This window comes from Zea mays, chromosome 1, assembly GCF_902167145.1.
Source record: "Zea mays cultivar B73 chromosome 1, Zm-B73-REFERENCE-NAM-5.0, whole genome shotgun sequence".
Lineage (NCBI taxonomy): Eukaryota > Viridiplantae > Streptophyta > Magnoliopsida > Poales > Poaceae > Zea > Zea mays.
In genome coordinates this window covers 140,485,246-140,629,424 of record NC_050096.1, presented here as the reverse complement: position 1 = coordinate 140,629,424, position 144,179 = coordinate 140,485,246, and positions in this window count along the sequence as shown.

Here is a 144,179-nt window from a genome sequence, read left to right as displayed (position 1 = left end):
GGCGGCAGGGGCGGCCGAGGGCGGCGGTTGGGCAGGGGGCGGCGGCGGCTTAGGGCAGGGGTAGGGGCGGCGGCTTAGGGAGAGGGAGAGAAAATGAGAGAAAATGAGAGGGAGAGGGAGAGGGTTTGGGGAAAAAGGGGAGGTGGGGGGGGGCGGCTGGGCCTATTGGGCCCAGGGGGGGGCGCGCAGGGGCGGCTGGGCCGGCCGGGGTCGGCCCACGGCGCGGGAGAGAGAAAAGAGAAAGAAAAGAGAAAGAAAACATTTTCGAAATCCGATTCTTCTACATGAATGCATTTGCACTTTCAAAGCAATCAAAGGAAATGCAAGGTTCGGCATGGTGCATCGAGCAACATAAAGCATTTAGGGTTTTTCTTACACGGGAAATCCAAACCGAATCCCGCTAGAACTTTGGAAAAGGTCAAGGTTTAGCGAGGGAATAAGAAAAGGAAAGGTAACGCCCGAATTTTGGCGAGTAAAGAAAAGAAAAAATTCAACTGCAAAATTCGGGGCGTTACAAACCTATCCCCCTTAAAAGAATCTCGCCCTCGAGATTCAGGGCTGGCTAGCAAAGAGCTCCGGGTACTTGGCCATCAGATCATCTTCACGCTCCCAGGTTGCTTCTTCCTCAGAGTGGTGACTCCATCTGACTTTGCACATCCTGACGGTCTTCCTTCGGGTGACTCTATCTGCAACTTCAAGGATCTGAGCTGGCTTCTCAACGTAGGTCAAGTCCTCCTGGACTTCAAGACCTTCCACTGGCAACTGCTCTTCTGGCATACGCAAGCACTTCTTCAACTGAGACACATGAAAGACATCATGCACAGCAGACAAATTCTCTGGCAAACTGAGCTGATAAGCCACTTCTCCTCGTCTTGCAAGAATCTGATACGGACCAATGTAGCGGGGTGCTAGCTTGCCTTTCACTCCGAATCTTCTGACTCCTCTGATCGGTGACACTTTCAGATAGACAAAGTCTCCGACTTCGAAACTCAGCTCTCTTCTTCTTGTGTCTGCATAGCTTCGCTGCCTTGATTGCGCTATCTTCAGATTCTCTCGGACCATCTTGATGTTCTCTTCGGCTTCAAGCAAAATGTCTGGCCCAAACACTTGCTTCTCTCCAGGCTGATCCCATTGCAACGGAGTTCTACAACTCCTTCCATAGAGCGCCTGAAATGGTGACATCTTCAAACTGGCCTGATAACTGTTGTTATAGGAAAACTCTGCATAAGGCAATCGCTTGTCCCATCCGGACTGATCTTGCAACGCACAGGCTCTCAACATATCTTCAAGAATTTGATTGGTTCTTTCAGTCTGACCATCTGTCTGCGGGTGATAAGCTGAACTGAAATTCAGATGCGTGCCCAAGGCTTCATGCAACTGCTGCCAGAAATGAGAGGTGAACTGCGTTCCTCTGTCTGACACTATCTTCTTTGGCACACCATGAAGACAAACGATCCGAGACATATACAATTCTGCCAATACTGCACTGTTGTAGTTGGTCTTGACAGGTATGAAGTGGGCTGACTTGGTCAAGCGGTCCACTACTACCCAAATGGAATCGTAGCCGGCTCGAGTGCGAGGCAATCCGACTATGAAATCCATGCCAATTTCATCCCTTTTCCACTGAGGGATCTGCAACGGTTGCAACAATCCAGCTGGTCTCTGGTGTTCTGCCTTAATTCTTCGACAACTATCGCACATAGCCACATGCTCTGCGATTTCCCTTTTCATTCCGTACCACCAGAATTTCTTCTTCAGATCCTGATACATCTTCTCACTGCCAGGGTGAATCGAATAGGCTGTCTCATGAGCTTCCTTAAGAATCAACTCCCGAATAGACTGGACATTGGGAACACACAAGCGGTCTTTGAACCATACCGCACCTTCTGCATCTTCTCGAAAGTCTTTGCCTTTGCCATCTAGAATCAATCGCCGAATCTCACTGATCTTCTCATCATTTTTCTGCGCTTCTTTGATTTCGCGCTCCAAGGTAGGTTCCAATTCAACTGTGACTCCTCGCGAATTGTTCAGAAATCCGAGACTCAACCTGTCAAACTCCTTGGCCAACTCATAAGGCATCGGGCGAGCAACCATCAGATTGACTTGACTCTTTCTGCTCAAAGCATCTGCCACTACGTTTGCTTTTCCTGGATGGTAATGAATCTCCAACTCATAGTCTTTGATCAATTCTAACCATCTTCGTTGCCTCATGTTCAATTCGGACTGAGTGAATATGTACTTCAGACTCTTGTGGTCTGTGTAAACATCGCATTTCTGTCCATACAAATAGTGCCTCCATGTCTTCAGTGCGTGAACCACTGCTGCCAACTCTAGATCATGGATTGGGTAGTTCTTCTCATGAACCTTCAGCTGTCGGGACGAGTAAGCCACAACTCTTCCCTCTTGCATCAACACACATCCCAAACCTGTGTAACAAGCATCACAATACACCGAGAAGGGCTTGTGCACATCAGGCAAGACTAGGACAGGCGCTGTTGTCAACTTCTCTTTCAGCGCTTCAAAGGCCTCTTGGCATTTCTGGGTCCACTTGAACTCAACCTTGTTGCCTAGCAACGCTGTCATTGGCTTCGCAATCTTCGAAAACCCTTCAATGAATCGCCGATAATATCCGGCCATTCCAATGAAGCTCTTGATTCCTCTAGCATCTGTTGGTGCTTTCCAGTTCAGAATGTCTGCCACTTTCTTCGGATCCACAGCCAATCCTTCTTTGTTGATTATGTGACCCAAGAACAGGACTTCACTGATCCAGAACTCACACTTGCTCAACTTTGCATACAACTGGTGCTCTCGCAATCTCTGCAACACCATCCTCAAATGATCTGCATGCTCTTCTTCACTTTGAGAATAAACCAGAATGTCATCAATGAATACCACCACGAACTTATCAAGATAATCCATGAATACACTGTTCATCAAGTTCATAAAGAATGCTGGCGCATTGGTCAAACCAAAAGACATCACTGTGAACTCATATAAACCATACTTGGTAATGAATGCCGTCTTCGGAATGTCCGAAGGTCGGATCCTGAGCTGATGATAACCTGACCTCAGATCGATCTTGGAGAACACACTGGCTCCTCTCAACTGGTCGAACAGATCTTCTATTCTGGGCAAAGGATACTTGTTCTTGATCGTGACTTCATTCAAAGCTCGATAATCGATACACATCCTCTTAGTACCATCTTTCTTCTCCACAAACAAGACAGGGGCGGCCCAAGGCGAGGTGCTTGGCCGGATGTAACCTTTCTCTGACAGCTCATCAATTTGCTTCTTAAGTTCATCCAACTCCGGTCCAGATATTCTGTAAGCTCTCTTAGAGATGGGGGCGGTTCCAGGAAGAAGCTCTATAGCAAATTCAACTTTCCGCTCTGGTGGCATACCCGGTAAATCCTTTGGAAACACATCTGGGAATTCAGACACAACCTTGATACTCTCAATTGGGTCTGCTTCACTGCTATCAACAGCCATCTGATAACAACTTCCTTTCTTTGGCTCAGGCGGGACTAACTCGGTCACCACTTCCTCTCCTAGTGGGGACACCAACTTGATGGTCCTTTTATCACAACTGATAACTGCCTGATACTTATCTAACCAATTCATCCCTAGGATGACATCTATTCCCTGAGTACCCATTACTATAAGGTTGGCGGGAAACGCTATCCCCCTTATTTCCACACTTACATTTAAACAAATGCTATCAGCTCGAATTCTACCACCGGCTGAGTCAATTTGAATGGGGGTTAACATGGTAGTAGTTGGAAGATTATGTGCTTCTACCCATGATGCAGTAATGAAAGAATGTGTTGCTCCAGTATCAAATAACACTTCTGCAATACGGGAATCGACTGGGAACATACCTACTGTCATGCCGGGGGTCTCCTGAACTGCTTCAGCCTCCAAGTGATTCAATCTTCCATGATTATAGCGCTGCTGAGAGCGATTGCCTGCTCCAGGCTGAGGCACATTCTGCTTTGCTGGGGCATTGGGGCCTGACTGCTGCTGGGCTGCCTTCTTCGGACATTGCATCACCCAGTGGCCTTGCTCTCCACAGTGGAAACATGCCCTGTTTCCAACTTGAGCTGGTGCTGCCTGACTGTTCTGCTGATTTGCTGGGGCAGGAAGACGAGGTGCTTGCTGATTCTGCTTCTGAAACTGACCTCCTGACTGATTGCTCTGACGGTTCTGGTACTGATTCTGAGGGTACTGCCTTTGAAACTGCTGATACTGCTGACGCTGCTGATGCTGCTGAGGTGGACGCTGGTTCTGCCTGAACTGCTGAGGTTGATTGCCTGAGAAACGGGGACGGCTGCTGCTTCCAGGCTGGGGTCCACTGATCTTGCGCTTACGATCTTCCATCTCCTTGCGCTTCCTTTCTGTCATGATTGCTCTGTCAATCAGGTGCTGGAATGTCGGGAAGGTGTGATTCATCAGCTGGTATTGCAGAGGGTCAACCAAGCCTCTCAGGAAACGGTACTGTCGCTTGGCGTCGGTATTGACATCTTCGGGAGCGTAGCGAGACAATTGCAGAAACCTGTCCCGATACTCACTGACAGACGATGACCCTTGCTTAAGGGTCAGGAACTCCTCCTTCTTCACTGTCATCAGACCTGCAGGAACATGGTACTGACGAAAGCTACTTCTGAATTCTTCCCAGGTGATGGTGTCGGGGTTGGCATGGGTGGCGAGGTAAGACTCCCACCATGACTGGGCTGCTCCTCTCAACAGACGGGGACCATACAGAACTTTCTCCCTGTCATCGCACTGAGCGGTATGCAACTCCCGCTCCACAGTGCGCAGCCAATCTTCAGCATCCATGGGGTCAGAAGAGTGAGCGAACGTTGGTGGATGACCTCTCATGAATTCAGCACGCTTATCTCTAGGCATCTGAGGCATCTGAGGCTGGGGTGGTGCTTGCTGCTGCTGCTGCTGCTGCTGCTGAATGGCGGCCAAAGTCTGACCGATGGCTTGAACTGCCTGAGTCTGCATCAGAAACATCTGCTCAATCGACATCGGGGGCGGGGGCGGCAGGTGCTGCTGCTGGGGCACCTCATCCTGCGGAGCGGCTCGCTCCTGCTGAGCACGCCTTCCTCCTCTACGCCTGTTCTCTGACATCTGCAGAACGCAACCACACATCAGAACTGATCTGGCAAAGCTTGCAGCATAAGAAAAGAGTATAGAATTCTCCAACAGCACTGAACAGATGAGCATCTTCACTGATCTCCAACACAGACCACACAGCTTCTCAGATAAAGAGGAAAGGAGAATAATGGGTTTCCCAACTATATAACTAACTTTATTGACATAGTATGTAAACCAAAATGCAGGGGATACCCACACTCTGGTGACAATCATTACAAAGATCCAAACCAAACATAGTTCATCATGACAAACATAGATGCACAGGATATAGCAAACTACCCTGTCTAACTAAAACTAACTAAGATCGAGGCTAACGCTAAGACTGAAGCTTCCATGTATATATTTCGTATTAATTACAAGATCCAACTCTAACGATCTATGGTTCTAGGTTGATCTTGGTCTTGCAGGCGGGATTGCCATAAGACTGGTGTCCACGCTGAGGTGAGCGGTACGGGTGCTGAGTCCCAACGGGAGCGGGGGAACCACCGTCCAGAAAACGACGTTCCGCGCGCTCAGCCCGCAGCAGGGCGATCTCAGCACGAGCCCTACTCAGCTCGTCTAATGCATGGTCCAGCTCCGTGTTTAGCACGGCGGCTAGGTTGACTGTGCTGCTCAACCTAGGATTGCCCTCACCGACAGGTGAGACAATCACGCCTCCTGTGCTGCCAGATGAACGGCGGGGGTAATACTTCAGGTCAAGACCGTCAGCTGCCCCACCGAAAACCGAGCAGTAGTGCGAAAGCGCACGCCGTGCAGCATCTTGCATGGCTGCCTCAGCTGAGTCCCGCTCAGAGATAGAATAGTGCTCTGAACAGGCCTCTGCACCCTGGAGACTGTCCTCCGGGCAGCGCACCAAGCAAGTCGCCTCCCAGCGGTCCGGGTAGACCCCGCGACTATGCTGGTAGACCACACAGCGATACTCGACGGACCAAGTATGCCGGTCAAATGCCCGACGTAGCAGGGTGTCGAGCGCATCATGGAAGTGACACCCGCGAGCAGCGTCGCGAGTGATGGGTCGAGCAACCCATCCTTCCGGCTCAGGATTAGCAGAGAAGTCGGTGTCGTGGCTCGAGCTGTCGTCGCCTCCTCCGTCGTCTGGGTCTCCCCCAGCAGCTACTCCAGAAGCTGGGGCGCCCAGTGGTGGTGCAGGGGGCGGCTCCAGAGGAAGCACAGGGGAGCAGCTCCTCACAGACTCTATCTCCTGGTGGAGCGAGAGGGAAGAGCTCCGCTGCTCCTGTCGTCGACGTTCCTGCTCCTCACGCAGGCGGTGGTGTAGTCTCTCCAAGTGGCTGGACTGTCCGGCCACGGGACGGCGAAGCGGGCGCTCAGCAAGACGGGAGGGTAAGAAGGGGATGACTGACTTTCGTGCAGTGTGTCTAAGTCGAGCCATCTACAAAAGACATCGCAAGCAAAAGGGTGAGAACAGAATTAATATGACCAGCAAGTAATGAATCATAAGTAAATGAAGGATTGGAATAAAACATGATTTTTAGCAAGGTATATAATATATAGTAGAACATAGGTTTGGTCAGTAGGACCAACTTTTGAAGGGATATCAAAGTCAAGGAAGAGACAGAGGTCTATAATCCTTAGAACGACCATTCTACTCTAGGTTAGCGGTCCTACAGTCAGCACGGCTTTGATACCACTTATGTCACACCCGGTTTTAGAAGGCAAACCGAATGCGAACCATGTACGTGCCAGGATCAGTTATTCACGTACACAGCAGCTACATAATATGGACATCATCACACAGTGCTCAAAATAGTATTAATAAGGGAAATAGTCGATTACATCATACGTCTGAGACGTCCATATAGTTCTTACAATAAATCAAAGTGCGGAAAAGAAACGTAGATAACGCGGCCTTCACAGGCAGCCGACTGGGGGTTGCCGCTAACCCACACCTAGAACTCGTCGTAATCTTGGAACTCCTGGAAGTCTCCTTCCACAGCTTCATCTTCGCCTGAGCAGGGGTTGCAATGCTGACAACCTGGGGGGGGGGGGTTTGGTGTGTAGAGCAAGGGTGAGTACACATCAACATACTCAGCAAGTATCCTGTTTGGCTGTAGTGGACTAGCTTTATGTGGGGATAAGTCAAGCAGTTGCTTTTAGTTGGTCAGGTTATTACTTACTAGTAGAAAGCCAGGTTTTAACATTAACCCAAGTTATTAGCCCAATGTATCCTTTCCAAACGGAAAGAATACCACTTACCAGCACCATAATCATAACCAGATTCAACAGTCTCATAACCACCTGTACCACAATATCTCTGATCAAGTACCACTAATCATTGGAGCTCCCTTGGCCGCTCATAACCGCGAGCACGGCTGATATATCAGTTTCATAACACTCTGCAGAGGTTGTGCACTTTACCCACAAGCCGTGATTCCCATTCTGCCCGGAGATCATGACTCTCCATTGATCACTACCAAGGTGATCCAGCAGGGCATCACTACGAAGCCTTTACAAAGATTCCCCGGGGCTGTAGCCACCCGTTAGGTTTCCTAAATGCACCGCACTCCTCCCCAAGGGGCGAACCCAAACTTGGCAGAGCGAGCCGCATACACCGAGCCCCATTGACGGCACGACGGCTAAGTGAACTACACCCCGGATCCTCTAATTATTCAGCTAAGGGCACCCCATTCCACCCTCATGGTTGCACTGTTTTCTCGGGCGGTCATCCATAGAACAGGTCCTTACGGAGAGGCACTCGAGAAACCGCTCGAGTCCCCTTGAAAACCACAAGTATAATCATAAAGAAGAGCGGGAAAACAGCGTATCATAGATAATCACATCATGTTCATTGATTAGAGTTGAGCAATAGCATCAGACTAAGTAGTAATAATCCGACCCAAATAGGTAAACAAGGACATGGATAACAAAAGCTAGTCAATCCTTAGGTATAAATGTGTAAAGCGGGAGGTGAATTAAAGAATGAATAGGACATAGATAGGTCAAAGGACACTTGCCTCCACCAAACGACTGCTGCTCAGGGGCTTCTCCTGCGAATTCCTCGGGCTCTTCGACCGGATCGTTCTCTATGCGAGCGCAAACATACATACATACATCCACATATTTAATACAAAAGAACAGTACACCATACAAGATAACAAATAAAGCGAATATGCATCAAGTATGACATTCGATAACGCATTTGTTATGGTTAGAAAGAAACGGGAAAGGTCTCGCAGGGGGTTAAATCTTATGCACTTAATGACACAATTGGTTTTTAACAAAAGAATTCTGTTACATATACACTAATGGAAACCTAATCACTTTTAGTTGATCAACATTGCACAGGGTAAACAATTAACTACGTGCATCAATAGCATAACGGAATTTTAAATTAAACTTCCTATTTTCCCATAGCATGAACAGTGATTAGCCTACTTAAAATACAGTAATTATGATTACAGAAAGTAAATAAAATAAAATAAAAAAAATAAAAAAAACAGAAGGGGGGGGCGGTTGAACCGGCCCTAGGGCGGTTGAACCGGCCCTAGGCGGGGCGCGGGCGCGGGCGGCTGAACCGGCGGGGCAGGGGGCGGCGCAGGGGGCGGCCGAGCCGGGGGGCGGGGCGGCCGAACCGGCGGGCAGGGAGGCGGCGCAGGGGGCGGCCGAGCCGGGGGGCGGGGCGGCCGAACCGGCGGGCAGGGAGGCGGCGCAGGGGGCGGCCGAGCCGGGGGGCGGGGCGGCCGAACCGGCGGGCAGGGAGGCGGCCGAACCGGCCATGGGGAAAGGGGAGAGGGGATGGGGGAGGGAGGAGAGGGGGAGGGGGAGCTCACCGGGGAGGGGCGCGACGGCGAGGGGCGGCCAGCGGCAGGGGCGGCCGAGGGCGGCGGTTGGGCAGGGGGCGGCGGCGGCTTAGGGCAGGGGTAGGGGCGGCGGCTTAGGGAGAGGGAGAGAAAATGAGAGAAAATGAGAGGGAGAGGGAGAGGGTTTGGGGAAAAAGGGGAGGTGGGGGGGGGCGGCTGGGCCTATTGGGCCCAGGGGGGGGCGCGCAGGGGCGGCTGGGCTGGCCGGGGTCGGCCCACGGCGCGGGAGAGAGAAAAGAGAAAGAAAAGAGAAAGAAAACATTTTCGAAATCCGATTCTTCTACATGAATGCATTTGCACTTTCAAAGCAATCAAAGGAAATGCAAGGTTCGGCATGGTGCATCGAGCAACATAAAGCATTTAGGGTTTTTCTTACACGGGAAATCCAAACCGAATCCCGCTAGAACTTTGGAAAAGGTCAAGGTTTAGCGAGGGAAAAAGAAAAGGAAAGGTAACGCCCGAATTTTGGCGAGTAAAGAAAAGAAAAAATTCAACTGCAAAATTCGGGGCGTTACAAAGGCCAAGTCACGCCATCAACCAGATCCTATAGCGTACCTGAAAAATTATGCCACAAGCAAGGTTGAGTATACTAATACTTAGCTAGACTTACCCGGTGTGAGGAGTCTACTAATCTACCTCTAGACCATGCAGCTGTTTGGCTGAGGGGTTTGGTTTGCCAAAAGCACTAGCTGACTCTAAAAACAATTTTAGCTTTTCTCATTCTAGCATATTTATTTAAGCTAGGTTTGCTCCTTTCTAAGCATATATGGTAACAATCATTTAGTACAATCAACATGTTATCTCAAGTAACACCTCATTTCACTTTTTACTAGATGCAGTACAGGGGGTCAAGCAGTCTCATTAGCTGCGAGAAGCAGACGATTCGAATCGAGTTTTAACCTTGAAAGGTAAACCTAAACATACGACATGTAGGGGCTCTCCGTCCCCACACACGTCAACTGTCCCCATCGATTCCCCGTTCGCAGCCAGGGCTCACCGCCTTGGCATACCATGCTCCACTGACCCCGGCTATCGCCGTGCAGTGACTGCACTTGCACCCACCATAGCTAGCATGGGAGACCCCGTCTCAGGACAAGTGAGGAGGAAAGTTCGTGCCCGGCTTCACTTAGGTACTAGGCTTACCGGTTACCATATTTCCCAGCATGTGTTTAGTACTTTCAAACGCTTGACTCAAGTATCCGCACATTAATCCTTAATTCCATTTCCGTCTCATAGACAAGGCATCCACCCTAGATCAAAGTCCATAGACTAGCATAGATCCCGTTATCAAGATGAATATAATCAATTTCCTGACATCGCGTGAGTGCTAGAAAAATCACTCGACTTCTACCGAGATTTCTACTTAGCAAAGCAACTATTCGTCCTAGCATACTAGTATCAATCTCAAAAAGGAATCCTGAGTTTATGCAACTAGGGTTTCAAGCAACTCCTACACTTAAGTGCACAATACAACCTACAAACATTAAATGTAGTAAAATAGCATATATAAATGGTTATGCATAAAATCGGGGCTTGCTTCATAAGCTGAGGCTGCGGGAAGATCCTCGATGGCAGGCTCTTGAGCTGGCTCCTAGAATTTTTCTTGGACAACTCCTTGCTTGGGAATCAGCACGTACTCTCCGTCAGCGAGGTTGCACTCTAATAAATGCAATGAATAAGATATATGTATGCCATGACATGCAATTTAGTAATGATGATGCATGGTGAAATGATTAAGTTAGTGATATAAAGCTAATCCCTTCTATTGGAGGTTTTATTGGTATACTTAGTCAGTTAGAGTTAGGTATGGTCAAGTTTAGGTGGTTAGATTATTTTGGTACTCCACTGACTTTTAGTGTCTTAGTGGAAATTTTATCAAGGTCCTTGCTGAAATTATTATGGGTAAGATTCATCACTTTGACTAATTCTTTTTTTTCTTTTCTATTTATGCGTTTTGGAGTGGATTTGAACTACAACACTGATGGAAAAATTTACAAAAATTCTGTAAACATTACATTGGCTTCTCATTGGTGTATATATTATAGTCTCAAAAATTGAGGCCCAGAATGGGACTGGTTTTCTCTGCACAAAAATATTAAAATTCAGGGCAGAGGAGGTGCTTTGAACTACAACTCTCCTGTAGGAGTGGTCTTTATCCTAAGGTTTATTTTTGCTGGTATCTAGGTGCAACAATATGACTTTATACCAAAAAATTAGCCAAGGATACCTACTGGTTAATTTACTGTGATTTTCTTAAGTTTAGGGGCTTAGTGGTGCTTTTCACTACTACTATATTTGAAAAATGCCAAACAACAGATTTCCTGATTTTCCTATCTTCTTCTTTGTGCAAGAGCAATCATTCTTGAAGTTGGTTAATTTTGCTCATAGGGTAGGGGTTGTAAATGTTTTTGGAATATATGGTCTTTTTCATGGGGTAGGGGGTGAGGTGTATTTCATTTCCTTTTTACCTTGGTCCTATATTTTTGTCTATCAGTATGCATCATAAGTACTTAACTAAAAATTGGGTTGCTCACTATTTCTCATTTTTAGTCTTTCTTTTGATTTATTTGAAATATTGGCCAAATCCAAGTTCTATTTGTTTAACTCACTTACTGTGATGATTTGGAGTGTTTACCATTTCTGCAGCGGTATATTAGTGGTCAGGGGTCTACTGAATTTTTCTTGTCATTATTGCATGTGCCCTTATATTTTTAATCATGGCTTTTGTTAACTTCTTAATACCTAAATAAAACTATAACCTTAGATCAGTACTAGACCAGGGTTCCATATATTTTTCTTATGATCTATATCACTTAGGCATACTAGGAAAAATATGGTCACTCTCTGGTTTCTATTTTCTATTCTCTTTTTCATTTTTCTAAAGTTTGGCCAGAAATAGTCTTTAATGAATATTTCTGGCTTACTCTTGTATACTGTGGTGTTTATTATTTTTAAATAGTGTATATACTAGGTGAGAGTCTCCACAATTTTTCTCAAGTCCAGTATAGAAGTATTCCTATTTTTCTCTGTATTATTAAGATTTGGGCAGTTTTCCTATTTATTTCAAAACTCTAAAAACTAGTACAAAAAACATGGTTCAATATTTTTGTTTGACAGTTCATATTTTACAGAGTATAGAACAATTTGTTTGACCAAATTTGGATGAATATTTTTCAAGTTATTCATTTATCTAGTTTGCTGCAGATTTAAAGAATTTGGATTTTAAAGGAAAAAGGAAATCTACTTTGCGCTAGAGTCCCTGGCATATATTTCCTGCGTCCCTTACAAACAGGTCCTCGGGCTACTATTCAACGGAGTCTCTGACAATGTAGAAAACCCCCTAGGGTTAACCTAAATCTAACTCACGCTCCTTGCCTTATTGGAACAGTAACCGCGATGCAGAAAAGGCGGCGAGGCTTACCGGCAGCGATATAGCTCCAGTGAGGTGTCGAGGGAGGTCGGGGAGGTTACGGCGGTCACGTCGATGTGTGGGTCGGCGTCGGGGATGGTCGGAGTCCGGTCGGTCCTCGTGCGCAGGCGGGGGAGCTCGTCGGTGGCGATTGTCCCGGCCTAACCACGGTGAAATAGTTCAATTAGTTGGCTCAAAGAGCTTTACCAAGTGACGTAGAGGCGATATGCACGAGGAATTTGGAAATGGTATAGTGGCTTACCCGATCCACGCTCTTTGGTGAGCGGAAGAAGTCCGGCGAGGGTGATCCAGTGTTTCCATTGAGGTTGCGCTCGGTCTGAGGGTTTGGGAAGCTTCACGGGTTACCGGTGAAGCTAACCGAACTGCTGGCATGGGCGAGGGATGGCTGGGGTGAGCTGGCTGCGATGGCCAAAGCTCGGGCGGCTTGGCGGGCGGTGGAGCTCTCGGTTCACGGCCAATGTTCTGGTGATTCAGCGCGGTGATTGTGCGAGGCTGAGGCAAGGATGTCCAAGGGCTACTAGCCTTTATAGGCGCGGGCACGAGGATGGCGCGCGACGGACTTGACCATGCGCGAGGGTTGGATGAACGTCGGCGTGCCGACCAGGGTCGAACACGTGTGTGCATTGCTTCTGCCCGAGTTCTAACGCGTGTAGTCACTCGTCCATGCCTGCTCTTGCCTTGGTCAGTGCACAAAACCTCTTCCCCTTCCCTTAAGCTACCAATCTTGTGTGGTGGTTAATGGATTTGGCGTACTGGTTCTAGAGATATGGAGCACTCAAGTAGGATTTATCTCACAACTCGAGCCCGAGGCAAATCCTTCGTTTTGTCGTGTCTAGGGCCCAAATCCCATTGCCATCTTCAGATATGTGGTAGAGGGGTTAGTTTAGCACATATTTGTCAATGGGAGCTCACAGTTTTGAATTAGGGATCATGGTGAACGCGCTCGAGTTTGGGTGAGGGGGCTGAATTTCCGAAATCTGAAATTCTCATTTTTATAGAAGGCTTCCACTTGAATGGCTTGTTTGGGGATTTTGAAAAATCCTTTTGGGCAAACTCTCTGACTATTTCTTGTAGCTTATTTTGTGCATTACAACTTTTATAATTGGCCCAAGTCGTGACAATGTGATTTTCTTGGTATTCTACTGAGTTTCTTTTCAGTGCTCCATTGCTCTAAAGAGGGTTGTTAGGGTTTTGGCATTTTCTTTCTTCCTTAAGCTTCATATGGTCAGGGTATGATCCTTAAGGTGAAAGGACTTGATTAAGTTTTAGCATTTCAAGTTTGATGTCTTTTGCTCACATTAATCCACATGTGATAATGGTCACAATGTGGGCATTGAGGGATAAACCTTGGGTAACACCTCGGGTGTTACAGCCCTCCCCCCTTAAAAGAATTTCGCCCCGAGATTCGGGTCGGGGTCCTCCAGGGTGAGGAAAAGGTTACGACTTGCTTCCATGGCCTTGGTTTGTTTATTAAGGTTCTTTAGAAAACTTTCTCTTTGAATGTCATCCTCTTTGCAAGTTCAAAAGGAAGCCCTTCTTGTTTTAGGTTTATAGCTTAACTTGGTTTATGTTAAGATCATCTTTCTTATATTTGGATTCAGAGGGCAGGGGGCTGGGGTATGGTTACGTACCGACTTCCTTAGGTAGACAGTCAGGGTTGTTCGAACGCAGAAAATCCTCAGTCTCCCATGTATCCTCTTCCTCCGAATGGTTGCTCCATTGGATCTTATACATTTTAATCGTTCTTGCACGAGTTGATCTTTCCTTGCAATCCAATACCTTGGAGGGGTGTTCTTGGTATGATAGATCAGGCTCTATCTCTACATCTGGCTTGGTTATGACTTCTGTTGGTAACTGAACACACTTATTTAAATGGGATACATGGAACACATCGTTGATGGCAGACATCTTTGGAGGTAACATCAACTTGTATGCCACGGGTCCACATGCTTCTATGATCTTATAAGGTCTAATGTAGCGAGGGGCTAACTTGCCCTTGATCCCAAATCTTTGCAATCCCTTCGTGGGTGATACTTTCAGATATACGAAATCTCCCACTTCAAACTGTAGGGGTTTCCTTCTCTTATCGTGGTAACTCTTTTGCCTGGCCTGAGCAGCTTCTAGGTTCTTCCTGATCATTTTGACTTTTCTTTTGGCTTCTGACACCAGGTCGGGTCTAAAGATTTCTCTTTTCCAGGCTGTGACCAGTTGAGGGGTGTTCGACATCTTCTTCCATACAAGGCTTCAAAAGGTGCCATCTTTAGACTGGATTGATAACTGTTGTTATAAGCAAACTCTATGAAGGAGAGGCACTTATCCCAGTTCTTGTCGTAATCGATCGCACAAGCCCTTAGCATAGCTTCAAGAATCTGATTTACCCTTTCGGTCTGACCATCAGTTTGGGGGTGGTAAGCTGAACTTCTTACCTGCTTGGTTCCCAAGGACTCTTGCAATTGCTCCCAAAATCTGGCCACGAATGAGGCTCCTCGGTCAGTGACAATTGTCCGGGGTAATCCGTGCAAACACACAATTCGGTCAATGTACAACTCTCCATACTTATGAGCCTTATCGGTGGTGTGCACTGGAAGAAACTGTGCCACTTTCATCAATTGGTCCACAATGACCCATATTGAATCATGATGTCGAGGGGTGTTGGGCAGACCCACAATGAAATCCATGCTGATGTCATCCCATTTCCATGAAGGTATCAATAGGGGTTGCAAGGCACCAGCTAATTTTAAGTGGCTTGCATTTATCCTCTAACAGGTGTCACATTCCGATACAAATTGGGCTATCTCCCTTTTCATCCTGGTCCACCAATACAGGGGCTTTAGATCATGGTACATCTTGGTGCTTCCCGGGTGCATGGAGAATTTGGTGAGGTGAGCCTCATCCAAGAGTCTCTTCTTAAGGTCTCTATTTTAAGGAACCACGAGTCTGTCTTCAAACCACAATATCCCCTAGCTGTCTTGGCGAAAACACTTATACTTCTCTACTTTCTACTTAAGATTCTCCTTGATGATTTGTACTCCCTTGTCACCGAGTTGGGCCATAATAATCTAGTCTAACAAGGTTGGCTCGATGGAGATGTGAGACAAGGTAACAGAAGGAATTACTTCAATCCTCATCTTACTCAACTCATCACACAGGGTGTTGATGCGAGAATCCATCACCGTACAATTGCAATGCGACTTTCGACTTAGGGCATCAGCTACCACATTAGCTTTCCTCGGGTGGTAATGTACTTCTAAGTCGTAGTCCTTGATCAATTCTAGCCATCTTCTCTGCCTCATGTTGAGATCAGCCTGAGTAAAGATGTACTTGAGGCTCTTATGACCTATATAGATGTTGCAGTGGGTTCCCATCAAGTAGTGCCTCCACATTTTCAAGGCATGAACCACGGCTGCCAACTCTAAGTCATGAGTAGGATAATTTTGCTCATGAGGTCTGAGTGCCATGGATGCGTAGGCAATGACTCGATTGTCTTGCATCAAAACACAACCCAGTCCAGTGCCAGAGGCATCACAATACACATCAAACGACTTGTTGTTGTCAGGCTGCCCCTAAGATAGGTGTTGTGGTCAGATGTTGCCTCAAAGCGTGAAAGGCATCTTCACACTTCTTACTCCATTCAAATTTTGCTCCCTTCTTCAACAATTCTGTCATGGGCTTAGCAATTTAGGAGAAGTCTACAATGAATCGTCGATAATACCCGACCAATCCCAGAAAACTCTGAATATGGCAGACATTTGTGGGTGGCTTCCAGTTCATTACTTCTTGCACCTTGTCCGGATCAACTGCTATTCCTTTTTGAGAGATAGTGTGACCTAAGAATTTAATCTCCTTTAGCCAGAAATCACACTTTGACAATTTGGCATAAAGGCGGTGTCTCTCAGACGTTGGAGCACTACATGCAAATTACCAGCATGCTCTTCTTTGTTTCTTGAGTACACCAAGATATCATCGATGAAGACCACCACAAATTTGTCTAGTTCAGGTATGAAAACTGAATTCATCAAGTACATGAAATATGCGGGTGAATTTGTTAGCCCGGAGGACATTACCAGATATTCATATAACCCATATCTGGTTGAGAAGGCAGTCTTTGGAATATCACTTGCTCATATCTTGATCTGATGATAGCCGGAGCGAAGATCTATTTTAGAAAACACCTTGGCTCCAACCAATTGGTCGAAGAACATCAATACGAGGCAAAGGATACTTGTTCTTGATAGCCACCGCATTGAGTGGGCGGTAATCTATGCACAATCTTAAGCTTTCATCCTTCTTCTTCACGAACAGGGCTGGACATCCCCATGGTGAAGTACTTGGGTGGATGAAACCCTTGTCCAAAAAATCTTGCAGCTGTTTCTTCAATTCTGCGAACTCGGCGGGTGGCATCCGGTAGGGCCTCTTGGAAATAGGTGTCATTCCCGGTTGCAATTCGATGGCGAATTCGATATCTCGGTCTGGCGACATTCCTGGCAACTCATTAGGAAAAACATCTACATACTCACAGAGCACTGGAATTTTCTTCAAAGGTAGCTCTATCATGGAAAAAGCACATGACCGAGCGGTCTCTTGGCTGGGCAGGTACAACGTAAGGTCTCCAAAGGTAGGAGAATGGATTTCCAGAGCTCTGGCATCTACATCCAACACCACCCGGTGTTGAGTCATCCAGTTAGCTCCCAGAATGATGTCCACGTTCTCTAGCCCCAAAATCAGAAGTGTAGTTTTTAAGATTTTTCTTCCCAGTAAGATAGGTACATTTCAATTTAATTGGTTTGTTGCAATTTTGCCCCCGGCTTTGCTATCATGAAATACCCTTGGGTATGATGGACAGGCAGTTGGCATTTAACACTGAACTTCTAGCTAATGAAGCTATGTGATGCACCAGAGTCAAGTAGAACTAATGCCGGTTTATTAAGAACTGAAAAGGTACCAGTCATGATGGGCTCTCCTTTAGGTAGCTCCTCTAGAGTGGTGAAGTTGAGCTTCCCTTGCCTGAATTGCACTTTCTTCTTCCTCCCTTTGTCTTGGTTGGGTGTAGGCATCTACCCTGGCTGATTCCACGGGCAATTCTTAGCATAGTGGCCTACATTGCCACACGTGAAGAATTTGTTTCCATTCCCTTGGTGGAACTGCTGCTGCTGTTGAGGTTGATTGTTCCTTGGAGCGGGAGCGGGGAAACGATTGGGTGCTTGCTGCTACTGTGGCAGCCTGATGACCCATCTTCCTGCTTGCTGCTGGAATCCTCTGCTCTGACTGTTGGAGACAATTCGGAATCTCTGAGGCGGAGCTGAAGATACAGACATTGGTGCCTTCCTCTTCTTTTTTGCCCGGTGAGCTACAATACAGTCTTCCTGTGATATGGCAAGATTGACCAGTTCATTGAAGCTGTCGGGCCGAACAATGTTGGGGCGCTCACACAGCTTGGTGTTGAGTCCTTGTGGAAGTGGTCTCTTTTCTTGTCATCTGAATCTGAATGATAGCCCGCATATTGGCACCGGCCATTGAAGGCCTGGGCATACTGTAGCATAGTGCGGGTTCCCTGAGTCAAAGCCAAGAACTCATTGAGCTTGCGATCCAGAATTCCTGCTAGAATATGGTGTCCTATGAAAGCCGTCTTGAACTCTTCCCATGTCACCACATGGTCAGTAGGTAACATGGCTCGGAAATGGTCCCACCATGTCCTAGCAGGTCCACGAAGTTGCTGTGCGGTGAAGCGGGTCTTTGCGTCATCAGGGCAAGCTCCTGTGAGGAGTGGGAACTTTGACTCCATAACCCTGAGCCACACGTCGACGTCTAGCGGATCCTCTGCCTTGGTGAACAAGGGCGGTTGCGTGCTCAAGAACTCTTGATAGGTGGCCGCGACCAGAGGACGTTGTGGCTGGCCTCTACCATACTGCTGAGGGTGGGGCTGGCATTGCAACAGCTGTCGCAGAATCTCATTCTGCTGAGCCATTAGCTCCTGCATCGTGGGAGCTAGAGGAGGTGGCGGGGGAACATGCTCATTCTGCCTGCGACGCTGCCTAGCTGCCATCTGAAAACAGAAATTTTTACCATTGTTATCTTGACTCATGGTTCCAACAGAATCCTTTATATTATGAGAAGAAATGTCATAACATAGTATTGAAACCAACGAGAATAACATGCTTGCATTCATTTCATTGTTCTCAAGGTCTTCCCTGGGTTAAAACAATTTAGGGGATTCACCCTTAAGCCTAGTCCAAAAATTGGTACCAAAACTAAGCTCGGGTGGGTTCCTATCCTCCTAATATGTCAAAATAACCCGTCAACCCTGAGTGGTAGAGGCAACGCTGGATGCAGGTGAAGGGGGTACTCTGGAGGGAGTCGCTTTTGGACTGAGAGCTGGCTCTAATTCCTCGGGATTCTTCTCTCCCTCGCTTCGTGCCTCATTTGCCTCCATGTCCTGGTGGTGCATCTGCAGGTGGTTGTTGGCTTCCTCAAGTTCCTCCTGCACATCATGGAGCTGGATCTCTAGGATATCGATGGTGTTATCCCGGATTTCCACCTGCTGCTCTAGAGTCGCGATGCGCTGGCTCAACTGTTCCACCTGTAGGTCTTTTCCCACCAATTCTGAAGACAAGTCGACCACGAAGTCCTCTTGACTGTCAAGGGTGGTCTTTGTAGTTTGAGCAAGATTAGTGAGGTGTGCCATGGCATCGCTCTGCAGAGCTTGTAGGCGGTACAACACGCTCATACACTGAACAGTGATCCTTCCAACCTGGTTGGGATGCATGGCCCACACGTCCTTTACGTGGCTCACTCGGTTGCACCACATGGGGTCATCCCTCTTCTCAGCATGGAAGAGTCGCCGTGGGTGCATCACCATCTCCAGGGGATGGTATCCATAGAAGGTTGTTAGGGCTTTTACCGCTGCGACCTCAGTGGTGTCGTCCGCCCTGAACCCGATAGTCTCGGAATCAAGGGAATGCCATCCAGGCTGCAGAGGGTGAGACTCCAGGGTCAGCCAAACCCTGCAACGTGGCACCTGATGCTCCTCGTACAACTGCACCATATACAGAGGGGGTGTAGGGTAACAGGCAGAGCAGAGAACTTCCCACAACATGGAGGGAAAACCCTCGTGAGAAAGGTAGTCAAAACTGAAACGAGTGTCTCCTCCGTTGATGGGGGGTGGGTGAAGTCATCTGTGAAAAAGGGTTAGATGTAAGTGTCATGGTAGTGGTAAGGAGAAACGTGTGCCCGGGTTGTTAAAAGAAGGTGGGTTAAATTAGATTTATCTACTCCAACCCAATTTGTTATTCATTATTAATAATGCTTGTTAAGTTCATAATTAGATGCATTTTTCCTAAGCTTCTAATTTCTTCATGTTTTATAATGCGTGCATGCTGGAAAGAACATCTTCTCACCGATAGAGGGGTGCTTCTAAGTCATCCCTACTATTCTAAGGTTGGCCTATATGGCCCACTTATATAGCCACCTATTTCCCCCCACTATTCTTAGGGCCTTTCGTTCTAGGTCTAGCATTCTAGTCCTCACGATCCAACACTGGTTTCTAAGTAAATTTTATTTTTGAAAAGTTGGCATTCATGGCTTATTGATTCCTCTATAATGCTACTCGCTCCGATACCAGCTGTGGCAGAACTGCCCGAATTATTCTAGCTTAAGTGCCCGAGTTACGCCTTAGAGGCAGCAACACACTTAAATCGGAATAACCCGTGAGTCCCTCAGATCTAGTATGATAAAGCCACTTACCAACGATCGAATACACTAGCTCACGTGAAGGTGAGGCACAGAGAGAATACAATAGACATGAAACCACAAATTAAGGAACTGAAGTTATTACATGAATTCGAAGTTTTGAAAAAAGATAACAAGTTCGGAATTAAATGCAGCGGATAATCGATAACGTCGACACTGAGGAATAGGGCAAGGCCTAGCCCACTACTCCTCCTGGTCCTCTCCTATCGAGGCAGCATCCCACTCAACCGTCCAACCCGGTGGCAAGGTGGAAGGCCAAGTCACACCATCAACCATGTCCTGTAGCGTACCTGAAAAAATATGCCATAAGCAAGGTTGAGTATACTAATACTCATCTAGACTTACCCGATGTGAGGAGTCTACTCCTCTACCTCTAGACCATGCAGCTGTATGGCTGAGGGGTTTGGTTTGCCAAAAGCACTAGCTGAGCCTAAAAACAATTTTAGCTTTTCCCATTCTAGCATATTTATTTAAGATAGGTTTGCTCCTTTCTAAGCATACATGGTACAATCATTTAGTACAATCAACATGTTATCTCAAGTAACACCTTATTTCACTTTTTACTCGATGCAGTACAAGGGGTCAAGCAGTCTCATTAGCTGCGAGAAGCAGACGATTCGAATCGAGTTTGAACCTTGCAAGGTAAACCTAAACACACGACATGTAGGGGCACTCCGTCCCCACACACGTCAACCGTCCCTATTGATTCCCCATTCGCGGCCAGGGCTCACCGCTTTGGCATACAATGCTCCACTGACCCCGGCTACCGCCGTGCAGTGACCGCACTTGTACCCACCATAGCTAGCATGGGAGACCCCGCCTCAGGACAAGTGAGGAGGAAAGTCCGCGCCCGGCTTCACTCAGGTACTAGGCTTACCGGTTACCATATTTCCCAGCATGTGTTTAGTACTTTCAAACGCTTGACTCAGGTATCCGTGTAACACCCCAGTCTTACTCAGGGTTTTTTCCCCAGTACCCAACTTGTGACCATTATCACATGTGATTCTAATGAAGCAAGCGACACCCGAACTTAAGTGATTAAAACCTAAGTTAAGTCTTTTTCAGCTCAACCATACTCTAAACACATCATGCACCTCAAGTGAGAAAATTATTCAAAACCCTAACACTACCCAAATTAGGTCATTTGAGCACAATAGGGAATTAGTGAAAAGACTATGAAAAATATAAAATCTTAATATGGACTAATTAACAAAGTTATAGTATATTAAATAAACTACAAAATGTAGTAAGGAAGATTGATCATTCGTGTTGGGGGCCTTCATCTTCCGAAGGTCCTCAAAAACACGACTAACATGTTTTCCAGTATATTATACTGTCACAGGAAGCTTCGGGTTAAATACGAAGGTGTGTATGGTATGAAAAAGCGTGATCTGGAAGAAGGATAGACTAACTCCGAAGCTATGGCTGGAGAAGCTTTGGCTCAACACAAGGACGATGATGGAGGATGAAACCGACTTAAAAGGAAAAGACTGCTCAGTCCTCGATAGATTACCTTTTGGCTAATAGTAAATGTCGGGGACATGAATGTAATTTTACCTAGGCTACGTCCTATGCCTATAAATAGATGAACAGTAACATCGTACTGTTCACGCTGACTTGTAATCACTCGCACGTCACTCTCGAATTTTTACCTTCTAGCAAGCCAAAGGTACAAATGTAACTTAAATATCATTGGTTTTTGTTTACGATTATATAATGACAATGTGACTAAGCTGATAATTAAAGATGATTATTCATGTTCTTTCTACATTTCATATGTCCCAGTTTATATCTTTGCATATTGGAATGATGAAGGTACGCCCTTCATGACCTTCGTCCGAAAATTATTATATCCTAAGGGAGATAATGTTCCAAAGGATGAAGGTCTTTAACCATTAACACTTGTGTTGCCTTGTTCTTGATTCATAGCATTTAAGAACAAGAGACCAACATTGGCGCCCACCTCCGGTGAACTCACTCGACCATCTTCAGCAAGCTTTGGCCTTCGTCATGCCGCCAAAAAAGTCATCAGGGCCAGGGGCTGCATTGCAGCCACTAGACGTTAATCAAGAAACATTACGCGAAGCTAGGAGCCAAAAAAGGAAGGCTACCAGTCCAACACCTTAGGAGGAGGAGTTGGACCAAGAAATTAGGGACCTCGAAGCCATCCATCAACAGGTCTAGAAGAAGAAAGAAAAGATGCTTTGTCTCGCCGATCTTCAGAGGAAGATTGATGAGGCCGCTGAGGAAATGCGTCATCTCACTCAATATGACCAAGACCGAAGGCCTAAACACAGAGAGCTTCGTCAAGACAATTCGTACAACGATGATGAATGGTATGATGATTTCCATCATGGCAATTTTGCTTTTGATGATGCTTCTCCTCTAGCAGCAGAGTTGCAGGCTACCCCATGGCCCCCATCATACAAGCCACCTCAACTTCCTATGTACGATGGGCACTCAGACCCGAAGCAGTTCCTAATGAGCTATGAGGCAACCATATCTTCATATGGGGGCAATACTGCAGTCATGGCGAAATCCTTCATCATGGCAGTCAAAAGTGTAGCTCGAACTTGGTATTCATTTCTCAGGCCAGGGACAATCACATCATGGTAGAAGCTCAAGGATATGCTAATCACTAGCTTCCAAGGCTTTCGGACGAAGCCAGTCACTGCTCAGGCTTTGTTTCAGTGCACATAGGACCATGAGGAGTACCTTCAGGCATATGTCCAAGCGCGTACAGTGCCCAATGCAATTGTCATTGAGGCCATGATTAAGGGGGCTTCGGCCAGGACCTACGGCTCAGTATTTTGCAGGAAACCCCCACAAACTCTGGAGAAGCTTCTTCAGAAGATGTATGAGTACATCCAGGCTGATAATGATTTCCACGAATGAAGGGAATAAGCATATAGGTTTTCTGGGATGACCAGGGGCTTCGGAGGAAGAATCCACCCCAGGCATGTCAGACCGATCCATAATTCCAACCCAAGTGATGACAGAGGAAGTAACCTCAAAGGCAGCAACACAGCTCCCAGTCTTCAGGGCCACAACAAAGCCCCTTTAGGCCACCAGACCCAAGGGGCAGAGGTGGCAGAGGCTTTGGAGGAAGATACAGAGATCAGCCCAGAAGACTATACTGTTTATTCTGCGGTGAAGACAAGGGCCACACCACAAGAACTTGTCAAGTCACAATTTAGAAGCAAAAGGAGATTGCCAAAGCTGAGACACGGCAGAATCAGCCGAAGCAAGTCCTACATATTGCGTCATGCTAGTCTCCATATGTCCCAGAATATGTAGGTAATCAACAGCCTACGGCCTCCATTGCTTCGGCGAGCCATTCTCAAGCTTCCTAGGCTCAGCTACCACTACCACCACTGCTACCACCTACTTTGACCCGAAGTCAACAGCCAGAAGGGCACCGATACGCTCAACAGCAGCGCGACTTCTGGGAGGAGTCTGAAGCTCGCACAGTCAACAACACTGTGCCTGAATCCAAGCACATCTACTAAAGAATATACTACTCTTGGTGAATCTTTATCTGTCCTGCCATTTTATTTTTTGAATGAAAAACAAGCCACGAAGGACTGAATTTTGATTTCTTGTAATAATTGTGCCTGCATCAATGAGTAAAATGTGCCTTCCTAACAGACTTCCGAAGCTCGAAAAGTCATTCCTAAGCGAGCGCAGAGTAAGTTTTGAAGCTCAAAAGTCGTTCCTAAGGGAATGCAGAGCCAAAATACCACCGAAATAGAAGGTGAAGAAGCTCCAAAGTCGTTCCTAAGGGGATGCAGAGCATAAATACCACCGAAATAGAAGGTGAAGAAGCTCCAAAGTCATTCCTAAGGGGATGCAGAGCTTAAATACCACCGAAATATAAGGTGAAGAAGCTCCAAAGTCGTTCCTAAGGGGATGCAGAGCTTAAAGACTCCAAAGGCGTCCCTAAGGGGATGCAGAGTCTTGTGTGTTCTATTGTGGGCGTGTGTGTGTTTGGCATAACCATCATATTGCATCATATTATCGCACCATTCCGCATAACATTACATCATACATCATATCACATCAACAACAAAGATTGGGTACGAAGCAGATCTTCGGCAATAACTCGGATAAAAGTGCTGAGGCACGGAGCAAACCTTCGGCCAATACAATTTTATCACATCAGATATGCCATAAAAGGGGCTTCTTTCTTTACGAAGCATGAAAAGAAGGGAAGGTGTTTTTTTCGCCGAAGGCTCAAAAACGGTATGTGTGCAAATTTCATCATCGCAAAGAAATATATTACAATAATTTACATGTCTGATTAATTATTTCATACACCAAATGTTACATCGTATCATTACAATAAAAAGTCTAATCTTCTTTAAGGATTTTCTCGGCGGCTTCATTTAGCAGCGCGTCGACGACTTCGTCGACGATGGAGTTAGCGATGCTCATTACATCCAGCGCTTCTTTCATGACGGGATCGGCCAGGGGATCGTATGGCTCGGGCAGTGGTGAGAGTTCAGTTGTAGTAGACAAACTATTAGTTCGAAGCCAGAAAATAAACACCAAAGATAAAATTCAAAAATAATACCTATACGCCTTGCGCGCTCGGCAGCTTCTTCGGCTCGCTTAGCTTCTTCTCGAGCATCATGGGTTTCTTTTTCATTTTTCTTTATGATTTCGTTGGCCAATTCTCGGCCACCATTCACCCAAACATCAGAGTAAAACTTTCCACCCACTAAAGTAGCTTCGGCCAAAGGGTCCCTTGTGTCGTTTGTGGAGAAGGCGGCTTCAGTCTGGGCCGCAGCTTTAACATGGTCGCATCCAGCCTTCTCCAGAATTGCCGCAATCCCTCAAGCGCCAGTGAAAGCACAAATGTCCCCGCGATCACTGAGGAATTCTTCAAAATCTTCGGCTTCCCCGCTTATCCAATCAATAACACCCTCGGGGTCACCTCGAATGAAATTCTCTTCGGAAGAATAAGCACCCATCCTGGCAAAGATGGTTTTCAATTTTCTTACGCAATCCAAGGATTTCTCGAAGCACCTCTCCTTGGATTCGCGAAGCTCCTCAACATTTTTCTCCAGCCCAGTGTTCGACCATTCACTTATTTCTTGCTTAGCTTTTGCAGGTTCAAAATTTTCATTAGCTTCGGCAAGCTTTTACCGAAGGTCTTCAATTTCGGCTTTATAAGCTTCGGATTGAGTGTTAAATTTTGCTTTGTCTTTTTTCACTTTATCAAACAATGAAAGCAGGATTTTATCTTTTTTCACGACTACATTTCTCAGCTTAATAACTTCTGACAGAAGGTTGCCGAGGGCTATCACGTAGCTTTCATCTTCAGCATTTTTTGCGCCCTCAAAGCGTTGCTAAGAATTAAGCCCCGCAAAAAGATAGGATCAGCACGAGAATACAAGACAAGATAATCTATTTTTAAGTTCATCATTCCGTACCTTCAGACTGTTGTATGCAAGGATGTCAGCGAGGTCATTCTTTGACATGGCGGAGAGGCCAACTTCAAGCTTCGGAAATCCCATATTTTTAGCCATCTCCCGGTAGACGGATATTTCCTTATTGTTTGGGAGACAGTACAGGAAGTCATCTTCGTCCGTACCATTGTACACCAAGGCCCCCTTCGGGTATTTCAGTTCCCGGGCGTAGTGTCTGGCTTCTGCAATTTCTTCTTCAGATAGTCTTTTTCCCGAAGCATGTCGAATAATAAAGTCAAAATCTTCGGACGGTGCTTCGGGAATAGGAGATTTAGCTTTTTCGGGCGCATCCTTCTCCAGAGCCATGCCAGCATCTGGAGATTCTTGCTCAGCTCTCTTAGTTGCAGCAAGCTTTGCCTCCGTGGGCACTAAGGGCTCAGCTTCGGTTTCAGCACGAGTCGCCGCAGCTTCGGCAACCTTTTTTGCAGGAACACGAGTCATTGCCCTTGTTGTCTCCATGACAGCGTCCAACACGCTTGCCATTCTTCTCCTCTTGGGAGTTGTTGCAGGAGTTTTTGCTACCTTCGGCAATTCTGGCTCCAACGGTCCTGCTGTGTCCTCTCGGTCTCACTTATCGACCGTTTTTCCTTCAGCTTTGGCAGTTTGTATCAGCACCTCGACCGATCCGGTTGCAGAAACATTCGGTACTGCAGCCAATTCTTTAGTGCTCCAACCAGCAGGAGCAGCTTGTTCTGCTTCGACAGTGGAAGATGTTCCTTCACCAAATTTTAGCACTGTGGCCGTTTCAATGTATCTTGGCCGGTGGGTCAAAACCTTGATCTTCTTGCCCTTCGACACAACAGAGATGGCCAAGGCAGCAATTTTCCTTTTCTTCCCCTGCTTTCGCAAGGGGTAAATATAGTCTGGATACACAAAGCCGATAACGTCAAAAACTCTGTTCAACCTTTTCTTGCCTCGCCCTCCGAAGGCTAAGGTCAAGGCATCATCTTCGGCTCTTGTGTACGCTCCAAGTAACTCATCACTAGTCGCCTCAACACATTTCAACCAGTCATCATTTGGTTCGTCAAACTGGTCTCTGTATCTGAAGGTGTATTTCAATTAAACCAATCCACCTTGACTAGACCCGGCAGCAGTCTCCTTCGGCATCTCCCAGTTATCCACAAGTGGCCATACCCTGTAGGCTATGTTCTCTTGAACCAGGTCTCTCGTGCCAATGAAGGCACAAACATTATTGAAAGCCTTCTGGCATGCTTCGGTATCATTCTCGAGCGCAATAGCCGGCCTTTGGAGGCCGAAGCGAGACCAGATGTGGCGTTGGATAATCCCCTTTATGTCTTCCCTTTCAATCAGATTATTTTTGACATAAAACCATTCCTCCACCTAGGCCCCGGGCCACCTTTTTCAAAATGTTGGAACGGGATAACTTACATCGGAACAAGGAACAAAGCCATAACAACCGAAGTTGTTGTGATATTGATCTTTACCAGTGGCCTTCGTCTCGTACAGTAGTTCGTGCATGTTGCAGAAGCACTTTGCGCTCGGCTCCAGCCCTTAGCTTCTCATGGCCCAAACAAAAATACCCATTCTGATTATAGCTTCGGGAGTGATTTGATGAAGGAAGATTTCAAATGTCTTCAAAACTTCAACCAAAAATCTGCTCAATGGGAATCGAAGACCTGCCTTCATAAAGCTTTTGTAAACAACAACTTCATCTTCTTCGGGTGCGGGGGCGACGCTGTCTCCCCCAACCCTCATAATAGACATGTCACGAAAGTATCTTCCCTTCATGGCATCAATCTGACTCTGTTTAATGGATGACTTTCCAAAGATGGTGTCACTTGGCCGCCAGGGCCGGTCTTCGGCATCTTCATTCCCGCTTTCCACATCAAAGTCATCACTATTGTCAGAATCTTCAGACAAATCAGCTAGTATCTCATTTGTAATCTTCTCTGTGTTTGTTTTTTCCATGGCCTCATAAAAACCAGCCAGGGCTGGATCAGCAACCTTCTTCTCCTCAGCCATCTAGTGGGAAATTGAACAAATGTCGAAGCTCACAAAACAATTGGAATCTGACAGCAAGAAATTTAAAACTTGAGAAAACAACACAAGCAATTGAAATGGCATAATAGATGATGTCGCTGTAGATTTCTATTTATATGCCTAGTGCGTTGCAACTTGGCGGGCCCCATTTGTCATTGACTTTCGCTATTCTAGCAAAGGGAAGGTGTTTTTTCAGACCTTCAGCTTCATAGTCTGAATTTGTTAAACAACAAATTAACATTGCGAGGGGCTACTGTTGGGGGCCTTCATCTTCCGAAGGTCCTCAAAAACACGACTAACATGTTTTCTAGTATATTATACTGTCACAGGAAGCTTCAGGTTTAAGACGAAGGCGTGTATGGTATGAAAAAGCGTGATCTGGAAGAAGGATAGACCAACTCCAAAGCGATGGCTGGAGAAGCTTCGGCTCAGCACAAGGACGATGATGGAGGATGAAACCGACTTAAAAGGAAAAGACTGCTCAGTCCTCGACAGATTACCTTTTGGCTAATAGTAAATGTCGGGGACATGAATGTAATTTTACCCATGCTGTGTCCTGTGCCTATAAATGATGAATAGTAACACCGTACTATTCACGCTGACTTGTAATCACTCGCACGTCACTCTCGGATATTTACCTTCTGTCGAGCCAAAGGTACAAATGTAACTTAAATATCATTGGTGTTTTGTTTACGATTATATAATGACAATGTGAATAAGCTGATGATTAAAGATGATTACTCATGTTCTTTCTGTGTTTCATATGTCCCAGTTTATATCTTTGCATATTGGAATGATGAAGGCACACCCTTCATGACCTTCGTCCGAAAATCATTATATCCTAAGGGAGATAATGTTTCGAAGGATGAAGGTCTTTAACCATTAACACTTGTGTTGCCTTGTTCTTGATTCATAGCATTTTAAGAACAAGAGACCAACAATTGGGATTTTGTAAAATTCCCAAAACAACCCCTTAAGTAAAACCTCTATGGGAAATTCAGAAAATCCAAAATTATGAAATCTGACCTCTTCGCAAAGATCAGCTGTGTTCTCGTAATTCAAACATTGAAATCCACTTGGTCCAAATATCAAAGTGGCGCCAAATTTCCTTGAACACACCCTTGCAAAGTTTGGGAACAAATCTCAGCCGTTTGACATAATCTTGGCATAGATTTACCTCGGGACGCGGCCATGAGACACTGACGCTTTGGCGACGCGGCAACTCACTATACACGACCCCAAACCGCTCCACATCCACACATAAACGACAAAGCTACATCGGTGGAGCATATCTTATATAGTGATGATGCCCAAATACGTTAAGATTTGCAGCCTATGGACGTTTAAACTCGGGTAGAAGCAAAGAGCCACGTGCTCGACGCTGTGTCAGGCCAGCCGAGCGTGGCCGTCCCTTCTCGCACGCCTGTGCCTCGCCACGCCTATAAGTGCTCCCACGACCTTAGCCGTATCCCCTCGCACGTCCTCACTCTCGTCCAAGCCGGAGATCACCAGAGATCGCCGCAGAGAGCAAGCGCCACCGCCCACCAAGCCACCTGAGCTTCGGCCATAGTGGCCAGCCCACCCCAGCCATTCCCAGTCCACGATAGCAGCTCGGTTAGCTTCGCTAAAGACCCGTGAAGCTCCCCAAGCCCTCAAACCCAACAGAACCTCGTCGGAGAACCCGAATCACCCTCGTCCGACTTCTTCCGCTCACCGACGAACATGGACCGAGTAAGTCTCTGCTCCATTTTCCAATTCCTCACGTGTACCGCCTCTGCGTCACTTGGTCAAGCCTTCTGAGCCACCAATTGAACTATCTCGCCGTGAGCAGGCCGGAGCACTCGCCGTCGACGAACTCCCTCGCCTGCGCACGTGGACCGACCGACTCCGACCACCTCCGACGCCGACCCGTACCTCAACGTGACCGTCGTAACCTCCCCGACCTCCCTAGACGCCTCACCGGACCTATCTCGTCGCCGGTAAGTCCCTCCACCCTTTCCTTCGCCGCAGGTACTGTTCCGATAGGGGAAGGACCGTGAGTTATATTTAGGGTTACCCCAGGGGGTCATGCGTAATGTCAGTGACTCATTAGAATAGTAGACCGAGGACTAGTTTGCAAGGAATGTAGGAAAATTTTACCAGGGACCCTAGCGCAAAGTGGAAATTCCTTTTCCATTTTAAAATTCAATTCTTTAAATCTGCAGTAAATTAGTTAATTGCATAACTTAAGAAATACTTATCCAAATTTAGTCAAACAAATTTTATGCACTATCAAACAAAATTAGTAAACCCCATGCTTTCGGTACTAATTTTTAGAGTTTTGAATTAAATAAGAAAACTGCCCAAACTTTATTAATATAGGGAAAAATAGAAATACTTCTATACTGGTCTGGAGAAAATTTTAGAGATACTTACCTAACATATACACTGTTTAAAAATACTGAGCACCCTAGTATATAAGCATAAACCAGGAATGTCCATTAAAAGTTGTTTCTGCCCAAACTTTAGAAAAATAAGAAAGGTAATAGAAAATAAAGACCAGAGGATGACCATATTTTTCCTAGTATACCTGAGTGATAAAGAACATAGGAAAAATATATGGAACCCTAGTCTAGAGCTAATCCAAGGTTATAAAGTTTATTAGGCACTAAGAAATCAATAAAAGCCTTGATTAAAAATATAAGGACAAATACAATAATGGCAAGAAAAATTCAGTAGACCTCTAACTACTAGTATACCACTACAAAAATGGTAAACACCCCACACCATCACAGTGAGTTAAACAAATAGAACTTGGATTTGACCCATACTTCAATTAAATCAAAAGAAAGGCTAAACATATGAAACAGTGAGCCAGCAAATTTTTACCCAATTACTTATGATGTAAACCACCAGAGAAAAATATGAAACTAAAATAAAAATGTGATGTAACACACATTACCGCTACCCCATGAAAAAGGCCATATATTCCAAGAAATTCTACCACCCTTTCCCTTTGAGCAAAATTTGCCAACTCCTAGAATGATTGCTCTTGCGCTAAGAAGAAGATAGAAAAATAAGGAAATCTGTTGTTTGACATTTTTCAATTATAGTAGTAGTAGAAAGCACCATTAAACCCCAAAACTTTAGAAAATCACAATAAAATGACCAATAAGTATCATTGGCTAGAACTTGGTACAAGGTCTTGTTATTGCACCTAAATGCCAACAAAAATAAACCTTAGAGAAAAATTCATAGTTAAAGTGGAGTTGTAGTTCAAAGCACCTCCTCTGCCCTAACTTTTAATATTTTTGTACAGAGATAACCCTTATCATTTTAAGCCTCAATTTTTGAAACTGTAATTTATACGCTAGTGAAAAGGCACTGTAATTGTTATAGAATTTTTGGAAAATTTTAAAGCTATATTGTAGTTCAAGCCTTCTTTAAAAAGCATAAATGGAAAAAGGGGAAAGAGGGAATTAACAAAGGTAATATACCTCACCCATAATGATTTCAGCAAGAATCTTGATAAAACCTTTCACTAAGACACTAAAGAAAATCAGTGGGACACCAAAATAAGTTGACCACTTAAACTTGACCATATTTGACTCTAAATGGCTAAGTATACCACTAGAACTTCCAGTAGTAAGAATAAACTTTACCTTATCGATTTAATCATTTTTATTACTACTAAATTGCATATCATGGCATACATGTATCTCACTCATTGCATTCCCTAGATTGCAACCTCGCTGATGGAGACTATGTGCTCATTCCCGAGCATGGCACTATCCAAGAGGAAGCCCAGGAGCCAGCTCCATAGCCTACCACCGAGGATCTCCTCGTAGCCTCAGCTTTTGAAGGCAAGCCCCGGTTTTATGCATAACCGTTTATATATGCTACTTTACTACACTTAATGTTTGTAGGTTTGTAATGTGCACTTAAGTGTAGGAGTTGTTTGAAACCCTTAGTTGCATGAACTCAGGATTCCTTTTTGAGATGGATACTAGTGTGCTAGGTCGAGTAGCTGCTTTGCTAATCAGGATCTCGGTAGAAGTCGGGTGATTTTTCTAGCACTCGCGTGAGGTCAGGCATTGATTGTATTCATCTTGATAACAGGATCTATGATGGTCTATGGACTTGTATCCATAGTGGATGCCTTGTCCATGAGACATATTTGGAATTAAGGATTAATGTGCGGATACCTGAGTCAAGCGTTTGAAAGTACTAAACACATGTCGGGAAATATGGTAACCGGTAAGCCTAGTACCTGAGTGAAGCCAAGCGCGGAATTTACTCCTCACTTGTCCTGAGACTGGGTCTCCCATGCTAGCTATGTTGGGTACAAGTGCAGTCACTACACAGCGGTAGCCGGGGTCAGTGGAGCATTATATGCCAAGGCGGTGAGCCCTGGCCACGAACGGGGGATCGATGGGGATGGTTGATATGTGTGGAGACGGAGTGCCCCTATATGTCGTGTGTTTAGGTTTACCTTGCAAGGTTAAAACTCGATTCGAATCGTCTGCTTCTCGCAGCTAATGAGACTGCTTGACCCTTTGTACTGCATTAAGTAAAAAGTGAAATGAGGTCTTACTAGACATAACATGTTGATTGTACTAAATGATTGTTACCATGTATGCTTAGAAAGGAGCAAACCTAGCTTAATTAAATATGCTAGAACTGGAAAAGCTAAAACTTATTTTAGACTCTGCTAGTGCTTTTGGCAAACCAAACCCCTAAGCCAAACAGCTGCATGGTCTAGAGGTAGAGGAGTATACTCCTCAAATCGGGTAAGTCTAGCTGAGTATTAGTATACTAAGCCTTGATTGTGGCATATTTTTTCAGGTACACTACAAGATATGGTTGACAGTGTGACTTGGCCTTCCACCCTGCCACGGGGTTGGACGGTTGAGTGGGATGCTGCCTCGACAGGAAAGGACCAGGAGGAGTAGTGGGCTGGGTCTTGCCCTATTCCTCCGTATCGACGTCATCAATTATCCACTTCATTTTAATTACGGACTTGTGATCTTTTATTAAAACTCCGATTTATGTAATAACTCCAGTACTTTAATTTGTGGTTTCATGTTTTATTGTATTCTCTCTGTGCCTCACCTCTGCCACAATCCGCACATTAATCCTTAATTCTATTTCCGTCTCATAGACACGACATCCACCCTAGATCCAAGTCCATAAACTAGCATCGATCCTGTTATCAAGATGAATACAATCAATTTCCTGACCTTGCGTGAGTGCTAGAAAAATCACTTGACTTCTACCGAGTTTTCTACTTAGCAAAGCAACTATTCGTCCTAGCATACTAGTATCCATCTCAAAAAGGAATCATGAGTTTATGCAACTAGGGTTTCAAGCAACTCCTACACTTAAGTACACATTACAACCTACATTAAGTGTAGTAAAATAGCATATATAAATGGTTATGCATAAAACCGGGGCTTGCCTTCAAAAGTTGAGGCTGCGGGAAGATCCTCGGTGGCAGGCTCTGGAGCTGGCTCCTGGACTTCTTCTTAGACAACTCCTTGCTTGGGAATGAGCACGTACTCTCCGTCAGCGAGGTTGCACTCTAATAAATGCAATGAATAAGATATATGTATGCCATGACATGCAATGTAGTAATGATATGGCATGGTGAAATGATTAAGTTATTGATATAAAGCTAAACCCTTCTATTGGAGGTTTTAGTGGTATACTTAGTCATTTAGAGTCAGGTACAGTCAAGTTTAGGTGGTTAGATTATTTTGGTACTCCACTGACTTCAGTGTCTTAGTGGAAATTTTATCAAGGTCCTTGCTGAAATTATTATGGGTAAGATTCATCACTTTGACTAATTATCTTTTTTCCTTTTTTATTTATGCTTTTCGGACTGGATTTGAACTACAACTCTGATTTAAAAATTTACAAAAAATATGTAAACATTACAGTGGCTTCTCACTGGTGTATATATTACAGTCTAAAAAATTGAGGCCTAGAATGGGACTGGTTTTCTCTGCACAAAAATATTAAAATTCATGGCAGAGGGGGTGCTTTGAACTACAACTCTCCTCTAGGAGTGGTCTTTATCCTAAGGTTTATTTTTGCTGGTATATAGGTGCAATTATATGACTTTATGCGAAAATTTAGCCATGGATACCAAATGGTTATTTTATGGTGATTTTCTAAAGTTTTGGGCTTAGTGGTGCTTTTCACTACTACTATATTTGAAAAATGTCAAACAACAGATTTCCTAATTTTTCTGTCTCCTTCTTTGTGCAAGAGCAATCATTCTTGAAGTTGGTTAATTTCTCCTTTTTTGTGCAAGAGCAATCATTCTATTTTCTATCCCCTTTTTCATTTTTCTAAAGTTTGGGCAGAAATAGTCTTTAATGGATATTTATGGCTTAGTCTTGAATACTGTGTTGTTTATTATTTTTAAACAGTGTATATATTAGGTGAGAGTCTCCATAATTTTTCTCAAGCCCAATATAGAAGTATTCCTATTTTTCTCTATATTGTTAAGATTTGGGCAATTTTCCTATTTAATTCAAAACTCTAAAAATTAGTACAGAAAACATGGGGTTCAATATTTTTGTTTGACAGTTCATATTTTATAGAGTCCAGCAAAATTTGTTTGACCAAATTTGGATGAATATTTTTCAAGTTATTCATTTATCTAGTTTGCTACAGATTTAAAGAATTTGGATTTTAAATGGAAAAAGGAAATCTACTTTGCGCTAGGGTCCCTATCATATATATCCTGCGTCCCTTACAAACAGGTCCTCGGGCTACTATTCAACCGAGTCTCTGAATGCAGAAAACTCCCTAGGGTTAACCTGAATCTAACCCGCGCTCCTAGCCTTATTAGAACAGTAACCGCGGCGGAGAAAAGGGCGGCGAGGCTTACTGGCGGTGATCTAGCTCCGGTGCGGTGTCAAGGGAGGTCGGGGAGGTTAAGGCGGTCACGTCGATGTGCAGGTCGGCGTCGGGGTGTAGTGGCTTACCCGGTCCATGCTCTCCGGTGAACGAAAGAAGTCTGGCGAGGATGATCCGGTGTTTTCGGTGAGGTAGCGCTCAGTCTAAGGGTTTGGGAAGCTTGACGGGTCTCCGGTGAAGCTAACCGAACTACTGGCGTGGGCGAGGGATGGTTGGGGTGAGCTGGCCACGGTGACCGAAGCTCAGGCGGCTTGGCGGGCGGTGGAGCTCTCTGTTCACGGCCAATGTTCCGGTGATTCAGCGCGGCGAGTGTGCGTGGCTGAGGCAAGGATGTCCAAGGGCTACTGGCCTTTATAGGCGCGGGCGCAAGGAGGGCGAGCGGCGGACTTGACCGTGCGTGGTGGCGAGCGCGCGCGGGTTGGGCGAACGCCGGCGTGCCGACCAGGGTCGAACACGTGTGTGTGTTGCTTCTGCCCGAGTTCTGGCGCGTCTAGTCACTCGTCCATGCCTGCTCTTGCCTTGATCAGTGCAAAAAACCTCTTCCCCTTCCCTTAAGCTACCGATATTGTGTGGTGGTCAAAGGATTTGGCCTACTGGTTCCAGAGATATGAAGCACTCAAGTAGGATCTGTCTCACAGCCCCCGAGCCCGAGGCAAATCCTTGGTTTTGTCGTGTCTAGGACCCGAATCCCAATGCCATCTTCACATATGTGGTAGAGGGGTTAGTTTAGCACATATTTGTCAATAAGAGCTCACGGTTTTGAATTATAGATCATGGTGAACGCGCTCGAGTTTGGGTGAGGGGGCCGAATTTCAGAAATCTGAAATTCTCATTTTTATAGAAGGCTTCCACTTGAATTGCTGGTTTGGGTTTTTGAAAAATCCTTTTGGGCAAACTCTCTTACTATTTCGTGTTGCTTATTTTGTGCATTACAAGTTTTATAATTGTCCCAAGTCATGACAATGTGATTTTCTTGGTCTTCTACTGAGTTTCTTTTCATTGCTCTAAAGAAAGGGTTGTTAGGGTTTTAGCATTTTCTTTCTTCCTTAAGCTTCATATGGCCAGGGTATGATCCTTAAGGTGAAAGGACTTGATTAAGTTTTAGCATTTCAAGTTTGATGTCTTTTGCTCACATTAATCCACATGTGATAATGGTCACAATGTGGGAATTGAGGGACAAACCTTGGGTAACACCTGGGGTGTTACATAGTTAGCCAAAAAATTGCTAATAGAATTAGTTAGCTAATAAATAGCTAGCTAACTATTAGAGCTTCTCCAACAATTTTCCCTATAATAATGCCCTAAAAATTAAAAAATAAATATATTTTATATAATGCACCAACAAAAAATTAAACTCTAACAGTAAATACCCACATAAAGTAATTAACCGAAATTTGTTAATCTACTCCGCTCGTTTGGAAAGAAAAGTTTTGTGAAGCATCCATTCGTTTAGATCTAGATATAGGACAATGTTGGTCACATGCTTTTAATTACTATATGTTATAAAAAAAACAAGGCAACACAGGTTAGAAGATTGAAATCTTCTCTCTTAAATTATCTCTTCTCTAAAGAGATAATTTAAAGGAGAAGAAACAAATAAAGAATGTTGACGAAGTAAAAATACGTGAGAATGTAATGAAAGAGCGAAGCGTGTTAGTCTTCTCATATGCCTTGGCATTTTTCATTCCATCTTTCTTCTTATACAAGCTACCTTCGGCTTACATGAACGACAGCTTGAACATACTTCGGTGGCTAAGAAAGACGAAGCTTTTGCCCTCCAAAAAAGTGAATTTATATATGGCTCTATTCACCTATTTATAGGGAAGTTGAATAGCTTCGTATGAAATTACTAAAAGGGAAATGTGCCCATGGGTTTTGGTGATTAAGTGCCTAACACATCACTTTGATTAACATACAATTGTGAGTATGAGTTCAGAGTCAAAGAAGAAGCAAATTGAGAGTTGAAAAGATAAATTGCAAACTCTACAATCTTGGAAGAGACGAAGCACTTAGTAAATTGTTTTTGGTACCAAGTTTGTTCTACTAAGTGCCATGGAACTTCTAAAAATCAGAGAAATTATATTGGAGTAGTTTGGCTAAGGGTAGCCAGACTTGCACCAGCCTGCAGTGCACCAGACTGTCCGGTGTGCACCGAACAGTGTCCAGTGCTAGGCTGGTGCACTCAGTGAATAGGTCGCTCTCAAGAAAAGCCAGGGCGACGCAGCTATAATTCACCGAACTATCCGGTGCGCCAGCCGCACGATCAACCAACGGTTGGCCACACGATCAGCGGGCGCCACATGTGCACAACCAGCAGTCACCAGGTTGCACTGGAAGGGAATCCCGGTGCTAGGCTGGTGTGCCATGGAGCCAGATGTAGGCAACGGTCGTCTTCGCCAAACAAGGAAGGGAATCGCGCACTATTCACTGTCCGGTGGTGCACCAAACTGTCCGGTGCGCCCACGGATAGAAGGCAATCAGAGCCTGCCTAATGGAGCTCCAATGGCTCCTATGTCCCTTGGGGCTATAAAAGGGACCCCTATTGTAATACCCAAAATTGTAAAACATAAGATAAGAGTGAATCTTCTTGATTATTTTGCCATCCAATCCTCATTTCATGGGGATAATAATATTTAAGGAAATTAAATAAGGCGCCTTCATAAATATGCATCATATTGGAGTTTTGATTGGTTGTGCATTTGACAATCAAATAATAATAATATAAATATACTAATTGAGTTTAGAATTTGAAGTCAACCCAAAAGTACAATTTAGGAAATTGGGATTTAGCCCTAAATTTAAATTTGGATTTGAAAATAAGAAAGAGAGAAATATTCTGAAATACAAAACAAAAATTTATAAAATTCAACCTCTATTCAAACTAAACATTTAAGGTGAAGATAAATGTGTGATAAAAAAACTTGAATTGGAATTAAATCCTTGGATTTGGAATTTAAAACTGAAAGAAAAAGAAATAGAGAAAAAGAAAAGAAAGGAAAATAAAAAGAAAAGAAGAAGGAAAAGCCTACTGGGCCTGTGATAAGGAAATCGGCCTATGAATGCTCCACTTTGCGTCATCCCAACAGATGGGTGGCGACGACTGGTACGTCGCTCCAGTCTGCCGCACGCCCGCACACGCCACCGACGTGTGGGATCACCTGGTCAGGCGCGCCCTCGCGCGCTCGCGTCATGTATAACACGTGGGGTCCGCTCGTCTGTGAGACCAAGTAAACGGCGTCGACACGTGGGACCCACGATACAGCCTCTCTCTCGCGCTGGCCACTTCCGTGCGGGCCATCTTCGTCAGCTCCTCCGACCTTCTCGGCCGCAAACTGGAAACGAAATCGCGCGCGCTAGCTGCGGGTGGTTACAACCGTCGCCCCGCCTTCCTCTCCAGCTCGGCATGCGGACCTAGCTCGCTCGTGATTACAAAAGGGACCGTGCGCTGCTTCCCCCCCGTGCGCAACCTCTCTAGGCCGCGCAATAGACCACCACTGGCAAGAATCAGAGACCAGGGGAGAGAGTTCCGCCGCCAACGTGAATACGCGACCTAGTCGTCGCTTTGGCCTCGGTTTGCGGTCGGGGCCTTCGTTGGGGCATTCTGGTGCTTGTGGCGCCCTCGTCGGGCGTGATTGGTGGACCACGAGGAAGGAATTTCTCACCGTCGTGCACACTCGGTCGTGGACCTGCCATTCTCCGTGGCCAGCGACTTCTGCCACTCCTAGTCTCTGTTAAGGCCTTCGATCGGATTCTATATCCTCCCAACGTCGTGTAGAGTCGTTCGGATGAGGGTCTTAGGTCCTCGCGCGTTAATGGCGCCGCCGTAGGATCCTGGGGGGCGTCCTTGCTGTAAGTGGTAGGAAGGGAGAAGAAAGCCTCTGCCCGTAGATCCGTGAATGGACGGTTGCGATTAGGTGAAGGAATACCCTTTCATGACATTAAATGGGATCCGCAGAATTGTTGATCTAGGGACAGGATGAGAGTTTGACGTGGTGAATCGTGGCCCATGGATCCTGGATCCGGTGGCTACCATAGTATACCGGTTTGAGGTGTTATGTGATCTAATTCGGACCACCGGATATGGATCGAACGACCCATATATGGCGATACCCCTTCGCCGTGCCACTCTTGCGTAATAGCCCCTCTGTTTTTACGTTATCAACCCGCAATCCACCACTGTTGTGGCATGAGTCTAGGATATTTTCCACACTAGCCCCTGGGTTCTCCGGTAATAATGCGCTTGTTGGGGCGAAGGCGAAGACGCTACCCTTCGCTCCAGCCTTCGTCTATCTCGCTGCGCCAACGGAAGCAGAATAACCGGTGAGGTCCACCCTTTGTCTTCTACACTACAAGACGAAGGCCTACGACGACGTCGCCTCGTCCCACGTCGTCACTCGACCTGAAGGCCCACGTGGGATTCGACCCATTGTAACAGGCCCCGCATGGAGAAGTGTGTTACGGGCCCGATTTGTAATAGCTTTTCTGTAATGACAGTCTGTAACCCTCCTTTATAGGAATATTCCGGGGATAGTCCAGGTGCCTGAGGGAACATGCGTCCTTACATTGAGACGTTGGGCACTCAGGCACCTATAAATACCCCCGTACAGTGCCCTTGAGAGCCTAAATTAACAGAGTTATTGCAAAACCTTGTTTACGTTGCTTTCACTCCCCCGTTGGATCAACTTGCCCAGGAGAGCGGGTTCCAACATTTGGCGCCCACCGTTCGTGCTACGAAAAAACCACCCGCGATTGCACCAAAGAGAGCTAGCTCGAAGGCAGCCCCATTCGTTGACGAAGCAGCAAAGGCAGCGCTCCTGGCCGAGAAAAAGGGCAAGGCTCTTGCAGACACCACCCACCAAGAAGCCTGCGAAGACGATGCACTCAGCAAGAGACAGCGCAATGACCAACCTACACCCAAAGGCACCCTCCGCACCTGCAGCTCCGGAGGACAACCGCAAGCACCCCAGGCTTCACTCCACTAGAGGGCCAGGACGCCACTGAGGATGGCGAAGTCATCGGCGTTTTAGCAGAGGAACAGCTACAGCTGTGGGCCTTGCGCATCAAGAATCATAACCTCCAGAAGCAGAAAGAGATCCTCGAGGCCAAGCGCCAACATGTCTCTGTGCAGGCCAAGGTGCGCCAGATGATATGAGACGAGGAGCAGAGGGCTCAGGAGCTCGAGCAAGAGATTGCGTTCATGCAGCGCGAAGGCCAACATGATCTGCAGCACGGTCCGCCCCTCCAACAGCGCGCGCCAATCGGAGACCTATTCATTCCTCAGCGCTTGCCCGTCATCCCACACACCGCAGCATTCCAAGGCGTCAACTACCTTGATGAGTGGAGTCCCCTAGCGCCGCACCTGCAAGTGTCACCATGGCCCGCCAATTTCAGGGCAGGGGCCTACCCTAAGTACAACGGCAGCACCGACCCAGCACAGTATATCATGAGCTATCAAGTCGCTGTCGCATCGTCCGGAGGGGACGACGCCATGATGGCCATGTCCTTCATCATTGCCCTCGAAGGCCCGGCCCTAACCTGGTACACCAGGTTGCCCCCGTTGTCTATCGACTCCTAGAGAAGTCTCCGGGACAAATTTCTGCTCAACTTCCAAGGGTACCGCCCAGACACCGATGCCTTGGCCGAACTATCACTCTGCAAGCAACTGGAGAAAGAAACTCTGCGAGAGTACTACCACAAGTTCCTAACTCTCAAGTCACAACTGCCTTCGGTCGATGACCAAATCGCCATTCATTACGCCATTAGTGGCCTTCGGGCGGGCGTCCTCTACAGCCACTGCATCAGGGACCCACCAAAGAACCTCTAGGAGCTCTATCAACTATTTGAAAAATATGCCAGATCCGAAGAACTCCACCAGCGCAAGGTCGAGTCCCAGAGAAAACCCAAGGACCCTCCACAGTCCAGCCAAACGTGGACAAGACCCTCGCAGTCAGACTCCGGTCGGGACAGCCGTAGTCAGCAGCAGGTGCACAACATTGCCAACTAGCATCCCACTGGTGAGACCCCTCGCCGTCAAGATTATCCCCCCAGGGCCGCAGCAATGGCACGTGTGGTCGGGGTCCAGGACGGGCACAACAGCCGCGCAGGTTTTACTGCTTATTTCACGGTGAAGATTGCGCGCACCTAACGAGGGACTACCCAGAAACGAAGGCTACCAGGGACAGAATGTCCTGGGCGCAACCCGCCGACAACCCAAGAGTTGTCGCCCACACATATCAACACCACCTCCCACAACCATACAACCACGGCCCCGCTCAACATCCACCTAACCACGCATACCAACACCACCAGGAGGTACAAATCGTACCACCTCCGCTCCAGCCTCCGCACCCGCATTAGCCAAACATCCACCACCCAAATCACCCCAAGCACCAAAGCAAGAAGACTTCGCTGATCAGCCGTATCGCGGGGTCATTCACATGATCAGTGGGGGGTCCAGCATCGACTTCGACATGAAGCGACAGAAGAGGGACCACTACTGAAGTATCAACCACGTCGTCGTCACTGGCCCAGCCGTGCAAACGAAGTGGTCCCATGTGCCGCTGACCTTCGATGCTAGAGATGTCGACCTGCGCAGCGCACCTCACATGGACGCCATGGTAATCAACTGCAGCGTGGCAGGCTGGGACCTGCACAAAGTCTTAGTTGACAACGGCAACCAGGCGGACATCATTTTCCTCCACGCCTTCGACCGCATGGGCATCAGCCACAACCTCCTCAAGCCTTCGGACAACCCCTTATATGGCTTCGGAGGCTAGGGTACCTTTCCTATGGGCAAGATAGAGCTACCCCTGTCCTTCGTGTAGCACCCAATGCACGAAGCGAGCAGGTCACCTTCGACATCGTCGACATGGTATACCTGTACAACGCCATAATGGGTCGGGGCTCCATCAACAAGTTTGAAGCAGCCATTCACGGACTTTACTTGTGCATGAAAATCTCGGGTCCGCAAGGCGTGATCACAGTCTATGGCAACCAGCAGACCGCGCGCAACATTGAAAGAGACTTTGTTCCAGGGCAAAGGAACGTACAATGCCTTACGACGTAGCGCGAAGTCCCCGAGGCTGCCCGTCCAACCGCCAACGAGCATGCAAAGGCACAGCTGCAAAGCAACGATGGAACGAAGACAGTTCCCCTTGACCAAGCAACGCCCAAGCAAACGACCATCATAAGCGAAGACCTTACTTCGCATGACGAGGAGAGACTCATCTCCTGTCTTTCCAAAAATAAGGATGTCTTCGCCTGGTCCGCCCTCGACCTGGTCAGCGTCAGTCGCACTATCGTCGAGCACAACCTGGGCATCGACCCTTCGGTGCAGCCAAAGAAGCAGAGACTGCGCAAAATGTCTTATGAGAAACAGAAGCCGCCAAAGCCGAGGTACACCACCTTCTTGAGGCCAATTTCATTGAACCAGTTGCCTACCCTACGTGGCTCGCTAACATAGTCATGGTGCAAAAAAAGAGTGGCAAGTGGCGGATGTGCATTGATTTCACCAGTCTCAACAAGGCCTGCCCCAAGGATAATTTCCCGCTGCCTCGGATCGACAAGATCGTCGATAGTGCGGCCGGATGCGAAGTCATGTCACTCCTTGACTGCTTCTCGGGCTACCACCAAATATATATGAAGGAGGAAGACAAGGCCAGTACCAGTTTCATCACACCCTTCGACACGTATTGTTTCGTCAGAATGCCGGAGGGACTAAAGAAAGCTAGGTCCACCTTCTCTCGCCTCACCAAGACAGTGCTTGAGAGCCAAGTCGGCCGAAACGTATTCACGTATGTGGACAACATTATCGTCGCCAGCAAAAACAAAGAGGACCATCTAGCCGACCTCGCAGAAACATTCGCGAATATGAGGGACGCCGACTTCGCTTAAACCCCGAGAAGTGTGTCGCATCGTGGGATCAAGGCCAACCCGACCAAGATCCAGGCTATCATCAATATGACGCCTCCGCAGTCAGCCAGAGACGTCCAACATCTAACAGGAAGATTGGCCGCCCTCAACAAATTCATTTCCAAGTCCGCAGAGCGAAGCCTACCTTTCCTCAAAACGCTACGCGGCGCAAAGGACTTTGCATGGGGACCAGAGCAAGCGGTGGCCTTCGCGTCACTAAAGCAGCACCTGTTAGAGTTGGCAACCCTCACCAGCCCCAACCCCTCGCTACCCCTGTTGCTCTACGTCGCAGCTTCGCCACACGTAGTCAGCGCAGCATTGGTCCAAGAGCAGGCCAGATAGGGCACAACTTGGCAGTGTCCAGTTTATTACGTCTCCGAAGTCCTCACAACTTCCAAATGCAACATGACGGAGTTGGAGAAAATTGCCTACGCAGTCGTTATGGCATCGCGCAAGCTGCACCACTATTTTGAAGCATTCAAGGTACGGGTCACCTCGGACAGGGGACTCGGCGAACTATTCAGAAATCCGGAGGCGTCTGTCCGGATCGCCAGATGGGCAGCCAAGCTCTGCGGTTACCATATTACCATCGAGCCCAGGACAACCATCAAGTCACAAGTCCTGGTAGACTTCATCATTGACTGGACAGGGCCAATAACGCAGCCGGACGCACTTGCAGAGAAGGTGTGGACCATCCATTGCGACGGCGCATGGTGCCATGCGGGGGTAGGCGCAGCTGTAGTCATCACATCACCCACAGGGGTCCAGCACAGATACGCATCACGCCTCAGCTTTGCTTTGGAGTCCGACAGATGCACCAACAATGTAGCGGAGTACGAAGTTGTCATCCTCGGCCTTCGCAAGCTACGGGCACTTGGTGTCACTACATGCATAATCAAAACAGACTCCAAAGTAGTCGTCGGCCAGGTCGAAAAAGATTACGCAACAAAAGACCCCGCACTCATGCAGTATCTCACGGCTGTCCGCAGTCTTGAGAGACAATTTAAGGGCTTTACCTTGCAGCATGTGGACCGAGCCAAGAACGAGGAGGCCGATGCATTGGCCAAAGCAGCAGCCAGAGGCGAGGCCTTGCCCTCCGACGTGTTCTACCATGTCATCGGCACGCCAACCGTCCATAGCCCAGAGGGCCTACAAATAACCAACGACACCGAAGGCCACTGCATAGTCAACCTCGTCATGCCGAAGACTGGCGAGCACCAATCACCCTGTTCCTGCAGGGATATTACCATCCAAGCGACATCAACGAGGCCAAGCGCCTCACGCACCAAAGTCGAGACTTTGCACTCTTTGAGGGTCAGCTTTACAAAAAGGGGGTCAGCCAACCCATGCTCAAATGCGTCACCGAGACCGAAGGCGTCCAAATCCTGCGCGAAGTCCATAGCGGAACTTGCGGCTCTCACGTGGGGCCCAGGGCCCTCGCTGCCAAGGTGATTCGTCAAGGCTTCTACTGACCCGCTATGATCTGCGCCACGAATCGAGTCATGAGGTCGTGCGAAGCCTGCGAGAAGTTTTCCCCTCGCTTGGGCAACCCTTCGCAATTCACAAAGCTGATCGCCCACACATGGCCCCTTCAGCGCTGGGGCCTGGACATTGTCGGGCCACTACCCACGGCCCAAGGGAACCTCAAGTTCACCTTCGTCGCCGTCGAGTATTTTACCAAGTGGATCGAGGCAAGGGAAGTATCCACAATAACATCGAAGACTGCTCAGAAATTCTTCTGGCAAAACATTGTTTGCCGATTCGGAGTCCCGTCCGAGCTCACAGTTGACAATGGCAAACAATTTGATAGCCAAGACTTCAAGGACTTCTGCTTCTCCATTGGCACCAAGCTTGCCTTCGCCTCAGTATATCACCCACAATCTAACGGCGTCGTGGAGCGTGCCAACGGCAAAATTTTCACGGCCATCAAGAAAATGCTTCTCGACGATAAGAAGAGTAAATGGGCCGACCTGCTACCTGAAGCGGTATGGGCGCTGAACACGACCGAGTGCCGGGCGACTGGGTTCACTCCCTTCCGCCTGCTATATGGATCGGAGGCCATGACCCTGCAGGAAATAAAACATGGGTCACCGCGGACAAGCATTTCAGCCGTCCCCGACGTAGACGAACCAACTTCCAAGGACCTCATCGACGGAGATCGTGTCTTCCCCCTACAGGCCCTCAACAAATACCAAGCTTAAACAAAAGCATGGCGCGATCACACAGTCGTTCCAAGGGAATTCAACGAAGGGGACCTCGTACTCGTCCGGACAACTCGGACAGAGTCACGGGGCAAGCTAGAGCCAAAGTGGGAGGGTCCCTTCATCGTCAAGACAAAGGCGTCCCCCAGCGCGTACAGGCTAACAACTGTAATACCCAAAAAATGAATACAATGTGTATATAGTTGATATTCTTATTTTGTGTGCCATAAATTCCTCATAACAAGAGCATACCTATAATTAAGAGTGATTAATTAAAACAAAAGATACTCCAACTAAATTATGCATCATGTTGGGGTTTCATTTTGTGTGCATTTTTGTGACAAGATGAAACTAATGTACAAAATATATAGGTATGTCTAAGTCCAAAGTGGGATTTAAAATCCAAAAGGATTCTAGAGTTTAAGAAAAGAGAAAGAAAATATTGTATAAATTAGAGAAAATAAATACATAAATAAAAATAATTTTATTCCTACTGACATTTGAATGTGAGAAGTTAATTCAAGTATGAATCTCACACCTAAAAGTTGAGTTCAAATTGGAAATAAAAAATAATAATTGGAAAAAGAAAAGGGAAAAATAGAAAAGAATTAAAGAAGTCAAATGTAGAATGGGCTGACTCCTCATTGCTGCGGCCCAGCTTCAATTTGCCTCTGCGCGGCCAGATTAGGAACCAGTCGCGTGGGGGGTATGACACGTGGGCCAAGCCGGTCGGTGCCCATGCCTACAGCCGCATGAATGTGAAAACGCGCTAACAACGTGGGGCCGTTCGTCAGTAAACCAGGATGCCACATGCGCGCGCTGGGCGATCCCGCTGGCTGGTGGCCCGGACCGTCAGCTCGCGCCCTCCCTCGTGTTTTCGCTTACCTGTGGGGCCCATATATCACTGTTGCTCTTCCTCCCATCGCGCGGAGCGCGGACGGCGTACCTGCCCCACCGTGATCTTCGCGTGATCAGTTGACCGCGAACCCCGCAGAACCCACCTACCTGCACGACCTTGGGGAGATAAATGGGGACACCCGTCTCCGCCTTTCCCCTTCTATCCGGCCGGCATTCCGTAACCAGAACAGAGGGAAGGGGTGGAGCCGTCGCGTGAGTGCTCGGTCCACCGCCGCCAGCCTATCCCATTGATTCGTGCGGCCTGTGTTATAAGTCGTGCCCGGCCTTGATTACCGCATGTCGCCAATCGCCTTCCGGCCTTCCCCCTCGAGCTTTCACCCGCAATACGTGCCTACGTCGTGTGCTTGCGCGGGTGAGATGGGTGGTCGGGAGGTCCGCCGCGGGGGAGGTCTTCGCTGATTCGTCGTCGTTCGAGCTTCTATTGGTTCTTGGGGCTTCTCTACGTTGCCAGGGAGCTGTTCATGGATTACCTGCATGGAATGGCGCTCTGTCGCTCCATGGATTGATCACCGGCGCTGGAGCACCGCCGCGTCGCCGCTTCATGCCGCGGGCCGACCTCACCGTAGCGCCTCAGCCGGTAAAACTTGGCTCATTAATTTACCTTCGCTTCCGCATTGTTTTGCGTGTATCCAATCGGGGGTTAGCTCACTGAGCGACGAACGGGGCGTCGGCGGGGGAGAGGATCTCCGCCGTGGGGCGCGGCTCTGTGTCCCTTGTGTCTGGGCGAGGAGGAAGATATGTGAGCCGTTAGATCGACCAAGCAGGGTTGAGATTATGTCATCGCATACCCCTTCGCCCGATCGGATCTGGGCCGTAGATCGGTAGATGTGCGGTGTAGAGCAGAGCGCGCGACTTAAAAAAATCTAAATCATTGGATGAAGATCCAACGGGTGCGATTGCATACCGGTTCGGAGTTATAAAAGACCTAATCCTGACCGTGTGCAACCGATCGGACGGCTGAGCACCCTCGATACCCTTCGCGCTGGCACTTTTGTTAAAGAGCCCTTCTGTTTATAGTGAATAGAACCCGCCGTCCAACACCAGTGTTCACTGAGTCTGCAGATTATTACCTCGAGCCCCCTGTGCTTCACAGATATTGTGGCCCAGTCCAGTGACAGGATAAAATGAATAAATGAATTAGAAAATGTATTTTTAATACAAAAATAAGTGCTAAATCTTCAATAAATCATAGAAAATTCATACCTGCTCCAAATTGAGCCATTCCACTTTCTAAATTTTTGTAATTTAATTCTCTATCACCTAGAGCCTCTGTTATGTCATGAAAACAGTAAGAAATTTATTTATCACTTAATCCTATTTAAAGCACATAAAACCTTGGAAAATGCATAACTTAAAATCTATAACTCCAAAAATTGTGATTCCTGTTCCTAGAATTTTATTTTAATGTGTAGATTATTACCGTGTATTTTGTATATATGTTTGGTGTAATGTTAATTTCTCTATATGCACTGTGCTTGTTTGTATTGCGGCGAGTAGAAGAGCCCGTGACCGAGGACCCTGGTGAGCAGCAGGTTGAAGTAGCTGAGCAGGAGCTCATTGAAGGCAAGTTGTGCCCTTGACCACTTTTTACCCAATAATGTTCTTTAATATCACTTATCCATGCATAGGTTAATTTTGATGGGACCCAATAGGTCACCCTAGATTTGTTTATCTCATTACCTTGTTTACCCCTGAATCACTTGGGTAGTTTGCTATTGCTTTATATGGTTTTGGGATAATCATTTATTACCTCTATGTTCCAATTCTTTTTGTTATTCTATTTATGTTCATGTTGAGATCATTAATGTTAATTGGAACATAGAGCTTAACTTGAGAACCACGTGCCACCACAAGGGTTTAATGGGACGCCCTTGGCTGACTAATTAGGAAAGCTAGTGGAAGACTACCTTACCCGAAAGGGGCAAGGGCAGTAGGGGAGTGGTCAGTGTAGGGAGGTCCCTGGTTGATTTTGCTGCGATGGCGGTCAGCCAGGAACCCTGCATTGGAGCTTCCTATAAACTGTAGCGGGTTTTCGGAAGCTAGTGGAACTTTGTAAAGGCCTCGTAGTGTTGCCCTGCCGCGCTTCCTAGGTAGAGGTGTATGGGATTCGCGACCCCTTGGCAGATGGGTAGCATGACTTGTGGGTAAAGGGTACAACCTCTGCAGAGTGTAAAACTGGTATACTAGCCGAGCTCACGGTCATGAGCAGCTCAGGACTCTCTGATGTTTAAATTATGGAACTTAAATTCAATTTTGTCATCTGCATTGCATGGGTTTATTATTTAATTTTGTTCTATCACTTTACTTATGGTTTGGTATTTACTTACACTTAGTAATTGCTAATAAAATTTTGACCAACTACTTAAAAGCAATGCTCAGCTTTAACCCCTATCATTGATTAGCCTTACACATCACATGAACTCACACCTTTGTGAGTTTATGTCCACTGGTTCCCCACAACTTGTTGAGCTATGATCATGTGTGAGCTCACCCTTGCTGTCTCACACCCCCCCACAGGAGAAGAACAGGTGGTTCAGGAGGAGCCACAAGGCGAGGAGTTTGATCTAATCTAGGTGGCGTTTCTCAGTTGACATTGGCGCCGACGATCCTTAGTTCATTTTATATTTATTCTTTTATTTTGTAATAAGACTTCCGCTATGTAATAAATACTCTCACGTTTTGTGACATTTGTCTCTATACACTCTGTTATTATATATGTTGTCTTCTTTGGCGCATGTATGAGATGCACCTTGCTTTGTTCCTTAAAGCCGGGTGTGACAGAAGTGGTATCAGAGGAAATGTTGACTGTAGGACGAAACCTAGATAGAAATGGACAGGCCCTTTCCTACTTACCTTACTCTGATTCATTCTATACTTATCTCATCTTGATCTTGTCTCACCTTTTGCTTTCCTACTCTGATTACTCTTACCTTCTCTACTCTGAGACGAGATGGATTTCACACCTTGGAATCCTACATCTATGATATTTTAAGAGATAGGGAACCTAAGACAAAATTAAAATTATTTTCTCTATTAAAAATGTTGGTTGATTGTTCTGATGATCAATGCCTGATTTGCTTCTTTGATTGACTGAAATGGTATAGATGGGCATCTTAGCATGTACCATCATAAGGTTTTGAATTAGCTTTAGTAGGTAAAACATTAATCTGCTTAGCTAATAAATCCCCCGCAGTAACATTCCCTATAATTACTCGCCTTGTCTACAATTCTTCCTTTCTTACCCTATGTTTCTAACCCAGATGGGCTACCCCTATAGTGTTAGAAGAGAGCACTATAGATGTGATTCTTGGTATGTCATGGTTAAGAAAGGCAAAGGCAGTATATACAATGTGCTAAGGGAACCGTAGAACTCACCTGTTCCAAAGGACAAAGATTTGAAGTTGAAGTTGCAGTAACTACCACCATCAGACTAGCGGCATTCTTAATAGATGGGAAGTTTATTGGTGTCAACATCCATGTGGTTAGTGATTTTTCGGATGTCTTCCCAGAAGAGTTACCAGGGATGCCACCATATAGGGAAGTTGAGTTTGTCATTGATCCCTTACCTGGGCTGCCCCTACTTTCGAACGACCATACAAGATGTCTGTAGAAGAGTTAAACAGACTGAAGAAGCAGTTAACGGAATTACAAGAGGGAGGGTACATTCGTCCGAGTTCCTCACCTTGGGGAGCACCGGTACTGTTTGTACAGAAGAAAGATGGATCACAGCGGATGTGTGTGGATTATAGGTCCCTTAATGATGTTACTGTGAAGAACAAGTATCTGTTACCCAGCATTGAGAATTTGTTTGATTAGATGAGAGGTGCAAGAGTATTCTCGAAGATTGATCTCCGATCGGGATATCATCAAATGAAGATTAGGCCATCAGATATTCCCAAGACGGATTCCTCGACCCAATATGGTTTATATGAGTTCACCGTTGTGTCATTTGGACTAACTAGTGCACCAACCTATTTTATGGATCTGAAGAATAAGGTGTTCATAATTTGGATAGATTCGTCGTAGTATTCATCGACGATATTTTTATTTATTCCAAGAGTGATAGTGATCATGAGGAACATCTGAGATTGGTGCTACAGAAGCTACGAGATAATCAACTCTACGCCAAGTACAACAAATGCGAGTTTTGAATTGGTGTGGTGCCATTCCTTGGACATATCATTTCTAATGGAGGGATATCAGTGGATCCAACTAAAGTCAAGGAGATAAGGGCGTGGAGCGTACCCACTACAGTTACGGAGATTCGGAGTTTCTTGGGACTTGCAAGATATTATCAGAAATTTATTGGAGGATTCTTTAAGATTGCCAAGCCCATGACTTCACTTCTGGAGAAGGGAAGAGAGTTTAAGTGGGACGAGAAGTGTCAAGATAGCTTTGATCTATTGAAGAAGAGGTTGATGTCGCCACCAGTATTGGTTATGCCAGACCTACAGAAAGGATTTGATATCTATTGTGATGCATGTGGCTAAGGCTTTGGATGTGTGCTTATGCAAGAAGGACATATGATTGCCTACGCGTATTGTCAATTGCGGAAATATGAGTTGAACTACCCCACTCGTGACTTAGAACTGGCAGTCGTTGTGCATGCGCTTAAGATTTGGAGACATTATATCATGGGGACCAAGTGCCAAGTGTACACGGATCATAAGAGTTTGAAGTATATATTCACTCAGAAGGATCTCAACCTTAGGCAACGCCATTGGTTGGAGCTTATTAAGGATTATGATTTGGAGATTCACTATCACCCGGGCAAGGCGAACTTGGTTGCAGATGCCTTGAGTCGTGAGGAACATGTTCATTTAGCTGTTGTTGCCCAGCTACCTGACGAGATTGTTGAGGATTTCAGAAGACTTAACCTGGGGATAGTTGCTCACACTGAAGGAGTTACTATTGATGTGGAACCTACTTTGGAGCAAGAGATCCGCAAAGGACAAATTGGTGATGCTAAGATACAAGAGATTAGGGATCTAATTACTGAAGGTCGAGGTCCGGAATTCACGGAAGATGAGCAAGGCACCGTATGGTTCAAGGATCGGATATGTGTCCCTGAGATTGAAAGCCTTCGAGAGACTATTTTAAAGGAGGCCCATGATTCGGATTATTCTATTCATCCTGGTAGTACCAAGATGTATCAGGATTTGAAACGGAAGTATTGGTGGTATGGATTGAAAAGAGATGTGGCTGCACATGTGGCTATGTGCGATGTATGTCAAAGAGTTAAGGCTGAACATCAGAGGCCAGCTGGACTACTGCACCCACTGAAGATACACGAGTGGAAGTGGGAAGAGATTGATACGGATTTCATTACTGGATTGCCTCGCACCCAGAAAGGATATGATGCTATATGGGTGATTGTAGAGAGATTGACTAAAGTTCATTTCATTCTGGTCAAGACTACTTATAAGGTATCTCAATTGACAGAGTTATATATGGCTCGGATTGTGTCTCTACACGGTATACCGAAGAAGATCGTTTCAGATAGAGGATCATAGTTTACCTCCAGATTTTGGAAAAGTTTTCATGAGAAAATGGATATGAAGTTGAAATTTAGTTCAGTCTATCCATCGGTCTGAGGATGATAGGCTGAACTAAATAAGGTATTGGAAGATATGAGTACAAAGTTGAATTTTAGTACGGCTTATCACCCTCAGACTGATGGACAAACTGAAAGGACTAATCAAGTATTGGAAGATATGTTGAGAGCATGTGCCCTTCAGCATGGAGGAAGTTGGGATAAGAGTCTGCCTTATGCTGAGTTCTCGTATAATAATAGTTACCAGGCCAGTCTGAAGATGTCACCTTTTGAAGCTTTATATGGGAGGAAGTGCAGGACTCCTCTATATTGGGATCAGACTAGAGAGAGACAGTTCTTTGGGCCTGAACTGATTCAAGAAGCAGAAGAACAAGTCCGTGTAATTCGAGAGAATTTGAGGGTGGCTCAAACCAGGCAAAATAGTTATGCTGATAATAGAAGAAGACCACTGGAATTTGAAGAAGGAGATTATGTGTACCTCAAGGTGTCACCACTTCGTGGAATGAGGAGATTTAAAGTTAAGGGCAAATTGTCCCCTCATTTTATTGGACCATTCAGAGTTTTTAGGTAAGTTGGAGAGATGGCCTATCAACTCAAGCTACCTGATAATCTATCTGATGTTCATAATGTGTTTCATGTGTCTCAACTCAAGAAGTGTCTCCGTGTACCTGAGGAACAGTTACCAATGGAAGGGCTCAGTGTTCAGGATGATTTGACTTACACGGTGTATCCTATCAAGATTCTTCATACATTGACTCGAGTTACAAGAAATAAGGTGATAAAGATGTGCAAAGTGCAATGGAGTCACCATGGAGAAGATGAAGCCACACGGGAAAGAGAAGAAGAGCTTCGCATAGATTTCCCCCATCTTTTCCCTCGTTCTTTCTAAATCTCGAGGACGAGATTATTTTTAGGGGGGTAGGATTTGTAATACCCAAAAAATGAATACAATGTGTATATAGTTGATATTCTTATTTTGTGTGCCATAAATTCCTCATAACAAGAGCATACCTATAATTAAGAGTGATTAATTAAAACAAAAGATACTCCAACTAAATTATGCATCATGTTGGGGTTTCATTTTGTGTGCATTTTTGTGACAAGATGAAACTAATGTACAAAATATATAGGTATGTCTAAGTCCAAAGTGGGATTTAAAATCCAAAAGGATTCTAGAGTTTAAGAAAAGAGAAAGAAAATATTGTATAAATTAGAGAAAATAAATACATAAATAAAAATAATTTTATTCCTACTGACATTTGAATGTGAGAAGTTAATTCAAGTATGAATCTCACACCTAAAAGTTGAGTTCAAATTGGAAATAAAAAATAATAATTGGAAAAAGAAAAGGGAAAAATAGAAAAGAATTAAAGAAGTCAAATGTAGAATGGGCTGACTCCTCATTGCTGCGGCCCAGCTTCAATTTGCCTCTGCGCGGCCAGATTAGGAACCAGTCGCGTGGGGGGTATGACACGTGGGCCAAGCCGGTCGGTGCCCATGCCTACAGCCGCATGAATGTGAAAACGCGCTAACAACGTGGGGCCGTTCGTCAGTAAACCAGGATGCCACATGCGCGCGCTGGGCGATCCCGCTGGCTGGTGGCCCGGACCGTCAGCTCGCGCCCTCCCTCGTGTTTTCGCTTACCTGTGGGGCCCATATATCACTGTTGCTCTTCCTCCCATCGCGCGGAGCGCGGACGGCGTACCTGCCCCACCGTGATCTTCGCGTGATCAGTTGACCGCGAACCCCGCAGAACCCACCTACCTGCACGACCTTGGGGAGATAAATGGGGACACCCGTCTCCGCCTTTCCCCTTCTATCCGGCCGGCATTCCGTAACCAGAACAGAGGGAAGGGGTGGAGCCGTCGCGTGAGTGCTCGGTCCACCGCCGCCAGCCTATCCCATTGATTCGTGCGGCCTGTGTTATAAGTCGTGCCCGGCCTTGATTACCGCATGTCGCCAATCGCCTTCCGGCCTTCCCCCTCGAGCTTTCACCCGCAATACGTGCCTACGTCGTGTGCTTGCGCGGGTGAGATGGGTGGTCGGGAGGTCCGCCGCGGGGGAGGTCTTCGCTGATTCGTCGTCGTTCGAGCTTCTATTGGTTCTTGGGGCTTCTATACGTTGCCAGGGAGCTGTTCATGGATTACCTGCATGGAATGGCGCTCTGTCGCTCCATGGATTGATCACCGGCGCTGGAGCACCGCCGCGTCGCCGCTTCATGCCGCGGGCCGACCTCACCGCAGCGCCTCAGCCGGTAAAACTTGGCTCATTAATTTACCTTCGCTTCCGCATTGTTTTGCGTGTATCCAATCGGGGGTTAGCTCACTGAGCGCGAACGGGGCGTCGGCGGGGGAGAGGATCTCCGCCGTGGGGCGCGGCTCTGTGTCCCTTGTGTCTGGGCGAGGAAGAAGATATGTGAGCCGTTAGATCGACCAAGCAGGGTTGAGATTATGTCATCGCATACCCCTTCGCCCGATCGGATCTGGGCCGTAGATCGGTAGATGTGCGGTGTAGAGCAGAGCGCGCGACTTAAAAAAATCTAAATCATTGGATGAAGATCCAACGGGTGCGATTGCATACCGGTTCGGAGTTATAAAAGACCTAATCCTGACCGTGTGCAACCGATCGGACGGCTGAGCACCCTCGATACCCTTCGCGCTGGCACTTTTGTTAAAGAGCCCTTCTGTTTATAGTGAATAGAACCCGCCGTCCAACACCAGTGTTCACTGAGTCTGCAGATTATTACCTCGAGCCCCCTGTGCTTCACAGATATTGTGGCCCAGTCCAGTGACAGGATAAAATGAATAAATGAATTAGAAAATGTATTTTTAATACAAAAATAAGTGCTAAATCTTCAATAAATCATAGAAAATTCATACCTGCTCCAAATTGAGCCATTCCACTTTCTAAATTTTTGTAATTTAATTCTCTATCACCTAGAGCCTCTGTTATGTCATGAAAATAGTAAGAAATTTATTTATCACTTAATCCTATTTAAAGCACATAAAACCTTGGAAAATGCATAACTTAAAATCTATAACTCCAAAAATTGTGATTCCTGTTCCTAGAATTTTATTTTAATGTGTAGATTATTACCGTGTATTTTGTATATATGTTTGGTGTAATGTTAATTTCTCTATATGCACTGTGCTTGTTTGTATTGCGGCGAGTAGAAGAGCCCGTGACCGAGGACCCTGGTGAGCAGCAGGTTGAAGTAGCTGAGCAGGAGCTCATTGAAGGCAAGTTGTGCCCTTGACCACTTTTTACCCAATAATGTTCTTTAATATCACTTATCCATGCATAGGTTAATTTTGATGGGACCCAATAGGTCACCCTAGATTTGTTTATCTCATTACCTTGTTTACCCCTGAATCACTTGGGTAGTTTGCTATTGCTTTATATGGTTTTGGGATAATCATTTATTACCTCTATGTTCCAATTCTTTTTGTTATTCTATTTATGTTCATGTTGAGATCATTAATGTTAATTGGAACATAGAGCTTAACTTGAGAACCACGTGCCACCACAAGGGTTTAATGGGACGCCCTTGGCTGACTAATTAGGAAAGCTAGTGGAAGACTACCTTACCCGAAAGGGGCAAGGGCAGTAGGGGAGTGGTCAGTGTAGGGAGGTCCCTGGTTGATTTTGCTGCGATGGCGGTCAGCCAGGAACCCTGCATTGGAGCTTCCTATAAACTGTAGCGGGTTTTCGGAAGCTAGTGGAACTTTGTAAAGGCCTCGTAGTGTTGCCCTGCCGCGCTTCCTAGGTAGAGGTGTATGGGATTCGCGACCCCTTGGCAGATGGGTAGCATGACTTGTGGGTAAAGGGTACAACCTCTGCAGAGTGTAAAACTGGTATACTAGCCGAGCTCACGGTCATGAGCAGCTCAGGACTCTCTGATGTTTAAATTATGGAACTTAAATTCAATTTTGTCATCTGCATTGCATGGGTTTATTATTTAATTTTGTTCTATCACTTTACTTATGGTTTGGTATTTACTTACACTTAGTAATTGCTAATAAAATTTTGACCAACTACTTAAAAGCAATGCTCAGCTTTAACCCCTATCATTGATTAGCCTTACACATCACATGAACTCACACCTTTGTGAGTTTATGTCCACTGGTTCCCCACAACTTGTTGAGCTATGATCATGTGTGAGCTCACCCTTGCTGTCTCACACCCCCCCACAGGAGAAGAACAGGTGGTTCAGGAGGAGCCACAAGGCGAGGAGTTTGATCTAATCTAGGTGGCGTTTCTCAGTTGACATTGGCGCCGACGATCCTTAGTTCGTTTTATATTTATTCTTTTATTTTGTAATAAGACTTCCGCTATGTAATAAATACTCTCACGTTTTGTGACATTTGTCTCTATACACTCTGTTATTATATATGTTGTCTTCTTTGGCGCATGTATGAGATGCACCTTGCTTTGTTCCTTAAAGCCGGGTGTGACAACAACGCCATCTGGCGAAGACCTAGAACATTCTTGGAATATTGATAATCTTCGCAAATTTTTTGTTTGAATCCTCAGGGATAACACGCCCTTGTAATTCACCAAACAGTATCATTCCGGCCCGCACTCTTTTCCTCCCGGGGGTGAGGTTTTTAATGAGGCAGAGCCATGTAATATACACGCAAAAATCCCCCGCAAAAATTTAGACTGTCGAAAAAGACCGCATCGACGGTCTTCGGCATTCGACCACATCGAAGTCACCGCGAGGGGCAGCGCTGGCCACCCTCGCGTGCGACTCTCCGCGCAAAAGTCGCCTAAGGGTGCGGCCAGACTAGCACAATAAGTGCGCAAAATCGAAGTCTTTTCCAAAAGACTCTCCGTGCAAAAGTCGCCTAAGGGTGCAGCCGGACTAGCACAATAAGTGCGCAAAATCGAAGTATTTTCCAAAAGACTCTCTGTGCAAAAGTCACCTAAGGGTGCAGCCGGACTAGCACAATAAGTGCACAAAACCACTCTCCGTGAAAAGTCGCCTAAGGGTGCAGCCGGACTAGCACAGTAAGTGCACAAAACCACTCTCCGTGCAAAAGTCGCCTAAGGGTGCAGCCGGACTAGCACAATAAGTGTGCAACATCGAAGTATTTTCCAAAAGACTCCGTGCAAAAGTTGCCTAAGGGTGCAACCGGAATAATAGGTATGCAAAATCGAAGTCTCTTCCAAAAAGACTCCGTACAGAAGTTGCCTACGGGAGCGGCCTTATCAATGAAAGCACTCAGCTTGATCACACAAAATTATGGTTACAGACACACAACGAGGGCGTCACATATTACATTGGCTCAACCTTCGGGATGATACCCATCTCCATGTAGTTGAACAGCATTATCCTCAGTTCCTCACCCTCGAACAGATTTCGCAGCTCCCCCTCACCTACACTCACCCCAATCGGCGAGGACAACAATTCTCGCTTCCCAGTCCCATCCACGCGAAGACGACCTCCCTCCACCTTGCTACGATAGCGCCTACCACTTCGCGACAATTCACTCACTCTCCGCTTCGCCACCGCCCTCCGCCGCCTATACCCAGTACTCGCGCCCGGAAGTTCCTCAGAACCCCCCGCGCGTGGCGAAGGCTCCGCTGCAGCCACATCCAACGCCGCAAAATAATCCAAGTCCTCATCTGAAGACTCCTCTGTCCACACAATCGAACTCCCAGAATCATCAGACTCAAAACACTTAGACATAGAGCCAAATGAATCGTCATCAGCAGCCACGGTCGAAGCCGCCACAAAAATATAATTGTCAGTAGCGGTTGCGTGCGAAGGCCCAGACCCAAGAACCTGCGCAGCAACCGAGGTTCAGTATCACACAGACAAAATTTACAAACTCCTCATCACCTATTCAGCCACCTGCGAAGGCCCGGCCGCGGCCGTGGGGTCTTCGGCTGCCGGCTCGGCCACCACCCTCGCAGCATCTTCACCCATCGGCGCAGGGGTTGATGTAGAGTCTTCACCAGCCACAGTGGGCACGGGCACAGCCGAGGAGCCTTCACCGGCATCCGAGGGCGGCACCGGATTGACCTTCGTAGCCTCGGGCGGCGCGCCGTCCAGACCACCAAGGTTCTCGATGTCCTCGGCATGTGCCATCTGCAGCAACAGCACACTCATTCAGCAAAAACCACACATACACACACATATAACCACACAACAAATAGCCTTTACCTGCTCTATCGCCCGATCGGACCGCTCCCTAACCGCCTCCCGACCGTGCGGACCCCACATCCTATCGAAGAGTGCCCCCGCTGACTGCTTCACCACAGGGTCTTCGACCTTGAAGATTTCACGTTCAAAGTTCTCGTCCGCTTGGTCGAAGACCTCGTAGTGTCTGCACCCCTCGCGGGACAGTGCATTCATTGCCCCCTCGCAGGTGACGAGGGAGGTGAAGGACATGAAACCCGTCACTATGGTCGGGAGCACCAGCAACTCCTCCTGCAACCATTCGAGGAAGCGAAGGCCTGCTTCTTGGCCGGGTACTTCGAAGTCAGCAGTCCGCGCACCCAGCTCGCGGTACGTGTCCACAAACTACGCGTGCGTCCGCTCGACTTCCGAGCGTGTCGAGGCCTCGACCTTGTCCACACGGCCACGCAGGGCGTTGTACCTCGCCTGGAGCTCTTCGGTGCGTTGGCTGGCGAGACTGCTCTCCGCCCACGCCACTTTGGCCTCCGCGCGCGTAGCCTGCGCTTCAGCGATGGCCTGGTTCGCCTCCCTCCTCTCCTCCACCAGCTGGCGCCGAAGGTCCGTCTTCTCGGCCTCCATGGCAGCCACTTTCTCCGCCAGCCTAAGGTTTTTACTATCCGCAGCCGACTTCTCCCGGACAGCATCTGCATGCAGCGCCCGGAGACTCTCGACTTCGACGGCCACGTCCACAGTCAAGACACCCGACGCGACGCGGTCGGCGAAGTCGGCCGCCTGACACAAACCCATGAGACCCAAACCCTCAGGGAAACAACAAACATCGAAGTCTAGCACAACTTACTTGCTTCAGTCGCTGGGACATGGAGCCCGCCACGTCCCTGGCGGCAGCGGCCGATAGAATTTCTCCGCTCGCGCAGAAAGCGGCCCACGGGTCCTGCGCGGCACCCTTCGCCCCAACCACCGCCATTGGCGCCGTGGTTGCCACCGAAGGTGGGACAACAACCAATTGCCCCTCGCCCGACCCTGCAACATATCACTGGTCAGAAGACCTCGCAAAAAAAAACTTACCAACAAAATAATCCTCGATACTAATGTTCATGCCGAAGTCGGCGACACGTCTCCCCGGCGAAGGTAGCTCCCGTCCTTTCACGGGTTCGCCCGGGGGTGGCTTGCTCCTGCCAGATGTGGCAGCCTTCACGCTCGCTGACGCCATGCTGGGTCCAGGGGCAGCCGGTTTCGCAGCCGGCACTGGCTTGCTACTGTCAGAGGCAGCAGCCTTCGCGCTCCCCTGCGCCCTCTTCGCCTCGCACATAGGATCCGCGATCCTGACGACTGCCCGGCGCTTCTGCGCAGCGTCTTGACGGTCCTTGTTCATCACTGCCGACACAACAGCAGCAATATTCCGTCCGTAAGGAAAAACCTTCAAGTCACGAGCCATGCGAGACGTAAAAAAGTCTTCGCCAGCCGCGTGGGGGATCGGAACATTCTTGGGCCATCGACCGCCGGTAACCTCTAGCATCCGCACTGAGACTCCCGGAGCTCGGGCGAAGACATCCTTCCCCCGAGGGCTGCGCACGTCCCGATCAATTCCGCAGCAAAACTTTCAGAGACCCCCAGTTCCCCCACTGCAGTACCTAGTTATTACTTCTTAATGGCTGGGGCGGCCTCTTGCGAAGGGTCCTCTTCAGTCGCGGCCACTGGCCTCTTCCCGCGGCGGTCGATAGCATCATCCACGGGATAGCCGCTGTGTAACACCTACTTTGTAAATAGAGTCTAAGCAGGGAAATTGTACTCCGTATACATATATGAGTTATATATGTTTCTCATTTCATGTGAACACCACAATTAAACAAATAAATAATTCACAAAAGACACTCAAATAAATTATGCATCATGCTGGATATTATTTTTGTGTGTATGCATTTTGTGACAATATAAAAATAAAGAGACAGGAAATATATTAATTCAAAAAAGGAAGTCTAGAATCTAAAAGAAATTCTAGGATTGAGAAAAAAAGGAATACTAAACAAAGATAAATAAAATAATATAAAGAAAATAGTTTGATCTCCTTATTTGGGCTCAACTGGTACATTTAAAATAAATATAAATTCACAGTTAAATTTGAATTCAAATTTGAATTCTAGAAATTAAAAGGGAAGGAAAAAGAGAAATAAAAGAAAGGACCAAAGACACCTAGCTGGGCCAATATCAACCAATTCAGCCCACTAAGTCTTTCCCCGCGCAGCCCAACTAACCTACCGACGCCGACATGTGCGACCTCTGTGTCAGCTGCCCCATCTCACGCGCGCGCTCTGGCTCCTGTCCTGCGGGACCATTTTGTCAGCCCGTCCGATACCCGCGCTTCGCGCCTCAGCCCTCCACTAACTCCTGGACCCGCTTCGCCAGGCTCCGCAACAGACTTCACCGCATCCCCTGCCGACGACGCGGGATCCCCGGCGACGACTGCAACCGGATTCTAGACCTCGTCCTAGATATATAACCCGACTCCCCGGTGCTCCTTTTGACCGTGCTCAGCCGTTCAACCCAATAGCGCATCCTCATCGTCGTGAATCTATCTCCGCCGTGAGGGCAAAGCGTGCCGCCGCGTTCAAATCAAGTAGCCGCCGACGTCGGGTCCCCGAATATCGGTCTAGGAGCGTCCCCAAGCCTTCTGGGGTGACGCGTCGCCCACCGGTGAAGCCGGTCACTGGGCAGGGCGCAATCGCTCACCGGACTTCATTTCTTCGCCACCGTCCGCCTTACGTCGTGGTCGGCGTCACTGAGGCAATGATCACCGGTAATAAGCCCATCCTTGTCTTCATTATACATTGTGCATTGTGTAGCTACGATGAATTGGAAAACGGGGAGCCGGAATGCGTGATTGATGTCCGCCGGTCGTGGGCGCCGCCGTGGCTCGGGTGCGCCGCCGTGCGTGGGTGCCCTGTTGGGGCGATGATCGTGCGCCGTTGGATGACCAGCAACGACTGCGATTAGATCATCTGCATACCGATTCGCGTAATGGGTTCGGCGCCGTTCGATCCGCATCTGGCGGACGGGAAGCGAGCGTGGAAGAGTTACTGCGTATGGTAAATCTGAACCGTAGGATCCCGATCCACCGATCAGGATTGTTTACCGATTCTTATAAAGCGTGGGCTAATTCTGGCGGCCGGTTTCTGATCGGACGGCTCTGATTGAAAGATACCCTTTCGGCCGTGGTTTTTGCTAAAGAGACCCCCAGGGAATGGCATAATAAACCCGCCATCCTATGCGTTGTTCCCTGTGTCTTATAAATTTTACCCAGGCGCCCCCTTGACTTTCCAGAATTGAGGCCCAGTCCAGTGGCGTGATAAAATGAATAAATGAATTAGAATTTAGGTTTTTATTATAGAAATGAGTGCTAGAACTTCAATAATTCATAGAAAATTCATATGAGCTCCAAATTAATCCATTCCACTTTCTAAAATTTTGTAATTTTATTCTCTAGCACTTAGAGCCTCTGTTTTGTCATGAAAACAATATTAAAATTTATTTCTCACTTAATCCTATTTTAAGCACATAATACCTTTGAAAATTCATAACCTAAAATCTATAACTCCAAAAATTATGATTCATGTTCCTAGGATTTTATTTTAATATGTAGAATATTGATGTGTATTTTGTTCACATGCTTGGTGTGATGTTAATTTTCCCCTGTATATTGTGCTTGTTTGTATTGTGGCGTGTAGAAGAGCCCGTTGCTGAGGATCTTAGTGAGCAGCAGATTGAAGTAGCTGAGCAGGAGCTCATTGAAGGCAAGTTGTGCCCTTGATCACTTTTTACCCAATAATGTTCTTTAATATCACTTACTCATGCATAGGTTAATTTTGATGGGACCCGATAGGTCATCCTAGATTGTTTATCTCATTACCTTGTTTACCCCTGAATCACTTGGGTAGTTTGCTATTTCTTTACATGGTTTTGGGATAATCATTTATTATATCTATGTTCCAATTATTCTTGTTATTCTATTTATGTTAATGTCAAGTTCATTAATGTTAATTGGAACATAGAGCTTAACTTGAGAAACACGTGCCACCACAAGGGTTTAATGGGATGCCCTTGGCTGACTAATTAGGAAAGCTAGTGGAAGACTACCTTACCCGAAAGGGGCAAGCGCAGTAGGGGAGATGCATGCAAGGAGGTTCTCGGGTTGATTTAGCTGCGATGGCGGTCAGACGGGGGATTCTTGCAAGTGCTCTTCCCATAAACTGTAGCGGGTTTTCGGAAGCTAGTGGAACTTTGTAAAGGCCTCGTAGTGTTGCCCTGCCGCGCTTCCTAGGTAGAAGTGTATGGGAGTCGCGACCCCTTGGCAGATGGGTAACATGACTTGTGGGTAAAGGGTACAACCTCTGCAGAGTGTAAAACTGGTATACTAGCCGAGCTCACGGTCATGAGCAGCTCAGGACTCTCTGATGATTAAATTATGGAACTTAAATTCAATTTTGTCATTTGCATATGCATGGGTTTATTATTAATTTTGTTCTATTATTTATTAAGGTTTGGTATTTACTTACATCTAGTAATTGCTAATAAAAGTTTGACCAACATTAAAAGCAATGCTCAGGTTTAACCATTCTCTTTGATAAGCCTTACACTCCATGAGCTCCCACCTTTGGTGAGTTCATGTCACATTATTCCCCACAACTTGTTGAGCGATGAACATGTGTGAGCTCACCCTTGCTGTCTCACACCCCCCCACAGGAGAAGAACAGGTGGTTCAGGAGGAGCCACAAAGCGAGGAGTTTGATCTGATCTAGGTTGCGTTTCTCAGTTGACATTGGCGCCGACGATCCTTAGTTCGTTTTATATTTATCTTTTATTATGTAATAAGACTTCCGCTATGTAATAAATACTCTGCTTTTTGTGACATTTATCTCTATACTCTCTGTTATTATATATGTTGTCTTCTTGGCGCATGTATGAGATGCACCTGGCTTTGTTCCTTAAAGCCGGGTGTGACAGAAGTGGTATCAGAGGAAATGTTGACTGTAGGATTAAACCTAGATAGAAATGGACAAAACCCTTCACTACTTACCTTACTCTGATTCATTCTATACTTATCTCATCTTGATCTTGTCTCACCTTTCGCTTTTCTACTCTGATTACTCTTACCTTCTCTACTCTGAGACGAGATGGATTTCACACCTTGGGATCCTACATTTATGACCTTCTTAAGAGATAGGGAACCTAAGACGAAAATAAAACTATTTTCTCTATTTTAAAAATGTTGGTTGATTGTTCTGATGATCAATGCCTGATTTGCTTCTTTGATTGATTGAAATAGTATAGACGGGCATCTTAGCATGTACCACCATAAGGTAATGAATTAGCTTTAGTAGGTGACACTTAGATAATAAACCCCCAAAGTAACATGCTTCGTAATTACATGCCTTGTCTACAATCCTTTCTTTCATACCCTATGTTTCTAACCCAGATGGTCTACCCCTATAGTGTTAGAAGAGAGCACTATAGACGTGATCCTTGGTATGTCATGGTTAAGAAAGGCAAAGGCAGTATATACACTATGCTAAGGGAACCATAGAACTCACTAGTTCCAAAGGAGAAAGATTTGAAGTTGGAATTGCAGTAACTACCGCCACCAGACTAGCGACATTCTTAGTAGATGGGAAGTTTGTTGGTGTCAACATCCGTGTGGTTAGAGATTTTTTGGATGTCTTCCCAGAAGAGTTACCAGGGATGCCACCATATAGGGAAGTTGAGTTTGTCATTGATCCCTTACCTGGGACTGCCCCTACTTTCAAACGGTCATACAGGATGTTTGTAGAAGAGTTAAAGGGACTGAAGAAATAGTTAACGGAGTTACAAGAAGCTGGGTACATTCGTCCGAGTTCCTCACCTTGGGGGAGCGCCAGTTCTATTTGTACAGAAGAAAGATGGATCACAAAGAATGTGTGTGGATTATAGATCCCTTAATGGATATTCTCGAAGATTGATCTCCGAACGAGTTATTACCAAGTGAAGGTTAGGCCATCAGATATTCCCAAGACAACATTCTCGACTCGATACGGATTATATGAGTTCACTGTTATGTCGTTTGGATTAACCAATGCACCAGCTTACTTTATGAATTTGATGAATAAGGTGTTTATGGAGTATTTGGACAGAATCATCGTGGTATTCATCGACGATATTCTTATTTATTCCAAGAGTGAAAGTGATCATGAGGAACATCTGAGATTGGTGCTACAGAAGCTACGGGATAACCAACTATATGCCAAGTTTAGCAAGTGCGAGTTTTGGATTGGTGAGGTGCCATTTCCTGGTCATATCATTTCTAATGGTGGAATATCAGTGGATCCTGCTAAGGTTAAGGAGATAATGGTGTGGAGAGTACCCACTACAGTTACTGAGATCGGAGTTCCTTGGGATTAGCAGGCTATTATCGGAGATTTATTGAAGGATTTTCTAAAATCGCTAAGCCTATGACCTCACTTCTGGAAAAGGGTAGAGAATTTAAGTGGGATGAGAAGTGCCAAAACAACTTTGATCAATTGAAGAAGAGATTGATGTCACCACCAGTATTGGTTATGCCAGACCTACAGAAAGGATTTGATATTTATTGTGATGCATGTGGCCAAGGCTTAGGATGTGTGCTCATGCAGGAAGGACATGTGATTGCCTATGCTTCTCGTCAGTTATGCAAACATGAATTGAACTACCCCACCCATGACTTAGAATTGGCAGTCGTTGTGCATGCGCTTAAGATTTGGAGACACTACATTATGGGAACCAAGTGTCAAGTATACACAGATCATAAGAGTTTGAAGTATATATTCACTCAGAAGGATCTCAACCTTAGGCAACGCCGTTGGTTGGAGCTTATTAAGGATTATGATTTGGAGATTCACTATCACCCGGGCAAGGCAAATTTGGTTGCAGATGCCTTGAGTCGAAAGGAGCATGTTCATTCAGCCATTGTTGCCCAGCTACCCGATGAGATTGTTGAGGATTTCAGGAGACTTAACCTAAGGATAGTTGCTCATACGGAAGGAGTTACTATTGATGTGGAACCTACTTTGGAGCAAGAAATCCGCAAAGGACAAATTGGTGATGCTAAAATACAAGAGATTAATGATCTTATTACTGAAGGTCGAGGTCCGGAATTCACGGAAGATGAGCAAGGCACCGTATGGTTCAAGGACAAGATGTGTGTTCCTGATATTGAAAGCCTTCGAGAGACTATTTTAAAGGAGGCCCATGATTCAGATTATTCTATTCATCCTGGTAGTACCAAGATGTATCAGGATTTGAAGCAGAAATATTGGTGGTATGGATTGAAGAGAGATGTCGCTGCATGTGGCTATGTGCGATGTATGTCAAAGAGTTAAGGCTGAACACCAGAGGCCAGCCGGACTATTGCACCCACTGAAGATACCAGAGTGGAAGTGGGAAGAGATTGGTATGGATTTTATTACTGGATTGCCTCGCACCCAGAAAGGATATGATGCTATATGGGTGATTGTGGATAGATTCACTAAAGTGGCTCACTTCATTTCTGTAAAGACTACTTATAAAGGTTCTCAGCTAGCATAGTTGTATATGGCTCGGATTGTGTGTTTACATGGAGTACCCCAAGAAGATCGTGTCTGATCGAGGTTCACAGTTTACCTCAAGATTTTGGAGAAGTTTCCATGAGAATATGAATACAAAGTTGATTTTAGTACGACTTATCACCCTCAGACTGATGGACAGACTGAAATGACTAATCAAGTATTGGAAGATATGTTGAGAGCTTGTGCCCTTCAACACGGAGGGAGTTGGGATAAAAGTCTACCGTATGCTGAATTCTCATATAATAATAGTTATCAGGCCAGTCTAAAGATGTCACCTTTTGAAGCTTTATATGGGAGGAAGTGCATGACTCCTCTATATTGGGATCAGACTGGGGAAAGACAGTTCTTTGGGCCTGAACTGATTCAAGAAGCAGAAGAACAAGTCCGTATAATTCGAGAGAATTTGAGGGTGGCTCAAACCAAGCAAAAGAGTTATGCTGATAATAGAAGGAGACCACTGGAATTTGAGGAAGGAGATTATGTGTACCTCAAGGTGTCACCACTTCGTGGAATGAGGAGATTCAAAGTTAAGGGCAAATTGTCCCCTCGCTATATTGGACCATTCTTGATCTTTAGGAGAGTTGGGGAGATGGCATACCAACTCGAGCTACCTACTAGTCTAACAGATGTGCATAATGTGTTCCACGTATCTCAACTGAAGAAGTGTCTCCGTGTCCCTGAGGAACAGTTACCGATGGATGAGCTCAGTGTTCAGGGTGATTTGACTTACACGGAGTATCCGATCAAGATTCTTGACACTTTGACTCGAGTTACAAGAAACAAGGTGATAAAGATGTGCAAAGTGCAATGGAGTCACCACAGTGAAGATGAAGCAACATGGGAAAGAGAAGAAGAGCTTCACATAGATTTTCCCCACCTTTTCCCTAGATCTTCCTAAATCTCGAGGACGAGATTATTTTTAAGGGGGGTAGGATTTGTAACACCTACTTTGTAAATAGAGTCTAAGCAGGGAAATTGTACTCCGTATACATATATGAGTTATTTATGTTTCTTATTTCATGTGAACACCACAATTAAACAAATAAATAATTAACAAAAGACACTCAAATAAATTATGCATCATGCTGGATATTATTTTTGTGTGTATGCATTTTGTGACAATATAAAACTAAAGAGACAGGAAATATATTAATTCAAAAAAGGAAGTCTAGAATCTAAAAGAAATTCTAGGATTGAGAAAAAAAGGAATACTAAACAAAGATAAAGAAAATAATATAAAGAAAATAGTTTGATCTCCTTATTTGGGCTCAACTCGTACATTTAAAATAAATATAAATTCACAGTTAAATTTGAATTCAAATTTGAATTCTAGAAATTAAAAGGGAAGGAAAAAGAGAAATAAAAGAAAGGACCAAAGACACCTAGCTGGGCCAATATCAACCAATTCAGCCCACTAAGTCTTTCCCCGCGCAGCCCAACTAACCTACCGGCGCCGACATGTGGGACCTCTGTGTCAGCTGCCCCATCTCACGCGCGCGCTCTGGCGACTGTCCTGCGGGACCATTTTGTCAGCCCGTCCGATACCCGCGCTTCGCGCCTCAGCCCTCCACTGACTCCTGGACCCGCTTCGCCAGGCTCCGCAACAGACTTCACCGCATCCCCTGCCGACGACGCGGGATCCCCGGCGACGACTGCAACCGGATTCCAGACCTCGTCCTAGATATATAACCCGACTGCCCAGTGCTCCTTTTGACCGTGCTCAGCCGTTCAACCCAATAGCGCATCCTCATCGCCGTGAATCTATCTCCGTCGTGAGGGCAAAGCATGCCGCCGCATTCAAATCAAGTAGCCGCCGACGTCGGGTCCCCGAATATCGGTCTAGGAGCGTCCCCAAGCCTTCTGGGGGTGACGCGTCGCCCACCGGTGAAGCCGGTCGCTGGGCAGGGCGCAATCGCTCACCGGACTTCATTTCTTCGCCACCGTCCGCCTTACGTCGCGGCCGGCGTCACTGAGGCAACGATCACCGGTAATAAGCCCATCCTTGTCTTCGTTATACATTGCGCATTGTGTAGCTACGATGAATTGGAAAACGGGGAGCCGGAATGCGTGATTGATGTCCGCCGGTCGTGGGCGCCGCCGTGGCTCGGGGTGCGCCGCCGTGCGTGGGTGCCCTGTTGGGGTGATGATCGTGCGCAGTTGGATGACCAGCAACGGCTGCGATTAGATCATCTGCATACCGATTCGCGTAATGGGTTCGGCGCCGTTCGATCCGCATCTGGCGGACGGGAAGCGAGCGTGGAAGAGGTACTGCGTATGGTAAATCTGAACCGTAGGATCCCGATCCACCGATCAGGATTGTTTACCGATTCTTATAAAGCGTGGGCTAATTCTGGCGGCCGGTTTCTGATCGGACGACACTGATTGAAAGATACCCTTTCAGCCATGGTTTTTGCTAAAGAGACCCCCAGGGAATGGCATAATAAACCCGCCATCCTATGCGCTGTTCCCTGTGTCTTATAAATTTTACCCAGGCGCCCCCTTGACTTTCCAGAATTGAGGCCCAGTCCAGTGGCGTGATAAAATGAATAAATGAATTAGAATTTAGGTTTTTATTATAGAAATGAGTGCTACAACTTCAATAATTCATAGAAAATTCATATGAGCTCCAAATTAATCCATTCCACTTTCTAAAATTTTGTAATTTTATTCTCTAGCACTTTGAGCCTCTGTTTTGTCATGAAAACAATATTAAAATTTATTTCTCACTTAATCCTATTTTAAGCACATAAAACCTTTGAAAATTCATAACTTAAAATCTATAACTCCAAAAATTATGATTCCTGTTCCTAAGATTTTATTTTAATATGTAGAATATTGCTGTGTATTTTGTTCACATGCTTGGTGTGATGTTAATTTTCCCCTGTATATTGTGCTTGTTTCTATTGTGGCGAGTAGAAGAGCCCGTTGCTGAGGATCTTGGTGAGCAGCAGATTGAAGTAGCTGAGCAGGACTGCAGGAGCTAATAAAATAATAAGGATAATAAGATAATAAATGCTAGAAGTTAAAAAAACCCTAAATTAAAATTAGGGTTTTTGGAAAATAAGAAAAAGAGAAGGGATATAAAGAAATAAATAATATATTTAAATAAATATCCTCAAACCTATTACTTTTAATTGCACAAATAAAGTATGTAAATGATGAGCCACAAAGTTGAGTTTAAATTTGAATTCAAATTTGGATTTGAAGAAAAAGGTAAAGGAATAGAAAATAAAAGAATAAAACAAACCCAATTAAATGGGCCTCGCACCTCGATTCTGGCCCAGGGCGCATTTCCTCATCCGCGCGGCCCATCGCCTGATCTCGCGCCAGCCGGTGTCGACTGGCGGTCCCGGTTTGGCAGTCACTCCGTTCTCACCGTGCTCACGGATCGCTGGAAGGTGGGACCCGATTGTCGGCACCTCCTTCTCCGCCGCATCGCCCACGCCAACAGAACGCGCGCGGCGCCCTCCGCGAATCCCGGCGAGCTCACCCCACGCCCTGGTCTCACGGAAGTTCGTGCCGGCATACTATAAGATGCGAGTCCACGGAACCCCCATGTATATCTCTGCCCTTTTCGCTAACAGCCACCCAGTCGCACCTCGTGCGCTGCCTCTCCGCGCTGCCACGAGAATTCTCCCTCTGCACCACCACCCGAGCCAGGGAAAGCGACGTGGGAGCTCCGTTAGTACGCGTGGGTGCTTTGGAGGGCATCGTCATGCAAGGGCTCGGCCGACGACTGGAATTGTTCGTCGACACGTTCCTCTACCGCGGCATACGCTCCATCGGAGATTGGCGAATCTCCCCAATAACTACGGTAATAGCTACCTCCTGCTGGCTTGCCTTGTTCTTCTCCTGTTGGCGCATCATCTGGGCGGGGTAGTTGGGCATTGCCGCAGCGGGTAGTGCCCGCCGTGGTTCAAGCGCCACCGCGGATCCGCTCCCCTCCGTGGGCAGGGTGGTACCATCATTCAAACATTAAATTGGGGACCCTATCGGATTAGCCTTGCGCCGGGATGTGATTATAGCCATCGGCCGCGGGAGCGGACGTCGTTGGGCGCTAGGTCAACGATCGTCGGCGGGGGCATCGCCATGAACGCGGCGGTGCGCCTGTGCTCGAGGTGAGGCGAGGCCGGCGCTGCATCTGACCGTTGATTGGTCAGCGGCGGCTAGGATTAGAACACAGGGATACCGATTCGCGGGGGCATTGCGGGCCGTCGGATGGTGATCGGGCGGGCGTCAAGCGCCTCGGTTAAAAACTATGCGCTGGCGTATAATAACGAAGATCTAATCTTAACCATAGATGTAGGATCATGCGGCTCACAATGCATGATACCCCTTCGGCCGTCCACAATTGCAAAAGAAACCCTAGGGACTTAATAAATTAACCCGCCGTCCACCGCGGCAGTGTTCTGAGTCTTAGGTCTAGTTACGCAGAGGCCCCTACGCTTTTCAGTTTTTGACGCGTAGTCCAAGGGAAAATAAAAACCAAGAAATTATTATAGAACTTAGTTTTAATATAAAAACAATTCTACAAATTAGTAAAATGCACAGAAAATTCATCTTTAATCCAAATTGATCCATTCCAGTTCCTAAAATTTTATAATATTATTCTCTATCACCTAGAGTCTCTGTTTTGCCATGAAAACAGTAAGAAAATTAATTTCTCATTTAATCCTATTTCAAGCACATTAAACCTTAGGAAATTCATAACTTAAAATCTATAACTCTAAATTTAATGATTCCAGTTCCAATGATCTTATTTTAATGTCTAGATTATTATGGTGTATTTTATTCACATGTTTGGTGTAATGTTAATTTTTGCTATACTATGTATGTATTGTGTTGATGCGAGTAGACGAGCAAGCCACTGTGGATTCTGAGGTTCAGCAAGTAGAAGTAGCTGAGCAGGAGCTCATTGAAGGCAAGTTGTGCCCTTGATCACTTACTTTTTCCCAGCCATGTTCTTATTAATTATAATGATCTGCATAGGTTAAATTTGATGGGATCCTTTAGGTTACCCTAGTTTTGATTATCTTTATACCTTGTTCACCCTTGAAATATTTTTGGGTAGTACCTGCTATTGCTTTATGTGGATTTGGGTATGGAGATACACTATTCATAATTATTCTTTTATTATCTTGTTATTATTATTGTTCATGTTAAGATCATTATGTTAATGGGAACATGGAGCGACCACCCGGAAAAACAGTGCTACCACAAGGGTTTAATGGGACGCCCTTGGCTGATTAACTAGGAAAGCTAGTGGATGTCTTCCTTACCCGAAAGGGGCAAGGGCAGTAGGGGAGTGGTCAGTGTAGGGAGGTCCTTGGGTTGATTTTGTTGCGATGGCGGTCAGGCGAGGGATTCCTGCACTGGAGCTTCCTATACACTGTAGCAGGATTTCTGAAGCTAGTGGAACTTTGTAAAGGCCTCGTAGTGTTACCTTGCCTCGCCTCCTCGGTAGAGGTGTATGGGATTGGCCATCTCTTGGCAGATGGGTAACATGACTTGTGGGTAAAGACGCGCAACCTCTGCAGAGTGTAAAACTGGTATACTAGTCGTGCTCACGGTCATGAGCAGCTCGGACCCTCACATGATTAATTTATGGAACTTAAATTTAATTTGACATTTGCATCGCATTTGGGATTATTTTACTATTACTTTTCTTTATTATTATTAAGGTGTGGTATTTACTTACACTTAGTAACTGCTAATAAAATTTTGACCAACTTATAAAAGCAATGCTCAGCTTCAGCCCTTACTTTGTTGATTAGCCTTACACTTCACATGAACTCCCACCTTTATTGACTTCATGCACATTATTCCCCACGACTTGTTGAGCTATGATCGTATGTGAGCTCACCCTTGCTGTCTCACACCCCCCCACAGGAGAAGAACATGTGTCGAAGAGGAGCCGCCTAACTCTGAGGCTTTCGACTTGATCTAGGTGGCGTTTCCCAGTCAGCTTTCTGGCGCCAAGGATAGATTTTAGATCCTGTTATATTTATCTTATATTTTGTAAGACTTTCGCTATATAATAAATACTCTGATTATATTGTGACATTTATCTCTATACACTCTGTTATTATATATGTTGTCTTCTTTGGCGCATGTATGAGATGCACCCGGCTTTGTTCCTTAAAGCCCGGGTGTGACAGAAGTGGTATCAGAGGAAATGTTGACTGTAGGACGAAACCTAGAGAGAATTGGACAAAACCCTTACCTACTTACCTTATTCTGATTCCTTCTATACTTACCCTACTCTGATTCTTTCTATACTTATCTTGATCCTGTTTCACCTTCTACTGTTTTACTCTGATTATTCTTACCTTTTCTATTCTAAGACAAGATAGATTTCACACCTTGGAATCCTACGTTTATGACCTTCTTCGGAGATAGGAAACCTAAGGCAAAAATTAAAATTATTTTCTCTATTAAAAATGTTGGTTGATTGTTCTGATGATCAATGCCTGATTTGCTTCTTTGATTGATTGAAATAGTATAGACGGGCATCTTAGCATGTACCACCATAAGGTAATGAATTAGCTTTAGTAGGTGACACACTTAGCTAATAAATTCCCCAAAGTAACATGCTTTGTAATCACTGCCTTGTCTACAATCCTTTCGTTCATCCCCTCTGTTTCTAACCCAGATGGGCTACTGTCACACCCGGTTTTAGAAGGCAAACCGAATGCGAACCATGTACGTGCCAGGATCAGTTATTCACGTACACAGCAGTTACATAACATGGACATCATCATACAGTGCTCAAAATAGTATTAAAAAGGGAAATAATAGTCGATTACATCATACGTCTGAGACGTCCATATAGTCCTTACAATAAATCAAAGTGCGGAAAAGAAACGTAGATAATTGCGGCCTTCACAGGCAGCCGACTGGGGGTTGCCGCTAACCCACGCCTAGAACTCGTCGTAGTCTTGGAACTCCTGGAAGTCTCCTTCCACAGCTTCATCTTCTCCTGAGCAGTGGTTGTAATGCTGACAACCTGGGGATGGGGGGGTTTGGTGTGTAGAGCAAGGGTGAGTACACATCAACATACTCAGCAAGTATCCTGTTTGGCTGTAGTGGACTAGCTTTATGTGGGGATAAGTCAAGCAGTTGCTTTTAGTTGGTCAGATTATTATTTACTAATAGAAAGCCAGGTTTTAGCATTAACCCAAGTTATTAGCCCGATGTACCCTTTCCAAACGGAAAGAATACCACTTACCAGCACCATAGTCATAACCAAAACCATCAGTCTCATTGCCACCTGAAAACCAAAGTGTCTCTGATCAAGTACCACTAATCACTGGAGCTCCCTTGGCCGCTCATAACCGCGAGCACGACTGATATATCAATTTTCAAACACTCTGCAGAGGTTGTGCACTTTACCCACAAGCCGTGATTCCCTTTCTGCCCGGAGATCATGACTCTTCATTGATCACTACCAAGGTGACCCAGCAGGGCATCACTACGTAGCCTTTACAAAGATTCCCCGGGGCTGTAGCCGCCCGTTAGGTTTCCTAAATGCACCGCACTCCTCCCCAAGGGGCGAACCCAAACTTGGCAGAGCGAGCCGCATACACCGAGCCCCATTGACGGCACAACGGCTAAGCGAACTACACCCCGGATCTTCTAATTATTCACCTAAGGGCATCCCATTCCACCCTCATGGTTGCACTGTTTTCCCGGGCGATCATCCATAGAACAGGTCCTTACGGAGAGGCACTCGAGAAACCGCTCGAGCCCCCTTAAAGGCCACAAGTACAACATCATAATAAGAGAAGGGAAAACAACGTATCATAGATAATGTCATCATGTTCATTGATTAGAGTTGAGCAATAGCATAAAGCTAAACAATAATAATCCAACCCAAATAGGTAAACAAGGACATGGATAACAAAAGCTAGTCAATCCTTAGGTATACATGTGTAAAGCGGGAGGTGAATTAAAGAATGAATAGGACAGAGATAGGTCAAAGGACACTCGCCTCCACCAACCGACTGCTGCTCAGGGGCTTCTCCTGCGAATACTTCGGGCTCTTCAACCGGATCGTCCTCTATGCGAGTGCAAACATACATACATCCATCCGTTGAAATTAGGAAACCAACAGTACACCATACAAGAGAACAAGTAGATTAAACATGCATAGAATATGACATGCGATAATAAACTCACCATGGTTAGAAAGAAATGGGAAAAGGTCTCGCGAGAGTTAAAGCTTAAGCCCGAGACGCACTACGGGTAGGCGAAGAACTAGACGTTACGTGTTCTAGTTCCAATTGGTTCTAACAAAAGAATTAGCTACATGCACTAATGAAAATGTGACCACTTTTAGTAGATTAACGTTAAATGAGGTAGACGATTAGCTATATAAATTAACTAACGTAACCAATTTCTAAATTGAGACTCCTATCTTATTAATATGAACAACGGGATTAGCGCGCATAGGACACGGGGGGGGGGGGGGGGGGGGGGGGGGTAGACGGGGGCGTCTGGGGGTAGACGGAGCACGACGGGTCATGCCAAGGCACGCGCACTACGCGAGCACGCGCGCGAGGCCGCACGCACACGCCGCGAACTAGCTGTGCACACGTCGGGGCCGTACGCTAGCCGAGCTCAAAGCCGTGCGCCATAGGCACACTGGGCCGAGCTCAAGGCCACGCAGGGGCCGACACGACGTGAGCAAGGCGCGGCGGGGCGAGGGCGGGCGCGAGGGCGGGCAGCCGAGCCGGGGCGCGACGGGGGCGGTCGAGCCGGTCACGGGACGGCCGAGCTCGCCGGGAGGCGGCCGAACCGGACACGGAGGCGGGTGGCCGAGCCGGGACGGCGCGGGGCGGGGCCGAGCGGCACGGTCGGGCGTGGGACGGAGGCGGGGGCTCGCCGGAGCGGCCGGGGCGGCCGAGCGGGCGGCCGGACGCGGGGCGGGGGCTCGCCGGGGGCGAGGCGGGGCGCCGTGGGGCAGCCGAGCAGGGGGCGGCCGAGCGCGGGACCGGCGCGGGGAGGGGCTGGACGAGCGGCGCGGCCGGGCGTGGGAGGCCGGGGCCGGAACCGGGGCGGCCGAGGGCGACCGGGCGCGGGGCGGAGCGGGGCTCGCGTGGGGGCGGGGGACGGGGGGCGCCGGGGCGGCCGAGCCGAGCGGCCGGGTGGGCGAAGTCGGGGCCGGGGCCGAGCCCGCCGGGGCGGCCGAGCTCGCCGAGGCGGCCGAGCTCGCCGGGGCGGCCGAGCTTGCCGAGGCGGCCGAGCTCGCCGAGGCGGCTGAGCTTGCCGGGGCCGGGGCCGAGCGCGCCCATGGCGCGGGGGAGGGCGCCGACGGGAGGGAAAGGAGGAGGGAGGGGAGGAGAGTAGGGAGGAGGGGGGAGAAGCCTCACCGGAGGGGAGGACGGCACGGCGGCGGCGCCGGGGAGGGGCGGCGGCGGCGCTAGGGTTAGGGGAGGCGGCGGTTAGGGTTAGGGGGAGGGAGAGAGAGAGGGGATGACGGGCGGGGCCCGCAGGGAGGATTTTTGGAAAAAGAAAAGGGGAGGGGGCGGTTGGGCCGGCTGGGCCCAAAGGGGGGAGGGGGCGCGGCTTGGGCTGCCAGGACGGCCCACGGCGGGGGAGGGGCGGCTGGGCCGGCCGGCTGGGCCGCGCGTCAAGGGGGGGGCGCGGCTGGGCCGAAATGGGGAAGGAGGGGGGAGGGGAGAGAGGAAAAGGTTTTCCTTTTCTTCAATTTTAGATGAGTGATTTCCACAATCTCAACCAAACAAAATAAATGCATAGCTCGGCATGGTGCGGCAAACAAAATAAAGCATTTTAGGGTTTTGCTTTACACGAGAACTAAAGCCAAAACCCGCTATAAATTTGGAAAAGATCAAGGTTTAGCGAGGGGAAAAGAGAAAAGGAAAGGGTAACACCTGAATTTGGTGAGAGAAAAGAAGAAAAAATTCTACCCCCAAATTCAGGGCGTTACAAACCTATCCCCCTTAAAAGAATCTCGCCCTCGAGATTCAGGGTTGGCTAGCAAAGTGCTCAGGGTATTTGGCCATCAGATCATCTTCACGCTCCTAGGTTGCTTCTTCCTCTGAATGCTGATTCCATCTGACTTTGCACATTCTGATGGTCTTCCTTCGGGTGACTCTGTCTGCAACCTCAAGGATTTGCACTGGCTTCTCAACGTAGGTCAAGTCCTCCTGGACTTCGAGACCTTCCACTGGCAACTGCTCTTCTGGCACACGCAAACACTTCTTCAACTGAGACACATGAAAAACATCATGCACTGCGGACAGATTCTCTGGCAGACTGAGCTGATAGGCCACTTCTCCACGCCTTGAGAGAATTTGGTACGGACCAATGTAGCGGGGTGCTAGCTTGCCTTTGACTCCGAACCTTCTGACTCCTCTGATCGGTGACACTTTCAGATAGACGAAGTCTCTGACTTCGAAACTCAGCTCTCTTCCTCTTGTGTCTGCATAGCTTCGCTGCCTCGATTGCGCTATCTTCAGATTCTCTCGGACCATCTTGATGTTCTCTTCAGCTTCAAGTAGAATGTCTGGCCCGAACACCTGCTTTTCTCCAGGCTGATCCCATTGCAACGGAGTTCTACAACTTCTTCCATAGAGCGCCTGAAATGGTGACATCTTCAAACTGGCCTGGTAACTGTTGTTATAGGAGAACTCTGCATAAGGCAATCTCTTGTCCCATCCGGACTGATCTTGCAACGCACAGGCTCTCAACATATCTTCAAGAATTTGATTGGTCCTTTCGGTCTGGCCATCTGTCTGCGGATGATAAGCTGAACTGAAATTCAGATGTGTGCCCAAGGCTTCATGCAACTGCTGCCAGAAATGAGAGGTGAACTGCGTTCCTCTGTCTAACACTATCTTCTTTGGCACACCATGAATACAAACGATCCGAGACATATACAACTCTGCCAATACTGCACTGCTGTAGTTGGTCTTGACTGGTATGAAGTGGGCTGTCTTGGTCAAGCGGTCCACTACTACCCAAATGGAATCATAGCCGGCTCGAGTGCGAGGCAATCCGACTATGAAATCCATACCGATTTCATCCCATTTCCACTGAGGAATTTGCAACGGTTGCAACAATCCAGTTGGTCTCTGGTGCTCTGCCTTAATTCTTCGACAACTATCGCACATAGCCACATGCTCTGCGATTTCCCTCTTCATTCCGTACCACCATAATTTCTTCTTTGGATCCTGATACATCTTCTCACTGCTAGGGTGAATCGAATAGGCTGTCTCATGAGCTTCCTTGAGAATCAACTCCCGAATGGATTGGACATTGGGAACACACAAGCGGTCTTTGAACCATATCACACCCTCTGCATCTTCCCGAAAATCTTTGCCTCTACCATCTAGAATCAGTCGCCGGATTTCACTGATCTTCTCATCATTCTTCTGCGCTTCTTTGATTTCCCGCTCCAAGGTAGGTTCCAACTCAACTGTGACTCCTCGCGAATTATTTAGAAATCCGAGACTCAACTTGTCAAACTCTTTGGCCAACTCATAAGGCATCGGACGAGCGACCATCAGATTGACTTGACTCTTCCAGCTCAAAGCATCTGCCACTACGTTCGCTTTACCTAGATGGTAATGGGTCTCCAACTCATAGTCTTTGATCAGCTCTAACCATCTTCGCTGCCTCATATTCAACTCTGACTGAGTGAATATGTACTTCAGACTCTTGTGGTTTGTGTAAACATCGCATTTCTGTCCATACAGATAGTGCCTCCATGTCTTCAGTGCGTGAACCACTGCTGCCAACTCTAGGTCATGGATTGGGTAATTCTTCTCATGAACCTTCAACTGTCGGGACGAGTAAGCCACAACTCTTCCCTCTTGCATCAACACGCATCCCAAACCAGTGTAACAAGCATCACAATACACCGAGAAGGGCTTGTGCACATCAGGCAAGACTAGGACAGGCGCTGTTGTCAACTTCTCTTTCAGCGCTTCAAAGGCCTCTTGGCATTTCTAGGTCCACTTGAACTCAACCTTGTTGCCTAGAAACGCTGTCATTGGTTTCTCAATCTTCGAGAACCCTTCAATGAATCGCCGACAATATCCGGCCATTCCAATGAAACTCTTGATTCCTCGAGCATCTGTTGGCGCTTTCTAGTTCAGAATGTCTGCCACTTTCTTCGGATCCACGGCCAATCCTTCTTTGTTGATTATATGACCCAAGAACATGACTTCATTGATCCAGAACTCGCACTTGCTTAACTTTGCATACAGCTGGTGCTCTCTCAATCTCTGCAATACCATCCTCAAATGATCTGCATGCTCTTCCTCGCTTTGAGAATAAATCAGAATGTCATCAATGAATACCACCACAAACTTGTCGAGATAGTCCATGAATACATTGTTCATCCGATTCATGAAAAAGGCGGGCGCATTGGTCAAACCAAAAGACATCACAGTGAACTCATACAAACCATACTTGGTAATGAATGTCGTCTTCGGAATGTCCGAAGGTCAGATCCTGAGCTGATGATAACCTGACCTCAAATCAATCTTGGAGAACACACTGGCTCCTCTCAACTGGTCGAACAGATCTTCTATTCTGGGCAAGGGATACTTGTTCTTGATCGTGACTTCATTCAGGGCTCGGTAATCGATACACATCCTTTTGGTGCCATCTTTCTTCTCCACAAATAGGACAAGGGCGGCCCAAGGCGAGGTGCTTGGCCGGATGTAACCTTTCTCTGACAGCTCATCAATCTGTTCCTTAAGCTCAACCAACTCTGGTCCGGATATTCGGTAAGCTCTCTTAAAGATGGGGGCGGTTCCAGGAAGAAGCTCTATGGCAAATTCAACTTTCCGCTCTGGTGGCATACCCGGTAAGTCCTTTGGAAACACATCTGGGAACTCGGACACAACCTTGATACTCTCAATTGGGTCTGCTTCACTGCTATCAACAGCTATCTGATAACAACTTCCTTTCTTCGGCCCAGGCGGGATTAACTCGGTCACCACTTCCTCTCCTAGTGGGGACACCAACTTGATCGTCCTCTTATCACAACTGATAACTGCCTGATACTTATCTAGCCAATTCATCCCTAGGATGACGTCTATTCCCTGAGTACCCATTACTATAAGGTTAGCGGGAAACGCTATCACCCTTATTTCCACACTTATATTCAAACAAATGCTATCGGCTCGAATTCTACCACCGGCTGAGTCGATTTGAATGGGGGTTGACATGGTAGTGATTGGAAGTTTATGTGCTTCTACCCATGATGCAGTAATGAAAGAATGCGTTGCTCCAGTATCAAATAACACTTCTGCAATATGGGAGTCGACTGGGAACATACCTACTATCATGCCGGGGGTCTCCTGAACTGCTTCAGCCTCCAAGTGATTCAGTCTCCCATGATTGTAACGTGGCTGAGAGCGGTTGCCTGCTCTAGGCTGAGACACGTTCTGCTTTGCTGGGGTATTGGGGCCTGACTGCTGCTGGGCTGCCTTCTTCGGACATTGCATCACCCAATGGCCTTGCTCTCCACAGTGGAAACATGCTCTGTTTCCAACCTGAGCTGGTGTTGCCTGACTGTTCTTCTGGGTTGCTGGGGTAGGAAGACGAGGTTCCTGCTGATTCTGCCTCTGAAACTGACCTCCTGACTGATTGCTCTGACGGTTCTGATTCTGGTGCTGAGGGTACTACCTTTGGAACTGCTGATGCTGAGGTGGACGCTGGTTCTGCCTGAACTGCTGATGTTGATTGCCTGAGAAACGAGGACGATTGCTGCTTCCAGGCTGGGGTCCACTGATCTTGCGCTTACGATCCTCCATCTCCTTACGCTTCCTCTCTGTCATGATTGCTCTATGAATCAGGTGTTGGAATGTCGGGAAGGTGTGATTCATCAGTTGGTACTGAAGAGGGTCAACCAAGCCTCTCAGGAAACGGTACTGTCGCTTGGCATCGGTGTTGACATCTTCAGGAGCATAGCGGGACAACTGCAGAAACCTGTCTCGGTACTCACTGATAGACGACGACCCTTGCTTGAGGGCCAGGAACTCCTCCTTCTTCACTGTCATCAGACCTGCAGGCACATGGTACTGACGAAAGCTACCTCTGAACTCTTCCTAGGTGATGGTGTCGGGGTGGGCATGGGTGGCGAGGTAAGACTCCCACCATGATTGGGGTGGTCCTCTCAACAGACGGGGACCATACAAGACTTTCTCCCTGTCATCACGCTGAGCGGTGTGCAACTCCTGCTCCACAGTGCACAACCAGTCTTCAGCATCCATGGGGTCAGAAGAATGAGAAAACGTTGGTGGATGACCTCTCATGAATTCAGCACGCTTGTCTCTGGGCATCTGAGGCATCTGAGGTTGAGGTGGGGCCTGCTGCTGCTGCTGAATGGCAGCCAGAGTCTGACCGATGGCTTGAACTGCCTGAGTCTGCATCAGAAACATCTGCTCGATCGACATCGGGGGCGGGGGTGGCAGGTGCTGTTGCTGGGGCACCTCATCCTGCTGAGCGGCTCGCTCCTGCTGAGCACGCCTTCCTCCTCTGCGGCTATTCTCTGACATCTGCAGAATGCAACCACACATCAGAACTGATCTGGCAAATCTTGCAGCATAAGAAAAGAGTATAGAATTCTTCAATAGCACTGAACAGATGAGCATCTTCACTGATCTCCAACACAGACCACACAACTTCTCAGATAAAGAGGAAAGTGGAATAAAAGGTTACCCAACTATATAACTAACTCCATTAACATATAACAGGTAAACCAGAATGTAGGGGATACCCACACTCTGGTGACAGTCATTACAAAGATCCAAACCAAACATAGTTCATCATAACAAGCATAAATGCACAGGATATAGCAAACTACCCTGTCTAACTAAGACTAACTAAGAGCGAGACTAACGCTAAGACTGAAGCTTCTACGTATATATATTTTGTATTAATTACAAGGTCCAACTCTAATGATCTATGGTTCTAGATTTATCTTGGTCTTGCAGTCGGGATTGCCATAAGACTGGCGTCCACGCCGAGGTGAGCGGTACGGGTGCTGAGTCCCGACGGGAGCGGGGTAACCATCATCCAGGTGACGACGTTCCGCGTGCTCAGCCTGCAGCAGGGCGATCTCAGCACGAGCCCTACTCAGCTCGTCTAATGCATGGTCCAGCTCCGTGTTTAGCACGGCGGCTAGGTTGACTGTGCTGCTCAACCTAGGATTGTCCTCGCCAATAGGTGAGACAATCACACCTCCTGTGCTGCCAAATGGACGGCGGGGGTAATACTTCAGGTTGAGACCGTCAGCTACCCCACCGAGAACCGAGCAGTAGTGCGAAAGCGCACGCCGTGCAGCATCTTGCATGGCCGCCTCAGCTGAGTCCCGCTCAAAGATAGACTAGTGCTCTGAGCAGGCCTCTGCACCCTGGAGACTGTTCTCCGGACGGCGCACCAAGCAGGTCGCCTCCCAGCATTCCGGGTAGACCGCGCGACTGTGCTGGTAGACCACACTGCGATACTCGATGGACCAAGTACGCCGGTTAAGTGCCCGACGTAGCAGGGTGTCGAGCGCATCGTGGAAGTGACACCCGCGAGCAGCGTCGCGAGTGATGGGTCGAGCAACCCATCCTTCCGGCTCCTGGTCAGCAGAGAAGTCGGTGTCGTGGCTCGAGTTGTCGTCGCCACCTCCGTCGTCTGGGTCTCCTCCAGCAGCTACTCCAGAGGCTGGGGCACCCAGTGGTGGTGCAGGGGGCGCCTCCAGGGGAAGCACAGGGGAGCAGCTCCTCACGGACTCTATCTCCTGCTGGAGCGAGAAGGAAGAGCCCTGCTGCTCCTGTCGTCGACGTTCCTGCTCCTCATGCAGGCGGTGGTGTAGCCTCTCCAAATGGCTGGACTGTCTGGCCACGGGACGGCGAAGCGGACGCTCAGCAAGGCGGTAGGGTAAGAAGGGGATGACAGACTTTCGTGCAGTGTGTCTAAGACGAGCCATCTACAAAAGACACCGCAAGCAAAAGAGTGAGAACAGAATTAATATGACCAACAAATAATGAATCATAAATAAATGAAGGATTAGAATAAAACATAATTTTCAGCAAGGTATATTATATAGTAGAACATAGGTTTGGTCGGTATGACCAACTTTTGAAGGGATATCAAAGTCAAGGCAGGGACAGAGGTCTATAGTCCTTAGAACGACCATTCTATTCTAGGTTAGCGGTCCTACAGTCAGCACGACTTTGATACCACTTATGTCACACCCGGTTTTAGAAGGCAAACCGAATGCGAACCATGTACGTGCCAGGATCAGTTATTCACGTACACAACAGTTACATAACATGGACATCATCACACAGTGCTCAAAATAGTATTAAAAAGGGAAATAATAGTCGATTACATCATACGTCTGAGACGTCCATATAGTCCTTACAATAAATCAAAGTGCGGAAAAGAAACGTAGATAATTGCGGCCTTCACAGGCAGCCGACTGGGGGTTGCCGCTAACGCACGCCTAGAACTCGTCGTAGTCTTGGAACTCGTGGAAGTCTCCTTCCACAGCTTCATCTTCTCCTGAGCAGTGGTTGCAATGCTGACAACCTGGGGATGGGGGGGTTTGGTGTGTAGAGCAAGGGTGAGTAAACATCAACATACTCAGCAAGTATCCTGTTTGGCTATAGTGGACTAGCTTTATGTGGGGATAAGTCAAGCAGTTGCTTTTAGTTGGTCAGATTATTATTAACTAATAGGAAGCCAGGTTTTAGCATTAACCCAAGTTATTAGCCCGATGTACCCTTTCCAAACGAAAAGAATACCACTTACCAGCACCATAGTCATAACCAAAACCATCAGTCTCATTGCCACCTGAAAACCAAAGTGTCTCTGATCAAGTACCACTAATCACTGGAGCTCCCTTGGCCGCTCATAACCGCGAGCACGGCTGATATATCAGTTTTCAAACACTCTGTAGAGGTTGTGCACTTTACCCACAAGCCGTGATTCCCTTTCTGCCCGAAGATCATGACTCTCCATTGATCACTACAAAGGTGACCCAGCAGGGCATCACTACGTAGCCTTTACAAAGATTCCCCGGGGCTATAGCCGCCCGTTAGGTTTCCTAAATGCACCGCACTCCTCCCCAAGGGGCGAACCCAAACTTGGCAGAGCGAGCCGCATACACCGAGCCCCATTGACGGCACTGTTGGGGACTTGTTCTCAAATGCTAAGAGTTAAGAACAAGGCAACATAAAAAGTGTTAAGTGTTAAAGTCCTTCGTCCTTCGAAGCATTATGTCCCTTCGGGAAATAATGAGTTTCGGACGAAGGTCATAAGAGACATACCTTCGTAAACATAACAAGTAATGACGAAGGATTCTTATAAAGCATGAAATATAATATAAGTATCATCATAGAATCATTTCTATTTTATTAACATGGAAAAATAGAAATGATTTCAAATTACAGATGTACCTTCGGTCCTGAGAGAAGGTAAAAAGTACAAGCGTGACGCAAAAGCAAATGCCAAGTCAGCGTGAACAGTACGGGAGTACTGTTCATCTATTTATAGACGCGGGACGCAGCCCACGTAAAATTACATTTATGTCCATTACATTTGTCAATGACTTATGGAAATCTGACAAGGCCCACGTAGTCTTTTCATCTTTAAGTCGGTTCCCCTCTCTGCTATCGCGACGAAGCTTCCCTGCGCACAGCTTCGGCTGTGCACCATCCTTCGTGGAGCTTGGTAATCAGCCCGTCCTTCGTTTGGTTCAGGCTTCGTCCTGACCGCACTTCATGTTCGTAATTCTGAGTCCGAAGGTACCTGTTCACATAATCCACTTGGAAAACATTGTCAAATCATGTTTTTGAGGACCTTCGGAGGACGAAGGCCCCCAACAGTAGCCCCTCGCAATATTAATTTGTTAATGATAAATTCAGATTGTGATATGGACGAAGGCCTTGAGCCGAAGGTCCGAAAAAAACACCTTCCCTTTGCTAGAATAGCAACTTTCACTGACAAGCGGGGTCTTTCAATTTTCAACGCCCTGGGTGTATAAATAAGATCATACCGCAAACTCATTTGGTACGCACACTTGCCATCTGCTTCGGCCCACTAAATTTTTAGCTCTTGTGCACTAAGATTTGCTGATCTTTTTGATTTTGAAGCTTCGGCCTTAAAAACAGTTTTTTAGTGTTTCCGAAGATGTCTGAAGGTAAGAAGATCCCTGCTGATACGAAGCTGAGTCTCGACGAGGAGAAGAACTTGGGATTCCTTATAGCGATGGCGGAGACTAATACGGAGAAAATCACCAAGGAGATTCTTGAAGGTTTGTCCGAAGATACTGGTGACAGCGACAGTTATGATATAGAAAGTGGAGGGGAAGAATCCGAAGATCGACCATGGCGGCCAAGTCACACGGTTTTCGGGAAAACCACCATTAAGCAGAGTCACATTGATAACATGAGAGGGAGATATTTTCGTGATATATCTATCGTGAGGGTTGATGCTGGAGAAAAAACTTGTCCCACCCCCGAAGAAGATGAAGTCGTGATCTTCCGAAGCTTTCTCAAGGCAGGGCTTCGATTCCCCCTAAGCAACTTTGTCATTGAAGTCCTGAAGACATTTCAAGTCTACCTTCATCAACTTACTCCCGAAGCTATCATAAGAATGGGGATGTTTGTCTGGGCTGCGAGAAGCCAAAGTTTAGAACCAAATGCTAAAAGCTTTTGCAACATTCATGAGTTGTTATATGAGACGAAGCCCTGGGGGAAGGAACAATATCACAACAACTTTGGGTGCTACAGCTTCGGTGCCCGCTCCGGGTCAAGCCGCCCTGTGCCAACTTTTCGGAAGAGGTGGCCCGGAGCCTGGATGACTGAATGGTTCTATGTAAAGAATGACTTAACAGCGCAAGAAAATGTCAAGAGTATCATTTTGCGCCCCATCTGGCAACGCTTCGGACTTCGAAGGCCGAAGGTTGAAATGGATGAAGCGGCCGAGGAATGCGAAAGAGCCTTCGGCGTAGTCTGCTCTTTTATTGGGACAAGGGACTTGATTCAAGAACATATTGCCTTCAGGGTGTGGCCACTTGCAGGAAAGTGGGAGATGCCGAAGGAGACCATCAAAGAGTCCGACGAAGGCGGACTGGTCAGGCTGAAATACACATTCAAATACGGGGATAAATTTGTTGAACCCGATGACGACTGGTTGAAAAACATTGAAACATTAAGTGACGAACTGCTTGGGGCATATTCGAAGGCCGAGAACACTGCGTTATCAGCAGCCTTCGGAGGCCGAAAGAAGAAAAGACTGAACCGGGTATTTGACGCAGTCGGGTTTGTCTACCCTGATTATCACTATCCGATACTGGGTCGCAAAAGAAAGAATACTTCTCTTGCAACAGAAGCTACCACAAGTGCCACTAGTGAGCCAGCGCCGCAAAGGAAAAAGATGAAGGTGCTCACCCACCGAGCGCGTTTTATTGAGCCGGCCACAGTGCCAGAATTTATTGATGAAGTCTCTTTGGCCTCTGAAGCTACAGAACCAGCTCCAGTGCCGAAGATAGAAGGGAAATCTGAAGCGCCTTCAGCAGAGAAGGCAGAAAAACCGAGAATTGAAGGACAAAAAATATTGGAAATCTTAAGTCCTTCAGCAAATGTCGAAACAAGAAAAATCCAAAAAGGGGCCCATTGGTGACCCCAAAAAGGAAAAGAATGGTGAACGTACTAGATGTCTTGGAGACAATTAAGTCTTCAAGCACAACTCCAAAGAAGACTATTGATCTTGCTGAAGCGTCTACTGAAGCTTCGAAGCAACAAGCTGAAGCTGGGCCTTCAGAGCCCACCAAGGAACAATCTTTGGAAACCGAAAAAAAAAACATCAGAACCATTTTTGGTTGAGGAAATTGACACTGCCGTCCCCGAAGCTCCTGCCAGCACATGCGATTACATCATACGACATGCTTCGGGGAAGAAATTATCTGAAGAAGAGACTTATGAAGCCAACTACTATGCCAGAGAGCTAAAATATCCGAAGGGGGCAGTAGTATTCAACGGGACAAATGAGGATGACTTCCTATACTGCCTGCCTGATAATAAAGAACTATCTGTCTGCCGAGAGATGGCTAGGAGTATGGGGTTCCCGAAGCTCGAAGCTGGATTATGTGCTATGACAAAGGAGGATCTCGCGGACAGTCTTGCGTACAATAGCCTAAAGGTATGGGAATTAGTCGCTTGAAAAAACTTTTTAATACGTAATTCATTCTTTTATTCTTATATGGATACTTTTTCGTATAGGGCTTAATCCTAAGCAACGCATTAAGAGCACAAAAAAGCACCGAAGATGAAAGCCATGAAATTGCGTTCGACAATTTACGCTCCGAAGTTATTAAACTGAGAAACGAAGCTCTAGAAAAAGATAAAATTCTGGTTACATTAGTAGACAAGATAAAAAAGGACGAAGCTGCTGCAAAGGTTCAAGCCGAAGCTCACAAACGCGAAATTAAGGACCTTCAGAAGCGATTGGCCCGGGCGAAAGAAGAACGCATACTTGAAGAAACAAGACGTGAATGCAGTGACCAATGGGCTGATCATTTGGAAGCAACCGTGGAAGAGCTTCGGTCTTCTAAGAAAAAATGCTACGAAAAATCCATGGAAGGCGTAAAGAAAATCAAAACCAGCTTCGCTAGCGTGGGCGCATTTTCCAGTGAAGAGAACTTCTCAAGAGGCGATCCCGAAGGTCCAATAGAATGGAACAGTCACGAAGCAGAGGCCTTCGAGGAAATCCTGAGTAGCCGCGGTGACATCTGCGCTTTTTCGGGCGCCAGAGGAATTGCTACTGTCTTGGAGAAAAAAGGTTGTGAACATGTAAAATCTTTAGCTCAGTCCGAAGCTGCCTTATCCTCCGAAGACATCAAAGACCCCTCGGCCGAAGCAAGCATGGTTGGCGGTAAATTCTTCACTGATATCTGGGACAACGGCGGCCGAGAAATGGCGCAAGAAATTATTCAAAGAAGTGAAAAAGGCATCCATGATGCCAGGAAAGTGGCAGAAGTTGCCGAAGGGCAAATAGGTATTAATTAGTCGCACTTATTGTGTTGTAATTTTTATTTCAAACTTTACTCGCAGTTTGTAATAGTAATGCAAAAATATTCTGTTTCCTCAGAACCTACTGGATCGTCTATTGACCCTCACATCAAAGAGGATGACGAAATCAAACAAATGGCCGAAGCTATCATGGATAAAGTTGTTGAACAACTTCTAAATGAGGCTGCCGAAGTAGTATTAAGAGAAGACTAGATGTTATTAGAAAAAACATTTGAAGTGTGATCTATGTAATATTTTGTACATTTGAATGTAATATATAAGTCCCTTTTCATTATTCAATTCTTTACGATGCATGAAATTCTACATACATACCATTTTTGAGCCTTCGGCGAAAAAACACCTTCCCTTCTTTTCATGCTTCGTGAAGAAGACATTCTCCGAAGCTGTACAATTTCGATATTACTCTGATGAAGCTCATCCATGCTTCGTAAAAACATTCTCCGAAGCTGTATTCCGAAGATTATCATTGTATTTCCTCATGACTTTACACAATTTTCACTTTCTCAAAGCGTCCTTTCGAAGGTTGATACGGTGTCCCCTTCTTTTGCCATATGCAACATGATGTATGATGCTTATGCTATGCAAAATGGTGTGATGATGTTATGTTATGCAAATGACGTTTGTTCCGAAGATACACACAAAATATCTCTGTAAACTCTGCATTCCCTTAGGAACGTCTTTGGAGTTTCTTCGCCTTTTACTTAGGCGGTATCAGCGTTGACTTTTCGCTGTAAGCCTCCCTTAGGAGCTTCTTCGCCTTTTACTTAGGCGGTATCAGCGTTGACTTTTCGCTGTAAGCCTCCCTTAGGAGCTTCTTCGCCTTTTACTTAGGCGGTATCAGCGTTGACTTTTCGCTGTAAGCTCTGCATTCCCGTAGGAACGACTTTTGAGCAGAAAACTTACACTGCGCTCCCTTTGGAACGGCTTTTTGTGACTTCATCAACTTACTCTGCGTTCCTTAGAACGACTTTCTGTTGCTTCGAAGGATTTTTAATAATTCGAAGGTCCTCCTTGTTAGCGCAAAAAAAATTTTAAGCTTCAGGGCCTTAAGCCTGTGAAGAAAATGGGTTTTCCTCGTGGGAAACAACGAAATTATTACATGAAAACTAACAATGTTCTTTGTTTCACAGAAAATAAAACTGAATAGAAAAGACTGCTATCAAAGGTAGGATATGTGTCAATAAATGTGCTTCGACTCTGGCACAGTGCTGTTGACTGTGCGAGCTTCGGATTGTTCTCTGAAGTCCCTTTGGTGTGGGGCATATTGACTCCCTTCTGGCTGTTGACCCTGTTGCAGTGGAGGTGGAGGCGGAGGCTGCTGCCAGGAAGCTTGAGGTTGACTTGCCGAAGCTACAGAAGCTGCAGGGTGGTTGTCTATGTATTGTGGGATGTAAGGTGGATGATACGAAGCAGTATGCATGACCTGCTTCGGCTGAGCTTGTTGAGATGCAGCTTCGGCTATTTCCTTTTGCTTCTGGATTGTAATATGGCACGTCCTGGTGGTATGGCCCTTGCTTTCTCCACAGAACAAGCAAAACAGTTTCCTTGGTTGATCTCCGAATCTTCCGCCGAAGCCCCTGGCGCCTCTGCCTCTTGGAGCTGGTGGCCGGAAGAAAGTTTGTTGTTGCCCCGAAGCCTGTGAGGAGCACTGCGGTCTGTTCTGCTGACTCCCCTTATCATCATTCTGAGTAGAGTTGTGGATGGACCTGACATGCCTCGGATAGGATCTCCCTCCGAAGCCCCTGGTCATTTCAGAAAATCTGAAGGCCTCCTCCCTTCTTTGGCGAAAGTCATTGTCAGCACGAATGTACTCGTCCATCTTTTGGAGCAGCTTCTCCAGGGTCTGAGGAGGCTTCCTAGCAAAGTATTGAGCAGCAGGTCCAGGACGAAGCCCCTTGATCATGGCTTCAATGACAATTTCATTGGGCACCGTTGGTGCCTGCGCCCTCAAACGCAAGAACCTTCTGACATACGCCTGAAGGTATTCTTCATGATCCTGAGTGCACTGGAACAAGGCTTGAGCAGTGACCGGCTTCGTCTGAAATCCTTGAAAGCTGGTCAATAACATATCCTTCAGCTTCTGCCATGAAGTGATCGTTCCTGGCCGAAGGGAGGAATACCAGGTCTGAGCAACACTCCTGACGGCCATAACGAAAGACTTTGCCATTACTGCAGCATTGCCACCATACGAAGACACTGTTGCTTCGTAACTCATCAAGAACTGCTTCGGGTCCGAATGGCCATCGAACATGGGAAGCTGGGGTGGCTTATAGGACGGAGGCCAAGGTGTAGCCTGCAACTCAGCGGACAGAGGAGAAGCATCGTCGAAAACAAAATTTCCATGATGAAAATTGTCATACCAGTCATCTTCATTGAAGAAGCCCTCCTGATGAAGGTCTTTTTGTTGAGGCCTTCGGTTCTGCTCATCGTGGGTAAGATGACGGACTTCTTCAGAAGCTTCGTCTATCTGCCTCTGCAGCTCAGCTAGCCTGGCCATCTTCTCCTTCTTCCTCTGCACCTGTTGATGTAGCATCTCCATGTCCCTGATCTCTTGGTCTAGTTCATCCTCCTGAATCGTCGGGCTGACAGCCTTCCTCTTCTGGTTTCGGGCCTCCCGGAGAGAGACGGTCTCCTGGTTGGGGTCCAGTGGTTGCAGTGCTGCAGCCCCAGTCGCTGAAGCTTTCTTCGGCGCCATAGCGAGGGTCTATAGCTTCCGAAGGTGTTCAAAAAACTCGAAGTGGAAGTGAGTTCACCGGAGGTGGGCGCCAATGTTGGGGACTTGTTCTCAAATGCTAAGAGTTAAGAACAAGGCAACATAAAAAGTGTTAAGTGTTAAAGTCCTTCGTCCTTCGAAGCATTATGTCCCTTCGGGAAATAATGAGTTTCGGACGAAGGTCATAAGAGACATACCTTCGTAAACATAACAAGTAATGACGAAGGATTCTTATAAAGCATGAAATATAATATAAGTATCATCATAGAATCATTTCTATTTTATTAACATGGAAAAATAGAAATGATTTCAAATTACAGATGTACCTTCGGTCCTGAGAGAAGGTAAAAAGTACAAGCGTGACGCAAAAGCAAATGCCAAGTCAGCGTGAACAGTACGGGAGTACTGTTCATCTATTTATAGACGCGGGACGCAGCCCACGTAAAATTACATTTATGTCCATTACATTTGTCAATGACTTATGGAAATCTGACAAGGCCCACGTAGTCTTTTCATCTTTAAGTCGGTTCCCCTCTCTGCTATCGCGACGAAGCTTCCCTGCGCACAGCTTCGGCTGTGCACCATCCTTCGTGGAGCTTGGTAATCAGCCCGTCCTTCGTTTGGTTCAGGCTTCGTCCTGACCGCACTTCATGTTCGTAATTCTGAGTCCGAAGGTACCTGTTCACATAATCCACTTGGAAAACATTGTCAAATCATGTTTTTGAGGACCTTCGGAGGACGAAGGCCCCCAACAGGCACAACGGCTAAACGAACTACACCCCGGATCCTCTAATTATTCAGCTAAGGGCATCCCATTCCACCCTCATGGTTGCACTGTTTTATCGGGCGGTCATCCATAGAACAGGTCCTTACGGAGAGGCACACGAGAAACCGCTCGAGCCCCCTTAAAGGCCACAAGTACAACATCATAATAAGAGAAGGGAAAACAGCGTATCATAGATAATGTCATCATGTTCATTGATTAGAGTTGAGCAATAGCATAAAGCTAAACAATAATAATCCAACCCAAATAGGTAAACAAGGACATGGATAACAAAAGCTAGTCAATCCTTAGGTATACATGTGTAAAGCGGGAGGTGAATTAAAGAATGAATAGGACAGAGATAGGTCAAAGGACACTTGCCTCCACCAACCGACTGCTGCTCAGGGGCTTCTCCTGCGAATACTTCGGGCTCTTCAACCGGATCGTCCTCTATGCAAGTGCAAACATACATACATCCATCCGTTGAAATTAGGAAACCAACAGTACACCATACAAGAGAACAAGTAGATTAAACATGCATAGAATATGACATGCGATAATGAACTCACCATGGTTAGAAAGAAATGGGAAAAGGTCTCGCGAGAGTTAAAGCTTAAGCCCGAGACGCACTACGGGTAGGCGAAGAACTAGACGTTACGTGTTCTAGTTCTAATTGGTTCTAACAAAAGAATTAGCTACATGCACTAATGAAAACGTGACCACTTTTAGTAGATTAACGTTAAATGAGGTAGATGATTAGCTATATAAATTAACTAACGTAACCAATTTCTAAATTGAGACTCCTATCTTATTAATATGAACAACAAGATTAGCGCGCATAGGACACGGGGGGGGGGGGGGGGGGGGGGGGTAGACGGAGCACGACGGGTCGTGCCAAGGCACGTGCACTACGCGAGCACATGCGCGAGGCCGCACGCACACGCCGCGAACTAGCCGTGCGCACGTCGGGGCCGTACGCTAACCGAGCTCAAAGCCGCGTGCCATAGGCACACTGGGCCGAGCTCGAGGCCACGCAGGGGCCGACACGACGTGAGCAAGGCGCGGCGGGGCGAGGACACGACCGGGCGAGGCCGGGCGCGGGGGCGGGCGGCCGAGCCGGGGCGCGACGGGGGCGGTCGAGCCGGGCACGGGACGGCCGAGCTCGCCGGGAGGCGGCCGAGCCGGACACGGAGGCGGGCGGCCGAGCCGGGACGGCGCGGGGCGGGGCCGAGCGGCGCGGTCGGTCGCGGGACGGAGGCGGTGTCACACCCGGTTTTAGAAGGCAAACCGAATGCGAACCATGTACGTGCCAGGATCAGTTATTCACGTACACAGCAGTTACATAATATGGACATCATCACACAGTGCTCAAAATAGTATTAAAAGGGGAAATAATAGTCGATTACATCATACGTCTGAGACGTCCATATAGTTCTTACAATAAATCAAAGTGCGGAAAAGAAACGTAGATAACGCGGCCTTCACAGGCAGCCGACTGGGGGTTGCCGCTAACCCACACCTAGAACTCGTCGTAATCTTGGAACTCCTGGAAGTCTCCTTCCACAGCTTCATCTTCGCCTGAGCAGTGGTTGCAATGCTGACAACCTGGGGGGGGGGGTTTGGTGTGTAGAGCAAGGGTGAGTACACATCAACATACTCAGCAAGTATCCTGTTTGGCTGTAGTGGACTAGCTTTATGTGGGGATAAGTCAAGCAGTTGCTTTTAGTTGGTCAGGTTATTACTTACTAGTAGAAAGCCAGGTTTTAACATTAACCCAAGTTATTAGCCCAATGTATCCTTTCCAAACGGAAAGAATACCACTTACCAGCACCATAATCATAACCAGATTCAACAGTCTCATAACCACCTGTACCACAATATCTCTGATCAAGTACCACTAATCATTGGAGCTCCCTTGGCCGCTCATAACCGCGAGCACGGCTGATATATCAGTTTCATAACACTCTGCAGAGGTTGTGCACTTTACCCACAAGCCGTGATTCCCATTCTGCCCGGAGATCATGACTCTCCATTGATCACTACCAAGGTGATCCAGCAGGGCATCACTACGAAGCCTTTACAAAGATTCCCCGGGGCTGTAGCCACCCGTTAGGTTTCCTAAATGCACCGCACTCCTCCCCAAGGGGCGAACCCAAACTTGGCAGAGCGAGCCGCATACACCGAGCCCCATTGACGGCACGACGGCTAAGTGAACTACACCCCGGATCCTCTAATTATTCAGCTAAGGGCACCCCATTCCACCCTCATGGTTGCACTGTTTTCCCGGGCGGTCATCCATAGAACAGGTCCTTACGGAGAGGCACTCGAGAAACCGCTCGAGTCCCCTTGAAAACCACAAGTATAATCATAAAGAAGAGCGGGAAAACAGCGTATCATAGATAATCACATCATGTTCATTGATTAGAGTTGAGCAATAGCATCAGACTAAGTAGTAATAATCCGACCCAAATAGGTAAACAAGGACATGGATAACAAAAGCTAGTCAATCCTTAGGTATAAATGTGTAAAGCGGGAGGTGAATTAAAGAATGAATAGGACATAGATAGGTCAAAGGACACTTGCCTCCACCAAACGACTGCTGCTCAGGGGCTTCTCCTGCGAATTCCTCGGGCTCTTCGACCGGATCGTTCTCTATGCGAGCGCAAACATACATACATACATCCACATATTTAATACAAAAGAACAGTACACCATACAAGATAACAAATAAAGCGAATATGCATCAAGTATGACATTCGATAACGCATTTGTTATGGTTAGAAAGAAACGGGAAAGGTCTCGCAGGGGGTTAAATCTTATGCACTTAATGACACAATTGGTTTTTAACAAAAGAATTCTGTTACATATACACTAATGGAAACCTAATCACTTTTAGTTGATCAACATTGCACAGGGTAAACAATTAACTACGTGCATCAATAGCATAACGGAATTTTAAATTAAACTTCCTATTTTCCCATAGCATGAACAGTGATTAGCCTACTTAAAATACAGTAATTATGATTACAGAAAGTAAATAAAATAAAATAAAAAAAATAAAAAAAACAGAAGGGGGGGCGGTTGAACCGGCCCTAGGGCGGTTGAACCGGCCCTAGGCGGGGCGCGGGCGCGGGCGGCTGAACCGGCGGGGCAGGGGGCGGCGCAGGGGGCGGCCGAGCCGGGGGGCGGGGCGGCCGAACCGGCGGGCAGGGAGGCGGCGCAGGGGGCGGCCGAGCCGGGGGGCGGGGCGGCCGAACCGGCGGGCAGGGAGGCGGCGCAGGGGGCGGCCGAGCCGGGGGGCGGGGCGGCCGAACCGGCGGGCAGGGAGGCGGCCGAACCGGCCATGGGGAAAGGGGAGAGGGGATGGGGGAGGGAGGAGAGGGGGAGGGGGAGCTCACCGGGGAGGGGCGCGACGGCGAGGGGCGGCCGGCGGCAGGGGCGGCCGAGGGCGGCGGTTGGGCAGGGGGCGGCGGCGGCTTAGGGCAGGGGTAGGGGCGGCGGCTTAGGGAGAGGGAGAGAAAATGAGAGAAAATGAGAGGGAGAGGGAGAGGGTTTGGGGAAAAAGGGGAGGTGGGGGGGGCGGCTGGGCCTATTGGGCCCAGGGGGGGGCGCGCAGGGGCGGCTGGGCCGGCCGGGGTCGGCCCACGGCGCGGGAGAGAGAAAAAAAAAGGAAGAGAGAGAGAAAAGAGAAAGAAAAGAGAAAGAAAACATTTTCGAAATCCGATTCTTCTACATGAATGCATTTGCACTTTCAAAGCAATCAAAGGAAATGCAAGGTTCGGCATGGTGCATCAAACAACATAAAGTATTTAGGGTTTTTCTTACACGGGAAATCCAAACCGAATCCCGCTAGAACTTTGGAAAAGGTCAAGGTTTAGCGAGGGAAAAAGAAAAGGAAAGGTAACGCCCGAATTTTGGCGAGTAAAGAAAAGAAAAAATTCAACTGCAAAATTCGGGGCGTTACAAACCTATCCCCCTTAAAAGAATCTCGCCCTCGAGATTCAGGGCTGGCTAGCAAAGAGCTCCGGGTACTTGGCCATCAGATCATCTTCACGCTCCCAGGTTGCTTCTTCCTCAGAGTGGTGACTCCATCTGACTTTGCACATCCTGACGGTCTTCCTTCGGGTGACTCTATCTGCAACTTCAAGGATCTGAGCTGGCTTCTCAACGTAGGTCAAGTCCTCCTGGACTTCAAGACCTTCCACTGGCAACTGCTCTTCTGGCATACGCAAGCACTTCTTCAACTGAGACACATGAAAGACATCATGCACAGCAGACAAATTCTCTGGCAAACTGAGCTGATAAGCCACTTCTCCTCGTCTTGCAAGAATCTGATACGGACCAATGTAGCGGGGTGCTAGCTTGCCTTTCACTCCGAATCTTCTGACTCCTCTGATCGGTGACACTTTCAGATAGACAAAGTCTCCGACTTCGAAACTCAGCTCTCTTCTTCTTGTGTCTGCATAGCTTCGCTGCCTTGATTGCGCTATCTTCAGATTCTCTCGGACCATCTTGATGTTCTCTTCGGCTTCAAGCAAAATGTCTGGCCCAAACACTTGCTTCTCTCCAGGCTGATCCCATTGCAACGGAGTTCTACAACTCCTTCCATACAGCGCTTGAAATGGTGACATCTTCAAACTGGCCTGATAACTGTTGTTATAGGAAAACTCCGCATAAGGCAATCGCTTGTCCCATCCGGACTGATCTTGCAACGCACAGGCTCTCAACATATCTTCAAGAATTTGATTGGTTCTTTCAGTCTGACCATCTGTCTGCGGGTGATAAGCTGAACTGAAATTCAGATGCGTGCCCAAGGCTTCATGCAACTGCTGCCAGAAATGAGAGGTGAACTGCGTTCCTCTGTCTGACACTATCTTCTTTGGCACACCATGAAGACAAACGATCCGAGACATATACAATTCTGCCAATACTGCACTGTTGTAGTTGGTCTTGACAGGTATGAAGTGGGCTGACTTGGTCAAGCGGTCCACTACTACCCAAATGGAATCGTAGCCGGCTCGAGTGCGAGGCAATCCGACTATGAAATCCATGCCAATTTCATCCCATTTCCACTGAGGGATCTGCAACGGTTGCAACAATCCAGCTGGTCTCTGGTGTTCTGCCTTAATTCTTCGACAACTATCGCACATAGCCACATGCTCTGCGATTTCCCTTTTCATTCCGTACCACCAGAATTTCTTCTTCAGATCCTGATACATCTTCTCACTGCCAGGGTGAATCGAATAGGCTGTCTCATGAGCTTCCTTAAGAATCAACTCCCGAATAGACTGGACATTGGGAACACACAAGCGGTCTTTGAACCATACCGCACCTTCTGCATCTTCTCGAAAGTCTTTGCCTTTGCCATCTAGAATCAATCGCCGAATCTCACTGATCTTCTCATCATTTTTCTGCGCTTCTTTGATTTCGCGCTCCAAGGTAGGTTCCAATTCAACTGTGACTCCTCGCGAATTGTTCAGAAATCCGAGACTCAACCTGTCAAACTCCTTGGCCAACTCATAAGGCATCGGGCGAGCAACCATCAGATTGACTTGACTCTTTCTGCTCAAAGCATCTGCCACTACGTTTGCTTTTCCTGGATGGTAATGAATCTCCAACTCATAGTCTTTGATCAATTCTAACCATCTTCGTTGCCTCATGTTCAATTCGGACTGAGTGAATATGTACTTCAGACTCTTGTGGTCTGTGTAAACATCGCATTTCTGTCCATACAAATAGTGCCTCCATGTCTTCAGTGCGTGAACCACTGCTGCCAACTCTAGATCATGGATTGGGTAGTTCTTCTCATGAACCTTCAGCTGTCGGGACGAGTAAGCCACAACTCTTCCCTCTTGCATCAACACACATCCCAAACCTGTGTAACAAGCATCACAATACACCGAGAAGGGCTTGTGCACATCAGGCAAGACTAGGACAGGCGCTGTTGTCAACTTCTCTTTCAGCGCTTCAAAGGCCTCTTGGCATTTCTGGGTCCACTTGAACTCAACCTTGTTGCCTAGCAACGCTGTCATTGGCTTCGCAATCTTCGAAAACCCTTCAATGAATCGCCGATAATATCCGGCCATTCCAATGAAGCTCTTGATTCCTCTAGCATCTGTTGGTGCTTTCCAGTTCAGAATGTCTGCCACTTTCTTCGGATCCACAGCCAATCCTTCTTTGTTGATTATGTGACCCAAGAACAGGACTTCACTGATCCAGAACTCACACTTGCTCAACTTTGCATACAACTGGTGCTCTCGCAATCTCTGCAACACCATCCTCAAATGATCTGCATGCTCTTCTTCACTTTGAGAATAAACCAGAATGTCATCAATGAATACCACCACGAACTTATCAAGATAATCCATGAATACACTGTTCATCAAGTTCATAAAGAATGCTGGCGCATTGGTCAAACCAAAAGACATCACTGTGAACTCATATAAACCATACTTGGTAATGAATGCCGTCTTCGGAATGTCCGAAGGTCGGATCCTGAGCTGATGATAACCTGACCTCAGATCGATCTTGGAGAACACACTGGCTCCTCTCAACTGGTCGAACAGATCTTCTATTCTGGGCAAAGGATACTTGTTCTTGATCGTGACTTCATTCAAAGCTCGATAATCGATACACATCCTCTTAGTACCATCTTTCTTCTTCACAAACAAGACAGGGGCGGCCCAAGGCGAGGTGCTTGGTCGGATGTAACCTTTCTCTGACAGCTCATCAATTTGCTTCTTAAGTTCATCCAACTCTGGTCCAGATATTCTGTAAGCTCTCTTAGAGATGGGGGCGGTTCCAGGAAGAAGCTCTATAGCAAATTCAACTTTCCGCTCTGGTGGCATACCCGGTAAGTCCTTTGGAAACACATCCGGGAATTCAGACACAACCTTGATACTCTCAATTGGGTCTGCTTCACTGCTATCAACAGCCATCTGATAACAACTTCCTTTCTTTGGCTCAGGCGGGACTAACTCGGTCACCACTTCCTCTCCTAGTGGGGACACCAACTTGATGGTCCTTTTATCACAACTGATAACTGCCTGATACTTATCTAACCAATTCATCCCTAGGATGACATCTATTCCCTGAGTACCCATTACTATAAGGTTGGCGGGAAACGCTATCCCCCTTATTTCCACACTTATATTCAAACAAATGCTATCGGCTCGAATTCTACCACCGGCTGAGTCAATTTGAATGGGGGTTGACATGGTAGTAATTGGAAGATTATGTGCTTCTACCCATGATGCAGTAATGAAAGAATGCGTTGCTCCAGTATCAAATAACACTTCTGCAATATGGGAGTCGACTGGGAACATACCTACTATCATGCCGGGGGTCTCCTGAACTGCTTCAGCTTCCAAGTGGTTCAGCCTTCCATGATTATAGCGCTGTTGAGAGCGATTGCCTACTCCAGGCTGAGGCACATTCTGCTTTGCTGGGGCATTGGGGCCTGACTGCTGCTGGGCTGTCTTCTTCGGACATTGCATCACCCAGTGGCCTTGCTCTCCACAGTGGAAACATGCTCTGTTTCCAACCTGAGCTGGTGCTGCCTGACTGTTCTGCTGATTTGCTGGGGCAGGAAGACGAGGTGCTTGCTGATTCTGCTTCTGAAACTGACCTCCTGACTGATTGCTCTGACGGTTCTGGTACTGATGCTGAGGATACTGCCTTTGAAACTGCTGATGCTGCTGAGGTGGACGCTGGTTCTGCCTGAACTGCTGAGGTTGATTGCCTGAAAAACGAGGGCGGCTGCTGCTTCCAGGCTGCGGTCCACTGATCTTGCGCTTACGATCTTCCATCTCCTTGCGCTTTCTCTCCGTCATGATTGCTCTATCAATCAGGTGCTGGAATGTCGGGAAGGTGTGATTCATCAGCTGATACTGCAGAGGGTCAACCAAGCCTCTCAGGAAACGGTATTGTCGCTTGGCGTCAGTGTTGACATCTTCAGGAGCATAGCGAGACAATTGCAGAAACTTGTCCCGGTACTCACTGACAGACAATGGCCCTTGCTTGAGAGCCAGGAACTCCTCCTTCTTCACTGTCATCAGACCTGCAGGTACATGGTACTGACGAAAGCTACCTCTGAACTCTTCCCAAGTGATGGTGTCGGGGTTGGCATGGGTGGCGAGGTAAGACTCCCACCATGACTGGGCTGCTCCTCTCAACAGACGGGGACCATACAAGACTTTCTCCCTGTCATCGCACTGAGCGGTTTGCAACTCCCGCTCCACAGTGCGCAGCCAATCTTCAGCATCCATGGGGTCAGAAGAATGAGCGAACGTTGGTGGATGACCTCTCATGAATTCGGCACGCTTGTCTCTAGGCATCTGAGGCATCTGAGGTTGAGGTGGCGCCTGCTGCTGTTGTTGCTGCTGCTGCTGAATGGCGGCCAAGGTCTGACCGATGGCCTGAACTGCCTGAGTCTGCATCAGAAACATCTGCTCAATCGACATCGGGGGCGGGGGCGGCAGCTGCTGCTGCTGGGGCGCCTCATCTTGCTGACCGGCTCGCTCCTGCTGAGCACGCCTTCCTCCTCTACGCCTGTTCTCTGACATCTGCAGAATGCGACCACACATCAGAACTGATCTGGCAAATCTTGCAGCATAAGAAAAGAGAATAGAATTCTTCAACAGCACTGAACAGATGAGCATCTTCACTGATCTCCAACTCAGACCACACAGCTTCTCAGATGAAGAGGAAAGTGGAATAAAAGGTTTCCCAACTATATAACTAACTTTATTAACATAGTATGTAAACCAAAATGCAGGGGATACCCACACTCTGGTGACAATCATTACAAAGATCCAAACCAAACAAAGTTCATCATGACAAACATAAATGCACAGGATATAGCAAACTACCTTGTCTAACTAAGACTAACTAAAACTGAGACTAACGCTAAGACTGAAGCTTCCATGTATATATTTATTTCGTATTAATTACAAGATCCAACTCTAACGATCTATGGTTCTAGGTTGATCTTGGTCTTGCAGGCGGGATTGCCATAAGACTGGTGTCCACGCTGAGGTGAGCGGTACGGGTGCTGAGTCCCAACGGGAGCGGGGGATCCACCGTCCAGAAAACGACGTTCCGCGCGCTCAGCCCGCAGCAGGGCGATCTCAGCACGAGCCCTACTCAGCTCGTCTAATGCATGGTCCAGCTCCGTGTTTAGCACGGCGGCTAGGTTGACTGTGCTGCTCAACCTAGGATTGCCCTCACCGACAGGTGAGACAATCACGCCTCCTGTGCTGCCAGATGAACGGCGGGGGTAATACTTCAGGTCAAGACCGTCAGCTGCCCCACCGAAAACCGAGCAGTAGTGCGAAAGCGCACGCCGTGCAGCATCTTGCATGGCTGCCTCAGCTGAGTCCCGCTCAGAGATAGAATAGTGCTCTGAACAGGCCTCTGCACCCTGGAGACTGTCCTCCGGGCAGCGCACCAAGCAAGTCGCCTCCCAGCGGTCCGGGTAGACCCCGCGACTATGCTGGTAGACCACACAGCGATACTCGACGGACCAAGTATGCCGGTCAAATGCCCGACGTAGCAGGGTGTCGAGCGCATCATGGAAGTGACACCCGCGAGCAGCGTCGCGAGTGATGGGTCGAGCAACCCATCCTTCCGGCTCAGGATTAGCAGAGAAGTCGGTGTCGTGGCTCGAGCTGTCGTCGCCTCCTCCGTCGTCTGGGTCTCCCCCAGCAGCTACTCCAGAAGCTGGGGCGCCCAGTGGTGGTGCAGGGGGCGGCTCCAGAGAAAGCACAGGGGAGCAGCTCCTCACAGACTCTATCTCCTGGTGGAGCGAGAGGGAAGAGCTCCGCTGCTCCTGTCGTCGACGTTCCTGCTCCTCACGCAGGCGGTGGTGTAGTCTCTCCAAGTGGCTGGACTGTCCGGCCACGGGACGGCGAAGCGGACGCTCAGCAAGGCGGGAGGGTAAGAAGGGGATGACTGACTTTCGTGCAGTGTGTCTAAGTCGAGCCATCTACAAAAGACATCGCAAGCAAAAGGGTGAGAACAGAATTAATATGACCAGCAAGTAATGAATCATAAGTAAATGAAGGATTGGAATAAAACATGATTTTTAGCAAGGTATATAATATATAGTAGAACATAGGTTTGGTCAGTAGGACCAACTTTTGAAGAGATGTCAAAGTCAAGGTAGGGACAGAGGTCTATAATCCTTAGAACGACCATTCTACTCTAGGTTAGCGGTCCTACAGTCAGCACGGCTCTGATACCACTTATGTCACACCCGGTTTTAGAAGGCAAACCGAATGCGAACCATGTACGTGCCAGGATCAGTTATTCACGTACACAGCAGTTACATAATATGGACATCATCACACAGTGCTCAAAATAGTATTAAAAGGGGAAATAATAGTCGATTACATCATACGTCTGAGACGTCCATATAGTTCTTACAATAAATCAAAGTGCGGAAAAGAAACGTAGATAACGCGGCCTTCACAGGCAGCCGACTGGGGGTTGCCGCTAACCCACACCTAGAACTCGTCGTAATCTTGGAACTCCTGGAAGTCTCCTTCCACAGCTTCATCTTCGCCTGAGCAGTGGTTGCAATGCTGACAACCTGGGGGGGGGGTTTGGTGTGTAGAGCAAGGGTGAGTACACATCAACATACTCAGCAAGTATCCTGTTTGGCTGTAGTGGACTAGCTTTATGTGGGGATAAGTCAAGCAGTTGCTTTTAGTTGGTCAGGTTATTACTTACTAGTAGAAAGCCAGGTTTTAACATTAACCCAAGTTATTAGCCCAATGTATCCTTTCCAAACGGAAAGAATACCACTTACCAGCACCATAATCATAACCAGATTCAACAGTCTCATAACCACCTGTACCACAATATCTCTGATCAAGTACCACTAATCATTGGAGCTCCCTTGGCCGCTCATAACCGCGAGCACGGCTGATATATCAGTTTCATAACACTCTGCAGAGGTTGTGCACTTTACCCACAAGCCGTGATTCCCATTCTGCCCGGAGATCATGACTCTCCATTGATCACTACCAAGGTGATCCAGCAGGGCATCACTACGAAGCCTTTACAAAGATTCCCCGGGGCTGTAGCCACCCGTTAGGTTTCCTAAATGCACCGCACTCCTCCCCAAGGGGCGAACCCGAACTTGGCAGAGCGAGCCGCATACACCGAGCCCCATTGACGGCACGACGGCTAAGTGAACTACACCCCGGATCCTCTAATTATTCAGCTAAGGGCACCCCATTCCACCCTCATGGTTGCACTGTTTTCCCGGGCGGTCATCCATAGAACAGGTCCTTACGGAGAGGCACTCGAGAAACCGCTCGAGTCCCCTTGAAAACCACAAGTATAATCATAAAGAAGAGCGGGAAAACAGCGTATCATAGATAATCACATCATGTTCATTGATTAGAGTTGAGCAATAGCATCAGACTAAGTAGTAATAATCCGACCCAAATAGGTAAACAAGGACATGGATAACAAAAGCTAGTCAATCCTTAGGTATAAATGTGTAAAGCGGGAGGTGAATTAAAGAATGAATAGGACATAGATAGGTCAAAGGACACTTGCCTCCACCAAACGACTGCTGCTCAGGGGCTTCTCCTGCGAATTCCTCGGGCTCTTCGACCGGATCGTTCTCTATGCGAGCGCAAACATACATACATACATCCACATATTTAATACAAAAGAACAGTACACCATACAAGATAACAAATAAAGCGAATATGCATCAAGTATGACATTCGATAACGCATTTGTTATGGTTAGAAAGAAACGGGAAAGGTCTCGCAGGGGGTTAAATCTTATGCACTTAATGACACAATTGGTTTTTAACAAAAGAATTCTGTTACATATACACTAATGGAAACCTAATCACTTTTAGTTGATCAACATTGCACAGGGTAAACAATTAACTACGTGCATCAATAGCATAACGGAATTTTAAATTAAACTTCCTATTTTCCCATAGCATGAACAGTGATTAGCCTACTTAAAATACAGTAATTATGATTACAGAAAGTAAATAAAATAAAATAAAAAAAATAAAAAAAACAGAAGGGGGGGGCGGTTGAACCGGCCCTAGGGCGGTTGAACCGGCCCTAGGCGGGGCGCGGGCGCGGGCGGCTGAACCGGCGGGGCAGGGGGCGGCGCAGGGGGCGGCCGAGCCGGGGGGCGGGGCGGCCGAACCGGCGGGCAGGGAGGCGGCGCAGGGGGCGGCCGAGCCGGGGGGCGGGGCGGCCGAACCGGCGGGCAGGGAGGCGGCGCAGGGGGCGGCCGAGCCGGGGGGCGGGGCGGCCGAACCGGCGGGCAGGGAGGCGGCCGAACCGGCCATGGGGAAAGGGGAGAGGGGATGGGGGAGGGAGGAGAGGGGGAGGGGGAGCTCACCGGGGAGGGGCGCGACGGCGAGGGGCGGCCGGCGGCAGGGGCGGCCGAGGGCGGCGGTTGGGCAGGGGGCGGCGGCGGCTTAGGGCAGGGGTAGGGGCGGCGGCTTAGGGAGAGGGAGAGAAAATGAGAGAAAATGAGAGGGAGAGGGAGAGGGTTTGGGGAAAAAGGGGAGGTGGGGGGGGCGGCTGGGCCTATTGGGCCCAGGGGGGGGCGCGCAGGGGCGGCTGGGCCGGCCGGGGTCGGCCCACGGCGCGGGAGAGAGAAAAAAAAAGGAAGAGAGAGAGAAAAGAGAAAGAAAAGAGAAAGAAAACATTTTCGAAATCCGATTCTTCTACATGAATGCATTTGCACTTTCAAAGCAATCAAAGGAAATGCAAGGTTCGGCATGGTGCATCAAACAACATAAAGTATTTAGGGTTTTTCTTACACGGGAAATCCAAACCGAATCCCGCTAGAACTTTGGAAAAGGTCAAGGTTTAGCGAGGGAAAAAGAAAAGGAAAGGTAACGCCCGAATTTTGGCGAGTAAAGAAAAGAAAAAATTCAACTGCAAAATTCGGGGCGTTACAGGCGGGGGCTCGCCGGAGCGGCCGGGGCGGCCGAGCGGGCGGCCGGGCGTGGGCTCGCCGGGGGCGAGGCGGGGCGGCGCGGGGCAGCCGAGCCGGGGGCGGTCGAGCGCGGGACCGGCGCGGGGAGGGGCTGGACGGGCGCGGCCGAGCCGGGGGCGGCCGGGGTCGGGGACGAGTGGCACGGCCGGGCGCGGGAGGCCGGGGCCGGAACCGGGGCGGCCGAGGGCGGCCGGGCGCGGGGCGGAGCGGGGCTCGCGTGGGGGCGGGGGACGCCGGCGCGAGACGGGGGGCGCCGGGGCGGCCGAGCCGAGCGGCCGGGCTGGCAAGGTCGGGGCCGGGGCCGAGCGCGCCAATGGCGCGGGGGAGGGCGCCGACGGGAGGGAAAGGAGGAGGGAGGGGAGGAAGGAGGGAGGAGGGGGGAGAAGCCTCACCGGAGGGGAGGACGGCGCGGCGGCGGCGCAGGGGAGGGGCGGCGGCGCTAGGGTTAGGGGAGGCGGCGGCGGTTAGGGTTAGGGGGAGGGAGAGAGAGAGGGGATGACGGGCGGGGCCCGCGGGGAGGATTTTTGGAAAAATAAAAGGGGAGGGGGCGGTTGGGCCGGTTGGGCCCAAAGGGGGGAGGGGGTGGCTTGGGCCGCCAAGACGGCCCACGGCGGGGGAGGGGCGGCTGGGCCGGCCGGCTGGGCCGCGCGCCAAGGGGGGGGGCGCGGATGGGCCGAAATGGGGAAGGAGGGGGGAGGGGGGAGAGGAAAACGTTTTCCTTTTCTTCAATTTTAGATGAGTGATTTCCACAATCTCAACCAAACAAAATAAATGCATAGCTCGGCACGGTGCGGCAAACAAAATAAAGCATTTTAGGGTTTTGCTTTACACGAGAACTAAAGCCAAAACCCGCTATAACTTTGGAAAAGATTAAGGTTTAGCGAGGGGAAAAGGTAACAGGAAAGGGTAACACCTGAATTTGGTGAGAGAAAAGAAGAAAAAATTCTACCCCCAAATTCAGGGCGTTACAGCTACCCCTATAGTGTTAGAAGAGAACACTATAGATGTGATCCTTGGTATGTCATGGTTAAGAAAGGCAAAGGCAGTTTATACACGCTGCTAAAGGAACCATAGAACTCACAAGTTTCAAAGGAGAAAGATTTGAAGTTGGAATTGCAGTAACTACCGCCACTAGACTAGCGGCATTTTTAGTAAATGGGAAGTTTGTTGGTGACAACATCCGTGTGGTTAGAGATTTTCTGGATGTCTTCCCAGAAGAGTTACCAGGGATGCCACCATATAGGGAAGTTGAGTTTGTCATTGATCCCTTACCTAGAACTATCCCTACTTTCAAACGGCCATACATGATGTATGTATAAGAGTTAAAGGGACTGAAGAAGCAGTTAACTGAGTTACAAGAGGCTGGGTACATTCGTCCGAGTTCTTCACCTAGGGGAGCAACGGTTCTGTTTGTACAAAAGAAGGACGGATCACAGCGGATGTGTGTGGATTATAGGTCCCTTAATGATGTTACCGTGAAGAACAAGTACCCGTTACCCCACATTGAGGTTTTATTTGATCGGATGAGAGATGCTAGGGTATTCTCGAAGATTGATCTCCGATCGGGTTACCATCAAATGAAGATTAGACCATCGGATATCCCCAAGACGGCTTTCTCGACTCGATAAGGATTATATGGGTTCACTGTTATGTCGTTTGGATTAACTAATGCTTCAGCCTATTTTATGGATCGGAAGAATAAGGTGTTCGTGACCTGGAAAGATTCGCCGTGGTTTTCATCGACGATATTTTTATTTATTTCAAGAGTGATAGTGATCATGAGGAATATCTGAGATTGGTGTTACAGAAGCTATGAGATAATCAACTCTACGCCAAGTTTAGCAAGTGCGAGTTTTGGATTGACAAGGTGCCATTCCTTGGACATATTATTTCTAATGGAGGAATAGCAGTGGATCCTGCTAAAGTGAAGGAGATAATTGAATGGAGCGTGCCCACTACCGTCACTGAGATTCGGAGTTTCTTGGGGCTTGCAGGATATTATTGAAGATTTATTGAAGGATTCTCTAAGATTGCCAAGCCTATGACCTCGCTTCTAGAGAAAGGAAGAGAATTTAAGTGGGATGAGAAATGCCAAGACAGCTTTGATCAATTGAAGAAGAGATTGATGTCACCACCAGTGTTAATTATGCTAGATCTACAGAAAGGATTTGACATTTATTGTGATGCATGTGGCCAAGGCTTGGGATCTGTGCTCATGCAAGAAGGACATGTGATCACCTACGCGTCTCGTGAAGTTGCGGAAACATGAATTGAACTACCCCATGCATGACTTAGAACGGGCAACCGTTGTGCATGCGCTTAAGATTTGGAGACATTACATCATGGGAACCAAGTGTCAAGTGTATATGGATCATAAGAGTTTGAAATATATATTCACTCAGAAGGATCTCAACCTTAGGCAATGTCGTTGGTTGGAGCTTATTAAGGATTATGATTTGGAGACTCACTATCACCCGGGCAAGGCAAATTTGGTTGCAGATGCCTTGAGTCGAAAGGAGCACGTTCATTCCGCTATTGTTGTCCAACTACCCGATGAATTAGCAAAAGATTTTGAGAGGCTCAAACTAGGAATTGTTACACACACGAAAGGAGTTACCATTGAATTGGAACCAACCTTGGAGCAAGAAATTCGTAAAGGTCAGGTTGGTGATGCTAAGATTCAGGAGATCAAGGATCTGATAACAGAAGGTAGAGGCCCAGAGTTCACGGAGGATGAGCAAGGCACGATATGGTTCAAGAATCGGATTTGTGTTCCTGATATCGATAGTCTTCGGGAAACCATATTGAAGGAGGCACATGATTCAGTTTATTCTATCCACCCTGGGAGCACTAAGATGTATCAGGATTTGAAGCAAAAATATTGGTGGTATGGATTGAAGAGAGATGTGGCTGCACATGTGGCTATGTGCGATGTGTGTCAAAGAGTTAAGGTTGAACACCAGAGACCAACTGGACTACTGCATCCACTGAAGATACCTGAGTGGAAATGGGAAGAGATTGGCATGGACTTCATTGTTGGATTACCCCGCACGTCTGCTGGGTATGATTCTATATGGGTGATTGTGGACAGGCTAACTAAAGTAGCCCACTTTATTCCAGTGAAGACCACGTATTCAGGAGCCAAGTTGGCAGAGTTGTACATGGCACGGATTGTCTGCTTACATGGTGTGCCAAAGAAGATTGTGTCAGACCGGGGATCACAGTTTACCTCTCGGTATTGGAAGAAGTTGCACGAGTCCTTGGATACAAGATTGAATTTTAGTTCGGCTTACCATCCCCAGACTGATGGGCAGACTGAGAGGACTAACCAAGTACTAGAGGATATGTTAAGAGCTTGTGCTCTTAAACATGGTGGAAGTTGGGATAAGACTTTGCCTTATGCGGAGTTCTCTTATAATAATAGCTATCAGGCCAGTTTGAAGATGTCACCTTTTGAATCTTTGTATGGCAGAAAGTGTAGGACTCCATTGTATTGGGATCAAATTGGTGAAAGGCAGTTGTTTGGGCCTGAGATTATACAAGAAGCAGAAGAACAAGTCTAGCAAATAAGGGAAAATTTGAGGACTGCGCAGTCAAGGCAGAAAAGCTATGCTGATACTAGGAGAAGGCTGCTTGAGTTTAAGGAGGGAGATTATGTGTATTTGAAGGTGTCACCACTCAGGGGTATGAGAATATTTAAAGTCAAGGGAAAGTTGTCCCCTCGCTTTATTGGACCCTTCTTAATCTTAAAGCGAGTGGGAGAGGTGGCATATCAATTGGAGTTACCGGATCATCTTGTGGATGTTCATGATGTCTTTCATGTATCTCAGCTGAAGAAATGTCTCAAGGTACCTGAAGAGCAGTTACCAATGGAGGGCCTTAGTGTTCAAGATGACCTGACTTATGCTGAGTACCCCATCAATATTCTTGATACACTGACTCGTGTCACGAGGGATAAGGTTATAAAGATGTGCAAAGTGCAATGGAGCCACCACGGTGAAGATGAAGCTACTTGGGAGAGAGAAGAAGAGCTTCGCATAGATTTCCCCACCTATTTCCTAGATATTTCTAAAATCTCGAGGACGAGATTCTTTGTAAGGGGGTAGGATTTGTAATACTCAAAATTAAATAAGAGGATTATATAGTAAATTCCTTATTTTGTGTGCCTATTTGCATCATGAAAAGAACATACCTATAATTAAGAGATGAACTAAAACAAATGATATAAAAAATATATGCCTCATGTTGGAGTTTATATGTTTGTGCATTAATAAAATAATAAGGATAATAAGATAATAAATGCTAGAAGTTAAATCAAACCCTAAATTAAAATTAGGGTTTTTGGAAAATAAGAAAAAGAGAAGTGATATAAAGAAATAAATAATATATTTAAATAAATATCCTCAAACCTATTACTTTTAATTGCACAAATAAAGTATGTAAATGATGAGCCACAAAGTTGAGTTTAAATTTGAATTCAAATTTGGATTTGAAGAAAAAGGTAAAGGAATAGAAAATAAAAGAATAAAACAAACCCAATTAAATGGGCCTCGCACCTCGATTCTGGCCCAGGGCGCATTTCCTCATCCGTGTGGCCCATCGCCTGATCTCACGCCAGCCGGTGTCGACAGGAGGGCCCGGTTTGGCAGTCACTCCGTTCTCACCGTGCTCATGGATCGCTGGAAGGTGGGACCCGATTGTCGGCACCTCCTTCTCCGTCGCATCGCCCACGCCAACAGAACACGCGAGGCGCCCTCCGCGAATCCCGGCGAGCTCACCCCACGCCCTGGTCTCATGGAAGTTCGTGCTGGCAAACTATAAGATGCGAGTCCACGGAACCCCCATGTATATCTCTGCCCTTTTCGCTAACAGCCACCCAGTCGCACCTCGTGCGCTACCTCTTTGCGCCGCCACGGGAATTCTCCCTCTGCACCACCGTCCGAGCCAGGAAAAGCGTCGTGGGAGCTCCGTTAGTACGCGTGGGTGCTTTGGAGGGCATCGTCAAGCAAGGGCTCGACTTGCGATGACTGGAATTGTTTGTCGACGCGTTCCTCTACCGCGGCATACGCTCCATCGGAGATTGGCGAATCTCCCCAATAACTACGGTAATAGCTACCTCTTGCTGGCTTGCGTTGTTCTTCTCCTGTTGGCGCATCATCTGGGCGGGGTAGTTGGGCATTGCCGAAGCGGGTAGTGCCAGCCGTGGTTCAAGCGCTGCCGCGGATCCACTCCCCTCCATGGGAAGGGTGGTACCATGATTCAAACATTAAATTGGGGGCCCTATCGGATTCGCCTTGCGCTGGGATGTGATTATAGCCATCGGCCGCGGGAGTGAACGTTGTTGGGCGCTGTGTCAACAATCGTCGGCGGGGGCATCGCCATGAACGCGGCGGTGTGCCTGTGCTCGAGATGAGGCGAGGTCGGCGCTGCATTTGACTGTTGATTGGTCAGCGGCGGCTAGGATTAGAACACGGGGATACCGATTCACAGGGGCATTGCGGGTCGTCGGATGGTGATCAGGCGGGCGTTGAGCGCCTCGGTCAATTAGAGATCCAGTCTGTTGATTAGGCATCCAAGGGTTAAAAACTGTGCGATGGCGTATAATAGCGAAGATCTAATCTTAACCGTAGATGTAGGATCGTGCGGCTCACAATGCATGATACCCCTTCGGCCGTCCACAATTGCAAAAGAAACCGACTTAATAAATTAACCCGCCGTCCACCGCGGCAGTGTTCAGAGTCTTAGGTCTAGTTATGCAGAGGCCCCTGCGCTTTTCAGTTTTTGACGCGCAGTCCAAGGGATAATAAAAACCGAGAAATGATTATAGAACTTAGTTTTAATATAAAAACATTTCTAGAAACTAGTAAAATGCATAGAAAATTCATCTTTAATCCAAATTGATCCATTCCAGTTCCTAAAATTTTATAATATTATTCTCTATCACCTAGAGTCTCTGTTTTGTCATGAAAACAGTAAGAGAATTAATTTCTCATTTAATCCTATTTCAAGCACATTAAACCTTAGGAAATTCATAACTTAAAATCTATAACTCTAAATTTAATGATTCCAGTTCCAATGATCTTATTTTAATGTCTAGATTATTATGGTGTATTTTATTCACATGTTTGATGTAATGTTAATTTTTGTTATACTATGTATGTATTATGTTGATCCGAGTAGACGAGCAAGCCACTATGGATTCTGAGGTTCAGCAAGTAGAAGTAGCTGAGCAGGAGCTCATTGAAGGCAAGTTGTGCCCTTGATCACTTACTTTTTTCCAGTCATGTTCTTATTAATTATAATGATCTGCATATGTTAAATTTGATGAGATCCTTTAGGTTACCCCAGTTTTGATTATCTTTATACCTTGTTCAACCTTGAAATATTTTTGGGTAGTACATGCTATTGCTTTATGTGGATTTGGGTATGGAGATACACTATTCATAATTATTCTTTTATTATCTTGTTATTATTAGATCATTATGTTAATGGGAACATGGAGCGACCACCTAGGAAAACAGTGCTACCACAAGGGTTTAATGGGATGCCCTTGGCTGATTACCTAGGAAAGCTAGTGGATGACTTCCTTACCCGAAAGGGGCAAGGGCAGTAGGGGAGTGGTCAGTGTAGGGAGGTTCTTGGGTTGATTTTGCTGCTATGGCGGTCAGGCGAGGGATTCCTGCACTGGAGCTTCCTATAAACTGTAGCGGGATTTCTGAAGCTAGTGGAACTTTGTAAAGGCCTCGTAGTGTTACCCTGCCTCGCCTCCTCGGTAGAGGTGTATGGGATTGGGCATCTCTTGGCAGATGGGTAACATGACTTGTGGGTAAAGATGTGCAACCTCTGCAGAGTGTAAAACTGGTATACTAGCCGTGCTCACGGTCATGAGCAGCTCGGACCCTCACATGATTAATTTATGGAACTTAAAATTAATTTGACATTTGCATCGCATTTGGGATTATTTTACTATTACTTTTATTTATTTTTATTAAGGTGTGGTATTTACTTACACTTAGTAACTGCTAATAAAATTTTGACCAACTTATAAAAGCAATGCTCAGCTTCAGCCCTTACTTTGTTCATCAGCCTTACACTTCACATGAACTCCCACCTTTGGTGAGTTCATGCACATTATTCCCCACGACTTGTTGAGCTATGATCGTATGTGAGCTCACCCTTGCTGTCTCACACCCCCCCACAGGAGAAGAACAGGTGTCGAAGAGGAGCCGCCTAACTCTGAGGCTTTCAACTTGATCTAGGTGGCGTTTCCCGATCAGCTTTCTTGCGCCAAGGATAGATTTTAGATCCTGTTATATTTATCTTATATTTTGTAAGACTTCCGCTATATAATAAATACTCTGATTATATTGTGACATTTATCTCTATACACTCTGTTATTATATATGTTGTCTTCTTTGGCGCATGTATGAGATGCACTCGGCTTTGTTCCTTAAAGCCCGGGTGTGACAGCAGACCGCCATACGAGGTTATCGCCCAGACATACTTCTCCAGGGCCACCACGGCGTTAGGTGTCAGCTGGTGGACCTGGACCACAAATCTCCGCAGGACCTCCGCCACAAAGCGACGTGCAGGCAGGCGAAGGCCAGCGGTGAAAAAAGCCTCGAAAACGACCAACTCGCCCTCGGGCTTGGGAACCTCTTCCGCCCCCGGGACACGCCCAACTCCGCTGCCAAAATATCCCAACTACTGCATATCCTGCACGCGGATCGAGGAAATCCACGAAACGCCGAACTCCACCGTATCACCCCGATGTAGCTCCGCCGCCGCCACATTACCTGAGGTATCCTCGGACGACGCTTCGGCCGTTGGCGTGTTCGCAGCAGACGAGTAAGAAGACGACATGGCTACGTACCGTCGGCGGCGGCGCGTGGTCTGCTTGACGTGGGCCAGATCTCCGGCGAACAGGAGCAAGGAGGGCAGGCGAGCGGACAAGCGGTTACAAAAGGAGGCTAGGGTTTTGCGGCGCGCAGAAAGGCAAGAGAACCTGACGTGCGCCGCCCCCCTTTTATACACAGGACGCGCCGTTTCGGGAAACCCGCAGTCCAACAGTACGGCGTCCATCAACGGTCACATCAAAAACCCCCGCGGAACCACTTCGAGCGAGGGCAGCGTCTCCACCATCTAGTGACGTCTTCGGCACCAGATGATTTAGTCGAACTGGTCCCTTGGAGGGCAAATGTTGGGGCGAAGGCGAAGACGCTACCCTTCGCTCCAGCCTTCGTCTATCTCGCTGCGCCAACGGAAGCAGAATAACCGGCGAGGTCCACCCTTCATCTTCTACACTACAAGACGAAGGCCTACGACGACGCCGCTCTGTCCCACGTCCTCACTCGACCTGAAGGCCCACGTGGGATTCGGCCTATTGTAACAGGCCCCGCACGGAGAAGTGTGTTACGAGCCCGATTTGTAATAGCTTTTCTGTAATGACAGTCTATAACCCTCCTTTATAGGAATATTCCGGGGATAATCCAGGTGCCTGAGGGTACATGCGTCCTTACATTGAGACGTTGGGCACTCGGGCACCTATAAATACCCCCATACAGTGCCCTTAAGAGGCTAGATTAACAGAGCTATTGCAAAACCTTGTTTACGTTGCTTTCACTCCCCCGTTGGATCAACTTGCCCAGGAGAGCGGGTTCCAACAGCGCTCGGTCCAGATAATCAGAAAATCAAATAAATTCATTTGGAAAATACTTTTTAGAGTAAAAATAAATGCTAGAACTTATTTAACTCATAGAAAATTCATACTAATTAATCCATTCCAGTTCCTATAATTTTGTAATTATGTTGTTTATCACATAGTGTCTCTGTTTTGACATGAAAACCATATTAAAATGTATCTCTTAATTAATCTTGTATCAAATACATAAAACCTTCAAAAAATCATAACTCCTTCGTTTTAATTCTGAATTGACTCATTCTAGTTGTGTTAGTTTCGTATAAGTATTTACTATGCAGTAACAACATTAATTGTACCATATTGCATAATTTTATAGTTAGATATTTATTTATCCTATGTCTACTAGATTAGCTCTTCTAAATCAAAACTAACCTGACCATAATTATAATGTGGTTAAAACATGATCTCTAGTCAAGTATAATCTAGATTAAAGTTTAATTGATTATTCAGAGTATATTTACTCATATGATGTACAATAATCAATTTATAATTTAATATTTCAACCACGTAGATCTTCCATAGATCATAACTCCTTAACCATGACTCCGATATTAGTAGTGCTCGATCCCACGATCTCGTAGCAACGCGTAGATTATTATTATGCAGTATGTTCTTATGTTTGGTGTGATGTTAATTTTGTCTATACCATGTCTATTTGTATTGCTATGACTAGTAGTGTGGTCACGAGTCACCTGAGGATCATCCTAGTACCTAGATCTCAAGTCCCAGGCAAGTTGTGCCCTTGATCACTTTCAGTTACCCAATAATGTACCTTATTATCACTTATCAATGCATAGGTTTAATTTTGATGGGACCCAATAGTTATGTTATTTCTTTACATGGTTTTGGGTTAATATTTCATTATATCCATGTTCCAATTATTCTGTTATGTTATTTATGTTCATGTCAAGATCATTATATTATTTTAATTGGAACATGGAGCTTAACTTGAGAAACACGTGCCACCACAAAGGTGGAATGGGACACCCTTGGCTAACTAATTAGGAAAGCTAGTGGAAGACTACCTTACCCGAAAGGGGCAAGGGCAGTAGGGGAGTTGCATGCAGGGAGGTTCTCTGGTTGATTTTGCTGCGATGGCAGTCGGACGAGGGATTCCTGCAAGTGCTCTTCCCAGAAACTATAGCGGGTTTTCAGAAGCTAGTGGAACTTTGTAAAGGCCTCGTAGTGTTACCCTGCCTCACTTCCTTGGTAGAGGTGTATGGGATTCATGACCCCTTGGCAGATGGGTAACATGACTTGTGGGTACAAGGTATGTTGGGGGCCTTCGTCTTCCAAAGGTCCTCATAAACATGACTAACATATTCTACAAGTATAATATATGTACAGGAACCTTCAGACATAGGATGGAGTTATACATGATATGGAAAAGCGTGGATCGGGAGAAGGTTGGACCAGTTCCGAAGCTACCCGTGAAAAGGCTTCGGCTTAGCAGTGGAAAATGAAACCGACTTAAAGGGCAAAAGGCTGTTTAGTCCTCGATAGGTTATCCTTAGGACAATAGTAAATGTCAAGGGTATGAATGTAATTTTACACAGGCTGTGTCAAGTGCCTATAAATAGATGAACAGTAGCACCATACTGTTCACGCTTAGTTGTATTCACTTGCACGTCACACTTAGATTTTACCTTCTATCGAACCGAAGGTACAAATGTAATTGAATATTCTTTATGTTTATTCATGATAATATAATAAAAATGTTCTAATAATGTTATATGATTACTCATGTTGTGATTTATGTTTCATATTCTTATGCTTTCATTATTATGCACCAAAATGATTAAGGTACGTCCTTCATAACCTTCGTCTGAAGATCATTATATCCTAAGGGAGATAATGCTTCAAAGGACGAAGGCCCTTATTTATTAACATTTTGTGTTGCCTTGTTCTTAACTCATAGCATTTGAGAACAAGTCACCAACATTGGCGCCCACCTCCGGTGAACTCATTTGACCACCTTCGGCAAGCTCTGACCTTTGTCATGCCGCCGAAGAAGTCTTCAGGGCTAGGGGCTGCACTACAACCACTGGACGTCAACCAAGACTCATTGCATGAAGCTAGAAGCCAGAAAAGGAAGGCTACTAGTCCAACACCTTAGGAGGAAGAGTTGGACCAAGAGATCAGGGATCTCGAAGCCATTCATCAACATGTCCAGAGGAAAAAAGAGAAGATGCTTCGTCTCACCGATCTTTAGAAGAAGATCGATGAGGCCGCTGAAGAAATGCGTCATCTCACTCAAGATGACCAGGACCGAAGGCCTCAGCACAGGGAGCTTCGTCAAGAGGACTCATTCAACGAAGATGAATGGTACGACGACTTTCATCATGGTAACTTTACTTTTGATGATGCTTCTCCCCTGGCAGCAGAATTGCATGCTATTCCATGGCCACAATCCTACAAGCCACCCCAGTTGCCCATGTACGATGGGAACTCGGACCCAAAGCAATTCTTGATGAGCTATGAGGCAATAATATCCTCATATGGGGGCAACGCCGCTATCATGACAAAGTTCTTTGTCATGGCAGTCTGAAGTGTGGCCTAGACATGGTACTCTTCTCTCGGGCTAGGGACAATCACGTCATGGCAAAAGCTTAAGGACATGTTGGTCACCAGTTTTCAAGGGTTTCAGACGAAGCCAGTCACAACTCAGGCCTTGTTCCAGTGCACACAAGATCATGAGGAGTACCTTCAGGCGTATGTCCAAAGGTTCTTACGTCCGAGAGCACAAGCGCAAACAGTGCCCAATGAAATCATCATTGAGGCCGTGATCAAGGGTCTTCGGCCAGGACCTACGGCTCAATACTTTGCCAGGAAACCCCCTCAGACCCTGGAGAAGCTGCTTCAGAAGATGGATGAGTACATCCGAGCTGATAATGATTTTGCCAGAGAAGGGAGGAAGCTTATAGGTTTTCTTAGATGACTAGGGGCTTTGGAGGAAGAATACACCCTAGGCATGTCAGATCAATCCACAGCTCCAGTTAGAGTGATGACAAAGGAAGCTAGTTTCAGAGGGCACAACACAGCTCCTAGTCGTCAGGGCAACAACAAAGCTCCTTCAGGCCACCAGCTCCAAGGGGAAGAGGCGGCAGGGGCTTCGGAGGAAGATATGGGGATCAGCCCAGAAAAATCTATTGCTTATTCTATGGTGAAGACAAGGGCCACACTACAAGAACGTGCTAGATTACCATTCAGAAGCAAAAGGAGATTGCCGACGTAGAAGCCGAATCAGCCGAAGCAGGTTTTACATACTGCTTCGTGCTACTCTCCCTACATACCAGAATATGTGGGCAACCAACTTGCAGCTTCTGTTGCTTCGGCAAGTCATTCACAAGCTTCCTGGCCTCAGCTTCCACTGCCACCACCATTGCCACCTACTCATACCCAAAGCCAGTAGCTAGAAGGGCGCTAGCACCCCCAACAGCAACGCGACTTTAGGGAGGAGTCCGAAGCTCGTACAGTCAACAGCACTGTACCAGAATCGAAGCACATATACTAAGGAATATCCTACTTCTGAAGTACTTTTATCTTTTATGTTGTTTTACTTTCTGTTTGAGAAACAAGTAATGAAAAACTTAGTTTCAATTTCTTGTAATAATTTTGCCTACACAAGATTGAAATATATCTTCTTCATAGATTTATGAAGCTCGAAAGACGACTCTTAAAGGAACAAATTAGATTTCGAAGCTCAAAAGTCGTTCCTAAGTGAATACAGAGCCAAAATTGACGAAACTACAAAAAGTCGTTCTTAAGGGAGCGCAGCGTAAGTTTTCTGCTCAAAAGTCGTTCCTAAGGGAATGCAGAGCCAAAATTGACGAAGCTACAAAAAAGTCATTCCTAAGGGAGCGTAGTGTAAGTTTTCTGCTCAAAAGTCGTTCCAAAGGGAATGCAGAGCCAAATACCGCCGAAATATAAGGCAAAGAAGTTCAAAAGTCGTTCCTAAGGGGATGCAGAACTTATACCACCAAAATAGAAGGTGAAAAAGCTCAAAAGTCGTTCCTAAGGGGATGTAGAGCTTAGACTCAAAAGACGTTCCTAAGGGGATGCAGAGTCTTCCATGTACCAGTGTGGGCGTATGTGTGGGTGTTAAAGCATCATCATATTGCATCATATCATCGCATCATTTAGCATAGCATCACATCATACATCATCTCGCATCAACAGAAAGAATGAATACGAAGCAAATCTTTGGAAATACTTTGATTAAATGAAAATGTCCTAAAGCACGAAGCAAGCTTCGGATGACAATTAATTCTATCAGATCTGCCCTAGAAGGGGTTTCCTTCATTATGAAGCATGAAAAGAAGGGAGGGTGTTTTTTTTTGCCGAAGGCTCAAAAAGCAGTATGTGTGTATGTTTCAAGCATCGCAAAGAAATAAATTACAACAATTTACATATTCGATTCAATGTTACATACATCAAATGTTACATAGTTTTGTTACAATAGAGGTCTAATCTTCATTCAATTGTTCCATACATCAAGCATTTCAGAGTATTATTACAATAAATTCTATTCTTCTCTAAGGACTTCTTTCTGCGACTTCATTCAATAGTTTATCGACAACTTCGTCGATAATGGAGTTTGCCATGCTTATGATATCCAATGCTTCCTTCATCTCTAGATCAACTAGGGGATTGTACGGCTCCGGTGGCAGGGATAGATTAGCTGAAGTAGGTAAACTATTAGTTCGAAGCCACAAAGCAAGTACTGAAGCCAATAAATCAAAAACAATACCTATGCGCCTTTCGCGTTCAGCAGCCTCTTCAGCTCGCTTTGCTTCTTCCCGGGCGTCGTGGGTGTCTTTTCATTTTTCTTATAATTTAGTTGGCTAGCTCTTGGCCACCATTCACCCAGTCATGAGAATAAAACTTCCCGCCCGCTAAAGTTGCTTCGGCTGAAGGATCCTTTGTTTCGTCTACGGAGAAGGCAGCATCGGTTTGGGCCAAAGCCTTAACGTGATCACATCCGGCCTTCTCCAAAATAGCTACGACTCCCCGAGCACCGGAAAAAGCACAAATATCCCTGCGATCATTCAAGATTTCCTCAAAGGCTTTGGCTTCTCCACTTATCCATTCAATTACGCCCTCGGGGTCGCCTCAGATAAAATTTTCTTCAGAAGAGTAGGCGCCCACTTTGGAGAAGCTAGTTTTTAATTTCTTCACGCAATCCAAGGATTTTTTAAAACACTTTTCCTTGGATTCGCGAAGTTCTTCAACATTTTTCTCTAGTTTATTCTTCCAATATTCACTAATCTCTTGGTTAGCCTTCGCAAGCGCGCAGTTCTCCTTAGCTTTGGCCAGTTGTCTCCGAAGGTCTTCAACCTCGGCTTTTTGGGCTTCGGCCTGAGCATTGTACTTAGCTTCGTCTTCTTTTATTTTACTCACAAATGAAATCAAAATTTTGTCTTTTTCTAGACCTTCGTTTTTCAGTTCAATCACCTCTGAGCGAAAGTTGTTAAGTGCTATTGTGCACCTTTCATCTTCAGTGTTCTTTTGAGCCCTCAAGGCATTGCTAAGAATTAAGCCCTGCAAGAAAAAGAGAGAATTAAGCATGACAATAAAAATACTTCAATTTCAACTTTAAAGTTAACATAGCCTTTGTACCTTTGTACTGTTGTATGCAAGGCTATCAGCAAGATCATCCTTCGACATGACCGATAGGCCTTCCTCAAGCTTCGAAAAACCCATACTTTTAGCTATCTTCCGGCACACGGATATTTCTTTGTTGTCCGGGAGACAGTATATGTAATCATCTTCGCCAGTACCATTAAACACTAAAGCCCCCTTTGGATATTTTAATTTCTGGGCGTAGTGTCTAGCCTCTAGGATTTCCTCTTTAGATAATTTTTCCCCGAAGAATGTCGAATAATGTAATCAACATCTTCGGTTGGAGCTTCGGGGGCAGGAGATTTTGCTTTTTCTGTCATACCTTGCCCCGTTGTCATACCAGTATCTAAACTTTCTTGATTAGCTTCATCTTCAGGCATGACAGCCTTCGTCTCAATGGGCGCCGAAGGCCTAGCTTCGGCTTCAGCCTGGTCTTTGACAGCTTCGGTAGCTTTTTTGGTAGGAGCAGGGCTCAAGGCCTTTGTAGTCTCCATAACAGCGTCTAACACGCTGGCCATCCTCCTCTTCTTGGGAGTTTTGGTAGGAGCCTTTTGCACCTTCGATGATTTTGCCTCCACTGGTGGGCTCAGAATTTCTGGCATTTCCACTGTTTTTTCCACCTTTGGCTCTTCGACCGTATCATCCCTAGCTTCGGCTGGCCCAACCGTAGGCACCTTCCGCATTACAATAGATTCTTCAGCACTTTGCATGACGGAAGCAGCTTGTTTTGCTTCGGCAGTTGAAGAGGTCCCTTCGCCAAACTCAGGTACTACGACCGGTTCAATACATCAAGGCCGGTGGGTCAGAACCTTTATTTTCTTACTTCTCGGCGCAGCCGGCACAACAGTGGTGGCCGAAGCTGTAGTTTTTCTCTTCTTCCCTTGCCTTCGCAGCGAGTAGTGATAGTCAGGGTATACGAAGCCGATTGCATCAAATACCCTGTTCAATCTTTTCTTCCCCCGGCCCCCGAAGGCTGCCGACAATGCATCATCTTCAGCCTTGGAATATGTCCCAAGCAGCTCGTCACTGGTAGCTTCAATACATTTTAACCAGTCATCATTTGGCTCATCAAACTTCTCTCTAAATCTAATGGTATACTTCATTCGAACCAAGCCACTTTCACTAGCTTCGGCAAAAGTTTCCTTCGGCATATCCCAGCTCTCCACAAGTGGCCATACTCTGAAGGATATGTGCTCTTGAATTAAATCCCTCGTGCCAATAAAGGCGCAAACAGTACTAAAAGCCTTCTGGCATGCTTCAACATCGTTATCAATATCCACCTTCGGCCATCGAAGGCCGAAGTGAGACCAGATGGGGCGCTGGATAATTTCCTTGATATCTTCTCTTTTAATCAGATTATTTTTAACATAAAACCACTCCTCCATCCAGGCCCCGGGCCATCTTTTTCGGTATGTTGGCACCGGGTAGCTTGCATTAGAGCGGGTAATGAACCCATAGCAGTCGAAGTTGTTGTGGTATTGTTCTTTGCCAATAGCCTTTGTCTCGTACAAAAGCTCGTGCATACTATAAAAGCACTTCGCACTCGGCTCTAGCCCCTGGATTCTTACAGCCCAGACAAATATCCCATCCTAATTATAGCTTTAGGGGTAATCTGATGAAGAAAAATCTAAAAAATCTTTAATACCTCAACCACAAATTTGCTCAGTGGGAACCGGAGACCTGCTTTTAGGAAGCTTCGATAAATAACAACTTCGTTTTCCTCAGGAGCAGGGGCAGTGCTGTCTCCTCCAACTCTGACAATAGACATGTCACGAAAATACCTCCCCCTCATGGCGTCAATATGACTCTGTTTGATAGTCGACTTCCCGAAGATAGTATGACTTGGCCGCCAGGGTCGATCCTCAGAATCTTCATACCCACTCTCCATGTCATAACTATCACTGTCATCAGAATCTTCGGACAAACCCTCCATGATCTCCTTAGTAATTTTCTCTGTATTCGTTTTTGCCATGGACTCATAAAATCCAGCGATGAAAGGATCCGCAACTTTCTTCTCTTCATACAGTCCTCGGTTATTTTCTTCTCTTCAGTCATCTTCTTCTCCACACTCATCTTCTTCTCCTCAAATTTGGAGCAATCACGCCTTTAAACCGAAGCTCCAAAAGCTCGAAAATCAGGCGAGAACTATTGAGCAAGAGCTAGAAATTTGACAAAATAACGCGAATAGCAGAAATAACATACCAAATGTTGCCTCTATGGGTTCATATTTATACGCCTGGTGCTTTGCAGCTTGGCGGGCCCAGTCTGTCATTGACTGTCGCTATTCTAGTGAAGGGAAGGTGTTTTTTCGGACCTTCAGCTTAATGCCTTTGTTCATGTCACAGTCTAAATTTGTTATTATAACAAATTAATACTGCGAGGGGCTACTTTTGGGGGCCTTTGTCTTCCGAAGGTCCACAAAAACACGACTAACATATTTTCTCCAAGTATAATATATGTACATGAACCTTCAGACATAGGATGGAGTTATACATGATATGGAAAAGCGCGGATCGGGAGAAGGTTGGACCAGTTCCGAAGCTACCCGTGGAAAGGCTTCGGCTTAGCAGTGGAAAATGAAACCGACTTAAAGGGGAAAAGGATGTTTAGTCTTTGATAGGTTATCCTTAGGACAATAGTAAATGTCAAGGGTATGAATGTAATTATACACAGGCTGCATCCTGTGCCTATAAATAGATGAACAGTAGCACCGTACTGTTCACACTGACTTGTATTCACTTGTACGTCACACTCAGATTTTACCTTCTATCATGCCGAAGGTACAAATGTAATTGAATATTCTTTATGTTTATTCATGATAATATAATAAAAATGTTCTAATAATGTTATATGATTACTCATGTTGTGATTTATGTTTCATATTCTTATGCTTTCATTATTATGCACCAAAATGATGAAGGTACGTCCTTCATAACCTTTGTCTGAAGATCATTATATCCTAAGGGAGATAATGCTTCAAAGGACGAAGGCCCTTATTTATTAACATTTTGTGTTGCCTTGTTCTTAACTCATAGCATTTGAGAACAAGTCACCAACAGGGTACAACCTCTGCAGAGTATAAAACTGGTATACTTGCCGAGCTCACGGTCAAGAGCAACTCAATACTCTCGCATGATAAAATTATGGAACTAAATTCAATTTGTCATTTGCATTGCATGTGTTTATTTATTAATTTTGTTCTATATTTATTATAGTTTGGTATTCACTTACATCTAGTAATTGCTTATAAAATTTGACCAACTTATTAAAAGCAATGCCCAGCTTTAACCACTATTGTTGATCAGCCTTACACATCACATGAACTCCCACCTTTGGTGAGTTCATGCACATTATTCCCCACAACTTGTTGAGCGTTGAACATGTGTGAGCTCACCCTTGCTGTCTCACACCCCCCACAGGAGAAGAACATGTGGTTCAAGAGGAGCCACACAACGAGGAGTTCGACTTGATCTAGGTGGCGTCTCCGAGTCGACTTTGTGGCGCCAAGGATGGACTTTAGTTCGTTTTATATTTCTCTTTTATTTTGTAAGACTTCCGCTATGTAATAAGTACTCTGATGATATTGTGACATTTATCTCTATACACTCTGTTATTATATGTGTTGTCTTCTTTGGCGCATATATGAGATGCACCTAGGTTTGTCCCTTAAATCTGGGTGTGACGGAAGTGGTATCAAAGGAAATGTTGACTGTAAGACGAAACCTAGATAGAAATGGACAAACCCTTACCTACTTACCTTACTCTGATTCTTTTTCTAAACTTATCTTAATCTTTTCTCATCTTTTTCCGCTTTACTCTGATTATTCCTACCTTTTCCCTCTTAAGACAAATGTGGATTTCACACTTTTGAAATCCTGTGCCTAAAGTGACCTTTAGGAATAGGAGACCTACTCTTAGGAACAAAAAAACTATTTTTAGAGGTATCTATATGCTTGAGTGCTTGTTCTTATGATACTTGTTTGATTTGGATCTTTGATTGAGTGTGATGAGTTGTGCAGTAATGTCCACAAATACATCTGCATATACATATAGACATAAATAGAATTCATAAGATAACTAAACAACCTAGATTATCCTCCATTAAAGTGTATCTATTTTTAATAGATACCTCTTAACTTAAAGGAATCTATCTTATCCTAATAGGTTCATCTTGTGTTAAAAAATTATCATCATAAATTGTTTATGAGATAAACTAGACCAACTAAGAGTACCCCCACTAGAATATATCAAATAGATCCATCTTGAAAGGTTCTCTCTTATCTTAATAGATCCATCTTATCCCGAAAAGATTCTATCCTATCCAAATAGATCTAACTAATCTCAAAAGATTCTATCTTATTCTTAGAGACTCATCTTGTCCTCATAAGCATACTTATCCCCACCACTTTGCTTATCTCATAATAGTGTAACAAACATGATCTATTCCAAAATAAATTAAGTAGATGTTATCTAGTCTAATCTGATTACACCAATTTAATTCTGATCCCATCTAATCTGATTAGATCTAATCTAATGGACAAACATGTTAGATAATACTGGTAAAATAAGATTGGATCCTACTCTTATAAATATGTTTTAAACTAAATAGGAGTCTTAGTCCAACCTGGACATATGCAACTACCTTAACCACCCGATAGTTGCATAACCCCTCTGTTTTAACCTAACAGAGATTTTGACTTACCTAGATCATATGATCCCTCATATCTCAAAAGAGTCTAACATATCCTAATAATATTTATTCTACCCTGGTAGGTCTCCCTAACTTAAACTAGTCCAATCTAGTTATATCCAATCTAACCTAGACCCAACCTAATATGATAGGATCTAATCTAAAGGGAGTGACTTAAACAACTTAGTTATTACTGGTAACATAGATAGACCATATTCCTATAAATGGGTTTTTAAACCTAAACTGGTGTCTTAGACGAACTTGTCCGTGAAACCACGACCTAGCCTATGTTATAGGTTGTCCAACCCATTTATCCCAAAAGCAAAGTAAAACTCTGTTTAATCTACCTACCCCATGTACCTGCAATTGTTATCCCAACTCAGATAATGACCTAACACCATGACTGATGGTCCCTAAATCAGACCCCGAAGAAATATAACCTCGACAATGAAGGATATGAGTAGAAAAAGATCCTCAGATGAATCAAGATCCACCACCCGGAATAAAAGTCTTCCTTACCTAACTTTCTTCCACCCCAAATCTGCTCTACACTCACCAAATAGCTAAAACATGATGTACCCTTGTTTCTATACCACACCTGCTAATGGTATAAAAAATTCAGGTGTATAGAAAAAATATACTAGAATTTCATAAAGATAAAGTCAGCTTGTTATGCTTAAGTAAGTGGTATTCTTAAATGGGATTATAGAATCTAATGTGATCTAAGCTAATATGACCTAATCTAATGTGGTCTACTTAAATAGATTAGTGATACGGGTAGAAGAAATTAAACCCTAATAGCCAGGTGTTAACTTAACTTAACACATTAGACCAACTCAACCATGAGCATGAGAGCTAACCCAACCCATAGAGTCATGATGAATGGTATAATCTATCTATCCCCACCTAACATCAAACAAACTTTTAACCTACATCATGTAGACTATCTCATCTTGACAAAATTCTATCCTACCTTTGGATATTCACCTTATATGACTAGTTACCTCAACCTTGACAAAAAAACAACAGATTAAGCCTTGCCAAATAATCTTCAGTTCATAACCAGCTACTAGCCTATTCGTTCTGCCTACCAAATAGTTTTCCTTGCAAAACTATTTTACCATATGCTTCTAACTCTGATGGTCAATACCAGGAAGGGAGGACTATCACGCAACAACAAATAGAAATGAATCCTCCAAACCCTCCACCGACTAGAATCGATCTAGTGGTTGCCGCTCAAATGTTGGTGCTACAACAAATGACAGAATTGCTACAACAAATGACAAACATGGTGAGCGAAACGCAAAATCAGATAAGGCAAGAACGCTAGGAAATACGTCAGGACCGGCTGGAGATGCGTCAAGAAATGAGGCGAGCGCGGTTGGAAAGACAACAACAACAACCACTACCTCCACCACCACCACCAGCTCCACCAAGCTATATATATACTAGGTAAATACCCGTGCGTTGCAACGGAAGAAAAACATGCAACAATAACAAATATATGGTTATGTGTTGTTAATTAATTCTAATGATACTACATCGCAGATAGTTAAGTATGTAAAATGAGTTTTTAAGGGGTTCACATGCAGATCAAATTCTGCACAGTTCTTTCTTTGACTGCAAGCTTTGTCAAGCACTAAAATAGAGAGAATGAGTAAAAATAATTATTTTACCATGATATTAAAAACAAAAAACCTGAGGTCCCAAAGAAACATAAGGCAAATTCTCCCAATCCTACAACGTGGAGGCATGCCGGTTCCAGTCCATCCCAAAGGAGCCCATTCCAAGATCCAAAATCTGGGATCATGTCTGCCCAAGCAGCTAAGCAACAAAATGATAGAGAGAAGCATGTCAATCATGTTTGGAAGGACTAAATTGCATTGTCTAAATAACAAGCTAAACTCCACATGCAGTCATATGGTCTTGATTTTTATCTCCAGGTGGTGCCACCGTTTTTATCTCGAGGTGGACAGGAAAGGAAAGGTTGTTAATCTGGAATAATGTATTCTCTCTCTGCTCTAGTTCACCTGTTACAACATTGTGGTATTTCTAGGGGTACATAACATAATTATCTGCATCCACAACATTCATATTCACATATCCATAAGGAAAAATGAGCTGATGATATGAATAACTCACAAGGTATAAATTGCCTATAAATTTTTATGTGCTCGCTTCTGCTAGCTTCATCTACAATGCAGCTAGTCACTGCAACAATAATTTGCTGCATCAGTGGCTTGCTGCTACCATAGTCAGTGGTAAATATTAAGCTAGGCAGTAAATGTCATTATGTATTGATATAATACACTACATCAGTACATCAGGCACTTGAAGAAAGAATGGTAAGAGGCCCATCCACATCCGAAATATGAGCTCCAACAATGATCGTTTCAAATTAGTGAAATTACGAGTATCACACAATTGTTACTTGGTACTAATCATTACTCATATATTATTATAGAGAATTTGGCATAACAGAAAGTATCGAGTACTAAGAATCCTAGATTTATTCAAAAAATTCAGGTACCTGTTTGAAGTGTCGACAGACAAAAGGAGCCTACAAGCTCTTGTGAAGCTGAGCAGGCTATTTTTGCTAAACAACAACGAAGACGATGGCTCGATCCTAAGGCCCAATCATCCTTCACTCGTCTCGGCTTATGTGGACAAGCACCTTCATTGCTTCGTATAGTTGCAAATAGACTTTCTTTTAACCCATCCTTTTAGATCTTTTCTGCTTTCTCTACATCAATTCAGACAATATATCAAACAAAGGTTTCAAACCACAATTAGCATTGAAACTACTGTAGATACAAAGCAATAAAACATCAAATGTGTATAGTTAAAGCATTGGTAATAGAACATCCTATACATTCCCTAGAAAACAGATAAACAATGGAAGTAGTGGTTCAATTTAAACTAATTGACTACCACTAAGGGTATACCATGTCCCTTCTCTCCTATTCTATAGCATGTGCTTTTAGTCGCCGCATTCAAAAAGTAGAACCAAAATTTTATTATTTAACAGGGAGGAGGGATCAATTTGGTTTGTTTGTGCTACATATTTTCTAGAAACCAGCCAGTAACACAGTTCTTCGAACTAAAGGGAAGACCACAATCGATCAAAAGTAACAGAGCATCTGGGATCAACCAAACAAGTAAATCCAAAGCAATTTAGGGAAACTGTCACTTCGAGCACATAATGCTCCAAATGCTAGATTTGTGAAAACAAAAATAGTGTGATATGATAATAAAAAACAAGTAAAAACTATAATAAGGAGAAAGTCAGTTCACCTCCACCAAAAAGCAGAGCTCTCATACGATCCTTGACAAACTTTAGAATAAGTGCTATGTATTTTCTCCCCTTTGATTGTCGCTTCAAGTATTCCAACGATCAGCACCGCAAGATATTGCTATGAACCCTCCTTCTAGATCGCCAACTGAATATGGTGGTGAGTCACCTCTAAGAAAAGCTTTTACGTACAATTAGTTCCACATAATATTTGAATATAAGTCGACTATTGATATATTCTTTGGATCAAAGGTCTATCGATTAAATGACAAATTTGATGGCACTATCATAAAGCTAGCAACATCAAAATAAAAAATGCACAAATACTTAATTTCTTGTATGCTATAAAACCTTTCCTCACTGATAAACATATTTACCTGATAATAAGCTAGCAAGTCAACATATCGTCAAACAGGAGAGATGAACTGCATGTAACCAGGAATACCAAGTACATCATGTGGTACAGGTTTTTGAAAATCCATTTCTGCAGTGAACTGATATTGGAAAAGCTCCTTGTAGGCCCCTCAAGTAGATAACAGGACACTGACACTGCTATGTTGGACTGGGGGTGACCTCTATATGGCAAAGGGAGGTTGTTGTAAGAACCAAAAGCAACCACTACCTTACCACAAAGTATCATCATTTCATATACATGCTGCATTGATGAATTGGCTTGATCTTCAACATATAGATTAATATTTTGTTTAGGATCATAAGGACTGGGGATTGTATTTGATCATTATGTTTATAGCGGTGCAACCGTAGTCTCGGGTAGTCTAATAAATACCAGAAAGGAACTGCTGCAATTTAATCTCTACAAAATTATGAAATCGCTAAATGCATCATGATAATTTATTCCACGTCCCACCCACCTAGAAATGTAGAACAAATGAAATATTATACAGAAGAAGTAAAATCAACACCCAAAATAAAATTTAACGTAGGTAGAAACAGTTAAGACAAACAAATATAAACAATGAAAATTAGAATTCTTTACCTTTTTTACTTTGACAGGAACTGAGCAGTGAATGCGCCAAAAGATCTCTTTTTTCCTCAAGTCTCGCCCTTTCCCTAACAAAAGTAATAACAAGTACATATGTTTATTTTGGATAAAGTGGTGCATCCATAACATATCAATTTATGTTCTGTGTATAAACTCGATGACTTAGAATGCATTCAGTTGTACAAAACTTGAGAGGTGAACATGCAGCAACATGCTGGGATCTAGGAGGCCGGAGGAGATTCTTGGAGACGGTACATTGTTATCTCTTGCTGTTTGAAGTACCTCTGATATTCCAAGTCCACAAGGACCAGATTCAAGTAATACTTGGCGCTGCATTTATTGTTTATGTTACGGTAGGTCAGGGTCAACACATAAGGTGTCAGGAATAGCCTCACTGGAATAGATTCATCAGCAAAACAAGTTGATTAGTGTCGGGGACCATAATTAGGGGTACCCCCAAAACTCCTAATCTCAGCTGGTAACCCCCATCAGCACAAAGCTGCAAAGGCCTGATGGGCGCGATTAAGGTCAAGGCTCAGTCCACTCAAGGGACACGATCTCGCCTCGCCCGAGCCCAGCCTCGGGCAAAGGCAGCCGACCTTGGAGGATTCACGTCTCGCCTGAGGGCCCCCTTAAGCGACGGACACACCTTCGGCTCACCCGAGGCCCAGTCTTCGCAGAGAAGCAACCTTGGCCAGTTCGCCACGCCAACCGACCATATCGCAGGAGCATTTAATGCAAGGATCGTCTGACACCTTATCCTGACGCGCGCTCTTCAGTCAACAGAGCCGAAGTGACCGCAGTCACTTCGCCGCTCCACTGACCGACCTGACAGGAATACAGCGCCGCCTGCCCTGCTCTGACTGTCGTGTCACTCGCCAGAGTGAGGTCGACAGCGGCTAAGTCCAGCCTCGGGCGACATAGGAAGCTCCGCCTCACCCGACCCTAGGGTTCGGCCCCCGTCTCGGCCTCGGAAGATGGACTTCGCCTCGCCCGACCCCAGGGCTCGGACTCAACCACGACTTAGAAGACGACGAACTCCGCCTCGCCCGACCCCAGGGCTCGGACTCAGCCTCGGCTCCGGAAGACGATGGACTCCGCCTCGCCCGACCCCAGGGCTCGGACTCAGCCTCAGCTCTGGAAGACGATGGATGCCGCCTCGCCCGACCCCAAGGCTCGGACTCAACCTCGACCTCGGAGGAATCGCCACCTCGCCCAAACTCGGGTCCGGACCGGCCACATCACCAGGGGGGCCATCATTACCCTGCCCCTAGCTAGCTCAGGCTACAGGGAACAAGACCGGCGTCCCATCTGGCTTGCCCCGATAAACAAGTAATGATGACACCCCGCACGCTCCATGACGACGGCAGCTCCCAGCCCCTTACGTCAGCAAGGGGACGTCAGCGAGGATCCGACAGCCCCGACAGCTGTACTTCCGCAGGGCTCCAGCTCTCCTCCGACAGCCACGATATCACATGAACAGGGTGCCAAAACCTCTCTGACTGCCACGACGGCATGTACTTAGGGCTCTAGCTCCACTCTGCTAGACACGTTAGCACACTACTACACCCCCATTGTACACCTGGACCCTCTCGTTACGCCTATAAAAGCAAGGTCCAGGGCTCTCGTACGAGAAGGTTGGCCGCGCGGGAGAACGGGCCGGCGCATAAGGCTCTCGCTCTCTCTCTCTCTCCCACGCGAACGCTTGTAACCCCCTACTGCAAGCGCATCCATCCGCCCTGGGCGCAGGACAACACGAAGGCCACGGGTTCCCCTTTACTGTTCTCCCCCCTTTGTGTCCCGTCTCGCGCCGACCCATCTGGGCTGGGACACGCAGCGACAATTTACTCGTCGGTCCAGGGACCCCCCGGGTCGAAACGCCGACAGTTGGCGCGCCAGGTAGGGGCCTGCTGCGTGTTGACGAACAGCTTCCCGTCAAGCTCCAGATGGGTAGTCTCCAGCAACCTTTCCAACCCGGGATGACGCTCCGTTTCGGGAGTCTTGAGTTCATGTCCCTCGACGGCAGCTACGACATGATACTCCTTCCTCCGCCGCGCGACAGCGACAATGGCGGCCGTCAGCCCGCCCGCCGGCGGTGGAATCAACGACATCTTCCCCACATGGCGGAAGAACAACATCCGGGTTTGTCCCGTCACCTCCCCCACCGACGGAGGAGGAGGCGGGGCAACCATGGCCAAGCAGGAGGTGGCACCTCATCGGCTATCGAGCAAGTCGACGACGTCGGCGCCCCAGCGGGGGACACGTCGGGCTTCGACCTTGCGTTTGAGACGAAGACGAGCGCTGTTTCCCCGCAACACGCCAACCCCAAGCAGACAAACGACGCCAGCACGCTCGCGAAGGACTTGCTGGGCGTCGCCCTCGTACCTGAGACAACAGTGCAGTCCGCCCCTGACGCGACTTCGTCACCGCCCGTCGACCAAGAGGTACCGACCGATTCCCATCTCGTGCCTTTTGGATTCAGCTTCGACCCACCAAGCGACCTCGCTTCGGTGGAAGCCTTCAAAGAGGCATGTACCAACCCTCCGGGGTACCGTATGTGGTCGCCCTGGGACAGACTGACGGCCGTCTCGACCTACGGACCCTCGGGTTCCGAGGAAGATGACGAGCTCGACTTTTGTTGGGATTTCTCCGGGCTCGGTAACCCCAGTGCCATGCGGGACTTCATGACCGCATGCGACTACTGCCTCTCCGATTGTTCCGATGGTACCCGCAGCTTCGGCGACGAGGACTACGACCCAAGTCGTGAATGTTTTCACGTCGATCTAGGGGGTCCCGGCGAAGGCAACCATCTTGGTATGCCGGAAAATGGCGATCCCCCTAGGCCTGCGCCTCACATTGACATCCTTCGGGAGCTAGCTGTGGTCCCAGTCCCTGTGGGGGGGTCAGGATGCACAGCTCGAGCAAATCCGCGAGATGCAGGCCAGGCTCGACGAGGGAGCAGGAACACTTGAGCAGTTCTGGCGGAACATCGGGCAGGAAGGGGCAGACCAAGCTCCGGTAGGAGAAGCGCGTCATCTACCCCAGGGCATCCAGCACCGCATTGCCGACGACGTTAGGGCAAGGCCGCCACCGGCTTCCAGTGGGGTCGGCCAGAACCTGGATGCAGCAGCAATACTACTCCGCGTGATGCCGGAACCATCAACCACCGAAGGGCGGCGTATCCAGGGAGAGCTCAAGAATCTCCTGGAGGATGCCGCGGTCGGATGGGCTGAAAGCTCTGCCTCCCGAAGGCAGGGTTACCCCTGGGAGCATCGCGCCGTGACTTCCCGATTTATGAGGGAAGCCTCGGTCCACACCGGGCGCACGCGCAACACGGCGCCTGCGGCCCCGGGTCGCCTCGGCAACGAGCACCACCACCGCAACCGTCGAGCCCATCTCGACGAGAGGGTGCACCGAGGCTACCACCCCAGGCGTGGGGGACGCTACGACAGTGGGGAGGATCGGAGTCCCTCGCCCGAACAACCCGGTCTGCAGGCTTTCAGCCGGGCCATACGACGGGCGTCGTTCCCGACCCGGTTCCGAACCCCGACTACCATCACAAAGTGCTCGGGGGAGATGAGGCCGGAACTATGGCCCGCGGACTACCGACTGGCCTGCCAGCTAGGTGAAACGGACGATGACAACCTCATCATCCGCAACCTCCCCCTGTTCCTCTCCGACACCGCTCGAGCCTGGCTGGAGCATCTGCCTCCGGGGCAAATCTCCAATTGGGACGACCTGGTCCAAGCCTTCGCCGGCAACTTCCAGGGAACGTACATACGCCCTGGGAACTCCTGGGATCTCCGAAGCTGCCGCCAGCAGCCAGGAGAGTCTCTCCGGGACTACATCCGGCGATTCTCGAAGCAGCGCACCGAGCTGCCCAACGTTACCGACTCGGACGTCATCGGCGCGTTCCTCGCCGGCACCACCTGCCGCGACCTGGTGAGCAAGATGGGTCGCAAGACCCCCACCAGGGCGAGCGAGCTGATGGACATCGCCACCAAGTTCGCCTCTAGCCAGGAGGCGGTTGAGGCCATCTTCCGGAAGGACAAGCAGCCCCAGGGCCGCCACCTGGAAGACGTCCCCGAGGCATCCACTCAGCGCGGCACCAGGAAGAAGGGCAAGAAGAAGTCGCAAGCGAAACGCGACGCCGCCGACGCGGACCTTGTCACCGCCGCTGAGTACAAGAACCCTCGGAAACCTCCTGGAGGTGCTAATCTCTTCGACAAGATGCTCAAGGAGCTGTGCCCCTATCATCAGGGGCCCGTCAAGCACACCCTTGAGGAGTGCGTCATGCTTCGGCGCCACTTTCACAAGGCCGGGCCACCGGCGGAAGGTGGCAGGGCCCACAACAACGACAAGAAGGAGGATCACAAGGCAGAGGAGTTCCTCGAGGTCCACGACTGCTTCATGATCTACGGTGGGCAAGTGGCGAACGCCTCGGCTCGGCACCACAAGCAAGAGCGTTGGGAGGTATGCTCGGTAAAGGTGGCGGCGCCAGTCTACCTAGACTGGTCTGACAAGCCCATCACCTTCGACCAATGCGACCACCCCGACCGCGTGCCAAGCCCGGGGAAATATCCGCTCGTTGTCGACCCCGTCATCGGCAACGTCAGGCTCACCAAGGTCCTCATGGACGGAGGCAGCAGCCTCAACATCATCTACGCCGAGACCCTCGGGCTCCTGCAGATCGATCTGTCCTCGATCTGGGCCGGCGCGGCGCCTTTTCACGGGATCATCCCCGGGAAACGCGTCCAACCCCTCGGACAACTCGATCTGCCCGTCTGCTTCGGGACTCCCTCCAACTTCCGAAGGGAAACCCTCACGTTCGAGGTGGTCGGGTTCCGAGGAACCTACCACGCAGTACTGGGGAGGCCATGCTATGCCAAGTTCACGGCCGTCCCCAACTACACCTACCTCAAGCTCAAAATGCCGGGCCCCAACGGGGTCATCACCATCGGCCCCACGTACCGACACGCGTACGAATGCGACGTGGAGTGCATGGAGTACGCTGAGGCCCTCGCCGAATCTGAGGCCCTCATCGCCGACCTAGAGAGCCTCTCCAAGGAGGCGCTAGACGTGAAGCGCCACGCCGGCAACTTCGAGCCAGCTGAGACGGTCAAATCCGTCCCTCTCGACCCCAGCAACGACGCCTCCAAGCAGATACGGATCGGCTCCGAGCTCGACCCCAAATAGGAAGCAGTGCTCATCGACTTTCTCCACGCGAACGCCGAAGTCTTTGCGTGGAGTCCCTCGGACATGCCTAGCATACCGAGGGATGTCGCCGAGCACTCGCTGGATATCCGAGCTGGAGCCCGACCCGTGAAGCAGCCTCTGCGCCGATTCGACGAAGAAAAGCGCAGAGCCATAGGCGAGGAGATCCACAAGCTGATGGCCGCAGGGTTCATCAAAGAGGTATTCCATCCCGAATGGCTTGACAACCCTATGCTTGTGAGAAAGAAAGGAGGGAAATGGCGGATGTGTGTAGACTACACTGGTCTAAACAAAGCATGTCCGAAGGTTCCCTACCCTCTTCCTCGCATCGATCAAATCGTGGATTCCACTGCTGGGTGCGAAACCCTGTCTTTTCTCGATGCCTACTCAGGGTATCACCAAATCAGGATGAAAGAGTCCGACCAGCTCGCGACTTCTTTCATCACGCCCTTTGGCACGTACTGCTATGTTACTATGCCATTTGGTTTGAGGAATGCGGGTGCGACGTACCAAAGGTGCATGAACCACGTGTTTGGAGGGCACATTGGTCGAACGGTCGAGGCTTACGTCGATGACATCGTAGTCAAGACGAGGAAAGCCTCCGACCTCCTCTCCGACCTTGAAACGACATTCCGGTGTCTCAAGGCGGAAGGCATAAAACTCAACCCCGAGAAGTGCGTCTTCGGAGTCCCCCGAGGCATGCTCTTGGGGTTCATCGTCTCCGAGCGGGGCATCGAGGCCAACCCGGAGGAAATCACGGCCATCACCAACATGGGGCCCATCAAGGACTTGAAAGGCGTACAGAGCGTCATGGGATGCCTTGCGGCTCTGAGCCGCTTCATCTCGCGCCTCGACGAAAGAGGCCTAACTCTGTACCGCCTCTTAAGAAAGATCGAGTGCTTCACTTGGACCCCCGAGGCCGAGGAAGCCCTCGGGAACCTAAAGGCGCTCCTCATGAACGCACCCATCCTGGTGCCTCCCGCTGCCGGAGAAGCCCACTTGATCTACATCGCCGCTACCACTCAGGTGGTCCGCGCCACGATCGTGGTCGCAAGACGAGAAGAAGGGCATGCATTGCCCGTCCAGAGGCCGGTCTACTTCATCAGTGAGGTACTGTCCGAGACCAAGATCCGCTACCCACAAATTCAGAAGCTGCTGTACGCGGTGATTCTGATGCGGCGGAAGTTGCGACACTACTTCGAGTCTCATCCGGTGACTGTGGTGTCATCCTTCCCCCTGGGGGAGATCATCTAGTGCCGAGAGGCCTCGGGTAGGATTGCAAAGTGGGCGGTGGAAATCATGGGCGAGACAATCTCGTTCGCCCCTCGGAAGGCCATCAAGTCCCAAGTCTTGGCGAACATTGTGGCTGAATGGGTCGACACCTAGCTCCCGGCAGCTCCGATCCAACCGGAACTCTGGACCATGTTTTTCGACGGGTCGCTGATGAAAACAGGGGCAGGCGCGGGCCTGCTCTTCATCTCGCCCCTCGGAAAGCACCTCCGCTACGTGCTGCGCCTCCATTTCCCGGCGTCCAACAACGTGGCTGAGTACGAGGCTCTGGTCAACGGGTTGCGCATCGCCATCGAGCTAGGGGTCCGACGCCTCGACGCTCGCTGTGACTCGCAGCTTGTCATCGGCCAAGTCATGAAGAACTCCCACTGCCGCGACCCGAAGATGGAAGCCTACTGTGACGAGGTTCGGCGCCTGGAAGACAAGTTCTACGGGCTCGAGGTCAACCACGTCGCCCGGCGGTACAACGAGACTACGGACGAGCTAGCGAAGATAGCTTCGGCGCGAACAACGGTTCCCCCAAACGTCTTCTCCTGGGCCTACATCAACCCTCAGTCAAGACAAACGACACGCCCGAGCCCGAGAAGGTCTCGGCCCTGCCCGAGGTGCCCTCGGCTCAGCCCGAGGCACCCTCGGCCCCCGAGGGTGAGGCACTGCGCGTCGAGGAAGAGCGGAGTGGGGTCCCGCCTAATCGAGACTGGCAGACCCCGTACCTGCAATATCTCCACCAAGGAGAGCTGCCCCTCGACCGAGCCGAAGCTCGGCGACTGGCGCGACGCGCCAAGTCGTTCGTCTTGCTGAGGGACGGGAAGGAGCTCTACCACCGCAGCCCCTCAGGCATCCTCCAGCGATGCATATCCATCGCCGAAGGCCAGGAGCTCTTACAAGAAATACACTCGGGGGGCTTGCGGTCATCACGCAGCGCCTCGAGCCCTTGTTGGAAACGCTTTCCGACAAGGTTTCTACTGGCCGACCGCGGTGGCCGACGCCACTAGAATTGTCTGCACCTGCCAAGGGTGTCAATTCTACGCAAGGCAAACGCACCTACCCGCTTAGGCTCTGCAAACAATACCCATCACCTGGTCGTTTGCTGTGTGGGGTCTGGACCTCGTCGGTCCCTTGCAGAAGGCACCCGGGGGTTACACGCACCTGCTGGTCGCCATCGACAAATTCTCCAAGTGGATCGAGGTCCGACCCCCTAAACAGCATCAAGTCCGAACAGGCGGTGGCGTTCTTCACCAACATCATCCATCGCTTTGGGGTCCCGAACTCCATCATCACCGACAATGGCACCCAGTTCACCGGCAGAAAGTTCCTGGACTTCTGCGAGGATCACCACATCCGGGTGGACTGGGCCGCCGTAGCTCACCCCATGACGAATGGGCAGGTAGAATGTGCCAACGGCATGATTCTGCAAGGACTCAAGCCGAGGATCTACAACGACCTCCACAAGTTCGGCAGGCGATGGATGAAGGAACTCCCCTCGGTGGTCTGGAGTATGAGGACAACGCCGAGCCGAGCCACGGGCTTCACACCGTTCTTTCTAGTCTATGGGGCCGAGGCCATCTTGCCCACAGACTTAGAATACAGTTCCCCGAGGACGAGGGCATACGACGACCAAAGCAATCGAACCAACCGAGAAGACTCACTGGACCAGCTGGAAGAGGCTCGGGACATGGCCTTACTACACTCGGCGCGGTATCAGCAGTCCCTGCGACGCTACCACGCCCGAGGGGTTCGATCCCGAGACCTCCAGGTGGGCGACTTGGTGCTTTGACTACGACAAGACGCCCGAGGACGGCACAAGCTCACGCCTCCCTGAGAAGGGCCGTTCGTCATCGCCAAGGTTTTGAAGCCCGGGACGTACAAGCTGGCCAACAGTCAAGGCGAGGTCTACAGCAACGCTTGGAACATCTGACAGCTACGTCACTTCTACCCTTAAGATGTTTTCAAGCTGTTCATATACCTCGTTTACATATGAAGTCTAACCATCAAGGAAGGGTCAGCCTTTCCTCGGAAAAGCCCGACCCTCCCTCGGGGGCTAGAAGGGGGGAACCCCCTCCACGTCAAAATTTTCCTCGGAAAAAGTCTTTTTGCCAGAATATCTTTCGTGCTTTTCGACTACTTCGGTAGTGGGATCATGAAAACGACGGAGTACACGTAAGCAGGCAAGGCCGACTGAGCCGAGGGACTCCTACGCCTCTGGGATACGGATACCTCACTCATCTCCTTCTGCGAGAAGTAACTCGCGTTCGGATGAGCGATCCTGCTGACCAAACAAGCCTTAACGCTCAAAAGACTTTCTGCCGAAACGGTTTTTCGGGTTTTCTCGGCTACGTCGATAGTAGAATCCCGAGGACGAGCAAGAGTACACGTAAGCGGCAAGGCCGACCGAGCCGAGGGATTCCTACGCCTCCGGGATACGGATACCTCACTCATCACCTTCCGTGAGAAGTAACTCTAGCTCGGATAAACGATTCTGCTACCGACGAGCAAGCCCTGATACTCGAAACAAGAGGAAAAGAAACGCAGCTTTACAACGCGACGACAGTATGTTTGGGCCTCGGTGGCCGCAAAAAACATATGCATACTATAGGCGAACCGATCCTGCAGGCTCAGACGTCGATGGAGGGGGAGCAGCAGCACCCTCGGCGTCAACTCTGTAACACCCCAGGTGTTACCATGGCTAGAGCACACCTTGGCACTGAGGACTATGATCACATGTGGTAGAATTTAAGGAGCAAAAGTATAAGGGCTTTGGAAACTAGGTTTTAACCAAGAGATGTGAATGACCAAAGGCATTACCCTAATTGAGTGCAACTATCACCTTGGACAAGGGGGGAGAAAACCCTAGACCTCTCTTAAACCGTATCTCCCAAAACCATGGATAAGAGGGGAAAGAGATTGAGCAAATGTGCAAAACATGAGTAATCTTTAACAAAAGCATAAGTAACCTTATAACCAGCAATTAGGGGAAGGTAATATTGCAAAAAGACCCCTGGAGAAACCCCAAATCAAATCTCCAAGTGGAGAGAGAGCTAGAGCTCTCTATTTCTCTCTAAGTTAAAAACTACACCTACACTAAAGATCAGTCGTGTTCATCTCGAAGCTGGCACCAAATCTATCTATGTTCTATACCAAAAATGTGGCCTACCACCTAGGGCACCCACTGGAAAAAGCTGAGCCCAAGACTCTGACGTTTGACATGCCTTGGCATGGTTTTTGTCGCGAGGTGGGCAGTGTGACACACCCGATTTGGCGACCAGAGATCTCCCTACCTAGGCCATATCTGCCATGGCAGCTCACGGATGAGAGACAGCCCTAGGTGCCAGGAAAAGACTCGCGCCAGATTTTTGCCAAGATTCGCACGTTTGCGACTTGGGTGAGCTGTGGAACACAGGCAGAATGAAAGCTCCACGTGTTCGACGCGCTCTGTGTGCGCCAGAGCACGCCCGCGCGCGCCCCGCGTCGCGCCAACGGCCAGCCGGCGCCCTGTCCCGCGCCCGCGCCTATAAAGCCCACCCAGGCGTCGACTGCACTCTTCCGCGCACCCTCAAGCTTCACCGGAGCTCAGTTCACAGCCGTTTGCCCGTGCGCGACGTGCCCGCGGCCACCCGAGCCACTGCCACCGTAGACCGGCCAGGCCATCCCTTTCCAACCCTGTCCAACCCTCTGAAACGAGTGTACACGCCCCAGTGAAGCTCCCCGAGCGAGGAATCGAAGCCTGCTTCGCCGGAGAGGCCAGTCCACGGTCGCCGGAGTTCATACTCCCGCCGGAGTGCATAGACCGGGTAAATCACTGAGCCATTTCTCGATTCACTGTGCAGATAGCCTCTACATCACCCCGTGAAGCTCACCGTGCCCTTGGATTGAACCAGATCACCGTGGTTTGGCCGGTATACTCGCCACCGACGAGAACACCCGTCTGCGCGCGTGGACCGAGCGATTCCGGCCATCCTCGCCGTCAAGCCGCACCTCGCTGTGACCGCCAGAGCCTCCCCGAGCCAACCCTGCCCTTCGCCGGACCTATCTCGCCGCGGGTAAGCCGCGCCACCCTTTTCTTTCCCGCGGGTACTGTTTACATTGGGGGAAGGACTGCGGGTGAGAGGGAGAGAAGGTCAGGGGGCTTTTTGAATTGTCAGCGACTCAGGGGAATAGTGGCTCAGGGGTAGATTTGAGTGGTTTGATTTAGTTTAAACCCAGGGACCTCGGTCTAAACTGTTTTTCCAGGAAACTCTTATTAAATCTGTTTTTAAATTGAACAAAGACTTTAAAAATTCATAACTTCTGTTTAGTTCATCCAAATTTGGTCAAACCAATTTTGTCAGACTCTAAATAATGTAACCTACTTAAGAAAAATATAAAACCCCCTATGTAATATAGAAAACTTTAAAGCTCTGATTTAATTATAGTTTTGGCCAAAAGCTCAATAATAGAAAGAAAAATAGTTGTATTATTTGACTAGGGTTAGAAAAATTTGGAGAAGTTTATATCTACCTACTGACTTGTTTAAAAATGTTAAACCTCTCTGTCCACTCTATTAAGTTAGTTTTTACCCCTTATTTTATAATATGCTTAAGGTTAAGAAAAATAGAAAAGGTGAATTAAATACTGAACCAGAGGGCACCCCTATTTTTGCTAAGGTACTTATCCAATGTAGTTTACTAGAAAAATCTATCCTACCCTGGTCTAGTATAAAATAAGTAGGATACCTTTTATTTGAATAATACAAGGGTAACTTAGAAAAACCCTACAAAAATAACCCCAAGGTGAAAACACACCCACCCTTGAGATAGTTAATGTTTTGTTAATAAGAACTTAGGAAAAATATGAAATATGTTGTTTGACATTTTTCAAATAACAATGTAGTAGAAAGTGCCTTTTAGGCATTAAACTTTAGAAAATCATAACTAAATGACCACCCCTTAGCCTTCTGTGATTTTTGGCACAGAAGCCTATTATTACTGTTGGATGCCAACAAAAATAACCTTTAGGACAGAAACCACCTCTAATTAAGAGTTGTAGTACAAAGTGGCCCATTTACCCAACTTTTGTTATTTTTGTCTAAAGCATAGCCTTTATATTTGAATCCTCAAATTCTTAAAACAGGCTAGAATAGCAGATGGCAGCCCACTGTAATTTTTACAGAATTTTTGGAAAATATTAAACCACTGTCGTAGTTCAAACCTACCCTAGAAACCATAAATAGAAAATAAGGAAAAGGGAAGGTGAATAACAGAAAATCAGTGCCATCCTAAAACTCTTTATAACTTGTCCACTGAAGTATATAAAAAGGCAATACTAATTCCCTATGATTATCCTCAACAATAAAAACCTAAGCCTAAAAAGTAATAAGCATAACCCACTGGAAGCCCCGCATGACCAAGAAACCCTAAGTTATTATTTAACTTAGTTTTCTTTTTAACTTAATGTTCTTAAATCCTGCATACTCATGACATACACGTTCATTGCATTCGATAGACTGTAACCTTGCTGACGGAGAGTACGTCCCCGTGCCGGAGCAAGGAGCTGCTCAGGAGGTAGCCCCAGATCCAGCACTAGAGCCTGCACCAGAGGACCTGCCTGCCACTGCTTTGGAAGGCAAGCCCCGGTTTATGCATAACCTGTTATTTATGCTATTTTACTTCACTTAATGATTGTAGGATTGATTGTGCACTTAGGTGTAGGAATTGTTTGAAACCCTAGTTGCATGATCTCAGGAATCTTGTTGAGATGAATACTAGTATGCTAGGTCGAGTAGCTGCTTTATTAATTAGGATCTCGGTAGAAGACGAGTGATTTTTCTAGCACTCGTGCGAGGTCAGGAAATTGGTTGTATCCACTTTCTTATCATAATGATGCTGGGTTGTGGACAACCATTCATGGGGATTGGTTGTCCACGGGATGAAAATTTGAATAAGGATTAAGGTGTGGTACCGTGTGTCAAGCGTTTGAACGTACTAAACACATACCGAGAAATATGGTAAATCGGTAAGCCTAGTACCTGAGTGAACCTGCCCATAGACTTTGCCCCTCACGCGACCTGAGACGTGGTCTCCCATTCCGGTTATGGTGGGTACAAGTGCGGTCACTGCACGACGGCAGTCGGGGTTAGTGAGGCATTGTACGCCAAGGCGGTGAGCCCTGATCTGTTGCCAGGGAATCGATGGGGACGGTTGATGTGTGTGGGGACGGAGTGCCCCTGCATGTCGTGTGTTTAGGTTTACCTTGCAAGGATAAAAACTCGATTCGAATCGTCTGCTTCTCGCAGCTAATGAGACTGCTTGATCCATGCTGCTACATTGAGTAACAAGTGGAAATATGATGAGTTGATATAAGATGTTGATTGCTGATAATGTTTGCTACTATGTATGAGTAGATAGTACACTTTTAGCCTTAAGAGAGTCACACTTAAACATGACAAAGTAAAACTTGATTTAGAAACTCAGCTAGTGCTTTTGGCAACCAAACCCCACCGCCAAACAGCTGCATGTCTAGAGGTAGAGGAGTAGACTCCTCACACCGGGTAAGTCTAGCTGAGTATTAGTATACTCAGCCTTGCTTGTGGCATAATTTTTTACAGGTTCTCTGGAGGAAATGGTTGCTGGAGTGACTTGGCCGTCCATCTTGCCACCGGGTTGGACTGTCGAGTGGGACCCTACCTCGGCTGAGGAGGAGCATGAGGAGTGATGGGACAGGCTTCCCCATCTCTCTGTTTATTTACCGTTAGTTTTATTCCGCTGCACTTCGAACAATGATGACTACTTTTGCAAAACTCCGATGATGATGTAATAATTTAATACTCTTTAATGCATGGTTTTATGCTTTATTGTATTTGCTCTGTGACTCACCATCGAGTGAGATTGTGGTACTTGATCCTGTCAGTGGCCGTGTCGGACTAGATCCGAGGGATTGACGGGTTACTCCCATTTAAGTGTGGTCTAGCCTCTAAGGCGGGACTCAGGCACTTAAGTTGGAATAATTCGGGCAGTTCTGCCACAGCTGGTATCGGAGCTTGTACCACCACAGAGGGATCAATAAAATGTGAATACCATCATTTTTCAAAATAAAACTTGATAGAAACAATATTGGATAGATAGTAGGACGAGCAGGATAGACCTAGGACGTGAAGCCTTAGGATGATAGAAGGGTAGCTAGGTGGCTAAGTGATTAGGCCCTACAGGCCACCTTAAGGGATGGGAGTTCTCCCCTATTCCCTTATATTGGCGAGGTCGTTTAGGACGAGCATGCATGCAATACTAAATTAAACAAATGGATATTTGAGTAAAGACTTAAAAACAAGATGATAACCAACTAAGCCCCCAGTGTCATTTTATTTAACTAGAGAAAGGCCGAGTTTTATTTTCCTTGTTCTTTTTAAAATTCTTTTCTTTTTACTTACGCTTAACCGTACACAGATGACTTCCCACGGATCCTCAGAGGACGGAAATGCACTGTCCCACACTGACGGGCTTGCACGAGAGGGCTTTCCCCGCATTCTGTGGGAGGTACTTCAGGGGGCCGGATACGCGACACCCCCTCAGTACGCGGTGCAGCAGTTCGAGAAGCACCGAGTGCCCCGCTGTAGGGTGAGGATGACCTTGGAGCCTCATCCCTTGCAGCCAGGCTGGCGCTCCTTGGACTCCGAGTCTTTTGGATACCGAGCAGAGGACACGATCGAGGCGATCACTCTACACGGGTTGACCACTTTCTGCGGATTCCATCCTTTGGAGCTGGCTACCCACCCCATTGGCTTGTTCCCCGCCGAAAGGGAGGACGACCCAATGTGGAAGGATCGGGTGGAGCATGCCAAGGATATCTGGGCCATCTACCCAGGACAAACTGCGCACTTGACCGTATGGTGCATGAATGCTCTGTACCGTCTGCAAGTGATGCGCGGTGAGGCGATGTCTCATCTGATGGCACTATTGGAGGCAACAAAGATTACTTTGGACAACGGGGAGGAGCTCGTGGTTGATTTGTCCACTGAAATGGTGGAAAAAGACTTGCAGGTGGAGCAGCTATCCACTGATACCCAAGAGTTGAAGGAATTAGTGGGCACCAGAGAGAACACCATCGAGGTTCTCGAGGATCAGCTTATTAATACTCAGCAACAGCTTGCCGAGGCTAATGAGCACCTGGATATGCATCACCAGGAGATCCAGGACATGGAGGCCAACGAGGACGTCGACATTGAAGGAGGAGAGGAGCCTGCCTCCAGTGTGGACACTGCTGGCTCGGGGAGACCACCTTCCCCCGAGTCGAGCGTTGCCTCGTTCGCTCACTAGATGTCCGGGATAGAGTTAGAAGTCGGTGATGGTAGGACTCCTCGCAGCTAGCTTAGCTTTTGCACCCTTGGGGTACTAGGCTAGATAGAGTTGAGTCTTTTTGGGACAATTGATGTAGTCGTGATAAACTCTCTTGGAAGCATGTTTGATGGATGCTGTTATCAGTTTTAAATTTGGAAGGAAAAATTTATACCTTTTTAAATCCTTTTGTTGAAGTGGAGTCTATCATTTTGCTTTTGACTCCTTTCGCCGCAATTAAACCTTGAACTTGGAAGATATGGTGTTAAGTATATATGTGGTTTTTCAGATGGCCGGGAGGCAGCGTCGTGGCCAGAATGAGCGCGTTCCTCCACTGCCGCCACCGCCTCCCACTCTGCAGGAGCTAATGGCTCAGCAGAATGAGATCTTGAGGCAGCTAGCTCAGCGTCAGCCACCACCTCAGCACTATGGTGGTGGAGACCATCAACGTCACCCCGCGGCAGCTACCTATCAGGAGTTCCTCAGTACCCAGCCACCATTGTTCACAAGGGCAGAGGACCCACTGGATGCAGATGTGTGGTTGCGAGTAGTGGAATCCAAATTCCCGCTACTCCATGGAGCTTGCTCAGAGGTCACTAAAGTCAGGTTCGCCACCCAGCAGCTTCGCGGACCCGCAAGGACTTGGTGGGACCATTTTCTTGCCATGCAGCCAGAGGATCGGGAGGTGGAATGGAGGGAGTTCAAGGCAGCTTTCAGGGGACACCACATACCAGCCGGGATTATGGACCGAAAGCTCAACGAGTTTCTGGCACTCACTCAGGGCAACAGGACAGTGTTGCAATATGCCCAGGCCTTTAATGACTTGTGCCAGTATGCTGGGTATCACATAGATACGGATGAGAAGAAGAGAGACAGGTTCAGGAGGGGGCTCAGCACTAAGCTCCGTGACCGTCTCAACACCGTCAGGGCCAACAGCTACAATGAGTTGGTCAACATGGCTATCTCCCAGGAGGACTGCATTACAGCTCGACAGGCAGAAAAGAAAAGAGCAAGACCCCTGTGGCAGGACCCTCAGCTCAGCCATAGCGCTTCAGGATTGTGTCCGACACTCAGATTAGGGGACCCCAGCAGCAGCAAGGGCGATGGGTGATCCGACCACAGCAGCAGCAGCAGCAGGCACCCAACCGCACCCAGTTTCCAGCTCAGAGGAACAATCAGCAGCAGCAGCAGTACCGCCAGGCAAATGACAACAGGTGCTTCACATGTGGCAACACCGGACACTATGCCAAGAATTGCCCCAGGAACCAGCAGAGGCAGGGGCAGAATGTTAATCAGAATCAAGGTAAGAGACAGAAGGTGCAAGTGAGGCAGGGCAGGCTAAACTTCACCACCATGGCTGATATTCTAGAGGGAGCACCCATCTTGACTGGTATCTTTACAGTTTTGAATTATCCTGCTATTGTTCTTTTTGATTCTGGTGCATCACACAGTTTTATCAGTACAAAATTTAGTGCCAAGTGTCAATTGCCTTTTCACCACACCAATGGGGGTATTACAATCTCAACACCAGGAGGCAGGGTTGCCACCTATCAGATCAATAGACACGTACCAATTAAGCTAGGTAGTTTCATTTTCAAAACCACTCTCTTGATAATGGGATTGGATAGTGTGGATATCATCTTAGGGACTGACTGGTTATCACGACACCACGCGGTGATTGATGTCGCAGCCAGAGCCATAGAAATTCGCTCCCCTTTGGATGGCGAGGTCACCTTATATCTACCCGACCAGGGATGTACCCGTTCCTGTGCCTTCGTTATGATAGAGTCCCCAGTGGAAAAGATCCCAGTGGTCCGTGACTACCCGGAGGTGTTTCCGGATGAGTTGCCAGGGATGCCACCTGACCGAGACATTGAGTTCGCAATCGAGTTACAACCCGGGACTGCTCCTATCTCCAAGAGACCCTATAGGATGCCTCCCGCGGAATTGGCAGAATTGAAGAAGCAACTGCAAGAGTTGTTGGACAAGGGGTTTATTCGCCCAAGTACTTCACCATGGGGATGTCCAACATTATTTGTGAAGAAAAAGGATGAAAGTTTGAGGATGTGTGTTGACTACCGCCCTCTCAATGCGGTGACTGTCAAGAACAAATACCTACTGCCCCGCATTGATGTTCTGTTCGATCAGTTGGTAGGAGCCAAGGTATTCTCCAAAATAGACCTTCGCTCAGGTTACCATCAGATCAAGATCCGTGCTAGTGACATTCCCAAGACGGCTTTCTCTACCAGATATGGGCTGTATGAGTTTTTGGTGATGTCTTTTGGGCTGACCAATGCCCCGGCTTATTTTATGTACCTGATGAACTCAATGTTTATGCCAGAATTAGACAAGTTTGTGGTCGTTTTCATTGATGATATTCTGGTCTATTCCAAAAATGAAGCCGAGCACACCAAACATTTGCATACTGTGCTTCAGAGACTGCGTGACCATCAGTTGTATGCCAAGTTATCTAAATGTGAATTCTGGCTGAAGGAGATTAAATTCTTGGGTCACACAATTTCTCAGGATGGGATATCAGTTGATCCTGAGAAGGTACAAGAGGTGATGAATTGGAAACCCCCGACTACAGTGAAGCAAATTCGAAGTTTTCTGGGTTTGGCGGGGTATTATCGATGATTTATTCCGGATTTCTCTAGGATTGCCAAACCAATGACTGAACTATTGAAGAAAGGAGTCAAGTATGATTGGAGCCAAAAGTGTGAAGATGCCTTTCATACTTTGAGGCAGCATTTGACAACAGCCCCAGTGCTGGCTCAACCTGACAACACCAAGCCGTTTGAAGTTTATTGTGATGCTTCTGGTACTGGATTGGGATGTGTCTTGATGCAAGAGAACAGAGTCATTGCTTATGCTTCCCGAGCACTCAGGCCCCATGAGCAGAACTACCCTACACATGATCTGGAATTGGCAGCTGTGGTTCATGCTCTTAAGATATGGAGACACTACTTGATGGGAGCTCACTTCAACATCTACACTGATCACAAGAGTCTCAAATACATCTTCACTCAGGCAGATCTGAACATGAGGCAGAGGAGATGGTTGGAGTTAATCAAGGATTATGATTTAGAGGTGCATTACCATCCTGGTAAAGCCAATGTTGTGGCAGATGCTTTGAGCAGAAAGGCCCAGTGCAATTGTATGAGCATGGATGCAAGAGTTACCACCCTGTGCGATGAGTTGTGCAAGCTGAACCTGGAAGTTGTTTCTTCAGGTGACTTAAGTTATATCTCGGTGGAACCCACATTGCAAGAGCAAATAGTGAGGGCACAGATTGAGGATAAGGGTGTTCAGGTTATCAAAGACATGATCAAGCAAAAGGCAGAAAAATACAAGTGTTTCCGACAGGACAGCAAGGGAATTTTATGGTTTGGAGATCGATTGGTTGTTCCCAAGGACCCTGAGCTTAGAAAGAAGATACTGGATGAAGCTCACCTTTCCAAATTCTCCATGCACCCTGGTAGAAACAAGATGTACCATGATCTCAGATCTTTATATTGGTGGACCAGAATGAAGAGGGAAATTGCCAAGTACATATCCGAGTGTGACACTTGCCAGAGGATAAAAGCTAGTCACTTGAAGGCAGCAGGCACTTTGCAACCCCTTCCCATACCATCTTGGAAATGGGAGGACATTTGCAT